Genomic DNA, 144,179 nt, shown 5'->3' on the forward strand with positions numbered 1-144,179 from the left:
CTCCTTTAATAATAAAACAAATTCTAATTCATTCTAAACAGCCCATCACCTGGAAAACTAACACATTTGAACGTGTGATCATCTGTGGCACACATTTATTCAAAAGAATAAAGGAATGAAAAAGAAAATGAAATCAACTAATAAGTGGCCATGACACTTGGTAGTATAGTTTATATCATTACTTTTCATTTCTCACAGTTTAGGGTTATTTGCATAACATATTTCTGATCAGCCATCATTCTCAAATAATCCAAAGGCATCCTAACCCCACCCCACACCCACACACACATTTCTACTTGATTAACCATATTGGCATTACTTATTTTCATGGAAACATATCCCTTATTCCTGATTTAGTTCAAATCGTGAGAAATGTTGATGTATAATTAATTTCTATTCATAATGGGATAAAACAGAAGTCAACAGGATTGAATCCATTGTTCCTTGGAGCAGAAGATTTCCCATCGATTTAGTAAAATATTATAAATATGATTTTAAAAGAAGGCAACACCCTGAAAAAGTCTTATTTTCATAGTTTCATTATTTACAGACCATTCTGTGGTATAAATAGGAATCTAGAGGAAGAAAGGTGTTTAAAGTCACTGACACACACACTTAACTGAGGTTTCCTTAGCACAGGAAGAAGATATATCAATCCTCTATATTTGGAGAGTTTCTCCAGGACCCTAATGATATAAAAGTCTTCAGGTCTCTAGGTTAAAACAACATTGCTTTTGCCTATAATTTATGCAAAGTAACCTCTTTTATACAGTAATCATATTGATGTGTGTATGCATACAGAAATATACAGGTAAGTGCAGAGGATAGGGAAGGGTATACTGTTTTCTGCTACTTCACTCCCTAATTTTCCCCTTGTGACAGGGTTTCTTGCTGAGCTAGGAGTGAGGCTGACATTCAGGAAGCCACAGTCATCCTTCTGTCTCTGCCACTCCAATTCCTAAGCACTGGTGTTGTAGGTGAATGTTTGACCAAACACTTGGCTTTACCCCTGGGACATCTCCCCAGATTCTTCTTTATTTTAAATAACCTCTGGATTACTTTTGCCCTCAATGTAATGAAACTGCTGTATAAGAATTTGTTATTTAGAAGATGGACATATAAGTGGTCTGTGTGTGTTCAGTACAGACATGGTATATTGAGAACTACTTTCCTTAATTCCTTGAGAATTTCATACACTATATTTTGATGGAATTTACTTTCCAATTCTTTTAGTAACTCCTCCCAGAACAAAACCTGGCCCATTCCCACCTAACTCCTCCTGCCAACTTCATATCTCATCTTCTCCCGTTTGTTACAACCCATTCAAATCATTTGTGTTTCCCATAAACTCTTGGACATCTGGCTTCCAGTAGAGAATGAACAATCTATCACCTTCAAAGTCAATACCTTTGATGAAAACTGACTATTCATCCTTCATCAACTGTCTATACCTTATCAGATAGTGATAAGTGATAGTGAGCCTTCCCGTTCAGTGATGGAAGACAGAATGGCCTGATTTTGTGCAGAAAGACACAGTTTTTCTCTTACCTCTGTGCCTTACAAGATTTTCATTCTCTTCCTTGAGGATTTCTAAGATTCAGCTCCTCTACTTCTTGCCTCTTTCTGTGAGTATTTGTGAATATGCATGTGTGTCTATATTACAGATGTCTGAGTTTACATACAACTCAACTCAGAGTGGGATTTTGCAATTAACTGCTGGCACTATCTCACACTAGACTATATTCCTGAATGCAGACTTGGTGTGGGTAAGTACCAGAAAGGAACTGGAGATTGCTAGATATCTTCAGAGTTAGTTGTAGTATAGGTGAAGTTTAGACTTCTGACCTTACATTCTGGCTAGAACCTATGGGTTTAAGATGCATGGATAGGTGATCAATATCCTGAACTTGCATTGCATTTTTGTTCTTTTTGAACAAAACGGAGATATCCTTGAAGAGATAGATGGATCCTATCACTTTGTTTCAAATAAAGAATTCTGTGGTTAAATTGTTTTGAAATGTCAGTCATGGGTCTTTGATGAAGGCTTTGGTCCACAGTACAATGTTCATAGGTAGTACAATATGCTCTCTGAAAAGTGATTGGAACCTGAGGGCTTTAATCAATGAGTTAATCAATCAATGGATGTGCATGGAATGGGTAAAAAACTTGTAAATGAACGTGGTCATTTGGACAGGTCTTCAAAGCTGTTTATTGTCTTTGTCCCTTCTTGTGTTAATGCTGACTAGCTGCCAATAAGTTGAACAATTTTGCTGCTTCATGCCCCTTTCATATTCATGTGATCATGGATCCTTCTTTCATTTGTGATAGTAACATGTCAGGTTCAGAGGAAACATGGCTTAATTCTTTAATTTTTTTTTCTAGAAACGGCATGCTAAGTGTAGAACCAATGTTACCTAGTTGTTGTAGTTGGAATATTCAGCCACGGTATCTGTTGTCTTTGAGACTCAAGAACTTTGCTGCTACCCTCACCACTGGTCTTTTTTTCTGAATTCACTATTGTATTTTAGTAGATTTCAATATCATATGAAGTACCAGAAAAATGAGTGAAAAATGACAGTGGTGAGATGTGTTTAGAATCATTAAATTACACACTTAAAAATAAATAAATCAATGGATTTATATAGTACATAAATAAAACTCCAATAAAACTTCTGAAAAGGCTTAACTAAATGTGATGCTTCTCATGTGAGTTGTTATTTGTCATAGCACCTGTGATTTAGCTGTTAATAGTAGTGGGTTTTATTACTTATGAATCAGACACCAATACATCCATGAAGGGGTAACACTCCATTCCCTCAGGAGAAATAAATAAATTAAAAGTCATTGGATTAATTGATGAGAATTTTTTCTGGTTAAAGCTGACTTGGCAGGAAGTTGGACAGATTGGAGTGTCTCCCAGAAAGTGTAACACACATTAGAATGTAGGTGTTGTGAGGCTATAAGACATATTCACTACTTGTCACCTATTATTGAGTATTCTTGCTGTTGGAGGTACTTACCCTTCACTTCTGCCATGGAGGGAAGTGGGTCTATACCTAGTCAGAAGGAGGAGATTGGGATGAATAATGTTTGTGTGGGTTATGGAGCAGGATAAACCTTAATGTGCTGGGATTTTTTTTTATCTTCAACTTGACAATCTAGCGTCACCTTAGGAGAGAGAACAATTGAAGAATTGTCTCTATTCACTTGGTTTTTGGGTAAGTCTATGGGACATTTTCTTCCTTGATGGTCGATGTGTGAGGGTAGGCAACTGTGGGTAAGCTCATCAGTAGTCATTTATAAAAGGGAGGCTTTTACTCTGTATTTAAATAAAATATTTGATCATGCCACATGATTTTTGGTGGTTTGAATAAGAATATCCCCTATAGATTCATATATATGGATATTTAGTCACCAGGGATTGGCAGTGTGTTTAAGGATTAGAAGGAATGAGAGAAGATGTGGCTTCATTGGAGGAAGTGGTAGTGTCAATAAGGGTGGTCTTTGAGTTTTCAAGAAACCAATGTAATGGCAGAATATCTGTCTCTGTCTAAGGATCAATAGTTCTATTGCTCCAGTGCTGCGGTCACTAACTGATGTTGGACTAAACTTCTGTAAGTGTATTCAAGCCTTCAGTTAATGCTTTGTTTCATAATAGTTGTTTTATCCATGATGTCTCTTCACAGCAATAGAACAATGACTAAGATAGGGTCAAGCAATAAGCACTCTTTCCTGGTAATGCTTCAAGTTCCTGTTTTGCCTTCCTTGGTAATAGTCTGTAACATGTAAGCTAATAACCCTTATATTCCCAAGTTATGTTTGATGTTAGTATTCATCAGTGTGAGAAAGATGCAAACTAGAACAATTGCATGTCATTATATACATGAGAATATCTTACCTTTAAATTAAAATAAAACACCTACACATTATTTGTCCTTATAGGATAAGTGACAGTGGTACTATTAGATATTTTGTTTCTCTAAGAAATTGTCTTACTTAAAATTTCTATTGTTGTAAGGACATACCATGTCCAAAGAGCTATTTCCATAGCAAAAGTTTTATTCAGCTTATATTCCACATTGCTGTTCATCATCAAAGTAGTTGGGAAAGAAACTGAAACAACACAGGTTCTTGGATCCAGAAGCTCATGCATAGGCCATGGAGTGGTGATGCTTATTGACATGCTCCTTAAGTCTTGCTTCCATGAGGAGCACAAGACTACCACCACAAGGGTGTCACCACCCACAATGAACTGGGTCCTCTCCCACCAATTAAGAAAATTCCTAAAAGCTTGATCTTAAAGAGGCATTTTCTCAACTGAGGCTCCTCCTCTTTCAAGACTCTAGATCTTGTCAAGTTTCTATGAAACCAGTATGGCACTCTGAATGTAGTTGGACTACGAGGAGGTGTGGCCTTATAGGAGTAGGTGTAGCCTCTTTGGAGGAAGCATATAACTGTGAGGCTTTAAAGCTCTGCTCAGTGTGGAAGACACCATCCCTGCATGCAGAAGACTCTAAGCTTCCTCTCCACCACCACATATTCCCAGCCACTTGCATGTTTACTTCCTTGATGATAGTGGACTGAACCTTTGAAACTGCAATGAAATGTTGAAAAGCCCTAATGAAATGTTTCTAATGAGTTGCCTTAGTCATAGTGATTTTTCACAGCATTGGAACCCTAATTAAGACATCCAGCTAGCACAAAAACTCTCTTAAATACCAAAATTAATCAACAATAGAGAGTATTTTCAAGTCATTTGGCATTTAAACTTATTCTAGAGAAAAAACACAAATGATTTAGTCCATGACAAGCCTGACTAAAAACAAACAAACAAAAAAAAAAACAATACAAAAACAAAAACAAAAAAAAAACCAAAGAAAACAAAAACAATAACAAAACTACAACAACAATAAAACCAAACAAACAAAAGAAACACTCAGAGTGCTTATGGGACCCAGTAAGACCCCCATGAAGCACAGGGGCTACTCAGGAGTAGTGACCAACATATTGGGCAACCTCATAGAGTTTGAAACCCATGAGAACTGGCATAGAAAAGAGGTCAGCGCATATGCATTGAGTACACCTTCACTGTTTTATGAGAATGAGGTCACACATAAATTTAAGACTGGAATTTCCAGGGAATAGACAGGCTGAAATGGTACATAGGTATGTTGGGAGTCAGATGTTTGGAGGAGAGCCAGGGGAACAGGCCATGGGGAACATTTTGATGGTCATCTGGGGCACTCCACAGAGACATCCAAAAGATCACAGGATTCATCCCAGGCAAAGAGTGCTCAAGGAAAGCACTCAGGATCCATGCTCCACCATATATTATCTCACCGTATACTCATTTTCTCTTTTAAATTACTATTTGACCTGATCAGCTGGCTATTTGTTAAGAAACCAAAGAACCTAATGTGGATATGTCCAATTTTAACTACTTGCAGAAAATTTCTATTCTTCCTGGGTCTCCTGCTTCACATTTTGAGAACTTCATCTTAGAATATTTTTGTTCCTCAGTGTCCTTTACTCCTTTGTGTGTCCTTTATTGTTTTTAAAGGTTACCATCAATTTAATCTTTCTTAACTTCTACCTGGTCTCTTTTCTGCATGTTAATATTGGATTTCTTAAAAAGATATCTTAATGGGAATAGAGAGATGACCATGTTGTCAAGAGTACTTTTGTACCGCAAAAAAACTGGATTTGTTTTCTTGAATTCATATCCAATGGTTAACAATCAGCTTTAATGCCAGCTCCATGGGATCTGACAACTCATGTCTCTGTGGTCACCTATACTCTCAAGCTACTACCCACCCATATAAATAAAGATAATAAATCTTAAAATGAGAGACAAGTTTCATTTGGTTTCATTATTCAAATGAAACCTGATTTTGTCTGATTTCTGAGTCTCTTTGGATCAGTTTTCTGGGTTGCACTTTGTGTAACAAGGCCACATTCCTTTTATCTATCACTCTTTCCCCAAACTTGTTGTTTCTCCCTCAGACTTCATTCCAGAGATTCTATCTATGTCCTGTTTTTCTCCCCTTCTTCCTAAAAATCCATCTTTTGCTGGCATCCCTGCTCCTCTAAGTCATATCTCCAATTCCTTGCTCACTATGCAGACCACAGAATCTAAGTCCTGTCCATTTTAGCCTGTGTAATATTAGATGTATGCACTGTTCACAGCCTGAGTTGCAACTTTCATCTTGCTTTGATGTTCTTTCCACCATAGTCCATCTCTTCCAACAATGTGTTCACTAAAAGCATGTCATGTCACACGTATTAATTTTTAGAACAAAACAAATTTTATTGACAAAGATACTGAGGTTGTCAAAGACCCATAGGTACCCAACACAGGAAAATAAACATTTTTTCAATCCTATAAGTTTACTTTTCTGTACTTTGTGATTTTTTTTTAATTTAAGTGATATTTGACACCAGAGTATAGACATAGATATGTAGGTCACCAAGAAATTTGATAAAGTACACAGTAGAATTGGCTAGAACTTTGTAAACAACCTTTCCGAACTTTTTGGATCCATCATCTCTGGTGTACTGCACCCAGGAACCTATTAAGAAGTCATTGTCATCACCTGATCTCGCCTCAGCCAGAGGGGTCTCTGGAATGATGTGGAGGTTACCTTCCTTTCCTAGTCATCCAGGAGCTGATAGACGTAGAGGACCGGATCCTTCTTGTAGGAAATGTAAAAATAGTCCTGTAAGAATGGCACCTGGGCTAGCACCATCCCACTCCAGTTTTCCTCAGAGCCATCTTTCCCCTCAAATTTGTGTTGTACCTCTCTGCAAACCAGGGCGCTGGCGAGGTGGACATCCCTCACCTGAAGAAAAACTACTTTGTGAGGCAAGACCTTAAGATTTTAAATCCTCTCATCGCTGTGGAGCTCCTGTCCGTAGACACTGTCAATTCCGTCATACTTCACCAAATAAAGAGAAGGGTTTGTTGGCAGTTGACCTAGAATGATGGCCTTCCAATGGGTGACAGGCTCATTACCTTCCTTCCACCCGTGAGAAATTCTGCAGCCAACAATATTCCCCAGGGCCTGGGAAGAAGGCTTCCTCCTACTCTTCTTCTTGAGTGATGTCATGCTCAGACTCTTCAGAGGTATTGTCTTCTACCTGGCTGTAGACCTGTTGTGCTAGATCACACTGTCTAAGTGGCTTCCATTCTCTTCAAATATCATACTTGCCCATTGCCTGGGACTGAAGATCTTGCCCGTTTACGCCAGACACAATGCTGTTGCCTCTGTCATATATATGAATTCCTGATGGGCAATGGTTATGGGTTGGGAGTGAATGCTGGACCAAGACTCTTCTCTACGAGAACTTCTGAGCATGTGAAGAAGACTATGCTAAACAGATTTGAGCTCCTAAAATTAATTTTATAAAAATAAGAAGTTAATAAGTCAGCCATGGTGGTACACGCATTTAATCCCAGAACTCAGAAGGCAAGGACAGGCAGATTTCTAAATTAGAGACCAGCCTGGTCTACAAAGTGAGTTCCAGGGAAGCCAGTGCTATAGAGAGGAACCCTGTCTCAACAACAACAACAACAACAACAAGTAAAAGAAAACAGAAGAAAGTCAAACGAAAAACAAACAAAAGAGAAATTCAAACAAAAAATAACAAAACAAACAATCAAATGGAGAAGTTAATAGGAAGTGGTGGTGACCCATAACTTTAATCATAGTACTCAAGAGGCAGAGTGAGGCAGACCTTAGTGAGATAAAGGCTAGTCTGGTCTACACAGTGAGTTTCCTGACAGCCAAATCTAAACATACAGAAACTCAAATAAAATTAACCAAGCAGGCAAACAAACAAACAAAGAAACAAAGAAACAAAAAAACAAGGACATAAAAATAGTGTAATTAACAAGTAATTCTCTAGAGCTCAGAAGAATATACTCAGATCAACATTTATTTCTTCAGCCCTGAGTTAATTTGTCTCTGATGAGGATCATCTCCTTGAAATTCTATGTCAATTTAGGTTGTGCTATGACTATTACACCCAATGATCAAGAAGAAGAGAAAAAAAAATAAAAGGGCCAGAAGGGTCACCATGACTCTCTTGTACGTGTAAGGACTGAGCTAAGTGCCTGCATTCACAAATATCTTCCCAGGGACACAGCACACCACTGTCCTTCTTTATTGTTTCTCCTGACCCAGCTTCAAAATTATTTGATGAAGCCATTGCATCAGTGAACTCAAGAACAACTCAACAATTTGAGGCAATATCAGCCATTTAGAACTAATATCTTCTAACATGCACTTGGACAAAGAGGAGATTTGGCATTTTAGTGGAATTGTGATCTAGATATTGTTAGCAAGGATAATAAATTCAGGAGATAAACTAACCTAGACCATTCATCTCCCTAGCTAATAAACATGGAGAAAGTAAATTGTACAGTAACACTCTGTAGGAGAGAAAATTTTTAGCTTTCTGTAGCTATGAGGGTCCTAATTACTACATAAATATACTTACCCATAGAAAAATATCCAAGTTGTCAAGATTCTGTCTCCTGATAGAGACCAGGCACCAAAAGCCTGTGGGAAAAAATGACCTGGCTTTGACACACCACTGTGAAGATAGTGAACTCACCTTCAATGGATTCTAGTGCCTCCAAGTGGAATAGATGCGCAACCTCCAGCCAGTGCTCTGTGACATCACCCTAGTTCAGCTTACATCATAGAACCCCTCTCAGGCTGGTTCCTTCCCTAGTTACACTCAGAAACGTTCAGGATCTCAAATTTACCTTTTCATATGGCCTCCTAGAAATAATAAATGAAATCCTAACAGAAAGGCCTGATGATCTGAGTAATATTCTGCCAAAGAATTTCACCCTTGCATTGTTTTTATTGTTTGGTTGTTGGATTTTTATTTATTTGTTTGGTTTGTGTTTTGTTTTGTTTCATTTTTGTTTTTATTTTCGTTCTGAGAAAGTCTTCGGTTTCTGACTTGACAACATCCATGGTGGTTATTTTTCATGTTCCAACCTTTCCCTTGGTTATCTTTAAGCTGTGCTTCTTATCATAAATATTGCCAGACTCTTTGAGGCAGCACACTGGATATCACACCAATTTTCACTTTATGAAAACCCACAGTTAGAGGAGGACTATTTTTATGCAAAAAAACCTGGAATTTGACAGGGTTAAATGACATATATTGAAACCAATGGCAATCATGAATTATGGATTCTTTGGAAAGTAAGAGGAAAACATAGATCTTGGGCATGCTTACAAAGTTGTGATAAAATTAAAACAAACCTGATATCTCCCAGTCATATTTTAAAGGTTTTTAAAATTTACCAGCACTTCTGATTACAAGGAATTTCAGAGATTAAATGCAGTAAAACAGGATGAAATAGGTGAGGTAATTTTAGTTTTGAAATATGTGTAGACAGAATACTGGACACAGGTATGTATAAAATTTACTTACAAATTAGAGGACACTTTAATTGTTCATGGCACATAGATCTTCAGTTCTTCAAAAAAAATCGTTTTCAGTACATTCCACGGTCCCCACCACACCCTGTACATCATCTTCATAGAATATGACACTATCCATAGAGAGCTAGATCCTTCAACAACAGTCATAAAAAAAAATCATTCCTTAAGGTGTGGCCACAGGCCAATGTGATGGAGGATCTTTATCTGAGATTCTATCTTCCCAGGTTGATTTAAGTTCAAAAAAAAAAATCTAAGAAGGACCACTACATATCCATATCATCAATATTGATTGCCTCACTGTATGAAACATACATGCTATGGAGTGAATTTAGATGTCAACTACTGGATGAATGCCTTAAAAATGAGAGACAGAGAGAGAGAGAGAGAGAGAGAGAGAGAGAGAGAGAGAGAGAGAGAGAGAAATATATTTCTCATCTATGTGTATTAGTGCAGGGCTTTGTTTTCAAAAAAATGGATGGAACGTTAAAATACTATATATTAGGTTAGACAAGTAAAACTCAAAATGACAATTGTGAAAATATAAATTTAATAAGAGGCATTAAAAAATAGGAGGTATTTTGGAAGAGTAAGCGCAGCAGCAGGGGGAGATTTGATACCAATGGAGGATAGTGGGGAGGATGAAGATGGTAAAAGGACACTATAAACCTGTGCAAAGGGTCACAGAAAAGGCCTGCAACTTGTACACTTAAAAAACACTGGTATAAAGTAACAGAGTCCAAATAATATTTTGATTAATTTGGGGATTTTAGCTTCAAGACACTATAAAATATATTTGTATTTTTTGTATTTTTCAACTCAGGTGTGGTTCTTGCTATGTTGTACATGATATGGGTGACAGGATATGGTAAGGTGCTTCAATGTTTGTGTATCATTTATCATCAAATGCACATGTCACTCAGTGAGCTGCAAGGCTATCACAGGGAAGGAGGTATCTAAAGATATTAAGTGTACATGATGTAGGGAGAATAATGCCCCCACACTACTATAGATGTTGAAATAATCACATGTGTTTCCCAAGAATAATTTTCTGAAGATTAATCCCCAGGTGTGAATATATTTGGAAGAAATTGAATGGGTCAGGAGGGATATGACTTACATATAAAAATAATTTAATAATACTGTTATAGAAAAGGTTTAATTATGAAAGGGAGTTTGGCTCTCTCTTTTCTCTTTCTAGCCCATTGGTTCCCTCTGTGATGACATCATCTCACAAGAATTCACTCATTTGCTGATGGTGTGTTCATCATTGAATATACAGACTCCTGAAAAGAGTCATACAAAATATGCTTCATTATATACTAGACAATTAGTGTCATTTTGTTTGGCAATACAACATGTATGATTATGCCTCAGAATCATGAGCAACTGGGCCATATGGGAAATATAATTAGTATATTTCTGCTGACTGAAGATCAGATGTGTTGAGTGTTATCATGTGTGCTGTTCATGAGAGGAAGCTGCATAGATGGTGAGTATAGATCAGAGAGGAACATCCAAGGAGGACACTATGTAAGGAACCCTAGGAAGAGCACCATCACTGCTTTTAGCTAGTACACATATTTTTAGAATCCCCACTTTCTAGGGTGGAAAAGAAAACTGTATTACTCTAATTTACTAAGTATGGTCATTTGATACATCAGTGATCATCATCAAGGTGAACAGGTGTTGACAGAAGTTTGGGGACTCAGAAGAAGCCTGTTCTGGGAAAACCCATTGCCTTCAAAGAACGGAGATTTCTGACCAGCAACACTGGATAAACAGTCTACATTGGCAGCAGTAGCCCCATTGTGTCCAAATTAGTGGTTTTCAATCCACTAATCCATCCATAAGCAGCCTCCAAACACTGACACCATTGCATACACTGGCAAGATTTTGCTGGAAGGACCCAGATTTAGCTGTCTCTTGTGAGGCTTTGCCATGGCCTAGCAAACACAGAAGTGGATGCTCACAGTCAGCTATTGGATGAATCACAGGGACCGAAATGGAGGAGGTAGAGAAGGTACCCAAGGAGCTAAAGGGGTCTGCAATCCCATAAGTGGAACAACAATATGAACTAAAGAAACCCCCCAGAGCTCATTTTTCTAGCAGCATATCAGAGCTCATGTTTCTAGCTGCAGTTGTATCAGAAGATGGACTAGTTGGTTATCATTGGAAAGAGAGCCCCATCAGTCTTGCAAACTTTATATGCCTTAAATCAGGGGTATGCCAGGGACAAGATGTGGTGGTGGTGGTGGGGGTGTGGTTGAGGTGGGTATGTGGGGACTTTTGAGATAGTATTGGAAATGTAAATGAAAAAATACCTAATTTTTAAAAAAATGAGGAAACCATTGTCAGAATCACCAGCAAGAATTTTAAATAACTGCCCTAAAATCTGGATTTAGGATTCCTTGAGAATCTTCCAAAACAAAAGGAAATGCAGAATCTTGGTGCTGTAATTGGAGAAGCAAGAGAAAAGCAAACAAGAATTCATCACAGAAAAAAAGACAGAAGAAGTAAGAATTAAAGACATATTTGGGCAAGATGAATAGTGAAGTAGAGATTAGAGCAAGCAGAAAGGACTGAGGAGATAGCTCACTGCTTAGGCCCACTGATTGCTTTTGCACAGGACCAGGGTTCAATTTCTAACACCCACATGGTTGTTCACAACCACCTGCAATTCTAGTTCTAGACGATCTGATGACCTCTTTGGACAACACACACACACACAGACACACACACACGCACACACACGCACACACACACACACACACACACACACACACACACACACACACACACAATTCGTTTTTTCTTTTTTTTTTTTTTTTGATTTTAGGACTATTTCAGTATTTGTTTAAAGATTCTAGATTTTTTTTTCTATTTACTTCTTCTAATGTTTTAGGCTTTTTTTTTCGGGCTCTTTAGTATTTTACAGTTTTCGGGTTTTTTTTTTTTTGGGGGGGTGCAGGAGGGTAAAGCCCTTTGGGTTATTTAGAGTTTTAGGGTTTTAATGGTTTTAAATTTGGGAGGTTGTTTTGTCCTTACAAGTTGTTTGTTTGTTTGTTTGTTTGTTTGTTTGTTTGTTTGTTTTTGGTAGGGTTGAGGTTTGTTTGTTTATTTATGTATTTATATATGTGTTTATTTATGTATTTATTTATTTATTTATTTTAGATCTTGATTTCTCCTAGAAATTTAAGGTATTTCAGGGTTTTAGGGCTTTTTAGGGTTTATGAATAATTTTAGGATAATTGTAGTTTTTTGTGTGTTTTTGATCTTCTTGTTGTTTTGTTTTGTTTTGTTTTTGTTTCTTTTTATACTTTTAGTGTTTTATAGGGTTTTAGAATTTTGTAAAGGTTTTTTGTTTTCTTGTGTGTGTGTTTGCTTTTTTTTTATGGGTTTAGGATTATTTTTGTATCTTAGGATTTTAGTTAATGTTTCAGGGTTTTGTAAGCCTTTTGGGGGGGGGGGTAGGGTTGTTTTTATAGTCTCAGGATTTTAGTTAGTGTTTCAGGGTATTGTAAGTGTTTTGTTGTTGTTGTTTTTTGTTTGTTTATTTGTTTGTTTTTGTTGTTTTGCTTTTTTAAGCGGGTTTTCAAGTTTTTTTTCTTTTGAGTTTCAGAGTTTTGATGTGTTTTTAGAACTTTTTAAAAAAACTTTTTTTAGGGTTTTACAGTTCTTTTGGGTCTTTTTACTGTTGTTGAGATTGTTTTAGAATTTTAGGGTTTTTCTTTATTTTTAGTTTTGTTTTGTTTTTTAATTTAATTAAGGAATTTTTAAAAATTGTTTTAAGCATTTTTTTTAATAAGGTTTGTAAAATGATTTTCTTTTCCAGTGTTTTTGGCGATTTTTTAAGGCAGAAGAATTTGTAGTTGTTGGGGTGGTGGTTTTGTATCTTTTCATTATCTTTTTTTTTTTAATTTTTTTTTTTATTGTCTCATTAGGGATCTAGACTTGTAGAGTTTTGGATTTTTTTTTAGAGTTTTATAATTTTTTTAGGGTCTTTTTAGAGTTCTTGTGTTTTCTTATTTATAGAATTGTAGGGTTTTAAAAATGTTTATTAAGATTAAAAAAATAGCTTTTTTCGGTCATTTAGTGTTTGTTTAATAATTTTAGCGTTTTTAGGGTTTTAGGTTTTGCTTTATTGTTTTAGGGTTTTTTTTTTACGTTTTTTTAAATGATTTTAGGGTTGTTCTCAGTGTATTTGGCGAGATTTTTTTTTTAAGGCTTAGTGTGGTTATTGTTCTTTCCTTGTTTGTTTGTTTGTTTGTGGTAATGATTTTTTTGTTTTTTTGGGTCTTTGTAGAGATCTAGATTTTGTTTGTTTGTTTGTTTGTTTAGGGTTTTAGGTTCTTTTAGTTTTATTTTTTCAAAAAAAATTATGTTTTTTTATTGTTTGTTTGTTTGTTTGTTTTTAGGGTTTTTGTTGTTTATTTAAAGCTTCAAGTTTATTTTCTTTTCTCTTCTTTTTTCTTTTTTATTTTTTAGAGTTTTTAGGGTCTTTAAGGTTCTATCTCTAAGAACATAGAAACTGAACCTATTGCTTTTAGATTATTTATAAAATGTATTCCATTCTGAAAACAAGAAACACTATAAAGTCATTTTTGTTCATTTGCGTGTATGTCCCCAGGAGCTATAGATTATGTGTGCCTAATGCAGAGCTCTACAATATGTCCTGATCATACAGATTTAATTGTCACATCATGAAAGTTCAAGAACTATAATATAAAGTTATATCTATGTATCCTAGTTCATTCATCTTTCAAACAAATATAGTAGAAATGTCACAGAGGGCAGAATTTATTGATCATGATTTCGAAAAAGGACCTCAAAAGTCATTAAATCAAGTATCTTATACTAGCCAAACTCTACCCATCTATCCAGTTCACTCCTGTAAGAATAATTGCACCTGGGTTTTGGTTAATTCTTATTAAATTCTCCAGTTAAAAAAGGTCTTTATTAGCCCCCTTCCAGCTTAGTGAAAAACTCCATTCACTCTCCTTCTGAAAGCAAAAGCATTTTTCTTTCACAGACTATGTTAATTTTACAACATTTGCCCCTGGATGGTTTCCATTTCCACAGTTTTGTTTGCCATGACTCAATATTTCATCTCTATTCAGACAACTCCTCTCATATATCACAGGTTAATACACAATGCTCATTTTTGAGTCATGCCAAGAAAGCGGAATGAACTTGTGGGATACAGAAGAGGGAAAGACACAAGAGCAACAGAAGTATCATTAAGCTGGATACTACTCTAGAATACTGCATGCTATTCATGTATCCTGGGGATCCAGAAATTCATCTAGACTGGACCCTAGTTATCCATTGGAAGGATGTAGTCTGAAGCTTAGCCTATTAACTGGCAGCTCCCATAGCTTTGAACCGATCCAATGATTTTTATCTTCCACACACCAACCAGTAGTTTCCAAGCTACATTCCCTCTCACAGGCAAAAGCCCGGAAAAAGAATAGAAAGCACTGTACTGTGTGCTAGGGTAGTGCTCATAGAAGGTATTGGCAATCTGCACTGAATCTATTAGCACAACTGCAAAGGTATGTGGCACAGGCAATCCAAGGATCACCATGCTTCCCATTTTATCTCTCCAGTCTATATATCCACTCCCAACTCTACACACTATGCTCCTAATCCTAGGGATCATTTAGAGGTCTCATAAATACCACCATGTATAACCCCAGAAGATGAGAGATGTTTGAAGCACATCGATAGATTTTAAGTCTGACAATTGTTGATGTCATCAAAACAATTTTCTGAGCTGTGTTGTGCTTTTGTCAAACGATGGGGCTAGAATGGCCCTGCCAAGATCTAAAGCAGAAATAATAGTTTTTTATTTGTTTGTTTGTTTGTTTTTCTATTGTTATATTGGAACATGTCATCATCAATTGAACTTCCTCAGTCTAAAAAAACAGGTGATACTTACAGTTATTTGCTGCCATCTCTAAAGTCTGGGCAAGGCAACTCCTGGGATTCTCCAAGCCTTGCTTCTTACCAGTTCTGGGCTATATGCTGTCAGGATAATGTTCTAAACAGGGAACTCTATGGATATCCAGATTTCAATAGTTTTCCCTTCAAAAATATAGTAAAAAAATTGCAATTGTACATTTATTTTAGTATTTCTGGTCAACATTTTCCTACTGAAGTGACAGAAATATTTACTTTTTTTATATCTTTATACTAACATTAGATTTCTGTTTGATTTGTAGGGGACAGGTTTATTTGAGACAGTCCTACATTACTCATGCTGACCTCAAACTCGCTATGTAGCTATGGACAGTCAAAGGCCTTGATCCTCCTTCATTCAACTGCCAAGTGCTGGGATTACAGATTACAGTACCATAGCTATTAAAATATTTTCTATGACTGATAAAAGAGGTGAGGATTTGACTTTAAGATTTGGGTATTTTTCTAATTGTAGTCATAGTTTACATTGAATAGAATCATTATGTGAAAGGTAACAGAGATTCTGGTCTTTCAGATTTCTACTCATTAGTAGATCAGTTAATACATTTAAATATCTGCTAAAAATGTCATGGCATAAGTGGGAACATTAGTTTAAGATCTTGCCTAGGGAGGTTTCTGATTTTTAAAAGATTCAATAAATAGGAGTAGATTTATGAGTTTAACATGAATGAGCATGTCTTATCTAATTTGCCAATGTTATACATAATAATACAAAACATAAATTTTAAGTTTTTAGAATTATTTTCCTAAAAACATATATATTTATGACCAAATGAGCTAGAATTACTCATAACAAATATTTATTATTATAAAAAGCCTAAATTTTTGTTGAAAGAAAATGAAACTTATTCTGTTGAATTTATTATAGTCTTTTATTTTGATAAGTATTTCTGAGGTTTTTAAAGATCTAAAGACAAACTATTCAGTGTATTTTTTTATGATAATTTCCAAGTATGTTAGTATACTGAGACTAGGCTGCTAAGCCCAATGCCCACACTACAAAGAGGTTCTAGCTTTTGGTCTGTAAATGACTAAAGTGTTTTTTGCCATGCTATGAAAGGTTTAAAAATTGCCTTCATTTGGAGTATTTATTTATTTATTATCTGTAGTAGCTATCTGTTTCCTGAACTGACTCCCTCCACGTTGTTCGCAGGCAGGAAATGATCTCCTGTTCATTTCATATTGAATACCCCCCAAACAATTAACCAACCAAATTAAAAAAAAATGGTTAATATGGTAATTGCCTCAAATCTTACATGGAAACCATTTGATGACTACAGTGATTGTTACATTAATGGGGAGATGATCTAAAATAGTTTATTATTTTACATTTATGAATTGTTGATCTTAGAGCATGAACCATGGGATATGTGTTTAGGACATTTCCCTCTCTGTGTCAATGAGTTTATCTTCTATTAGATTCAGTGTATCATATTTTATGTTGATAATAGTGTTCAATTTGAAACTGAGCTTTGTGCAAGGTGATAAGTATGGATTTATTTTTATTTTTCAACATACAGACTGCAAATTAGAACATCACCATTTATTGAAAAGCCTTTCTTTTTTCCATCGTTTTTTTTTTTTTTTTTTTTTTTGGTTCTTTGTCAAAAATCTAGGGTCCATAAATATTTGGTTTTCTTTCTGGATCTTCAGTTCTAGTCCACTGATTCATCTGTCAGTCTCTGTATCAATACCATGTAGTTTTTTTTTTTTAAATCACTTCTTCTCTATAGTAGAGTTTGAGGTCCAGGATTGCTCTGAGCCAGGATAGCAGTGGAGTCACAGAGTAGGACCCTGGCAATGCCTTTAAAATCTAAGTGTCCCAGGGCTTTCTAGCTCTCTCATTGTACTGAAATGCTGATGATAACTTCTAAAAAGTACTGGGTCTTTCTGAGGGTAGGCTGGCTTAGGTGATTAACACCTGTAGCCTAAGAGGAGGATTAAGCAATGCAGCCTTTTTTCTAGCTCAGCAGGAATTGCTGGGCTCTAATTTTGAGCCTACTAACCAGATGTCACTGGAAGAGAAGGAATTTAGAGAAGTGATTATAGAAGTTATTACTAAGTTATAAAAAATTTCCTATGAAAGTTATATAAGGGGAAAAGCAGAAAGATCCTAAGTGGGGAAAGGGAAAAATTCTTCTAAGTGGGCAAAAGGAAAAAAAAATAGTCTAAGTGGAGAAAGGCAAAAAAAAAAATCTTTTCTCTAGATGTTCCTCGTCTCTTTGTCCTCAGCACTTATACATATTTCAGAATACATGACCACATGCTACAAAGTTCAACAACTGTCTCAGATCAACAGGTTCACTGAAGGTATCAAACCATAACTAAGATGTTAGTGAAGTTTTGTGTAGGTAAACCCAATCAATATTTTATCTTTTACCCTAGAACCTATAATAAATCATTAGTTCCCTTCTGATGACCTTTGGTTAATTGTTATACAACCTCTTGTAATGTGCTCTGAGTAGGAGAAAGCCTAGTTACTATCAAAGAGCAATTAGTCAGAGACATTTGGAAAACTGGAAGTTCTCATTGCAGTTTTGACTCTCAGTAAAGAACCTAATAGCCCTTTTAGTTTGGGGAGAATTTTATTGAGTATTTTTGCATTCATATACATAAGAGAAGTTGGTCTGAAGTTGCCTTAATGTGGAATCAATTCACCAATAAAAACAAATAGACAAACAGACTGGCTATATAAACAATACACAACATTTTGCTGCATAAAAGAAACCCACCTCAGGTAAAAAACCAGATTCTACCTCATAGTAAAAGGCTGGAAAACAATTTTCCAAGCAAATGGTCTGAAGAAATAAGATGGAGTAGCCATTCTAATATAGAATAAAATCAATTTCCAACCCAAAGATATCAAAAAAGACAAGAGGGACAATTAATGCTCATGAAAGGTAAAATCTTCCAAGATGAACCCTCTATTCTGAATATCTATGCTCCAAATGCAAAGGCATCCACATTCATTAAAGAAACTTTAGAAAAGCTCAAATCACTCATTGCACTGCCCACCATAATAGTGGGAAACTTCAATAACCCACTCTTATCAATAGAAAGATCCTGGAAATAGACTCTAAACAGAGATACATTGAAGATAATAGAAGTTATGAAACAAATGGATTTAATAGATATCTACAGAACATTTACCCTAAAACAAAAGGATATAACTTCTTCTCAAAACACCATGGTATCTTCTCCACAATAGAACATATAATCAGTCACAAAACAGGACTCAAAAAAATATTGAAAGTATCCCATACACCCTATCACATCACCATGGAAGAAGGCTGATCTTCAATAACAACATAAATAATAGAAAGCCAACATTCACGTGAAAACTGAACAACACTCTACTCAATGATAACTTGGTCAAGGAAGAAATAAAGAAGAACTTAAACACTTTTTAGAGTTTAATGAAAATGAAGGGACAATATACACAAACTTATGGGACACAATGAATGTAGTCCCACAAAGAAAACCAACAGCTCTGAATGCCACCACAAAAAAAACCAGACAGAGCACACACTAAGAGCTTGACAGCACACCTAAAAGCTCTAGAACAAAAGGAGGCAAATTTACAAGGGGGAGTAGAGGGCAGAAAATAATCAAACTCGGGGCTGGAATCAACCAGTGGGAAAAAAAATAACTATTCAAAGTATCAACCAAACCAGGAGCCTGTTCTTTGAAAATAGTATCAAGATAGATAAACTCTTAGCAAGACGAACTACAGGGCACAGGGATAGTATCCTAAATAACAAGATTAGAAATGAAAAGGGAGACATAAGACCAGAACTTGTGGAAAACCTAGGCATCATCAGATACTACTACAAAAGGCTATACTAAACAAAACCGGAAAACTTGAACAAAATGGACAATTTTCTAGACAGAAATCAGATACCAAAGTTAAATCCAGATCAGAATAAAGATCTAAACAGCCCCATACCCCCTAAAGAAATAGAAGCAGTCACTAATAATCTCCCAACCAAATAATGCCCAGGACAGCCCACATGGGTTTAGTGTAGAGTTCTATCAGACCTTCAAAAAAGAACTAATTCCAACTGTCCCGAAACTATTCCATAAAATAGAAACTGAAGGTACTCTATTCAATTAATTCTATAGAAGCCAAAATTACTTTGATAACTAAACCACATAAACTCCCAACAAAATAGAAGACTTCAGACCAATTTCCCTTATGAATAGCGATGCAAAAATATTTAATAAAGTCCATGCAAACTGAATCCAAGAACATATCACAAAAATCATCAATAATGATCAAGTAGGCTTCATCCTAGGGATTTAGGGATGGTTTAATATAAGGAAACACATCAACGAAATCCACTACATAAGAAACTCAAAAACAAAAACCACATAATCATCTCGTTATATGCTGAGAAATCATTTAAACAAATCCAACACCCATTCATGATAAAAATCAAGGAAAGATCAGGAATTCAAGGCCCATACTTAAACATAATAAAAGCAATATATAGCAAACCAGTAGTCAACATCAAACTAAATGGAGATAAACTAAAACCAATCCGACTAAAATCAGGGACTAGACAAGACTGTCCACTTTCTTCCTATCTGTTCAATATAGCACTTGAAATCCTAGCCAGAGCAATTGGACAACAGAAGTACATCAAGGGAACACCGTGGTCCCTTGCCAGGGGTGTCTCTGGACACCCCCAAGGACACACACAGGATCCACCACGGGATCCTAAGACCTCTGGTGGGTGGAACACAGCACCTGGTCCAATCCAATCGCACAGGACCCGAGACTGCACATTATTATTATGCATATCAGATAGGCATGTGTGTGTGTGTGTGTGTGTGTGTGTGTGTGTGTGTGTTTATGTGTGTGTGTGTGTGTGTGTGTGTGTTTATGTGTGTGTGTGTGTGTGTGTGTGTGCATATTAACGTGTAGGTATGTAGCACTTGTGACTAGAGGAATGCAATCATGCAGTATCTTTCTTTATGTCTCTCTACCATTTTCCTATGATGCAGTGTGTTGATTAGAATATCTTTTGCCCATGGGATGTGGCACTATTACAAGGTGTTGGCTTGTTTGAGGAAGTGTATCATTGTGTAGGCTTGCTTTTATGTAGTGCACAATCTCTGCTCAGTGACGAAAATCGATCCTCTTCCTTGCTACCTATGGCCACAAACTTCCTTTTGGTTGCCTTCAGACTAAGATATAGACCAATTAGTTCCTTCCCCAGCACCGACTCTTCCTGGATGCTGCCATTCTTCCTATCAAGATAATAATATACTGACCCTCTGAAACTGTAAGACAACATCAATTAAATTTTCCCTATAAGTGTTTCTTGAGTCATGATGTAGCTTCACATCAATGAAACCCTATTGAACATAGGCAGTATGTTAGCCTGATTTTTAATGCTTACAAGATAATTGCAACCAGCATGCAAGCACAAAGTAAAGATGATGAATGAGTTTCTTTATTTTTTGAAATTCTGTATTTTGAATGAATGTGGGGATTGGGAAAATTAGAAAGTTATGGGAAGGAGAAAGAGAGGATGCAAAGACATTTTGGGCTCCTGCCACTTGCTTTTGCATTCAATATTTCTATTTTAAAACAACACTAACAACTAAAACAACCAACGACAGGGCATCCATACAACAGATTCACAGAGAAGACACCAAAGGTCATTACATTCTTGTATATCATTTTCCAGCTAATGTCTGGTGTATTGAGCCTAAAGATTTTACTGTCAAACCCTGATGATTAATCACTAGATTGGATCCCCTAACACAATGATGAATGACACTGTGGTCAATAGGACAGTTAACATGTATAAATACATCGTTTTTCACAGTGTCATTTTGAATTGTTACTGTATATCCCAGTTTTTTGCATTTTATCTCCATTAGTGTGTTGTTTTCAGCCCTCACTTGCTACATAGAAAACAGAATCTTTTACACTATATTTAATTTAGGGTGCACAATGGAACCTAAAGACTAATTCAGTCCATATCATTGTAGAGCTCTCTGTTCTCTTTCCAAAATTGAAATTAAACTGTTTTCAAAAATATTTTGCATTTGCGTGGCTTAGTTTAATTAAGATGGGGGGGGGTTATATCTCCCACAGTCCCAGTTGTCTAAAACTGGGAAAACTGTCTAGAAATGTTGTGGAACCTTTGTGACTGTGCCCCAGCAAAAGTAGATCACTAGGACAAGGAGGGAGCTGGCTGGTTCTGAACTAAATCTTGGATTCTAAATCCAACCAAATGTAGAAGGGCCCATTCAGGCTCTCAATGCCACAGATCAACTTGTTGTTTCCTCCTATGCTGTCCTTATCATGACAGTCTGTCCCCAGTGTTTGCCATATACATCTCTTCCTGTACATTGATTGTGTCAGTTTTGACAACTTGACTAAAAAAAAAAAAAAGTATTGTAAGTATACATATGTCTCTCCACCTCTCCCCCTGCCCCTTCCCCTCTCGTGTATGTGGGTATTGTGTCATATAGATTGCTGTCAATTTTGTCTACATGTATTATTTTAATGTGTGTGTGTGGAATGTTTTTTCATATTTAAAATTATTCTCACTTTTCATAATTTTCAGCGCAATCTTCACTTTTAGAGAGATAAGCTTACAAATGGCTTTTTCTCTGAAACTCAATACATTGGAATGCTCCATAGCTTTATGACCTGAGTGAGAATTGTCAATAGGTTCTCAGTGATGCTGGGGGACCAAACTTAAGATCTGTGTAAAAGCTAGAGGAGCCTCTGAGTTCTTTGAGCCCTGCATTTGGAGAATAACTACAAATTGTTTGTACAGTTGGCTCCAGCATAGAGACTCTTTTTTTTTTAAATTGTTTTCTCTTTCTCACTAGATGCCATGCATTGGAAAGTCATTCGACATGGAAACTACTGACCATATTGAATGGTGGAGAAAGGAGATTCACAGTAAATTATAAATGAAAAAAACAAAAGTTACAGCCCTATAACTGATACTCCCACAGCTAAAGCTGTGTGGAAGCATGCAGAATGTTGCAGGACTTGCAAAATTTGTTTGGATCTCATTCCTCCTCAATGCTCACATAATTTAGTACTTAATATCCTTGTAATTTCATAGATATATTTTTGTAAATACTTCTTAATTAAGTTGTGTAAATGTGTGTATCTCTGTGAATGTCTCTGTGCATGTCTCTCTTTATATGTATATTTTTCTCTGTCTCTGTGCCTACTTGTGTGTCTCTGTGTGAATGTTTATGTGCACGACTCTCTCTGTGTGTCTGTGTTTCTCTGTCTGTGTCTGCCTAACTATACCTCTCATCTCTTCTCATTTCTTCTCCATGTTCTCCTTGTCCTCCTTCTACTTCTTCTCCTTCTTTGCCTTCTCCTTCTCTTTTCTCCTCCTCTTCCTCCTCCTCCTCCTCCTCTTTCTTCTTTTTTTCTTCTACTTTTCTTTCTTCTTTCTTCTTTCTTCTCCTTCTTTCTTCTTCCTTCTCAATCTTTTTCTCCTCTCCCTCTTTCTTCTTTTAGTTCTTCTTCCACATCTTCTTCTACTTCTTCTCCTTCCCCATCTCTTCCTCCTCTCTCCTTCTTCTTCTCTCCTTCTCTCCTCCTTATTTCACCTTCTCCTTTTCTCCTTCTCCTCCCCTCCTGCTCCTTCTTTTTCATTTTCCTCTTCTTTTTTTGTTCTTCTTCCATCTCTTTCTCCTTGTCATCCTGCTCCACCCCTTCCTCTTCCCTTCCTTCTTCTGTTCTCCCTCTCCATATTCTTCTCCTTCTACTTTCCCTTCTCGTTCTCTTTCTTTTTCTCCTTCTACTTTTTTCTCTATCTCACCCTCCCTCCTAACACTTACTCTCCCCTCCCTGATGCATTCACAGACTCTCCTCCAGTACTATTGGTCATTTGAATTTTGTCTTGAGAAGCTATGAATACAAGGATGGTCTCCTGAGGCATTCCCTGTTGCTGATCTTTTCCATATGAGTCTTTTCAATTGTCCTTTCACTGTTTTACAGATTTCTTCTAGATCATTTTACCAAACCCAACCTCCATGCCTTGATTTCATATGGTGGAAGTCTCCAGAGTTTCAAACTCACATCGTCTGTGCTGTTGTTTTGCTGAGAAACCACAAACTCTGGATGCTAGAGTTAAATTTGATCATTGAGCTTGGGGCATTGGGCTATGTACCAAATGCCTGGTCTCCAGTCATGCTGAAGTCCTTAAACCTGATGAAACCTAATGGGTCGTAATTTTCACCTACATGGGAAGGAAGGCATTTCCTCAGTACTTCTGGAACACTGGCCCCTGGTGAATTTACCCAACCCACAGGCACCCCTGCTCAGGATAGGGTAATGGCTAGAAGTTATATACAAAATGACCAAAGCTTCTGATCTTCAGGTTAGATTCCTTCCAGTTACCTAGCAACAGCAAGATAGCAAGCCCAATATATGAGAGGCTACTTGGCCCTACCTCAGTGTCTCCCTCTTTCTCTCTTTCTCTCTTTCTCTCTATCTCTCTTTTCTCTCTCTCTCTCTCTCCCTCCCTCCCTCCCTCTCTCCCTCCCTCCCTCCCTCCCTCCCTCCCTCCCTCCCTCCCTCCCTCCCTCTGTCTCTGTCTCTCTGTCTCTGTCTCTGTCTCTGTCTCTCTCTCTCTCTCTCTCTCTCTCTCTCTCTCTCAACTTTTACAATCCTTACTCTCTCTAAGCTTTCACCTCTTTCTCTAAGCTTTAACCTTTCTTACTCTCTAACTTGCTTCCTGTCCTTCCTTCTATGTCTTTCCACATTTCTCATCAGCTACTCATGTCACTCATGTTCCATTTTCTCATGCTCCTTTTTCTTCATTGGTCTTCCTAACAGAAAAAAATGTAGCCTTACAACAAATCACTTTTGGAATTGTATTCATGGTGTCTGTTTCCACATTGCTTGCCAAAACAATCATTGTAGTTTGGCTTTCATAATCACAGAACCTGGAAGAGGTTTAAGGAACCTTCTTTTATCAGGTTCAATGAAATACATCCTTCTGATATGTTCCATATCAATGTATTCTGTGGGTAATCTGGCTCTCAGGTTCTCCTCCTTTTGTTGATATTGATATTTGTTGATATTGATGATAATGATAATCATTTTGTGCAACAAGGGTTCAGTTACTGCATTCTACTGAATTTTGGGATACTTGACCTGCCTTGCCCTTGGAAGCTTCACTGTGGATTTCGTGGCAAAGAATTTTCCTGAAACATTTAATGAAGCCAAGTTCCTGACCTTTGTCGTGCTAGGATTCTGCAGTGTTTATGTCACCTTCCTCCATGACTCACATAGGACTAAGGGCATGGTCATGGCTGCTGTAGAGGTCTTCTCAATCTTGGCATCCAGTACAGTGATGCTTGGATGCATCTTTACACCCAAGATCTACATCATTGAAATAAGACCAGACTTGAATTCTATCCAAGGTGTCAGATAGAAGTCAGATATCTGAACACATAGCTCAGGAATACTGTCAAATATTAATTTGGTACATCTCTTTAAATTATTGACTTACACTGCATTTATCTTGTTTTGGAATAATTCACATTTATTCATCCAGTGATGTCTAGAAATATTTATCCACCAATCTAATGTACATTCTCCATAAAATCTTTACTCATTTACTTTCGTTTTTCCTTTGGAAGAAATAAAGTTCTCAAATTTTTATTTCAATGTTATTCATCATTTTTTTTTTCATGAAGATTTCTGTCCTGCTATTTTCCAATTAAATTGGATTTGGCAATTGAATCTATGACCTTGCATAGAAATTAAGTCCCAGGTCAAATAGGGCTATAAATAAAAGTATCAGAGAAAAAAATCAACCTAAAGAATCAACAAATATGAAATAAGAACACTTTTTCTTATTTCCAGTAGGAACATATTCATGAGAGAATACTCTCTGTTTTTTTCAGTGTTCTCCAAAATATGGCTCTGTATTCTAAGGTGAAATCATTCTTTTTTTTTTCTGCTTTCAAATATACACATATCTTATCCAACAATTGACAGAATTTGGGGAACCCTGTTTTTGAAATAAGGAGCTAGTTGGAAGAAGCTGAGGAGTGTGACCAATAGAATGACTAACATCACTGTCAGCTACTCTGGACAACTAAGATCTCTTAGATAATATGCCACTAACTAGGCAGCATACACCAGCGGATATGAGACCCTGACAAATACACAGAAAGGATTGCCTGACCTGGCCTCAATGGAAGAAGACACACCTAAACACCAGAGAAAGTTGAGGTCCTAGGCATTGGGAATATGTGGGGGTTGGGATGTGTGGATATCCTATTGCTGATGAGGGCAGAGGTATGTGATGAGGAAGTCAGGGTGCAGGCTGAGACTGGGATAACTACTCCACTGTAAAAATATGATAAAGGAATGTAAACAAAAACAGAATAAAATAAAGAAAGTTTGTAAATATGTCAACAAGCAATTAACATTTTGTTAGGAAAGAAATTGTTAAAACTGATATTATCGTGTATTCAATTTTTATGATAATCTGGCCTCATTTTCCGGATCTGATTGAGGTCCTGGACTCCGAAAATTCTAAATAGATGAAAATGGAGGCAACATTTTGATTTTACTACATCCTAGAAAATAACATTTCCAAAAAGATAAGTGTATGTTTGCAGCTACACTAAATCCTTCACATTCATCCATCAACAGCATGAGAATTTGGTCTAAAATGCATCATCATTTAAAAAAATGTCTCTTCATGTTAGTCTCCACAGAAACATCCCTTTAAGGAATACATCCTGCATTAAAATCCACATTTTACTCATTGAAACTGGATTGAAGATGTCATGTTTGCAAAGAACGTCTTGATACTCAAACTGCAGTTTAAGGGACACAAAAACAGTTATGAAATAGCAGACGACGATAGAGGAACAGAACTCAGATATTCAGCATTGGCAGAACATTCTCTGAACAGTTTCCAAAATAGTCCTGGATCCTTAAAAATCTTAATACTTGCTTTCCATGAATGCATTTTTATAGAGAAAAGGAAATAAAACCCTTGAACACACCACTCTCCACTAATATTCCACAATTCAGTGCAATTGCAATAACTTTTGTCTTTTTTTTTCTTTCTTTATAATTATTTCTATTTACAGTCCAGATTTTATTCCCCACCCTATCTACCCTCCAATTGTTCCACATCCCATACCACCTTCACACCTCATACTCTCCACAAAAATGTCTCCACACCTCACCTCTAAACTACCAGAAATCTAAACCCCCTGGAACTTCCATTCTCTTGAAAATTAGGTGCATCTATTCAGATGGAACACACACCCAGCAATCCTCTTCTGTATGTGTGCTTGAGGCCTCATATCAGCAGGCATATTTTGTCTCCTTGGTTGTCCAGAGTTTTAGACATCTTGGGGGAGCAAGTTAATTGAGACTGTTGGTCCTTCTACAGGGCTGCCCTCCTCTTCACCATCTTTTAAACTTAGTTAATTCAACAATAGTGTTCAACTGCTTCAAGACATTGGTTGGGTGCAAGTGTTTGCATCTGACTCTTTCAGCTGCTAGTTGGGTCAGGAACATTTCTTAAACTTGTTGCAATGGGCATAATACCTAGTGAATGGGGTAAACTTGCTGAACATATACAATCTGTTGGACCAATCCTGCTTGATTGTAGTTAGTTTTTCTTGACATGATCATTTACCAATATCAAATTTACTATACAACAGTAAAGTTTACATCTCACAGAGATAGCATTTGTGAATGAGAAAGTAGATAACTGATCCTAAGTCCAGTAAAATCAGGCGGTAGGATTTTCTAGTATAGAAATGGAGTGGGTGAATTGATGGGACAGCACAGGTTCGGAGGCAGGTGAGGTGGTCAGATGAGGGATTTCCAGGGGGAAATCTAAAACAGGAGATAACATGGGATATGAAATTAAACAATATAACCAAGACAAAAATGAAGAGAAAATGGAACAAACCTTTCTATATTCAGCAATAGGATTACTGATATTTATTAAAATGTATCAAGAGTTTCTAATATATGAAGAGTGATATAAATTAGATTGAAGTAGACAAAAAAGTCAGATTCATTTGATTATATGTAAAGGTGATCATCATTATGAAACTGAAATCTTGCTGTGCACAAATATCATATATCATATTTGTTTAACAGATGGATATGTGTATATATGTATTATAAGTATATGCTTATAAGTGTTATATTATATATAATATATATGTATGTGTGTGTGTATCATTGTGTATTTATTATAACTATCTATCTATCTATCTATCTATCTATCTATCTATCTATCTATCTATCTATCTATCTATCTATCTATCTATCTATCTATCTATCTAATCTATAGATAAATAGATAGATATATCTATATCCTTTATGCAATTAGGCTGCAAATTTTCATTCTCTTTGTTGTTTTTGATGTACACTTAGAACAGGCCCATATCCTAGAGTGCACCAATGTTACTGCCATTTACTGTCTCTTGCAATACCAGGTCTACCTTGTGTTAGAGATATACACAGTGACATTTTGGTTAGAAATCTCCCTGGCATATTCAAGTAAGCCATTTTCTTGACTTTCAGCATATTTTTTTCCAAGATGGCACATAGGGTAAGGACATGGAGGCTAATAAGGTCTTCAACATATTGTCATTCCATGCACACCTGAGAGTGTGCACCTTTATCCCCCATGTGCTTTGCAGTTTTGTTAAGATCAGAGAAAAATTCTGTTCAAGGTTTAATGAAAAAAAAATCTCTAATAATATATATTATATATTGTAACTGAGAAATATAATTTTGGTTCTGAGGTACCTATTTTCCTTCAGAAAATTTGCATTAGGCAGTATTTCACAGAGTTTCTTCTAATGATTGCGTGTAACAGAAATAAACAAAGCTAAACCAAACCAAAGCAAAAGAAGCAACCTCTTCTATACATTGTCTCATCTTCTACTGATTCACCAGGTTTTAAAAGCCATGCTCTTGGGTGTAACAACAGATTTAAAGTGTCCTTTCCCTACTCCGATTCAGAATAACAATTTGCAGATGACATTAAAATATCATCCCCTTTGTAGAAGAGAAGATAAGAGAATCATTAGTCATACTGAGTGTTAGAGGAATAGATATTGAGAGAGACAGACAGAGAGAGAGAGAGAAAGAGAGAGAGAGAGAGAGACAGAGACAGAGACAGAGACAGATACAGAGAGACAGAGAGAGACAGACAAAGAGACAGAGAGAGACAGAGACAGAGAGGGACAGAGACAGAGACAGAGATAGAGAAAGAGAGTGGAATATTGCATCACGTAGAACACAATATTGAAGAGCACTGCCAGAAAATTCAGGTAATTATATCATGCATTGCTTTTTCAGAAGACCTGCTTGCAGTCCACGAACTCTGCTGGCTTCTGAATTCACATAATTGTAATGTGAATACTAGCATGAATGCACTTCTGAAGACCTAATGAGCAGTTGAAACAATCAGATGCATATGTCTGCAACCAACCAATGGACAGAATCTGCTGAACCATTGGGGAATTGGAGAAAGACTGAAGGAGGCTGAAGAGGAGAGTATCCCTTTAGGAGGACCTGCTGTCTCAATTATTCTGGACCAGAATTCTCCCAAATGATAGACCACCAAACAGGAAGCATATACCAACTATTAGATTATCCCCAAAATATACACTGAAAAAAATTTGATCTCTGTTCAATCAGAGATGATGCACTGAGGTCTCAAGAGGCTAGAGGCCCCTGGGTGTTTAGAGATCAGGTGGCTTGGGGACATGCTCTTGGATACAGTGGATGGTCAGTAGATATGGGATGTGTAATAATAAGAAGGTGGACAGGGTTGAGTGAATGAATGAATGAATTAAAATAGAATAATGCCAAGTAATCACATCCCCTATACTCCAAATCTGGAATCCGAATGAAGGAAACTCACATTCTCTTTAATAGTTGTGTAGTACTCCATTGTGTAAATGTAACACATTTTCTGTATCCATTCCTCTGTTGAGGGGCATCTGGGTTCTTTCCAGCTTCTGGCTATTATAAATAGGGCTGCTATGAACATAGTGGAGCATATGTCCTTTTTACCGGTTGGGACATCTTCTGGATATATGCCCAGAAGAGGTATTGCTGGATCTTCTGGTGGTAATATGTCTAATTTTCTGAGGAACCGCCAGACTGATTTCCAGAGTGGTTGTACAAGCTTGCAATCCCACCAACAATGTAGGAGTGTTCCTCTTTCTCCACATCCTCACCAGCATCTGCTGTCACCTGAATTATTCATCTTAGCCATTCTGACTGGTGTGAAGGTGGAATCTCAGCGTTGTTTTGATTTGCATTTCCCTAATGATTAAGGATGTTGAACATTTTTTCAGGTGCTTCTCTGCCATTCGGTATTCCTCTGGTGAGAACTTTTTTTTTTTTTTTTTAAGTTTTAACTATTTTTATTCAACATGAAACAGAACAACAGTTGTTCAGACAACAAAACAAAAACAGACACGAATTGACACATGGAAAGACTGGTGCATTAAACACAGACAATACAGAGAGGGTAGAGAACTTGATGTAACCAGAATTATGGATGTCTCCTGTATGGGGCAAAGAGAAACAGTACATCTCCAAATTTCCTTCTGTTCCTGGGAGAGCTCCAAAATCCTTTTTTCGTCTCTCTTGGTCTCTCTTTCTCATGTCATTTGTATATCTAGCATCTCCCACTCACCACCCACTTTTGTATTTTATACTTTTTATTTGATTTTATTATTTTAAGCTTTTAAAAGAATGTATATTTTGTTTGAGTTGCCTTATTCTGTGCTCTAGTTCACATTCATGTCTGCCTTTGATTTTATTACTTCTTACTATAACTTTTGTTTTTATTTTTTTTCAAGGACTTAAAGAGCAACCTTAGGTTATATATTTCAGAATTTTATGATATATATTTTTTCTTTTTTTTCTTTTCCATTTTTTATTAGGTATTTAGCTCATTTACATTTCCAATGCTATACCAAAAGTCCCCCATAGCCACCAACCCCAACTACCCTACACACCCACTCCCCCATTTTGGCCCTGGCGTTCCCCTGTACTGGGGCATATTCTTTGTTTAGTTCTGAGCCCCATTTTTAGTGGGGTTATTTGAATATATGGAGTCTACCTTCTTGAGTTCTTTATATGTATTGAATATTAGTCCCCTTACCGATTTGGGATAGGTAAAGATCCTTTCCCAATCTGTTTGTGGTCTTTTTGTCATATTGAAGGCATCTTTTGCCTTGCAGAAGCTTTGCAATTTTATGAGGTCCCATTTATCGATTCTCCATCTTACAGCACAAGCTATTGCTGTTCTATTCAGGAATTTTTCCCCTGTACCCATATCTTCGAGGCTTTTCCCTTCTTTCCCCTCTATTAGTATCAATGTCTCTGGTTTTATGTGGAGTTCTTTAATCCAATTAGATTTGACCTTAGTACAAGGAGATAGAAATGGATCAATTCGCAATCGTCAACATGATAACAGCCAGTTGTGCCAGTACCATTTGTTGAAAATGCTGTCTTTTTTCCACTGGATGGTTTTAGATTGCTTGTCAAAGATCAAGTGACCATAGGTGTGTGGGTTTTTCTTTGGGTCTTCAATTCTGTTCCATTGGTCTACTTGTCTGTCACTATACCAGTTCCATGCAGTTTTTATCACAATTGCTCTGTAGTACAGCTTTAGGTTGGGCATGGTGATTCCACTAGATGTTCTTTTAACCTTGAGAAGAGTTTTTGCTATCCTAGGTTTTTTGTTATTCCAGATGAATCTGCTGATTGCTCTTTCTAATTTGTTGACGAATTGAGTTGGAATTTTGATGGGGATTGCATTGAATCTGTAGATTGTTTTGGCAAGATAGGCATTTTTACTATATTGATCCTGCCAATCCATGAGCATGGGAGATCTTTCCATCTTCTGAGATCTTCTTTAATTTCTTTCTTCAGAGGCATGAAGTTCTTGTCATACAGATCTTTTACTTCCTAAGAGTCATGCCTAGGTATTTTATATTATTTGTGGCTATTGAGAAGGGTGTTGTTTCCCTAATTTCTTCCTCAGCATGTTTGTCCTTTTTGAAGAGAAAGGCCATTGACTAGATTGAGTTAATTTTATATCCAGTTACATCACTGAAGCTGTTTATCAGGCTTAGGAGTTCTCTGGTGGAATTTTTGGGTCACGTATACTTATTATCATATCATCTGCAAAAAGTGATATTTTGACTTCATCCTTTCCAATTTGTATCACCTTGATCTCCTTTTGTTGTCTAAATGCTCTGGATAGGATTTCAAGTACAATGTTGAATAGGTAGGAAGAGAGTGGACAGCCTTGTCTAGTCCCTGATTTTAGTGGGATTGCTTCAAGCTTTTCACCATTTACATTGATGCTGGCTACTGGTTTGCTGTAGATTGTTTTTATCATGTTTAGGTATGGGCCTTGAATTCCTGATCTTTCCAAGACTTTTATCATGAATGGGTGTTGGATTTTGTCAAATGTGTTCACAGCTTCTAATGAGATGATCATGTGGTTTTTGTTTTTGAGTTTGTTATATACTGGATTACATTGATGGATTTCCGTATATTGAACCATCCCTGCGTCCCTGGGATGAAACCTACTTGGTCAGGATGGATGATTGTTTTGATGTGTTCTTGGATTTGGTTAGCAAGAACTTTATTGAGGATTTTTGCATCAATATTTATAAGTGATATTGGTCTGAAGTTCTTTATCTTTGTGGGGTCTTTTTGTGGTTTAGGTATCAGAGTAATTGTGGCTTCATAGAATGAGTTGGGTAGAGTACCTTCTGTTTCTATTTTGTGGAACAGTTTGTGCAGAACTAGGAGTAGATCTTCTTTGAAGGTCTAATAGAACTCTGCACGAAACCCATCTCGTCCTGGGCTTTTTTTTTTGGTTGGGAGATTATTAAAGTTTGCTTTTATTTCTTTGGGGGATATCGGGCTGTTTAGATCATTAACCTGATCTTGATTCAACTTTGGTACCTGGTATCTGTCTAGACACTTCTTCATTTCATCCAGGTTCTCCAGTTTTGTTGAGTATAGCCTTTTGTAGAAGGAACTGAGGGTTTTTTGGATTTCTTCAGGATCTGTTGTTATGTCTCCCTTTTCATTTCAGATTTTATTAATTAGAATGCTTTCCCTGTGCCCTTTAGTGAGTCTGGCTAAGGGTTTGTCTATCTTGTTGATTTTCTCAAAGAACCAGCTCTTCGATTGGTTGATTCTCTAAATAGTTCTTCTTGTTTCCACTTGGTTGATTTTGCCCCTGAGTTTCATTATTTCCTGCCATCTACTCCTCTTGGGTGAATTTGCTTCCTTTTGTTCTAGAGCTTTTAGGTGTGTTGTCAAGCTGCTAATGTGTGCTCTCACTAGTTTCCTTTTGGAGGCACTCAGATCTATGAGTTTTCCTCTTAGAAATGCTTTCATTGTGTCCCATAAGTTTGGGTATGAGGTGGCTTCATTTTCATTCAACTCTAAGAAGTCCTTCATTTCTTTCTTTATTCCTTCTTTGACCAAGATATCATTGAGAAGAGTGTTGTTCAGTTTCCACGTGAATGTTGGCTTTCTATTATTTATTTTGTTATTGAAGATCAGCCTTAGTGCATGGTGATCTGATAGGATACATGGGACAATTTCAATATGTTTGTATCTGTTGAGGCCTGTTTTGTGATCTATTATGTGGTCAATTTTGGAGAAGGTACCATGAGGTGCTGAGAAGAAGGTATATCCTTTAGTTTTAGGATAAAATGTTCTGTAGATATCTGTCAGATCCATTTGTTTCATAACTTCTGTTAGTTTCACTGTGTCCCTGTTTACTTTATGTTTCCTTGATCTGTCCATTGGTGAAAGTAGTGTGTTGAAGTCTCCCACAATTATTGTGTGAGGTGCAATGTGTGCTTTGAGCTTTACTAAAGTTTCTTTAATGAATGTGGCTGCCCGTGTATTTGGAGCATAGATATTCAGAATTGATAGTTCCTCTTGGAGGATTTTACCTTTGATGAGAATGAAGTGCCCCTCCTTGTCTTTTTTGATGACTTTGGGTTGTAAGTCAATCTTATCAGATATTATGATGGCTACTCCTGCTTGTTTCTTCATACCATTTGCTTGGGAAATTGTTTTTCAGCCTTTCATTCTGAGGTAGTGTCTATCTTTTTCTCTGAGATGAGTTTCTGTAAGCAGCAAAATGCTGGGTCTTGTTTGTGTAGCCAGTTTGTTAGTCTATATATTTTTATTGGGGAGTTGAGACCATTGAAATTAAGAGATATTAAGGAAAAGTAATTGTTGGTTCCTCTTATTTTTGTTGTTAAAGTAGGCATTCTGTTTTTGTGGCTGTTTTATTTTAGGTTTGTTGAGGGATAGCCTTCTTGTTTTTTCTAGGGCAAGGTTCCCTTCCTAGTTTTTTTTCTTTTTTCTGTTATTATCTTTTGAAGGCCTGGATTTGTGGAAAGGTAATATGTGAATTTGTTTTTGTCGTGGAATACTTTTGTTTCTCCATCTATGGTAATGGAGAGTTTAGCTGGGTATGGTAGCCGTGGCTGGAATTTGTGTTCTCTTAGTGTCTGTATAACATCTTTCCAGGCTCTTCTGGCTTTCATAGTCTCTGGTGAAAAAGTTGGTGTAATTCTGATTGACTTGCCTTTATAAGTTACTTGACCTTTTTCCCTTACTGCTTTTAGTATTCTCTCTTTATTTAGTGCATTTGTTGTTCTGATTATTATGTGTCAGGAGGAATTTCTTTTCTGGTCCAGTCTATTTGGAGTTCTGTAGGCTTCTTGTATGTTCATGGGCATCTCTTTCTTTAGATTTGGGAAGTTTTTTTCAATAATTTTGTTGAAGATATTTGCTGGTCCTTTGAGTTGAAAATCTTCATTCTGATCCACCCCTATTATCCGTAGGTTTGGTCTTCTCATTGTGTCCTCGATTTCCTGGATATTTTGAGTTAGGATCTTTTTGCATTTTCCATTTTCTTTGATTGTTGATCCGATGTTCTCTATGGGATCTTCTGCACCTGAGATTCTCTCTTCCATGTCTTGTATTCTGTTGCTGATGTTCAAATCTATGGTTCCTGATTTCTTTCCTAGGATTTCTATCTCCAGTGTTGCCTCACTTTGAGTTTTCTATATTGTGTCAACTTCTCTTTTTAGGTCTAGTATGGTTTTGTTCATTTCCTTCACCTGTTTGGATGTGTTTTCCTCTATTTCTCTAAGGACTTCTACCTGTTTGATTGTGTTTTCCTGTTTTTCTTTAAGGACTTGTAACTCTTTAGCAGTGTTCTCCTGTATTTCTTTAAGTGAGTTATTAAAGTCCTTCTTGATGTCCTCTACCATCATTATGAGATATGCTTTTAAATCTGGGTCTAGGTTTTCAGGTGTGTTGAGGTGCCCTGGACTAGGCGAAGTGGGAGTGCTGGGTTCTGATGATGGTGAGTGGTCTTGGTTCCTGTTAGTAAGATTCCTACATTTACCTTTCACCATTTGGTAATCTCTGGAGTTAGTTGTTATAGTTGACTCTGTTTAGAGATTGTTCTTCTGGTGATTCTGTTACCGTCTATCAGCAGACCTGGGAGACAGACTCTCTCCTCTGAGTTTCAGTGCTCAGAGCTCTCTCTGCTGGCAAGCTCTCCTCTTACAGGGAAGGTGCACAGATTATCTTGTGTTTGGACCTCCTCCTGGCTGAAGAAGTGGGCCAAAAACAGGACCTTTTCCAGAAGCTGTGTTGCTTGGCAGGTCCCAGAAGTGCACACTCTCACCTGTGCAGACTAAGTTCCTAAGTTCGGTGGCGTCCCAGAACCAAAGTGGCATCTGCTGCTCCTGAGGCTTAGGCCTTCCTAACCAGGCAGATACCTGTCCTTTGGTTGGGAGGGTGGCTGGCTTTCTATTGCCTGAAAAGCGTGCTGCCTCAGTGGTTCTGTGGCTCCGCCTGTCCCAGAAGCTGTCCAGTTCTGTGGTGCACTCTCTTACCTGTTCAGATTAATTTCCTAAGTTCTGCATAGTCCCTGAACCCCCGCTATTATAATTAAGGCTGCTGTAAACACTGAAGGTTTACTCATGATATGGTAGAGCATTTTGGGGTATATGCCCAGAAGTTGTATATATGAATATTCAGATAGACTTATTTCCAATTTTGTGAAGAAATGCCAGAATATTTTCCAGATTATGGAATCTGGAAAACACTTTGCAATCCCACTAGCAAAGATAAAGTGTTCTTTTTTATCTACATTTGCTCTAGCAGCTATTTTCACCTGACATTTTGGTCTCAACCATTCTGATTGGTTTAGGATGGAATCTCAGCGTGGTTTTGATTTTTATTTCACAATAAATGAGGATGTTGAACATTTCTTTAGGTGCTTCTCAGGCTTTTGAGATTCCTAAATTGAGAATTTTGTTTAGCTCTAGAGCTCATTTTTTCATTAGGTTGTTTTTTGTTTTTTGTTTTTTGTTTTTGTTTTTGTTTTTGTTTTTTTTGGAGTCTAGCTTCTTGAATTCTTTGTATATTTTGAATATTAGCCTTCGATCAGATGTAGGGTTAGTAAAGAACTTTTCTCCATTACTAGGTTGCCATTTTGTCCTATTGACAGTGTCCTTTGCCTTACAGAACCTTTTCAGTTTCAGAAGGTCCCATTTGTTAATTGACCAAGATATGCTTTCAGACATGAACATGGCATGACTGTCCTAAAAGAGGCTATGCCATCAACTGACTGAGACAGATGCAGATATTTACAGCCAATCATTGGTCTAAACCCAGGAACCCCTATGGAAGAGTTTGATCAAAGACTGAAGGAACTGAAGGGAATTACAACCCTATTGGAAGAACAACACCATGAAAAAACTAGATTTCTCAGAATTCTCAGGTACTAAGCCACCAACCAAAAAGCATACATGTACTAGTACATAACCCCTACTATACATATGTAGCAGAGGATTGCATTGTCTGGCCTCAGTGCGATGAGGGTGTGTGCTTGTCCTGTGGAAGCTTTATGTCCCCAGAAAAGTTGAATTCTAGAGAGGTGGGTGGGAGAGTAACATTTTAGAGAATGGAGGGAAGTGTGGTAGGGGCCTCATGGAGGGAGTATGCTGAAGGGGATCACATTTGAAATATAAATAAATAAAATAATTAGTAAAATTGATAGTATGATATAGTTTAGAATATCTTCAAAACAGGAGCATGAAAGTAATTGGATATAGGAAGATAAATTTAATTTTAGAGATTTTAGGTATGGTAGTCAAAATTCTTTAAAGAAAAAACTGGAATAATTATGTGTGTGTGTGTGTGTGTGTGTGTGTGTGTGTGTGTGTGTGTGTGTGTGTGTGTGTGTGTGTGTGTTTGTAGAGGGATTTATACACTGTGGTCCAGCCCAGGTATTTAAAAATAGATGTCTATGGTCAGATAGTAAAGGAATCCAATAGATCTTCTGTCCACAAGACTGAGTTTCCCAGATGTTCTTCAGTATATGTTGGGCTCTCAAAGAAATATACTCTAAAACCTTCAAAAGAACAAGCATACCTGTGAGAATGAAGACAAAAAGGCAAAAACCAAAGGGGTCTTCTATGTGCTTTACATAGGCTAGCACAAGAATATGTGTCCCAGAGTTAGGATAGGTTTTTAGACCTCAAATGAGGTAATGAACCGAAAATCACTTATATCCAGTGCTTTTCACTTTCAGTTAATTCAATATTCAGTAAAGTTAACAACTAAGACTAGCAATCAAAAAGGTAGAAGTCATAGAAGTAATATGCCTGGCAACCTATCTCCTATATAACAACCAAATAGACAAGTAATAAAGTTCAGACAAGTAAGCTTTATTCAATAATAAAATATTGGGAAGACAAACAAGGGAATAGGTGTTGCAAATTCTGTCTTACAGTTTAAACACAGTGTACACATTTAAACAGGAGGTGGTATATTTATTCCCACTACTGACATGTTAACTCAGTGCCTGTTCTATGGTCACAGTTGTCCATTTAGTGTGAAAATTTTACTCAGAAGCAATTTACGCCTCTAGCTGTCACCATAGCTTCAGTCTTATTATGATTTGAATATATAATATTTTGAGTAGGCTAATATATTTAAACAGTTGGTCTCCAGGTAGAGACAGTGTTTGGGAAGGTTATGGAACATTTAGGAATGTTTTTTATGAACATTTCACATATTGTTCTATAATGAATATTAGCAAAAAATCCAATATATCTGGAAAAGAAAGAAAAAGTAGTTCAAGTCTAAGTGGATCCCTGATGCAGGAACACAAAGTCTAACCCTTGTATGTTCTGTTCAACTATCTCAGCCAGGGAATCTACATTTCACTCTAGGTGTGCAATGGATTTTTCAAAGCATTGGCTGTCTTGATCTGTATCTAATATAAGGCTGTATAGTTATTCTCTTACAATGTTAGAGCTGCTATCCCAGTGCCTGCACTAGGTAGCCCTGCTCCCAAAATTATAGCCAACGTTAGGGAAATAGTTTCTCTCTTCTGTCTTTTGAGGTCTCCCCCAACATGCCCTATTAGGTTCTTCAGCACTATTTCCTCTGAATAATAGGTTATGGATGGCACCAATTGGACTAGAATAGAGAACTCCTTTGCAGTAGGGGAATTAAGAACCTCTCCATGCACACACAGAGTCAACCCTGTTGAACAGGCCCACCATGCCTGTTCAGGGGGAAATAACCCATTTGGAATGCACCATGAGGGTATTTTGGTTACAAATATGTTGATGTGACAAGGGAACTTTTCCCAGGCAGGTCCCCTGTCCTGATATGGTCTGTATGGTTAAGGTTCTTCTCTTGGGACCATATGCATGCAGTGTCTCTCTCGGACTCATTATATTTAGACATAAAACCAACATCTTCATAAAAAGGGTTTCTGGCATAATAACACAGCCAGCAGAAGATGGTTAGCTCTGGTTGGGAACTGGTCAAAATCTGAAAGGTTTTTAGCATCCTTGACCAGATCAGATCTACGGGGGCGCAGAGCCTGCTGGGGAAGGACTGGGAGGTCAACAAACACTGGTTTGAGAATAGACTTTGGCATAGGTTTTTCAGGGCAAGACCTCTTGGTATAGGTTTAGTGTTTGCCAAAATTCGGTTTGGTCCTACAGTCACATTCAGGGGGTTTACTATTGGTTTTATCAGGAGCCTAATTGTGAAAATGAGTTTGAGGTTTTTCCCCCCAATAATATAAAATCGGAGGCCCCAAGGTTTCCCAGTTTCCCAGCCCTTTTCCTGCTTTCCTAGGCTGGTGAACTTTAGTTGAACTTCAGATTCCCTCCCCTGTCAGGTGACTGTAATAAAATTTTCCATTGATGCCTTCTATCCCGATGTTTCACAATCCCAAAAAGCATAATAGAATTGTTCTGGTTCCCCATATGCCACAGTTCTCTTTTCCCCAGACATATACAAAATTCTCCCTAAGTCTACTTAGTGTATGAATGTTGTAAAGTCTGTTGGGAGTCAGGCCATGAGTTATCAGCCAGCCGGCACAGATCAAACGTTAAATGTGGAAATCATGACATCCCAAGTGGTTTTTCTTTATTAGCCAGTTGGGCCCAATAACCCATTTCAGGATTCTCAATTGTCCTAGTCAAGTCATAAGGCTGCTGCTGGTTTTTGATCTCTGAATGGAGACATGGACTGGGAACAGCAGCACATGCAGTCAGTAAAAACAGCAATCTTAGGACCTAGTTAATTTTAACATGGAGGGATGAATAGGACTCCAGCTCTTTTAATAGTATGAAAAGTGATCATTGCAGAAAACAAGGATGAACCAGTTTTGTGATACCTTAGTTCTAGGATTGTCATAGACTTCATAAAAAATGAAAATTTAGCACCAAATATGTGGAAACTAATGAGGGCAGGGGAAGGAAGGGTAGGAAGGATAGCCCACATCTGGCCAGAGTTCCTCCTATGCTCTGGGCAGGCAGACTTGGGAGAGCTGCTAACCCTCACGGCCTCTCTCCTGCCTTCCATTACCTGAATGTGTTCATTTTTTTCCTCCCCCTCCCATCTCCCACCTAGTTCTCCCTCTCTCTCTCTCTCTCTCTCTCTCTCTCTCTCTCTCTCTCTCTCTCTCTCTCTCTCTCTCTCTCTCTCTCTCTCTGCCTCGTGTGATTTCTTTCTTCTCCCTTACAAGTGTGATTGAAGCATTCTCACTTGGACCCTTCTTGTTGTTAAGTTTGTTGAGTTCTGTGGATTGTATCTTAGGAAATCTGTACGTCTTTGGCTAATATCCTCTTATTACAGTTCATTTTTCTTTGAGATTTTATTTGTATTCGAAACAAGAACAGTGTTACATTTATGATAAAAATGATAAAATGTTGAATAGATTCACAAAAAGAAATCTTAGTAATTTACTGTTTATTTACTATTACCTGGACGTTTTAATCATTATCATAGAGTATAAAATAAAATGTGAATGTGAGAAAGAAATTTAGAGAATGAATTGGAGGGTAAGGATGGAAGGTGTCGAAATTTCAGTTTTGTTGTTATGAAGAGACACTATTACCACAGTAATTCCTATAAAGCAAAGAACGTTGCTGGGGCTGACTTACAGTTTCAGAGGTTAATTTCATTATTGTCTTGCCAAGAATCATGGTAGTTTTCAGGAAGATTTTTGTTAGAGCCGGAGATGAATCCAAGAGCTATAAATTTTCATCCACAGGCAGCAAAAAGAGGCTGTCTACACACTGGCCAGACATGAGCATATATGATCTCAAAACCTGCCTCTAGTGACAGCCTTCCTTGATTGAGCAGCAGAGTAGAGCTGGCCCTAGATTTGGGGCTTTCTGATGAGCTGCCTGGTGGGCATGGGCATGGGTACCTGGTCCTGCCTCTTGTTTGATGTGCAGTGGTTTGGACAAAGGAGAGACCCTTTCCATCCCTTCTGCCCTCACCACCCTTGGCAAGAGAGCTGTCCCTGATGGGGCCATGAGCCCAATCACCTCTTGCAGCACTTGGGAGATTAGGCCATGCACCTCATCTGAGCAGCAGGGAGGGAGTTGGCCCTGGTTTGGGGGGTTACTGGTGAGCATGCTCAGAGGGAGTGAGAATTAGAGACCTGGCTCCATCCCTTACCTGCTGTAGCACTGTAGAGTATGACCCCTCTACCTTGTCTGGGAAGCACAGTAAAGCTGGCTTTGATGGCAGGGGCACAAATGAGAGAGCACTGAGGGTATGGTAGCATGAAAGTTGTTTCTGCCCCTTTTTGGCTGCAACTTTGGAAAGGGAAGCTTGGGAAGGGCAGGAAATCTCTCCCAGATGGTGGTAGTGTGGCAGAACTGGTGGTCTGATTAGTCAGATCTCTCTCAGGCCCAGATCCTGGGGTTTGAATTGCCCCACCACAACATTGACCCCCATTGGTGAACTGCTGAAGTAGATTAAAATGGCCACCCTACAGATCCCATACTACAGGATCTCCATAAAAAAGGGCAACAACAGGATATCTGAGAGGAGTTACAGTTATGCATTAGTACTGATAGTATAGTAGAAGGCAGAGAGCTCTTAAGACTCATTAAAATGAACAACTTGGAAACAAAGAAGTGTAGATAAAAGTGCACACTGTGGGATATACACTGTGACATTATAAATTCCAGGATGAGATTCTTATTCTGGTGGGGTGGTTGCAATGATGGAAGCGGAATACAAGGTGATGAGGAGATAAGTGGGACTGGGTGCATGATTTAAAACTCAGGAAGATCAAACAAAAAGTTTGAAAAAGAGTACCAAATTTTCAAACCATTATTCATTTCTATGTTAAAGGGAAAAAGTAAAACATACACAGGGGTATACAACTATCTTCATAATATAAAAATAAAAAAATACTAACTTTTCTGACATCTAGGTTTCTACCCTAAAAATTGAACTAATATCATGTAAACATGACATTTTGTGAGTTAACATATTTTATTTTGAAGAGTTATAGTAAGCTATAGGTTTAGAAATAAGTTAGATACGTGCACAAGTGTGTGCATGTGCATGTGTGTGCGGACACACACACACAAATACACATAAGCTTATGCACATAATCCTGGATATATGGCATATAAATCATGATATTTTTTTTTCTGTTCAGGAAATGTGCAACAAAACTGAATTTTTTTAACATATTCTATTTTATTAATATTTTATTCTTCTTTTTCTTACAAAATCTACGGTGCAGATACCTATATCCCAGCTAATAGTTTTCTTGTAAATATCTAAAACAATTCTTGCTGGTATGGTAGTTAATACTCATAGCTACAGCCATAATTGGAAGACCTTTGAGTTAAAAAAAAAAGCCTAAGGTAATTGTTGAGATTCTCTTTCAAGACAGTAAAATATGCACAAATACTTCATTACTCAATATTTTAAATGTTAGCAAGATAAATATCTATGTTACTATTTTAATTTTTTTACATATGTGTGGTTCATAATAAGAATGTCAGTGTTCAAATACAATTTTCTTTACTGATTTTTATTTTGGGCGTTTTAGTTTGCATAAACATTTTCAGAGTAGCAGAAGCCTTATGAAACAAAGGCTTGAAACATCTGTTATTTCTCCTAAATTATACGTCCCTACTGAATATTCATAAAAGGAAAGTATATCTCAAGCTTAATTATTTAATCTTCAATTTTTGTTTTAGATTATTTTTACATATGCAGAAACATTGTCAGGATAAAGTTTTCATATACCATTTATCTCTTTTTTCTTTAATAGTAATACTTTAAATAACCATAGTACATTTCTGAAAGTAACATCACTACTATACTACTTGCTAAAGTATAAAGTATAAAGAAATATGAAGAATGTCTTTATGCCAGGATACACCAAGAAAGTAAATCCATAGTCAGCTAAACTATACATAGACTAAACAAAACTAGATATAGACCTTTATGTTATGGGCAGTAGAGATGGTTCAACTGGTAAAGTGTTTCCTGCCAACCCTGACAGCCTGAGTTTGACTCTTATGTCCTATATTGTAGAGAAATAAAAGTGACATCTGATGTCATCTGAGCTATACATGCACGCCATGGCATTTCTTCACAGGCATGTGTGTGTTCACATGCAAACAAACACACACACACACACACACACACACACACACACACACACATACACACAATCTCCACCACCACAACCACCACCATACCAAACCACACAACCGAGGGGGAGGGATGGAGGGAGAGATGAAGGAAAGGAGAGGGAGAGACAGAGACAGAGACAGAGACAGACAGACAGAAACAGAGAAAGATGGAGAGAATACTTCATTATCTCTCTTTAAATAATATATTTAGTCTCGACAGGTTTTCCCGTCCCCTTTGTGGGAGTATTTTAGCTAATGCCATCCTTCTGGAGTCCTGGGAAGCTCTTGCTTTCTTAGCATCTGGGACTTTCTGTTTTTTACCACCAGTTCCTCATCCCCCAGGTGCTATACACCCCTGTTCAATGTCCTTACCCTCTGAACAACTCTCCTGTCTTCTCCCATTCCTGATTCTTCCCCTCTTTTTTGCCCCCCCCTCTTCTCTTCTTCACAATTCCCTCCCATCATCTACGTCCCTTGATTATTTTGTTCCCCGTTTAATTAGGATGGAAGCATCCACTCTTTGGTCTTACTTCCTCCTGAAGTTCATGTAGTTCATGAGTTGTATCGTGGTTATTCCACACTCTATGCCTAATGCTAGAGCGGTGAGGTAGGAGTGGGTTGGAGGTTGGAGGATCACCCTCATAAAATCAGGGAAAGGGGAGATGGGATATAGGGGTTGTAGATGGAAAACATGGAATGGAGATAACATTTGAAATGCAAATAAGTAAAGTGTCCAATTAAAAAGAAAGTATTTAGAAACAGTGTGAATAAGGATGGCCCCCATAAGGTTCATATATTTGAATAAGTACTGAGTAACATAATTGAAAGAGTAAGCAGGTATGGCCTTGTTGGAATAAGTATGACCTTGTTGAAATGGGTATAACATTTTTGGAAGTATTGACACTGGGTATTATTTTGATATTTCAAAATGTACATTACAAGACCAGAGTTTCTCTCTTCTTTCTACCTGAAGATTCTCTCGCTACTGTTCAATTAACATGTCTGTCTACATGCTACTGCACTCCCACCACAGTAAGAATGAACTAAATCTCTGAAACTGTAAGCAAGTCATGATTAAATGGTTTCAGTTTACAATATTTTCCTGGTGATGGTATCTTGTATTAATAGAACACTTATTAAGCCATAGGATCTCACTACATAGCTCAAATTTCCTTGGAAAGTATGATTTTGCTGCATTAGCCTACTGAATACTGGAAATAAAAATTATGTCTTACCAATACCAGTTACTTTCCCCTATTGGAACAGACTAGCCTAAAGATCTAGTGTAGAAAATTATTTTCTCCACAAAAATTTCATTTTTTAACAACTTCACTAACAATTACTATCTCTCATTTTAAATTCCATTTTAAAAATAATTTTGTAAATTAATTAGTAATGTCAAAACTATCTTCCATTCACTTTCCTATTCTGTTTATTTTCTTATTCTGTGTAATGCTTAAGACAAATATTCATGTATATTCTGATATGGTATAATTCAACATGTGAAGCATTAACCAAAGTGGAAAATGGTCTATGATCAAGCACTTACCTTTGCCAAACCTCTAATCATTAATAGGTCCTTATGATATCTTGTTGAAATTCATAGCAATCATAAAGCTCTAAAACTAGAAGAATTTTATTATTTGTCTGTGTTCACAAAAGAGTATTTAAAGAGATGTCTTAGTAGTTAACTGAGATTGCTATTGAATGACAAGGGCAGAGTTTGAATTTACAGCATCCATATTGTTCATACAGCAACAATTTGGGCAATGGGTGTAGGGATATGATTCAAATTTAGAAGGGGATATTAGCAATGCTATTGTTAGAGTTTGCTGGCTTCAAATATAGCCAAATCCTGGGGTGTATAACTCCAGAGGAGACACCCCAACCTAACCTTCCTGGACTGCTTGGTTCATAACGCTTTCTCTTCGCACCCTCACAAAGTTCAAATACACTCACAGAAAGACACACACATACAATGCATACATACATATATACATACATACACATAATACACCCTATTTCAGATAATAAAGGACACAAGTTAAGGGCTTTTCAATGATCTCTCTGTTAAAATATAGTTCACTGCTAAAACATTTTATCACATAAGGTATCTTATGGATATCTTCATTGTGAGAATAATCATATGTTATATTTTGCATTAATTTTAAATGCATCAATTCACACAATAAAATCAGACTTCTTTTTTATTTTTTTAATTTTTATTTATTTATTTATTTATTTATTTATTTATTTATTTATTTATTTATTTATTTATTTATTTATTTATTTATTTATTATGGTTTTGTGAGACAGAGTTTCACTCTATAGCTCTGACTGTCCTGGAACTCACTTTGTAGACCAGGCTGGCCTTGAACTCAGAAATCCACCTGCCTCTGCCTCCCATGTGCTGGGAATAAAGGCGTGCACAACCATGCCCAGCATAACATCAGACTATTTATTTAGTCTACAATAACCTGCATGAAAAATGAAATGAAAAATAGTTATTAATGTTGTTTAGTGACAGTTAACATTTTAAATTAATCTAGTATTTAAGGTACAGATGGGAAACATATTCTCAGACAATTAGCATCATGTTACAAAATATTTTATCTATAATTTCCAATATAAGAACTTCAAGAAAAGACATCTTGTCTTAAAGAAATAATATTCTTGAATTGGAGAGATTGCTCAGTGGTTAGGAGTGATAGCCAGTACTCTTCCAGAGAAAACATTTGTTTCTCTACACATTCTTTGTAAGTTGAAATCATCCATGATTCCAATTTCAGGCGGTCTGATCCATGTACCAGACGTGTAATCTGGTGGTGGGGAGCTCTTAGGAACTCTAGAAAGTCCCAGAGAGCTGGGATGTGAGAGGCTCCCGGAACTGGGTGGTGATCTTAGCCGAAATGCCCAACAGTGAGGAGATGGAACCTGGAAAGACCACCTCCAGTTAATAGACAGGGCCCCTAGTGTCTCTAAAAACAACTGACTGAGACACATGCAGATAATTATAGTTAATCATTGGACGCATACAGAAGAGTTAGAGAAAAGTTTGAAAGAACTGAAGAAGATGACAACCCCATAGGATTACCAAGAGTGTCAATTAACCCAAACTCCCAGGAAGATCTGAGAGACTAAGCCACCAGACAAAGAGCATACTTGGGCTAGTCCATGGCCCCTGGCACATATGTAGCAGAGTATTGCTTTTTCCAGCCCAGTGGGAATGGATAGACTGAATCCTGGAGAGACTTGATGCATCAGGGATGCTCGTGTGGGATATGTTGAGGTGAGATGGGGTGGGTGTCTTGTGGAACACCCTCTCAGAGGAAATGGGGAAGATGAATGGGTTGAAGAACTGTAGGAAGTGGGATCAGGAGGTGGGATATTTGGAATGTAAATAAATTAAAATAAAATACAAACTTACTGCAGCATCAATAGCTAGTCAAGTCATTGCTTTCTTCATACTTGTCAGCAGTGTTGATGTTATGAAAATTTTAGAGAGAATATGATTTCATTAAATGCATCCGTGTCTCAAAAGAAGGCATTCCAATTTTGGCATACTATTAATAACTCCAAAGATAAGCTAACGTTTTAGTGTGGGCTTTAGTCTGCTCATTGCCACATGCTTTCAAATAGTTTTTTATTAATAAATATTTCACTAAGTTTTGAAATTACACTTTTATTTAGCAAATGCTGTCTATTTTAATGTTTTGTGTGACTTTGAATCTTATGTTGACTTCTATCCCATTGTCACTATTTTTTCTACAGTCTCATGCAACATTAAACAAATGAGAAATTAAAATTTTCACATCCCTACTTTTAAAAAGGTTTTTTGTTTCATAGCTCTTTTGACCTTAATGTTGAAACTTTGCTGGTTTTCTCAATATTAGTTTCTGGTTTTGCCAATAAAGCATATTAATTAGGTTTACTTACCCAATAGTTAACTTAATTTTAATTTGTCTTGTTGTATTTATCTTCTAGCCATTCTAATCCAAAAGTTGTTAATCCAATCAAGACATGTTCATGCTTGCATCTCATGCAAACAAATATTATTTTTAATTTCCAGGTGCAGTATTTATAGTCAAGTGTTGGGAATGACTGTGGGTGAAGTTAACTGCCTTGTCAGCCAGAAGTCCTTACTAACAAAGTTTTGGCCTTAGTGGAAAAGTCCTATCTTAGTTGAGATTTCTGTGGGAAAAGTTGAGGCCTGTATAGGAAAGTACTAGTCCCAGTTAAGAACAAATAGCTATAGATCTTGTGGACAGGTACTTAGCAACCCACTCTGTTTTTTTCCTCCTGCTGAACTTTTTTTACCTAGTCAATATCCTGCTTTGGGGAACAGGTGCTTTCCCCCAGAAACAAAGTGATTTCGCATCATTTTCACTCCCCATTTCCTGTTTCTATTGGTATAAAACCTGCCTGGGAAAAACAAAATTTGTCAGCTTGATCAGGTTTTTTGTTGTTGTTGTTGTTTTTTGTTTTTTTTGTTTTTTTTTTTTTTGTCTTGCTGTCCATTCTTTGTGTTTCTTGTTCCCCATTCTCTCCTTAGGTGGTTTCTCAGACCCTGTTCGATTGTTTCATGGGTCAGGACTGTCGAGATTCAAGAATGCTCATGGTAAAAAGAAATTCTAAATGTTACTGAAGGACTCACCCATCTCTAAGCTCAAAGAAAAAAATTACCCTAATTCCTTCCAGGGCTGTGTCTAATGAACATTAAGATATTTTTCTAACAGATGCAGAATATAAAAATTCCTTCAACATATTAAAAACATTGTAGTTATTTGGTGAGTATATTGATGATTTTAATATTCTTACACATCATTGTCATTCACAAAGAACAATTTAACAAATTAAGAATCTGTTGAATAATGCCTTGCTATGTAGTATAAGAGGTAGCATAAGATTTTAAAATTTGAAAAAAAGTGATTCAAAAAGCTTTAGTGTAGTAACCAATTGATTTAATATTAGTATTATAAAAACACAATAAGTATAAAAATCAAATCCAGTTTTCTCCCAGTCATCTAACATCTCTAGTTATTATTTCAGGCACTGAAATTCAGCATGTCATCTAATCCCAGATGCATAAAATGAAGACTATAATATCTTAAAATAGTATTGATGAATATGAGATACAATCTATATTAAGTAAAATTGTTACTTCACTTATGTTAATTTTATTAAGGCAATATTTTCTGATAGCAATCATACTTATTTTTATACCTTAGTAATTTTAATAAACAGTTATTTAATTTTCAAATTGGTAATGTCAGTTTTGAATTGATTTACCAAATCAGTTGAATTGTAAATATTTACCAATATTGGAAGATAACTAAAAGTTTACATTATTATATTAGTTATTTCGTAGTTGGAATGAACACATGTCTGTAATGAGATGGTCTCTTTGAAAAGAGAGATGTTATAACTCTAACAACAAATTTGTTCTTATTCTTAAGTGGAGAAAACTTATTTATTAAGTTTCATAAAAATATGGTTTCCTCTTCATTCTCTTCCAGACAAAATGGTGTTGAACATAAGAATTCACAAGACTGTGGTAGCACAAATGAAACCTGTACAAGTTCAAGATAGATGAGATCCCAACACTTAGATGGGGAAATGTACATAGACTCTGTTCTAAATTGAGACCCTCAGGCATATGAAAGAACTCTTTTTTTTTCTGATGGAATATTGCTGTGCATGTCAACCAAATTCCAGAGTTGACTAATACCTACAGAGAGTTGACCAACACATGTTATTTTTGTGGACTTCTTTGATGTTGTTTGTTTTGGCTTTCTCTCTCTCTCTCTCTCTCTCTCTCTCTCTCTCTCTCTCTCTCTCTCTGTGTGTGTGTGTGTGTATATGTGTGTGTGTTTTGTGTGTGTGTGTGTGTGATTTTCTGAGGCTTTTTGATTTCATGATTTTTTGTTGTTGTTGATTCAGGCTTTTTTGTTTTTTTTTCATTTAGAGAGAGAAAGAAAAAGAGAGAGAAAGAAAGAGAAAGAACATTAAATTGGGTATGATGGTTGGAAAAAATCTGGGAGGTATTCAGGGATGGGACACATGCTCAAAATATATTGTATGAAAAATTGTTAATAATAATAATAATACAAATTACTTTATCCTAATCTCTCTCTCTCTCACACAAACACAAATACACATGTAGTTATGTATACCTTTTAAATTCCCACAAATCATCATTGCAAAAAAACCTCTTAAGTTCTTAGAGCAGCAACAAGGCAGTTCATCTCATTTTTTGACTCACCATGTTAACCCTCCAAAACTAGAGTAAATTCTGTTATTGAAACTCTTTGTTCAAATTAATGAGCTTTATTTTCTGTCAGACATAATTATCTCTATAAACTGGGCTTAGAAAAAAATAGCATAATATATGTAACAGGATAGGGTGTTGTCTTAGTCAGGGTTTTTATTCCTGGACAGAACATCATGACCACGAAGCAATTTGGGAAGGAAGGAGAGATTTATTGGCTTACATCACTAAGGAGGTCAGGTCTGGAACTCAAACAGGTCAGGAAGCAGAAGGTGACGCAGAGGCCATGGAGGGATGTTCTTTACTGTCTTGCTTCCCCTGGCTTGCTCAGCCTGCTCTCTTATAGAACCCAAGACTACCAGCCCACAGATGGTCCCACCCACAAACGGCCTTTTCACCTTGTTCATTAATTGAGAACATGTCTTAGAGTTGGATCTCATGGAGGCATTTCCTCAACTGAAGCTCCTTTCTCTGTGATAACCCTAGCTGTGTGAAGTTGACATAAAACTAGCCAGTACAGGTCTATATACTATAAAATCTGCAAGACAATATGTTTTTTCAAGGGTTGCAGATTTCTAAAGATATTTTGGTTACTTTGGATTTGTAGGAACTTGACTGAATATTATAAAATTACTTACCAGAACTTCTCAGGGTACCCTTAAATGTGAGTCAAACTCTATAAAGTAGAGAGCATATCAAATACTCGAAATAGTTTAAAGCACAGCACGATCAACTTGAGTTTTCCATCAAACAGAAATGCATTCTTTTAAACTGAATTGGCTTTTATTTTATTTTATTTTATTGAATTTGGAAAAAAATATTTTCAGAAAGAAGGTGTTTATCATTAATCCCCTTGAGTTAAGGCAACATTAAATGGAGAATGGAGGCTAGAAAATGTAAGACATATTGAGAGAATTTGGATGTCTGTGGACAAAACATTTCATTGTGCATACATTTTATGTTTTTTTTTAACATCTTATGTTCATATTTTTAATCACAAAGTCACAAGTCCTTGAAATGGAACTTTGTACAATGAAGTTCATACCAAAAATATATATGTTGAATTTGTTTAAAAATAAATTAACATACCTTAGAATTGGGAATGATTAAAAAGCTTTGGGAACTCTGTATGTTTTACATTCGCCAATGATACTAGTGTTGATGAAACATGGTCAAACGTTTCAGATACATTAACTGAGATATGATGTTACAGCTATGGTCCAGTGAAACTAGGTTACCTCTTGGACCAGTCATGAAATTTGGTGGCAATGTCTACATTTTTCTAAATTTAATATATGAAAGATGCAATACTAAGACAGTCTTTAAGAACAGCTGAGGCCAGAACTGTGTGACAGAGTTTGAATCCTGGCAAAGAAGCCCCAAGAGGCTGTTGCATGAAGTTATGAAGGTAAAGTTTAAGCTACTGTAGAGATTCCAGAGTATTAGAAAGGCCAGGATGATGGGACATGATCTAATATCTGGACAAGGACATCTGAAGGTGAGAAATGGAATCAGTTTAAATGCTGAGAAATTCTGTGTGTGCTGAAGATAGCATATGTAGAGGAATTGGGACACCAAAGCTGATTTCTCCATGGAAAGCCCCAGAAATGGAGGATTTCCTTTCTCTGCTTGATTTTGGCTTTTTGTATAATCATCACTTTCTATTCCTAATACTTATTTTTATTTTGTGATAATAATTTTTACATTATTCTATTACGCATAGCAATAACATAATTTTTTACAAGATATCACAATACATTTTTTGATGTGGTAAAAATTTTAAAGACTATGAGGACTTTTAAAGTTGAACTGTATTTTGCATTATTAAACACACAGAGAACTTTGGAAATAAGGGTTGGTAGTTCATGTCTAAAACATAATGTGATGTGTCTATGTGACCGGTTAACAATGAATGAAGCTGTGATGGTTAATGTTATATACATAAAACAATATAGAATTGCCTGGGAGGGAAATCAGAATGAAGGATTGTCTATACTACTTAGTCTGTGAGCATGGTTGTGTGCCTGCATCTTGATTACTTTTAATTTATATGGGAAGAACTTCCCTTGTTGTGGCACCATTATTTACGATGGGGATTCTGGAGTGTATGAGAATAAAGAAAGCAAATTAAGTTCTAGTAACCATACACGCATCAATTCCTTGATCTATACTCTTGACTTGTGTCAAGTTTCTGCTACTTCCTGTTGCACTGATGCCCCAACAGTGATGGACTATAGTCTGAATTTGTGTGTAAAATAAACTTTCATGTATCTTGTTTTGGGCAGGATACCTACAGAAAGTTATAAGGTGCTAACATTCTTAATGCAGTTCATGCTTGCCTCAAACTTTCAATACTACTCCAATTTCTCTTCCTCAGTGCTAGTTTTTTTATAAGCCTAATATAATATGACTGAATAAATTTTCTTTTCATTTTTAAACACATTTATTATTATTATTATTATTATTATTATTATTATTATTATTATTATTACTACTACTACTACTACTACTATTATTATTATGTGGTAGTATATGTGATCTATAGCACATGTGGAAGTCAGAGCATCACTTTGCTGAATGCAGTTCCCTCTTTACATTCATGTATGTTCTGAGAATGGAATGAAGGCCATCACAATTGCTTAGCAAGTGCTTTATTTGTTTAGCATCTCATTAACCTCCCGTTTTGTGTTTTTGTTTTGTTTTGTTTTTGATATTGTTTTTGTTTTTGTTTTGTTTTGTTTTGGACTCAGAACCTCCCTATGTAGCTCAGCATTGCATTGAACTTACACTCATCCTCCTGTCTTTCACGTACATAGATATTAGGTATGCATTATCATGACCAGTGAAGTTCATTATTTCTATGGTCTATCTGGACCACCGTGAACATTCAGTACTTGGTATTCCATATGAGCTACATTGGCATACTAACTTGCCTTAGTAAGGGATTGTATTTAGGTGATAAGACATTATGAACAACATCAACTGGGAGAGAAAATGTTTTGGTTCATAGTTCAGTTTGTAATTCATCATACATGAAAGTCACACCAGAAACCCTAGACTAGAATTTGGAGCAGGTAAGACCTGAAGTAGAGGACATGTAGAAAAATTGCATACTGGCATATTCCCCATGTTTTGATCATCCTACTTTTTTTTTTTTTATAGCATCCAGTACCATCAGTCCAGAGCTGATACTGCCAACTGGGATATCCTTCTATAGAAATCATTAATTAATAAAATTCAACAAAGCCTTTTCCAGGCAAAAGTTTGGTGGGGTTATTTTCTCAATTGAAATTCAATATTCTCAAATGGTTCTGGCTTGTGTGAAGTTGATATTGATTTAGACAGAAGAGGACATTAATGATTATAGCCATAGGCATGATGTGTTAAGGGTAAGAAATGTTGTCTTGGACTTATCATTAACAGGAAGGCTTGCAGCTGCCGAAGTAGATTTGGTAGAGTACTTTATTCTCATGCATGAAGCCTTGGGTTTTATCTCTAAAACTGTATCAAGTAGAGCATGCTGGTACCTCTCTTTAATACTAGCTGTTCTGGAAAATGAAAGCAGGAGGATCAGTGGTTCATAGTCATATTGAGCTATTAAGTGAGATAAAGGACAGTCTGAACTATATGGAATATATCTCGAAAGCAAGTAAGGATTATAATACTATATAATACCAACACACAAACAAAAGCCAGCTTATATCACATGAGACTGTGACTCTCTCAGTTTTATTTAAGCCTCCCCTTACATAATCCAATAGCTCTACCATTGATCTCTATCCACAGTTTTCCAGTGGACCTCATGGCTGCACATGTCTAGGGTGTAATTTATTTTTTTCCATTTTTTATTAGGTATTTAGCTCATTTACATTTCCAATGTTATACCAAAGTACCCCATACCCACCCACCCCCACTCCCCTACCCACCTACTCCCCCTTTTTAGCCCTGGCGTTCCCCTGTACTGGGGCATATAAAGTGTACAAGTCCAATAGGCCTCTCTTTGCAGTGATGGCCTACTAGACCATCTTTTGATACATATGCAGCTTGAGACAGGAGCTCCGTGTTACTGCTTAGTTCATATTGTTGTTACACCTATAGGGTTGCAGTTCCCTTAGTTCGTGGGATGCTTTCTCTAGTTCCTCCATTGGGGGCCCTGTGATCCATTCAATAGCTGACTGTGAGCATCCAGTTCTGTGATTGCTAGGCGCTGACATAGTCTCACAAGACACAGCTATATCTGGGTCCTTTCAGCAAAATCTTGCTAGTGTATGCCATAGCGTCAGCATTTGGAAGCTGATCAGGGGATGGTTCTCTGGATATGGCAGTCTCTACATGGTCCATCCTTTCATCTCAGCTCCAAACTTTGTCTCTGTAACTCCTTCCATGGGTGTTTTGTTTCCTATTCTGAGAAGGGGCAAAGTGTCCACACTTTGGTCTTCGTTCTCTTGAGTTTAATGTTTTTAGCAAATTATATCTTGTATCGGGTATCCTAAGGTTCTGGGCTAATATCCAATTATCACTGAGTACATATTGTGAGAGATTCTTTGTGTTTGGGTTACCTCACTCAGGATGATGCCCTCAAGGTCCATCCATTTGGTTAGGAATTTCATAAATTCATGCTTTTTAATAGCTGAGTAGTACTCCATTGTGTAAATGTACCACATTTCCTGTATCCATTCCTCTGTTGAGGGGCATCTGGGTTCTTTCCAGCTTCTGGCTATTATAAATAAGGCTGCTATGAACATAGTGGAGCATGTGTCCTTCTTACCGGTTGGGGCATCTTCTGGATATATGCCCAGAAGAGGTATTGCTGAATCTTCTGGTAGTACTATGTCCAATTTTCTAAGGAACCGCCAGACTGATTTCCAGAGTGGTTGTACAAGCTTACAATCCCACCAACAACGGAGGAGTGTTCCTCTTTCTCAACATCTGCGCCAGCATCTGCTGTCACCTGAATTTTTGATCTTAGCTATTCTGACTTGTGTGAGGTGGAAGCTCAGGGATGTTTTGATTTGCATTTCCCTGATGATTAAGATGTTAAACATTTTTTCAGGTGCTTCTCTGCCATTCGGTATTCCTCGGGTGAGAAATCATTGTTCTGTTCTGAGCCCCATTTTTAAATGGGGTTATTTGATTTTATAGGGTGTAATTTATTTGAGTAGTGGCTCTGAGTCACCTAATTTGTGGAAGACTAGCAGATTTCATACTTTGGTTATGAGGCACCTCTTTTAAGTACATTCAACTCAAACTTCCTTTAAACTGATAGATAAAGCAAAGTACTTTTCCCTATTATTTAAATGTGTGTGTGTGTGTGTGTGTGTGTGTGTGTGTGTGTGTGTGTGTGTGTGTATGTGTTCGTACGTACATATGTATGTAAGGAAATGCACATGCCCACAGTTGCCAGAGGCCTCCTGAACCTCAAGGTAAAGGTGACTGTGAGCTAACCAATGTGAGTCCTGTGTAAGAGCAATACTCACTCCTCATTACTGACCACTCTAAACTCAAAGTGCTTTTATTCCCTGGCAACATAATCATGCCCCTAAAAATAACTCTTAAATTATTTTTGTTTGGGGAAATTCTTTTTATACTTTCTGGTACTGATAGACCTTGTACTTCTGATATTGCTCATGATTCAGTATCCAAAGTAGAGGATTCATAAAGATAAACTACTGGTTCCAGTAATTTCATATTTTCAGACAGGATGTCATATAGCCTAGGTTGGCCCCAACTTAGAATGTAACCAAGGATAGCTTCGAACTTCTAATCCTTCCAATACTAACTTGTTCCATGCAAACCATTCTATTTTTGAAAGCACCCATAGAGTAAATATTATTTTTTGTCAAATTTCTATTTATAAAAGGTCAATTCAACTAAAGACTATGTCATTTATATTCGACCTCTTTTGTAATCTTGTAAAGAATTCTTTGACAAACTATATAAATCTGTTCCTGTGACAGTTAGGACCTCTATTCTATATCATGAAAGAAATATCTGTGCAGAGGGGTTTTACTTCACCAAAGTGGACAAATATAAATTTTATTAACTATCTTATCAGAGTTATTTACTATCAGCTATCTTTGTCTGGGCATCTCTAAGGGATAAAGTTTGATGTCTTGCTTTATCTATATATTATTCAGTAATTATGTAATTCAGTAATTATGTTAGGGATATTATATACTTATTATAACTGACATACATTGTTCTGATAAATTAGAATAGACCCTGGATAGCTATCTCAATATATTTCAAAAGCCCAAGTACACATATTTCAGGGATTCATATCTAGGGGCTATTCTGGAGCAAAGCAGCAAGTGAGAAATAGGAAGAGAAGGAAGAGGAGAAAGGAGAGAGAAAGAGAGAGAGAGAGAGAGAGAGAGAGAGAGAGAGAGAGAGAGAGAGAATGTACTCAAAAGAAAGAAACCTTTAAAAGCCAGTGTTCATTAAGAATTTATTTATTTATTTATTTATTTATTTATTTATTTATTTATTTATTTATTTATCTTTTTTTATTTATTTAATCTTTTCTTCATACTCCAGGTGTTATACCCCTCTAGGTCCCCCCTCTGATTGTTCCACATTCCATACCACCGCCCACCAATTCCACAAAATTGTCTTCAACCCCCACCTCACCAGAACTACCCAAGAGACTGTCTGTGGCCTCCAGTCTCTTGAGGGTTTGGTGCATCTTCTCTGACTAAACCTAGAACTGGCAGTCCTCTGCTGTATGTGTGTTTGGGGCATCATGTCAGCTTGTATATTTTGCCTGATTGGTGGCTCAGTGTCAGAGAGGTCTTGGAGATCCAGGTTAAATGAGACTGCTTGTCCTCATACAGGGTTGCCCTCCTCCTCAGCTTCTTCCAGCTTTTCCCTCATTGAACCAGAGGGATCAGCAGCTTCTGTCCATTGGTTGGGTGTAAATATCTGCACCTGACTCTTCCAGTTGCTTTTTGGGTCATTCGGGTACAGTCATAATAGGCCCCCTTTTGTGAGCACTTCATAGCCTCAGTAGTAGTGTAAGGCCTTGGGGCCTTTCCACAAGCTGGGCCCCACCTTGATCCATTCACTGGACCTCATTTCCATCAGGCTCTTCTCTGTTTTTGTTCTTGAAGTTCTTTTTGACAGGAATAGTTCTGGGTCAGAGCTTTTGACGTGGGATGGCAACCCCATCACTCACTTCATGCCTTCCTTATCTTTCTACTGGATGTGGATTCTACAAGTTCCTGCTTCCCATCTACAAGTTCCTACTCCCCACTGTAGGGCATTTCATCTATTTGAGTCCTGAGAGTCTCTCACCTCCCAGGGCTCTGGTACATTCTGGGAGGTCCCCAACGCCATACTTCCATAGGTTGCCTGTTTTCATTCTTTCTGCTGTACCTCAGGGCTTCAGTTTTTTTTTTTCCTAACCAATACCTGATCATGTTCTTCTCTAGTACTCCTGGTCCCCATCCCCACTTGAGACCCTCCCACCACCCCCACTCGCTCTGTGATTTCTTTTTCTCCCTTCCAAGTGGGATTGAGGTGTCCTCACTTGGGACTTGTGGCTTGATAACTTTTTTAAGTTCTGCGGAATGAATACAGGGTGTTCTGCACTTTTTTGGTTAATATCCACTTATTAATGAGGATATACCATGCATGTCCTTTTGGTTCTGAGTTGCCTTACTCAGAATGATATTTCTGAGTTACATCCATTTGCCTGAAAAACTCAGGATGTCTTCGTTTCTTAATAGCTGAGTAGTATTTCATTGTGTAAATGAGCCACATTTTCTGTATCCATTCTTCTGTTTTGGGACATCTGGGTTATTTGCAGCTTCTAGCTATAATAAACAAGGCTGTTATGAACATAGAAAAACATGTGCCTTGGGGCATGGTGGGACATCTTTTTGGTATATGCCCAAGAGTGGTACATCTGGGTCTTCAGGTAGACCTATTTCCAATGTTCTGAGGAATCTCCACACTGAATTCCAGAGAAGTTGTACCTGCTTCCGTCCCACCAGCAGTGGAGGAGTGTTCCTTTTTCTCCACATTTTCACGAACATGTGCTGTCATCTGAGGTTTTGATCTTAGCCAATTTGATTGGTGTAAAGTACAATCTCAGGGTTGTTTTGATTTGAATTAACCTGAGCACTAAGGACTTTAAACATATCTTTAAGTGTTCCTTAGCCATTTTAGACTCTTCTGTCTTGACATCTCTATTTAGATATATACCCCATATTTGATTGGTTTATTTCGTTTCTTGAGTTCTTTATATATTTTGGATATTAGCCCTTTATCAGATGTGAGGTTAGTTGAGATTTTTTTCTCCAGTCTGTAGGTTGATGATTAGTACCATTGCCTATATGGTTTGCTTACAGAAGCTTTCCAGTTTCATGAGGTCACATTTATAAATTGATGATCTTAGAGCATGAGCCATGGGAGTAGTTTTTAGGACATTTCCCTCTCTGTGTCAATGAGTTTATCTTCTATTAGATTCAGTGGATCTTATTTTATGTTGATAATCTTGATCAACTTGAAACTGAGCTTTGTGCAAGGTGATAAGTATGGATTTATTTTTATTTTTCAACATACAGACTGCAAATTAGAACAGCACCATTTATTGAAAATCCTTTCTTTTTTCCATCATATATATATACATATATATATATATATGTATATATATATATATAGCTTCTTTCCAAATATCAAGTGTCTATAAATGTGTGGTTTTCTTTCTGGTTCTTCAGTTCTAGTCCACTGATCCATCTGTCAGTCTCTGTATCAATACCATGTAGGTTTTTTTTTTTTATCACTACTGCTCTATACTAGAGTTTGAGGTCCAGGATTGCTCTGAGCCAGGATAGCAGTGGAGTCACAGAGTAGGACCCTGGCAATGGCTTTAAAATCGAAATGTCTCAGGGCTTTCTAGCTCTCAAATTGTACTGAAATGCTGATGATAACTTCTAAAAAGTACTTGGTTTTTCTGAGGGTAGGCTGGCTTAGGTGATTAACACCTGTAGCCTAACAGAGGAGGATTAAGCAATGCAGCCTTTTTTCTAGCTCAGCAGGAATTGCTGGGCTCTAACTTTGAGCCAACAAGCCAGGTGTCACAGGAAAAGAAGGAATTTAGAGAAGTGATTATAGAAGTTATTACTAAGTTATAAAAATATTTTTATGAAAGTTATATAAGGGCAAAGCAGAAAGATCCTAAGTGCGGAAAGGGAAAAATTCTTCTAAGTGAGTAAAAGGAAAAAAAAAAATAGTCTAAGTGGAGAAAGGCAAAAAAAAAAAAATTTTCTCTCTCGATTTTCCTTGTCTCTTTGTCCTCAGCACTTATAAATATTTCAGAATACATGACCTCATGTTACAAAGTTCATCAACTGTCTCAGATCAACAGGTTCACTGAAGTTATCAAAACATAACTATGATATTAGTGAAGTTTTGTATAGGTAAACCCAATCAATATTTTATCTTTTACCCTAGAACCTATAATAAATCATTAGTTCCCTTCTGATGACCTTTGGTTAATTGTTATACAACCTCTTGGAATGTGCTCTGAATAGGAGAAAGCCTAGTTACTATCTAATAGCAATTAGCCAGTGACACTAGGAAAACTGGCAGTTCTCATTGCAGTTTTGACTATCAGAAAATGACCTAATAGCCCTTTTAGTTTGGGGAGAATTTTATTGAGTATTTTGCATTGATATGCATAAAAGAAGTTGGTCTGAAGTTGCCTTAATCTGGAATCAATTCACCAATAAAAACAAATAGACTAACAGACTGGCTATATAAACAATACACAACATTTTGCTGCATAAAAGAAACCCACCTCGCCCTTCCCCTCGACTCGAGACTCGAGCCCCGGGATACCTTGCCAGCAGAGTCTTGCCCAACACCCACAAGGGCCCACACGGGACTCCCCACAGGACCCTAAGACCTCTGGTGAGTGGAACACAGCGCCTGCTCCAATCCAATCGCGCGGAACTTGAGACTGCGGTACGTAGGGAAGTAGGCTACCCGGGCTTGATCTGGGGCACAAACCCCTTCCACTCCACTCGAGCCCCGGGCTACCTTGCCAGCTGAGTCGCCTGACACCCGCAAGGGCCCACACAGGATTCCACACATGACCCTAAGACCTCTAGTGAGTGGAACACAACTTCTGCCAGGAGTCTGGTTCGAACACCAGATATCTGGGTACCTGCCTTGCAAGAAGAGAGCTTGCCTGCAGAGAATACTCTGCCCACTGAAACTAAGGAGAGTGCTACCCTCCAGGTCTGCTCATAGAGGCTAACAGAGTCACCTGAAGAACAAGCTCTTAACAGTGACAACTAAAACAGCTAGCTTCAGAGATTACCAGATGGCGAAAGGCAAACGTAAGAATTCTACTAACAGAAATCAAGACCACTCACCATCATCAGAACGCAGCACTCCCACCCCACCTAGTCCTGGGCACCCCAACACAACCGAAAATCTAGACCCAGATTTAAAAACATTTCTCATGATGATGATAGAGGACATCAAGAAGGACTTTCATAAGTCACTTAAAGAATTACAGGAGAGCACTGCTAAAGAGTTACAGGCCCTTAAAGAAAAGCAGGAAAACACAGCCAAACAGGTAGAAATCATTAAAGAAAAACAGGAAAACACATCCAAACAGGTGATGGAAATGAACAAAACCATACTAGAACTAAAAGGGGAAGTAGACACAATAAAGAAAACCCAAAGCGAGGCAACGCTGGAGATAGAAACCCTAGGAAAGAGATCTGGAACCATAGAGGCGAGCATCAGCAACAGAATACAAGAAATGGAAGAGAGAATCTCAGGTGCAGAAGATTCCTTAGAGAACATCGACACAACAGTCAAAGAAAATACAAAATGCAAAAGGATCCTAACTCAAAACATCAAGGTAATCCAGGACACAATGAGAAGACCAAACCTACGGATAAAAGGAATTGATGAGAATGAAGATTTTCAACGTAAAGGGCCAGCTAATATCTTCAACAAAATAATAGAAGAAAACTTCCCAAACATAAAAAAAGAGATGCCCATGATCATACAAGAAGCCTACAGAACTCCAAATAGACTGGACCAGAAAAGAAATTCCTCCCGACACATAATAATCAGAACAACAAATGCACTAAATAAAGATAGAATATTAAAAGCAGTAAGGGAGAAAGGTCAAGTAACATATAAAGGAAGGCCTATCAGAATTACACCAGACTTTTCACCAGAGACTATGAAAGCCAGAAGAGCCTGGACAGATGTTATACAGACACTAAGAGAACACAAATGCCAGCCCAGGCTACTATACCCGGCCAAACTCTCAATTACCATAGATGGAGAAACCAAAGTATTCCACGACAAAACCAAATTCACACAATATCTTTCCACGAATCCAGCCCTTCAAAGGATAATAACAGAAAAGAAGCAATACAAGGACGGAAATCACGCCCTAGAACAACCAAGAAAGTAATCATTCAACAAACCAAAAAGAAGACAGCCACAAGAACAGAATGCCAACTCTAACAACAAAAATAAAAGGGAGAAACAATTACTTTTCCTTAATATCTCTTAATATCAATGGACTCAATTCCCCAATAAAAAGACATAGACTAACAGACTGGCTACACAAACAGGACCCAACATTCTGCTGCTTACAGGAAACCCATCTCAGGGAAAAAGACAGACACTACCTCAGAGTGAAAGGCTGGAAAACAATTTTCCAAGCAAATGGACTGAAGAAACAAGCTGGAATAGCCATTTTAATATCGGATAAAATCGACTTCCAACCCAAAGTTATCAAAAAAGACAAGGAGGGACACTTCATACTCATCAAAGGTAAAATCCTCCTAGAGGAACTCTCAATTCTGAATATCTACGCACCAAATGCAAGGGCAGCCACATTCATTAGAGACACTTTAGTAAAGCTCAAAGCATACATTGCACCTCACACAATAATAGTGGGAGACTTCAACACACCACTTTCTTCAAAGGACAGATCGTGGAAACAGAAACTAAACAGGGACACAGTGAAACTAACAGAAGTTATGAAACAAATGGACCTGACAGATATCTACAGAACATTTTATCCTAAAACAAAAGGATATACCTTCTTCTCAGCACCTCACGGGACCTTCTCAAAAATTGACCATATAATTGGTCACAAAACAGGCCTCAATAGATACAAAAATATTGAAATTGTCCCATGTATCCTATCAGACCACCATGGCCTAAGACTGATCTTCAATAACAATATAAATAATGGAAAGCCAACATTCACGTGGAAACTGAATAACACTCTTCTCAATGAAACCTTGGTCAAGGAAGGAATAAAGAAAGAAATTAAAGACTTTTTAGAGTTTAATGAAAATGAAGCCACAACGTACCCAAACCTATGGGACACAATGAAAGCATTTCTAAGAGGGAAACTCATAGCTCTGAGTGCCTCCAAGAAGAAACGGGAGAGAGCACATACTAGCAGCTTGACAACACATCTAAAAGCTCTAGAAAAAAAGGAAGCAAATTCACCCAAGAGGAGTAGACGGGAGGAAAAAATCAAACTCAGGGGTGAAATCAACCAAGTGGAAACAAGAAGAACTATTCAAAGAATTAACCAAACGAGGAGTTGGTTCTTTGAGAAAATCAACAAGATAGATAAACCCTTAGCTAGACTTACTAAAGGGCACAGGGACAAAATCCTAATTAACAAAATCAGAACTGAAAAGGGAGACATAACAACAGATCCTGAAGAAATCCAAAACACCATCAGATCCTTCTACAAAAGGCTATACTCAACAAAACTGGAAAACCTGGACGAAATGGACAAATTTCTGGACAGATACCAGGTACCAAAGTTGAATCAGGATCAAGTTGACCATCTAAACAGTCCCATATCACCTAAAGAAATAGAAGCAGTTATTAATAGTCTCCCAACCAAAAAAAGCCCAGGACCAGATGGGTTTAGTGCAGAGTTCTATCAGACCTTCAAAGAAGATCTAATTCCAATTCTGCACAAACTATTTCACAAAATAGAAGTAGAAGGTACTCTACCCAACTCATTTTATGAAGCCACTATTACTCTGATACCTAAACCACAGAAAGATCCAACAAAGATAGAGAACTTCAGACCAATTTCTCTTATGAATATCGATGCAAAAATCCTCAATAAAATTCTCGCTAACCGAATCCAAGAACACATTAAAGCAATCATCCATCCTGACCAAGTAGGTTTTATTCCAGGGATGCAGGGATGGTTTAATATATGAAAATCCATCAATGTAATACATTATATAAACAAACTCAAAGACAAAAACCACATGATAATCTCGTTAGATGCAGAAAAAGAATTTGACAAGATCTAACACCCATTCATGATAAAAGTTCTGGAAAGATCAGGAATTCAAGGCCCATACCTAAACATGATAAAAGCAATCTACAGCAAACCAGTAGCCAACATCAAAGTAAATGGAGAGAAGCTGGAAGCAATCCCACTAAAATCAGGGACTAGACAAGGCTGCCCACTTTCTCCCTATCTTTTCAACATAGTACTTGAAGTATTAGCCAGAGCAATTCGACAACAAAAGGAGATCAAGGGGATACAAATTGGAAAAGTGGAAGTCAAAATATCACTTTTTGCAGATGATATGATAGTATATATAAGTGACCCTAAAAATTCTACCAGAGAACACCTAAACCTGATAAACAGCTTCGGTGAAGTAGCTGGATATAAAATAAACTCAAACAAGTCAATGGCCTTTCTCTATACAAAGAATAAACAGGCTGAGAAAGAAATTAGGGAAACAACACCCTTCTCAATAGTCACAAATAATATAAAATATCTTGGCGTGACTCTAACTAAGGAAGTGAAAGATCTGTATGATAAAAACTTCAAATCTCTGAAGAAAGAAATTAAGGAAGATCTCAGAAGATAGAAAGATCTCCCATGCTCATGGATTGGCAGGATCAACATTGTAAAAATGGCTATCTTGCCAAAAGCAATCTACAGATTCAATGCAATCCCCATCAAAATTCCAACTCAATTCTTCAACGAATTGGAAGGAGCAATTTGCAAATTTGTCTGGAATAACAAAAAACCTAGGATAGCAAAAAGTCTTCTCAAGGATAAAAGAACTTCTGGCAGAATCACCATGCCAGACCTAAAGCTTTACTACAGAGCAATTGTGATAAAAACTGCATGGTACTGGTATAGAGACAGACAAGTAGACCAATGGAATAGAATTGAAGACCCAGAAATGAACCCACACACCTATGGTCACTTGATCTTCGACAAGAGAGCTAAAACCATCCAGTGGAAGAAAGACAGCATTTTCAACAATTGGTGCTGGCACAACTGGTTGTTATCGTGTAGAAGAATGCGAATCGATCCATAATTATCTTCTTGTACTAAGGTCAAATCTAAGTGGATCAAGGAACTTCACATAAAACCAGAGACACTGAAACTTATAGAGGAGAAAGTGGGGAAAAGCCTTGAAGATATGGGCACAGGGGCAAAATTCCTGAACAGAACAGCAATGGCTTGTGCTGTAAGATCGAGAATTGACAAATGGGACCTAATGAAACTCCAAAGTTTCTGCAAGGCAAAAGACACCGTCAATAAGACAAAAAGACCACCAACAGATTGGGAAAGGATCTTTACCTATCCTAAATCAGATAGGTGACTAATATCCAACATATATAAAGAACTCAAGAAGGTGGACTTCAGAAAACCAAATAACCCCATTAAAAAATGGGGCTCAGAACTGAACAAAGAATTCTCACCTGAGGAATACCGAATGGCAGAGAAGCACTTGAAAAAATGTTCAACATCCTTAATCATCAGGGAAATGCAAATCAAAACAACCCTGAGATTCCACCTCACACCAGTCAGAATGGCTAAGATCAAAAATTCAGGTGACAGCAGATGCTGGCGTGGATGTGGAGAAAGAGGAACACTCCTCCATTGTTGGTGGGAGTGCAGGCTTGTACAACCACTCTGGAAATCAGTCTGGCGGTTCCTTAGAAAACTGGACATAGTACTACCGGAGGACCCAGCAATACCTCTCCTGGGCATATATCCAGAAGATGCCCCAACTGGTAAGAAGGACACATGCTCCACTATGTTCATAGCAGCCTTATTTATAATAGCCAGAAGCTGGAAAGAACCTAGATGCCCCTCAACAGAGGAATGGATACAGAAAATGTGGTACATCTACACAATGGAGTACTACTCAGCTATTAAAAAGAATGAATTTATGAAATTCCTAGCCAAATGGATGGACCTGGAGGGCATCATCCTGAGTGAGGTAACACATTCACAAAGAAACTCACACAATATGTATTCACTGATAAGTGGATATTAGCCCCAAACCTAGGATACCCAAGATATAAGATATAATTTGCTAAACACATGAAACTCAAGAAGAATGAAGACTGAAGTGTGGACACTATGCCCCTCCTTAGTTTTGGGAACAAAACACCCATGGAAGGAGTTACAGAGACAAAGTTTGGAGCTGAGATGAAAGGATGGACCATGTAGAGACTGCCATATCCAGGGATCCACCCCATAATCAGCATCCAAACGCTGACACCATTGCATACACTAGCAAGTTTTTATTGAAAGGACCCAGATGTAGCTGTCTCTTGTGAGACTATGCCGGGGCCTAGCAAACACAGAAGTGGATGCTCACAGTCAGCTAATGGATGAATCATAGGGCTCCCAATGGAGGAGCTAGAGAAAGTAGCCAAGGAGCTAAAGGGATCTGCAACCCTATAGGTGGAACAACATTATGAACTAACCAGTACACCGGAGCTCTTGACTCTAGCTGCATATATATCAAAAGATGGCCTAGTCGGCCATCACTGGAAAGAGAGGCCCATTGGACTTGCAAACTTTATATGCCCCAGTACAGGGGAACACCAGGGCCAAAAAGGGGGAGTGGGTGGGCAAGGGAGTGGGGGTGGGTGGATATGGGGGACTTTTGGTATAGCATTGGAAATGTAAATGAGTTAAATACCTAATAAAAAATGGAAAAAAAAAGAAAAAAAAAAAAAAAAAAAAAAAAGAAACCCACCTCAGGGACAAAACCAGACACTACCTCAGAGTAAAAGGCTGGAAAACAATTTTCCTAGCAAATGGTCTGAAGAAATAAGCTGGAGTAGCCATTCTAATATAGAATAAAATCAATTTTCAACCCAAAGTTATCAAAAAAGACAAGAAGGGACAGTTAATGATCATGAAAGGCAAAATCTTCCAAGATGAACCCTCAATTCTGAATATCTATGCTCCAAATGCAATGGCATCCACATTCATTAAAGAAACTTTAGTAAACCTCAAATCATTCATTGCACTGCACACCATAATAGAGGGAGACTTCACAACCCACTCTTATCTATAGAAAGATCGGGGAAATAGAAACTAAACAGAGACACATTGAAGATAAAAGAATTTATGAAACAAATGGATTTAATAGATATCTACAGAACATTTTACCCTAAAACAAAAGCATATAACTTCTTCTCAGCACCTCATGGTACCGTCTCCACAATAGACCATATAATCAGTCACAAAACAGGACTCAACAAAAATATTGAAAGTATCCCATACACTCTATCACATCACCATGAAGGAAGGCTGATCTTCAATAACAAGATAAATAATAGAAAGCCAACATTCATGTGAAAGCTGAACAACACTCTACTCAATGATAACTTGGTCAAGGAAGAAATAAAGAAGAAATTAAACACTTTTTAGAGTTTAATGAAAATGAAGGGACAATATACCCAAACTTATGGGACACAATGAATGTAGTCCCACAAAGAAAACCAACAGCTCTGAGTGCCACCAAAAAGAAACAAGAGAGAGCACACACTAAGAGCTTGACAGCACACCTAAAAGCTCTAGAACAAAAGGAGGCAAATTTACAAGGGGGAGTAGATAGCAGAAAATAATCAAACTCAGTGCTGGAATCAACCAAGTGGGCACAAAAAGAACTATTCAAAGTATCAACCAAACCAGGAGCCTGTTCTTTGAAAGTAGTATCAAGATAGATACACCCTTAGCAAGATGAACTTGAGGGCACAGGGATAGTATCCTAATTAACAAAATCATAAATGAAAAGGGAGACATAAGACCAGAACCTGAGGAAATCCTAGGCATCATCACATCCTACTACAAAAGGCTATACTAAAAAAACTGGAAAACTTGGACAAAATGGACAATTTTGTAGACAGAAATCAGGTACCAAAGTTAAATCCAGATAAGAATAAAGATCTAAACAGCCCCATATCCCCTAAAGAAATAGAAGCAGTCACTAATAGTCTCCTAACCAAATAATGCCCAGGACCACCCACACGGGTTTAGTGCAGAGTTCTATCAGACCTTCAAAAAAGAACTAATTCCAACTGTTCTCAAACTATTTCACAAAATAGAAACAGAACGTACCCTATTCAATTCATTCTATAGATACCACAATTACTCTGATAACTAAACCATATAAAGTCCCAACAAAATAGAAGACTTCAGACCAATTTCCCTTATGAATATTGATGCAAAAAATATTCAATAAAGTCCATGCAAACTGAATCTCAGAACATATCACAAAGATCATCAATAATGATCAAGTACGCTTCATCCCAGGGATGCAGGGATGGATTAATATAAGGAAACACATCAACGTAATCCACTATATAAGCAAACTGAAAAACAAAAACCACATGATCATCTCCTTACATGCTGAGAAATCATTTAACGAAATCCAACACCCATTCATGATAATAGTCATGGAAAGATCAGGAATTCAAGGCCCATACTTGAACATAATAAAAGCAGTATATAGCAAAACAGTAGTCAACATCAAACTAAATGGAGAGAAACTAAACCCAATCCCACTAAAATCAGGGACTAGACAAGGCTGCCACTTTCTTCCTATCTATTCAATATATCACTTGAAATCCTAGCCAGAGCAATTGGACAACAGAAGTAGATCAAGGGAGCACCATGGTCCCTGGACCGGGGGATTCTGTGGACACCCACAAGGACCCACACAGGATCCTCCACGGGATCCTAAGACCTCTGGTGGGTGGAACACAGCGCCTGGTCCAATCAAATTGCCCAGGACCCTAGACTGCACATTATTATTATGCACATCCAATAGGCATTTGTGTGTGTATGTGTGTGTGTGTGTGTGTGTGTGTGTGTGTGTGTTTGTGTGTGCATATAAGCGTGTAGGTATGTAGCACTTGTGACCAGAGGAATGCAATCATGCAGTGTCTTTATTTCTCTCTGCCATTTTCCTATGATGCAGTGTGTTGATTAGAATATCTTTTGCCCATGGGATGTGGCACTATTACAAGGTGTTGGCTTGTTTGAGGAAGTGTATCATTGTGTAGGCTTGCTTTTATGTAGTGCACAATCTCTGCCCAGTGACAAAAATTGATCCTCTTCCTTGCTAACTGTGGCCACAAGCTTCCACATTGTTGCCTTCAGACTAAGATATAGACCAATTACTTCCTTCCCCAGCACCTCCTCTTCCTGGATGCTGCCATGCTTCCTACCAAGATAATAATGTACTGACCCTCTGAATCTGTAAGACAACCTCAATTAAGTTTTCCCTATAAGAGTTTCCTGTGTCATGATGTCTCTTCACATCAATGAAACCCTGTTGAACATAGGCAGTATGTTAGCCTAATTTTTAATGCTTACAAGATAATTGCAACCAGCATGCAAGCACAAAGTAAAGATGATGAATGAGTTTCTGTATTTTTTGAACTTCTGAATTTTTGAATGAATGAGGGGATTGGGAAAATTAGAAAGTTTTGGGAAGGAGATAGAGAGAGGACCTTTTGGGCTCCTGCCACTTGCTTTTGCATTCAATATATCTATTTTAAAACAACACCAACAACTAAAACAACCAACGACAGGGCATCCATACAACAGATTCACAGAGAAGACACCAAAGGGCAATACATTCTTGTAAATCATTTTTCAGCTAATGTCTGGTGTATTGAGCCTAAGGATTTTACTGTCAAACCCTGATGATTAATCACTAGATTGTATCCCCTAATACAATGATGAATGACACTGTGGTCAATAGGACAGTTAACGTGTATAAATACATCGTTTTTCACACAGTCAGTTTGAATTGTTACTATATTTCCCAGTTTTTTTTTTTTTTGCATTTTATCTCCATTAGTGTGTTGTTTTCAGCCCTCACTTGCTACATAGAAAACGGAATCTTTTACAATATATTTCATTTAGGGTGCACAATGGAACCTAAAGACTATTTCAGTCCATTTCAAAGCTCTCTGTTCTCTTTCCAAAATTGAATTTAAACTGCTTTCAAATATATTTTGCAGTTGTGTGGCTTAGTTTAATTAAGATTGGGGGGGGGGTTATTTCTCCCACAGTCCCAGTTGTCTAAAACTGGGAAAACTGTCTAGAAATGTTGTGGAACCTTTGTGACTGTGCCCTAGGAGAAGTAGATCCGTGGGGCAAGAAGGAGCGAGCTGGGTGGTTCTGAACTAAATCTTGGATTCTAAATCCAACCAAATGTGAGAAGGGCCCATTCAGGCTCTCAATGCCACAGATGAACTTGTTGTTTCCTCCTATGTTCTCTTTATCATGACAGTCTGTTCCTCGTGAGTGTTTGCCATATACATCTCTTCCTGAACATTGATTGTGTCAGGAGTTTTGACAACTTGACTTAAAAATAAGTATTGTAAGTGTACATCTGTCTCTCCACCTCTTTCTCTTCCCCCTCCCTCCCTCCCTCCCTCCCTCCCTCCCTCCCTCCCTCCCTCCCTCTCTCTCTCTCTTTCTCTCTCTCTCTCTTTCTCTCTCTCTCTCTCTCTCTCTCTCTCTCTCTCTGTCTCTCTCTCTCTCTCTGTGTGTGGGTGTGTGTAGGTGTGTGTGGGTGGGTGTTGTGTCAAATATATTGCTGTCAATTTTGCCTTCATGTATTTTTTAATGTGTGTGTGTGGAATGATTTTTCACATTAAAAATTATTCTCACTTTTCATAAATTTCAGTGTAATCTTCAATTTTAGTGAGATAAGCTTCCAAATGGCTTTTTTTCTGGAACTCAAGAAATTGGAATGCTCCATAGTTTTATGACCTGAGTGAGAATTGTCAATAGGTTCCCAGTGATGCTGTGGGGCCATACTTAAGATCTGTGTAGCAGCTAGAGGAGCCTCTGTGTTCTTTGAGCCCTGCATTTGGAGAATAACTACAAATTGTTTGTACAGTTGGCTCTAGCATAGAGAATCTTCTTTAAAATTGTTTTCTCTTTCTCACTAGATGCCATGCATTGGAAAGTCCTTCCACATGGAAACTACGGACCATATTGAATGGTGGAGAAAGGAGATTCACAGTAAATTATAAATGAAGAAAACAAAAGTTACAGCCCTATAACTGATACTTCCACAGCTAAAGCTGTGTGGAAGCATGGAGAATGTTGGAGGACTTGCAAAATTTGTTTGGATCTCATTCCTCCTCATTGCTCACATAATTTAGTACTTAATATCCTCGTGATTTCATAGATATATTTTTCTAAATACTTCTTAAGTTGTGTGAATGTGTGTAACTCTGTGAATGTCTCTGTGCATATCTCTCTTTCTATGTATATTTTTCTCTGTCTCTGTGCCTACTTGTGTGTCTCTGTGTGAATGTTTATGTGCATGTCTCACTCTGTATGTCTAAGTTTCTCTGTCTTTCTGTCTCTGTCTGTCTATCTATGCCTCACATCTAAACTCATTTCTTCTCCTTGCTTACCTTCTTCTTCTACTGTTTTTCCTTCTTTGCCTTATCCTTCTCCTCCTTATTCTTTTCTCCTTCGCCTTCTCCTCCTACTCCTGTTTCTTTCTTTCTTTCTTCTTCTTCTTCTTCTTCTTCTTCTTCTTCTTCTTCTTCTTCTTCTTCTTCTTCTTCTTCTTCTTCTTCTTCTTCTTCTTCTTCTTCTTCTTCTTCTTCTTCTTCTATGCCTTTGACTTTTCCTTCTCTCATTTTTCTTCTCTCCTTCTCTCCTCCTTATTTAACCTTCTCCTTTTCTACTTCTCCAAGTCCTCCTCCTTCCTTTTGCTCTTCCTCTTCCACTTCTCTTGTTCTTCTTCCTTCTCCTTCTCCTTGTCGTTCTGCTCCACCCATTCCTCTTCCCTTCCTTCTTCTCCTCTTCCTCTCCATATTCTTCTCCTTCTCTTTCTTTTTCTCCTTCTACTTTTTTCTCTATCTCACCCTCCCTCACTCCCTCCTACCCTTACCCTACCCTCCCTGATGCATTCACAGACTCTCCTCCAGTACTACTGGTAATTTGAATTTTGTCTTGCCAAGCTATGAAGACAAGGATGGTCTCCTGAGGCATCCCCTGTTACTGGTCTTTTCCATATATCTTTTCAATTGTCCTTTCACTGTTTTACAGATTTCTTCTAAGATCATTTTACCCCACCCCACCTCCATGCCTTGATTTCTTCTGGTGGGAGTTTCCAGAGTTTCAAACTCACATCCTCTCTGATGGTGTTCTGCCTGAGAAACCACAAAATCTGGAGGCTAGAGTTAAATTTGATCATTGAGCTTGGGGCATTGTGCTATGTACCAAATGCCTGGTCTCCAGTCATGCTGAAGTCCTTAAACCTGATGAAACCTAATGGGTCGTAATTTTCACCTACATGGGAAGGAAGGCATTTCCTCCGTATTTCTGGAACCCTGGCTCCTGGTGAATTTACCATACCCACAAGCACTCCCGCCCTGCAGTGGCTAATGGCTAGCAGTCACATACAAAATGACCAAAGGTTCTAATCTTCAGGTTAGATAACTTCTAGTTACCTAGCAACAGCAAGATAACGAGCCCAATATATGAGAGGCTACTTGGCCCTACATCAGTCTCTCATTCTTTCTCTCTCTCTCTCTCTCTCTCTCTCTCTCTCTCTCTCTCTCTCTCTCTCTCTCTCTCTCTCTCTCTAACTTTTACAATCCTTACTCTCTGTAAACTTTTACCTCTTTCTCTAAGCATTCAACTTTCTTACTCTCTAACTTGCTTTCTGTCTTTCCTTCTATGTCTTTCCCCATCTCTCCTTTTGGCCATGGCAAGTCTAACAATCTTTTTACTCTTTTTTTTCTCCTTGCTGTCTAAAATAAAGCTCTAAAACATTAGACTGTCTATGTTTTTTAGGCCCAATATGGGATGCCAGAGACAAAGAATCTGGTACCATTGTCTTCCCCTCGTTCACCCCCATCCGTGTAGTTTCAGTGGATTTACACAGCCAGATGCACAATCAGGTATGCATGGTAATTATCCTTCACTCCTCCCATGTCAGCCTTCACAGAGCACAGAACCTTCTGCCGTCCATGTTCTCTCTCACTTCACCAACTTGCCCTACACCCACGGTTTCACACTGGACACTTAACATTACTACAAATTATTAAAATGTAACTGCATTTAAATTTAAAAATCATCTCCTCATTTGAGTTGGTAACAATCCAATGCTTAACAGATATTTGTTAGTAGTGCTTACCTGTTGACATTGATACCATGAACTTCTTATTACTTCTGGTGCTATGTGATTTTTTTTTCAAGCAAGATGAGGACTTGAACAATTGCTGAAATCATGTCTTTGGACTCACAGCACTTACGTGATGTAGATCTAGTTTCCCAGAGACTTCCAGTATCTGTGATGAGCCATGAACTTGGAACATCTGCAGCATGACCCAGAGTTTCATTGGGCTGAGCAGAGAGATCTCAAGATTTGATTGCTTTCTCTGTCCAAAGTATATATATACGATTAAATTACAACTGCATAGTGGTTTTTATTACTCTGTGTTATTATCATTTCAAATCCTCTTATTTCTTGGCTGAGTTGCTAAATGATACCTTGTTCTGTGAACCAGCTGCCATTTTTGTTCTAAAGCGATTTGATGGATCTTTTCAGCTTTCCTAGTTCCATTTACTGAGAAAGGTAGCTTCTCTCTGAGGTTATGGTCTCAGAAGTTGTTGGATGTTTCAAACCCTTCCCTGGAATGTCTGGGACTCTGCAAAAAAGGAATTAAGAATTTTGAAACAAAAGTGAGGAACTACTTGGTGTCTTCTTCTTGTCCTGTGAAAATTCTGAGATCCATTCTTACAACTGGAAATATTCAAACACATTAAAATTATTCTACAATGAGAAAATCAACTGCATTATAATCCTGATACTTACTGACACATGAGTTATAAGGATGTTCTTTATTAAAAAATCTTACACTCTTTATTTCGTTCTAGAACACATTTTCCCCCTTTTAACAGCTGAAAAATCTATTTTACTTCAATTTCATTTTTAAAAATCCGTATTATTTTAAAAATTTTAGTGGTAATTGTAATAAGTATCTATAAAGTGTTGCAGATGGATCATGCCCCCTCTTTATGTGGCTAATGGAAGGTTATTTTAAAAAATTCTTCCTAATGAACATCTATTCTTGTTGTTGTTTTTGTTGTTGTTGTTATTGATGTTGTTAGATGTTATTACTTGACTTCAGGAATGTTTAATGCTAATGAGGGTCTTATTGTTCTCCAGATGTCTCCTTTCACCCTCCCAATATATATAATACATATATATATATATATATATATATATATATATATATATATATATATATATATATATATATATATTTATATGTTTGTAAAAATGTGGTGAGTCTCTGTATGCACATTATCAAATGTTTCTGATTCAACTTGTGCACAAAGCAATCTACATTTTGTCTTTTTACATTGGTGTTCTTTTGCAGGGAAATGAAATACCAAAGCCTATCTGAAAGTAAGGATTTTTCAAAAGTCTCATTTCCTTGGGAATTCTAAATAAAAGTTTATATTCATTATGGAGAATGTATTATGAGCTTGTCAAGAGCATTTGAATATGAATTTCTTTCCTGTTATGTTTATTTTTCTTTGGTGATTTGAAGTGGAAGCTACTCACAGGAAAAAAAAGAGAGGTATCTAAAACTACTTCTCATTATCTCACTTTCTTTAAATTGAGATTTCTGATGTTGAAGAGGAATGAAGTGAGTGTGCAGATTTTGTCCACATAACTCCTAAAAGAAAGAGCAATAGTCATGTTCCACAAACACATGTATTCAACACCCCAATTAAATTGCATGGGTACTGGCTGAATCTAAAGTCCCTGTAAATGAATGTGTGTGTGTGTGTGTGTGTGTGTGTGTGTGTGTGTGTGTGTGTGTGTGTGTGTGAATGTTTCCATGTGTGTGTGTGTCTGTGACTCAGTATATCTAGGTGTATATGTACATGTGTGTGTTAGGATTATATTGCTGTAAACAGACACACTTATCAATGCATGTTTTATTAGAAAACCATTTAATTGGGGCTGGCTTACAGGTTCAGAAGTTCAGTCCATTATCATCAAGGTAAGAATATGTCAGGATCCAGGCAGGCATGGTTCATTTGGAGCTGAGAGTTGTATAACTTCATCTGATAGCTGCTTGGAAATGAATAGCTTCCAGGCAGTAGGCAGAGGGCCTGAAAAGTCTGTTCCCACAAAACACCAAATGTGTTTTTGAGTGTTTATGTGAGTATTAGTATGGGTTTTATTGCCATGAAGTGTCACCAGGATCATAGTAAATCTTGAACACTTTGTAACTTCTTTTCAGAGGTTTACTCCATTATTGTCATGGCTGGAAACATGGTAGCCTTCAGACAGACAAAGTGCTGGAGAAGGAGATGAGTTTTAGGTCTTGATATACAGGAAGCAGATGGAGACTGTGTCAAACTGGGGATTGCTTAAGGACAGCAGACCTCCAAGCCTACCACCACATTGTTACATTTCTTCCAACAAGATCACACCAACTCAACAAAGACACATCTCCATCAGTGTCCCAACTACTCCACCAATGTCACACCTCATGAAACTATTTCACACTTCCTGAGAGTGCCACACCTATTGGCACTATTTATTTGGGCCCATTAGCATTATTCTTAAAACTGTTCAATGGACAAAAGGTAACTTTAATGAAAGAAATAAAGAATGTTTCAAAAAATAAACAGGAGTATGTATGTCTTGGTTACTGTTCTATGCTGTGAGAGACATCATGACCAAACAAACTTATAAGAGGAAACATTTAATTGTGGTCTTAGAGTTCCAGAGGGCAAGTCCAGGATATCATGGTAGACACCATGGCAACACAGAGGCAAAACATGTAGAGCAGTAGTTGAGAGCGAACAACTTATGATGGAGATGGCAGAGAGTAATGAAAGAGAGAGAGAGAGAGAGAGAGAGAGAGAGAGAGAGAGAGAGAGAGAGAGAGAAAGAGAGAAAGAGAGAAAGAGAGAGAGATAGAGAGAGTCTGATGGGTTTTTGATATTTCAAGGCTCTGTGACAAATCTCCTTTAATAATAAAACAACTCCTAATTCATTCTAAACAGCCCATCACCCGGAAAACTAACACATTTGAACGTGTGATCATCTGTGGCACACAATTATTCAAACGAATAAAGGAATGAAAAAGAAAATGATATCAATTAATAAGTGGCCATGACACTTGGTAGTATAGTTTATATCATTACTTTTCATTTCTTTCAGGTTAGGGTTATTTGCATAACATATTTCTGATCAGCAATCATTCTCAAATAATCCAAAGGCATCCTAACCCCACCACACACACACACACACACACACATTTCTACTTGATTAACGATATTGGCATTACTTATTTTTATGGAAACATATCCCTTATTCCTGATTTAGTTCAAATCGTGGGAAATGTTGATGTATAATTAATTCCTATTCATAATGGGATAATACAGAAGTCAACAATATTGAATCCATTGTTCCTTGGAGCTGAAGATTTTCCATCGATTTAGTAAAATATAAATATGATTTTAAAAGAAGGCAACACCCTGAAAAAGTCTTATTTTCATCTTTTCATTATTTACAGACCATTCTGTGGTATAAATAGGAATCTAGAGGAAGAAAGGTGTTTAAAGTCACTGACACACACACTTAACTTAGGTTTCCTTTGCACAGGAAGAAGATATATCAATCCTCTATATATGGAGAGTTTCTCCAGGACCATTAATATATAAAAGTCTTCAGGTCTCTAGGTTAAAACAACATTGCTTTTGCCTATAATTTATGCAAAGTAACCTCTTTTATACAGTTATCATATTGATGTGTGTATGCATACAGAATTATACAGGTAAGTCCAGAGGATAGGGAAGGGTATACTGTTTTCTGCTACTTCACTCCCTAATTTTCCCCTTATGACAGGGTTTCTTGCTGAGCTAGGAGTGAGGCTGACATTCAGGAAGCCACAGTCATTCTTCTGTCTCTGCCACTCCAATTCCTAAGCACTGGTGTTTAGGTGAATGTTTGACCAAACTCTTGGCTTTACCACTGGGCCATCTCCCTAGATTCTTCTTTATTTTAAATAACCTCTGGATGACTTTTGCCCTCAATGTAATGAAACTGCTGTATAAGAATTTGTTATTTAGAAGATGGCAATATAAGTGGTCTGTGTGTGTTCAGTACATGGTATATTAAGAACTACTTTCCTTAATACCTTGAGAATTGCATACAAATATTTTGATGGAATTTACTTTCCAATTATTTTAGTAACTCCTCCCAGAACAAAACCTTTCCCACTCCCACCTAACTCCTCCTGCCAACTTCATATCTCGTCTTCTCCCCTTTGTTACAACCCATTCAAATCATTTGTGTTTCCCATAAACTCTTAGACATCTGGCTTCCAGTAGAGCATGAACAATCTATAACCTTCAAAGTCAATACCTTTGATGAAAACTTACTATTCATCCTTCATCTACTGTCTATACCTTATCAGATAGCGATAAGGGATAGTGAGCCTTCCCATTCAGTGATGGAAGACAGAATGTCCTGATTTTGTGCAGAAAGACACAGTTTTTCTCTTACCTCTGTGCCTTACAAGATTTTCATTCTCTTCCTTGAGGATTTCTAAGTTTCAGCTCCTCTACTTCTTGCCTCTTTCTGTGAGTATTTGTGAATATGCATGTGTGTCTATATTACAGATGTCTCAGTATATATACAACTCAACTCATAGTGGGATTTTGCAATTAACTGCTGGCACTATCTCACACTAGACCATATTCCTTAATGCAGACTTGGTGTGGGTAAGTACCAGAAAGGAACTGGAGATTGCTAGATATCTTCAGAGTTAGTTGTAGTATAGGTGAAGTTTAGACTTCTGACCTTACATTCTGGCTAGCCCCTATGGGTTTAAGATGCATGGATAAGGGATCAAGATCCTGAACTTGGATTGCATTTTTCTCCTTTTTGAACAAAACAGAGATATCCTTGAAGAGATAGATGGATCTTATCACTTTGTTTCAAATAAAGAATTCTGTGGTTAAATTGTTTTGAAATGTCAGTCATGGGTCTTAGATGAAGGCTTTGGTCCACAGTACAATGTTCATAGGTAGTACAATATGCACTCTGAAAAGTGATTGGAACATGAGGGCTTTAATCAATGAGTTAATCAATCAATGGATATACAAGGAATGGGTAAGAAACTTGTAAATGAACGCGGTCATTTGGACATGTCTTCAAAGCTGTTTATTGTCTTTGGTCCCTTCTTGTGTTAATGCTGACTAGCTGCCAATAATTTGAACAATTGTGCTGCTTCATGCCCCTTTCATATTCATGTGATCATGGATCCTTCTTTCATTTGTGATAGTAACATGTCAGGTTCAGAGGAAACATTGCTTAATTCTTTAATTTTTTTTCTAGAAACGGCATGCTAAGTGTAGAACCAATGTTACCTAGTTGTTGTAGTTGGAATATTCAGCCATGGTATCTGTTGTCTTTGAGACTCAAGAACTTTGCTGCTACCCACACCACTGGTCTTTCTTCTGAATTCACTATTGTATTTTAGTAGATTTCAATATCATATGAAGTACCAGAAAATGAGTGAAAAATGACAGGGGTGAAATGTGTTTAGAATCATTAAATTACACACTTAAAAATAAATAAATCAATGGATTTATTTAGTATATAAATCAAACTCCAATAAAACTTCTGAAAAGGCTTAACCAAATGTGATGCTTCTCATGTGAGTTGTTATTTGTCATAGCACCTTTGATTTAGCTGTTAATAGTAGTGGGTTTTATTACTTATGAATCAGACACCAATACATCCATGAAGGGGTTACACTCCATTCCCTCAGGAGAAAGAAATCAATTAAAAGTCATTGGATTTCTTGATGAGAATTTTTCTGGTCAAAGCTGAGTTGGCAGGAAGTTGGACAGACTGGGGTGTCTCCCAGAAAGTGTAACACAAATTAGAATGTAGGTGTTGTGAGGCTATAAGGCATATTCACTACTTGTCACCTATTATTGAGTATTCTTGCTGTTGGAGGTACTTACCCTTCACTTCTGCCATGGAGGGAAGTGGGTCTACACCCAGGCAGAATGAGGAGATTGTGATGAGTAATGTTTGTGTGGGTTATGGAGCAGGATAAACCTTAATGTGCTGGGATTTTATTTATCTCCAACTTGACAATCTAGCGTCACCTTAGGAGAGAGAACAATTGAAGAATTGTCTCTATTCACTTGGTTTTTGGGTAAGTCTATGGGACATTTTCTTCATTGATGGTCGATGTGTGAGGGTAGGCAACTGTGGGTAAGCTCATCAGTAGTCATTTATAAAAGGAAAGCTTTTACTCTGTATTTAAAATAAAATATTCGATCAAGCCACATGATTTTTGGTGGTTTGAATAAGAATATACCCTATAGATTCATATATATGGATATTTACTCACCAGGGATTGGCAGTGTGTTTAAGGATTAGAAGGAATGAGAGAAGATGTGGCTTCATTGGAGGAAGTGGTTGTGTCAATAAGTGTGGTCTTTGAGTTTTCAAGAAACCAATGTAATGGCAGAATATCTGTTTCTGTCTAAGGATCAATAGTTCTCTATTGCTCCAGTGCTGCGGTCACTGACTTGATGTTTGACTAAACTTCTGTAAGTGTAATCAAGCCCCCAGTTAATGCTTTGTTTCATAATAGTTGTTTTATCCATGATGTCTCTTCACAGCAATAGAACAATGACTAAGATAGGGTCAAGCAATAAGCACTCTTTCCTGGTAATGCTTCAAGTTCCTGTTTTGCCTTCCTTGGTAATAGTCTGTAACATGTAAGCTAATAACCCTTATATTCCCAAGTTATGTTTGATGTTAGTATTCTTCAGTGTGAGAAAGAAGCAAACTAGAACAATTGCATGTCATTATATACATGAGAATATCTTACCTTTAAATTAAAATAAAATATCTACACATTATTTGTCCTTTTGGATAAGTGACAGTGGTAGTATTAGATATTTTGTTCCTCTAAGAAATTGTCTTACTTAAGGTTTCTATTGTTGTAAGAACATACCATGTCCAAAGAGCTAATTCCATAGCAAAAGTTTTATTCAGCTTATATTCCACATTGCTGTTCATCATCAAAGTAGTTTGGAAAGAAACTGAAACAACACAGGTTCCTGGAGCCAGAAGCTCATGCATAGGCCATGGAGTGGTGATGCTTATTGACATGCTCCTTAAGTCTTGCTTCCATAAGGAGCACAAGACTACCACCACAAGAGTGTCCCCACCCACAATGAACTGGGTCCTCTCCCACCAATTAAGAAAATTCCTAAAAGCTTGATCTTAATGAGGCATTTTCTCAACTGAGGCTCCTCCTCTTGCAAGACTCTAGATCTTTTCAAGTTGCTATGAAACCAGTATGGCACTCTGAATGTAGTTGGCCTATGAGGAGGTGTGGCCTTGTAGGAGTGGGTGTGGCCTTTTTGGAGGAAGCATATCACTGTGAGGCTTTAAAGCTCTGCTCAGTGTGGAAGACAACATCCCTGCATGCAGAAGACTCTAAGCTTCCTCTCCACCACTACATATGCCCAGACACTTGCATGTTCACTTCCTTGATGATAGTGGACTGAACCTCTGAAACTGCAATGAAATGTTGAAAAGCCCTAATGAAATGTCTCTAATGAGTTGTCTTAGTCATAGTGGTTTTTCACAGCATTGAAACCCTAATTAAGACATCCAGCTAGCATAGAAACTCTCCCAGATATCAAAATTAATCAACAATAGAGAGTATTTTCAAGTCATTTGGCATTCAAACTTATTCTAGAGAAAAAACACAAATGATTGAGTCCATGACAAGCCTGACTAAAAACAAAAACAAAAAACAAAACAAAAACAAACAAACAAAAAACAAACAAACAAACAAAACAAAAACAAACAAAAAAACCTACAACAACAATAAAACCAACCAACCAAACAAACAAAAGAAACACTCAGAGTGCATATGGGACCCATTAAGACCCCCATGAAGCACAGGGGCTACTCAGGAGTAGTGACCAACATATTGGGCAACCTCATAGAGTTTGAAACCCATGAGAACTGGCATAGAAAAGAGATCAGCACATATGCATTGAGTACACCTTCACTGTTTTATGAGAAGGAGGTCACACATAAATTTGAGAAAGGAATTTATAGGGAATAGACAGGCTGAAATGGTACATAGGTATGTTGGGAGTCAGATGTTTGGAGGAGAGCCAGGGGAACAGGCCAGTGGTGAGCTTTTTGATGTTCATCTGGGGCACTCAACAGAGACCTCCAAAAGATCACAGGATTCATCCCAGGCAAAGATTGCACAGGGAAAGAACTCAGGATCCACGCCCCACCATATATTATCTCACAGTTTATTCATTTTCTCTTTTAAATTACTCTTTGATCTGATCAGCTGGCTATTTGTTAAGAAACCAAAGAACCTAATGTGGATATGCCCAATTTTAACTATTTGCACAAAATTTCTATTCTTCCTGGGTCTCCTGCTTCACATTTTGAGAACTTCATCTTAGAATTCATTTGTCCCTCAGTGTCCTCTAGTCCTTTGTGTGTCCTTTATTGTTTTTAAAGGTCACCATCAATTTAATCTTTCTTAACTTCTACCTGGTCTCTTTTCTGCATGTTAATATTGGATTTCTTAAAAAGATATCTTAATGGGAATAGAGAGATGACCATGTTGTCAAGAGCACTACTGTACCGCAAAAAAACTGGATTTGTTTTCTTGAATTCATATCCAATGGTTAACAATCAGATTTAATGCCAGCTCCATGGGATCTGACAACTCATGTCTCTGTGGTCACCTATACTCTCAAGCTCATGCCCTACTCCCACCCATATAAATAAAGATAATAAATCTTAAAATGAGAGACAAGTTTCATTTGGTTTCATTATTCAAATGAAACCTTATTTTGTCTGATTTCTGAATCTCTTTGGATCAGTTTTCTGGGTTGCACTTTGTGTAACAAGGCCACATTCCTTTTATCTATCACTCTTTCCCCAACTTGTTGTTTCTCCCTCAGACTTCATACCAGAGATTCTATCTATGTCCTGTCTTTCTCCGCTTCTTCCTAAAAATCCATTTTTTGCTGCCATCCCTGCTCCTCTAAGTCATATCTCCAATTCCTTGCTCACTATGCAGACCACAGAATCTAAGTCCTGTCCATTTTAGCCTGTGTGATATTAGATGTATGCACTGTTCACAGCCTGCATTGCAACTTTCATCTTCCTTTGATGTTCTTTCTACCATAGTCCATCTCTTCCAACAAAGTGTTCACTAAAAGCATGTCATGTCACACGTATTAATTTTTAGAACAAAACAAATTTTATTGACAAAGATACTGAGGTTGTCAAAGACCCATAGGTACCCAACACAGGAAAACAAACATTTTTTTTTCAATCCTATAAGTTTACATTTCTGTACTTTGTGATTTTTTTCAATTTAAGTGATATTTGACACCAGAGTATAGACATAGATATGGAGGTCACCGAGAAATTTGATAAAGTACACAGTAGGATTGGCTAGAACTTTGTAAACAACCTTTCCGAACTTTTTGGATCCATCATCTCTGGTGTACTGCACCCAGGAACCTATTAAGAAGTCATTGTCATCACCTGATCTCGCCTCAGCCAGAGGGGTCTCTGGAATGATGTGGAGGTTACCTTCCTTGTAGTCATCCAGGAGCTGATAGACGTAGAGGACCGGATCCTTCTTGTAGGAAATGTAAAAATAGTCCTGTAAGAATGGCACCTGGGCTAGCACCATCCCACTCCAGTTGTCCTCAGAGCCATCTTTCCCCTCAAATTTGTGTTGTACCTCTCTGCCAACCAGTGTGCCTGCGAGGTGGACCTCCCTCACCTGAGGAAAATCTACTTTGTGAGGCAAGACCTTAAGATTTAAAATCCTCTCATCGCTGTGGAGCTCCTGTCCGTAGACACTGTCAATTCCGTCATACTTCACCAAATAAAGAGAAGGGTTTGTTGGCAGTTGACCTAGAATGATGGCCTTCCAATGGGTGACAGGCTCATTACCTTCCTTCCACCCGTGAGAAATTCTGCAGCCAACAATATTCCCCAGGGCCTGGGAAGAAGGCTTCCTCCTACTCTTCTTCTTGAGTGATGTCATGCTCAGACTCTTCAGATGTATTGTCTTCTACCTGGCTGTAGACCTGTTGTGGTAGATCACACTGTCTTGTGGCTTCCATTCCCTTCAAATATCATACTTGCTCATTGCCTGGGACTGAAGATCTTGCCCGTTTAAACCAGACACAATGCTGTTGCCTCTGTCATATATATGAATTCCTGATGGGCAATGGTTATGGGTTGAGAGTGAATGCTGGACCAAGACTCTTCTCTACGAGAACTTCTGAGCAGGTGAAGAAGATTATGCTAAACAGATTTGAGCTCCTAAAATTAATTTTATAAAAATAAGAAGTTAATAAGTCAGCCATGGTGGTACACGCATTTAATCCCAGAACTCAGAAGGCAAGGACAGGCAGATTTCTAAATTAGAGACCAGCCTGGTCTACAAAGTGAGTTCCAGGGCAGTCAGTGCTATAGAGAGGAACCCTGTCTCAACAACAACAACAACAACAACATCAAGTAAAAGAAAACAAACGAAAATCAAACGAAAAACAAACAAAAGAGAAATTCAAACAAAAAATAACAAAACAAACAATCAAATGGAGAAGTTAATAGGAAGTGGTAGTGACCCATAACTTTAATCATAGTACTCAAGAGGCAGAGTGAGGCAGACCTTAGTGAGAGAAAGACTAGTCTGGTCTACACAGTGAGTTTCCTGACAGCCAAATCTAAACATACAGAAACTCAAATAAAATTAACCAAGCAAGCAAACAAACAAACAAAGAAACAAAGAAACAAGGGAAACAAGGAAATAAAAATAGTGTAATTAACAAGTAATTCTCTAGAGCTCAGAATAACATACTCAGATCAACATTTATTTCTTCAGACCTGAGTAAATTTGTCTCTGATGAGGATCCTCTCCTTGAATTTCTATGTCAATTTAGGTGGTGCTATGACAATTACCCCCAATGATCAAGAAGAAGAGAAAAAAAAAAAAAGGCCAGAGTGGTCACCATGATTCTCTTGTACGCGTAAGCTCTGAGCTAAGTTCTTGCATTCACAAATATCTTCCCAGGGACACAGCACACCACTGTCCTTCTTTATTGTTTCTCCTGACCCAGCTTCAGAATTATTCGATGAAGCCATTGCATCACTGAACTCAAGAACAACTCAAAAAGTCGAGGCAATATCAGCCTTTTAGAACTAATAACTTCTAACATGCACATGGACAAACAGGAGCTTTGGCATTTTAGTGGAATTGTGATCTAGATATGGTTAGCAAGGATAATAAATTCAGGAGATAAACTAACCTAGACCATTCATCTCCCTTGCTAATAAACATGGGGAAAGTAGAATGTACAGTAACTCACTGTAGGAGAGAAAATTTTTAGCTTTCTGTAGCTATGAGGGTCCCAATTACTTCATAAATGTACTTACCCATAGAAAAATATCCTAGTCGTCAAGATCTCCTGATACAGACCAGGCACCAAAAGCCTGTGGGAAAAAATGACCTGGCTTTGACACACCACTGTGAAGATAGTGAACTCACCTTGAATGGATTCTAGCGCCTCCAAGTGGAATAGATGCGCAACCTCCAGCCAGTGCTCTGTGACATCACCCTAGTTCAGCTTACATCATAGAACCCCTCTCAGGCTGGTTCCTTCCCTAGTTACACTCAGAAACATTCAGCATCTCGAATTTACCTTTTCATATGGCCTCCTAGAAATAATAAATGAAATCCCAACTGAAAGGCCTGATGATCTGAGTAATATTCTGCCAAAGAATTACACCCTTGCATGGTTTTTATTGTTTGGTTGTTGAATTTTTATTTATTTGTTTGGTTTGTGTTTTGTTTTGTTTCATTTTTGTTTTTATTTTTGTTCTGAGAAAGTCTTCGGTTTCTGCCTTGACAACATCCATGGTGGTTATTTTTCATGTTCCAACCTTTCCCTTGGTTATCTTTAAGCTGTGCTTCTTATCATAAATATTGCCAGATTCTTTGAGGCAGCACACTGGATAGCACACCAATTTTCACTTTATGAAAACCCACAGTTAGAGGAGGACTATTTTTATGCAAACAAACCTGGAATTTGACAGGGTTAAATGACATGTATTGAAACCAATGGCAATCATGAATTATGGATTCTTTGGAAAGTAAGAGGACAACATAGATCTTGGGCATGCTTACAAAGTTGTGATAAAATTAAAAAAAAAAACCTGATATCTCCCAGTCATATTTTAAAGGTTTTTAAAATTTACCAGCACTTCTGATTATAAGTAATTTCATAGATTAAATGCAGTAAAACAGGATGAAATAGATGAGGTAATTTTACTTTTGAAATATGTGTAGACAGAATACTGGACACAGGTATGTATAAAATTTACTTACAAATTAGAGGACACTTTAATTGTTCATGGCACATAGATCTTCAGTTCTTCAAAAAAAATCCTTTTCAGTACCTTCCACGGTCCCCACCGTACCCTGTACATCATCTTCATAGGATATGACACTATCCATAGAGAGCTAGATCCTTCAACAACAGTCATAAAAAAAAATCATTCCTTAAGGTGTGGCCACAGGCCAATGTGATGGAGGATCTTTATCTGAGATTCTATCTTCCCAGGTTGATTTAAGTTCACAAAAAAAAAAAAATCTAAGAAGGACCACTACATATCCATATCATCAATATTGATTGCCTCACTGTATGAAACATACATGCTATGGAGTGTTTTAAGATGTCAACTACTGGATGAATGCCTTAAAAATGAGAGACAGAAGGAGAGAGAGAGAGAGAGAGAGAGAGAGAGAGAGAGAGAGAGAGAGAGAGAGAGAGCGAGAGAGAGAGAAAGAGAGATAAATATATTTCTCATCTATGTGTATTAGTGCAGCGCTTTGTTTTCAAAAAATGGATGGAATGATTAAATACTATATATTAGGTTAGAGAAGTAAAACTCAAAATGACTATTGTAAAAATATAAATTTAATAAGGGACATTAAAAAATAGGAGGTATTTTGGAAGAGTAAGCGCAGCAGGAGGGGGGAGATCTGATAGCAATGGAGGATAGTGGGGAGGATGAAGATGGTAAAAGGACACTGTAAACCTGTGCAAAGGGTCACAGAAAAGGCCTGCGACTTGTACACTTAAAAAAAAACACTGGTATAAAGTAACAGAGTCCAAATAATATTTTGATTAATTTGGGGATTATAGCTTCAAGACACTAAAAAATATATTTGTATTTTTCAACTCACTTGTGGTTCTTGATATGTTGAACATGATATGGGTGACAGGATATGGTAAGGTGCTTCAAAGTTTGTGTATCATTTATCATCAAATGCACATGTCACTCAGTGAGCTGCAAGGCTATCACAGGGAAGGAGGTATCTAAAGATCTTAAGTGTACATGACGTAGGGAGAATAATGCCCCCACACTACTATAGATGTTGAAATAATCACATGTTTTTCCCAAAAATAATTTTCTGAAGATTAATCCCCAGGTGTGAATTTTAAATAACTGCCCTAAAGTCTGGATTTAAGATTCCTTGAGAATCTTCCAAAACAAAAGGAAATGAAGAATCTTGGTGCTGTAATTGGAGAAACAAGAGAAAAGCAAACAAGAATTCATCACATAAAAACAGACAGAAGAAGTAGGAATAAAGACATATTTAGGCAAGATGAATAGTGAAGTAGAGATTAGAGCAAGCAGAAAGGACTGAGGAGATAGCTCACTGCTTAGGCCCACTGATTGCTTTTGCACAGGACCAGGGTTCAATTTCTAACACCCACATGGTTGTTCACAACCACCTGCAATTCTAGTTCTAGACGATCTGATGACCTCTTTGGACAACACACACACACAGACACACACACACGCACACACACATATACTCACCCACAGAGAAAAAAAAATATTTTAGAAAACAATTATACAAACAAAAAGGAGTCAAGTATAGTTTTATTCCCCTTTAATACCAGCACTCAGAAGCAGGCTAAACTCTGTAAGTTGAATGACTGCCTAGCTAATAGGTGTGTTTTCAGAATTTTATTTTTCTCTTCTTTTTCTTTTTTTTTCTTTTTTCTTTTTTTTTTTTTTTGTATTTTAGGACTATTTCAGTATTTGTTTAAAGATTCTAGATTTTTTTTTCTTTTGATTTACTTTTTCTAAGGTTTTAGGCTTTTTTCGGGCTTTTTAGTATTTTACAGTTTTCAGGTTTTTTTTTTTTTAGAGGGGGGGGTGTGCGGGAGGGTAAAGCCCTTTGTGTTATTTAGAGTTTTAGGGTTTTAATGGTTTTAAATTTGGTAGGTTTTTTGTCCTTATAAGTTTTTTGTTTGTTTGTTTGTTTGTTTGTTTTGGGTAGGGTTGAGGTTTATTTTTATTTTATTTATTTATTTATTTATTTATTTATTTATTTATTTATTTATTTATTTATTTATTTAAGGTATTTCAGGGTTTTAGGGCTTTTTAGTGTTTATAAATAATTTTAGGATAATTGTAGTTTTTTGTGTGATTTTGTTCTTCTTGTTGTTGTGTTTTGTTTTGTTTTTGTTTCTTTTTATACTTTTAGTGTTTTATAGGGTTTTAGGATTTTGTAAGGGTTTTTTGTTTTCTTGTGTGTGTGTTTGCTTTTTTTTATAGGCTTAGGATTATTTTTTTATCTTAGGATTTTAGTTAATGTTTCAGGGTTTTGTAGGTATTTTGGGGGAGGGTAGGATTGATTTTATAGTCTCAGGATTTTACTTAGGGTTTCAGGGTATTGTAGGTTTTTTTTTGTTGTTGTTTGTTTGTTTGTATGTTTGTTTTTTTGTTTTGCTTTTTTAAGCGGGTTTTCAAGGATTTTATTTTGAGTTTCAGAGTTTTGATGTGTTTTTAAAACTTTTTAAAGGAACTTTTTTTAGGGTTTTACAGTTCTTGTGGGTCTTTTTACTGTTGTTGAGTGAGTTGCCAGGTCACTGCATTGGAATGTAAGCCTGGTCCCAGCAACTTTTCTCATAACACTTGTACAGTACTGCTTTTCAACTTGGCTTTGTTACAAGGTTTAATGAGTGTCTTGGTCTGAATAAGACAACCTCACTTAGGCTTATATGCTTGACTGCTTGATTCCCTGGTTAATGGAAGTGTTTGGGAAGGATTAGGAGGTGTGGCCTTGTTGGAACAGGTGTGATCACTCCTAGTAAGGAGTGATCTTTAAGGTTTCAAAGTCCATACCAGGACTTTGAAACTATGTCTCTGTCTCTGTCTCTGTCTCTGTCTCTGTTTCTCTCTGTCTCTCTCTCTCTGTCTCTCTCTCTCTGTCTCTCTCTCTCTCTCTCTCTCTCTCTCTGTCTGTCTCTCTCTCTCTCTGTCTCTCTCTGTCTCTCCCCCTCACTCTCTCTCCTGGCTGCTTTCAGATCAGGATTCGAAGCTCTCAGCTACCTCTCCGCCACCATGCCTGTCTGCTTCCCACCATGATGATAATGGACTAACCCTTTCAAACTGTGTGCAAGCCCCCAAATAAATGTTTTCTTTTATAAGAAAAAAAAAGAATTTTAGGGTATTTCTTTATTTTTTAGTTTTGTTTTGTTTTTTAATTTAATTAAGGAATTTTTAAAAATTGTTTTAAGCATTTTTTTTAATAAGGTTTGGAAAATGATTTTCTTTTCCAGTGTTTTTGGCGATTTTTTAAGGCAGAAGAATTTGTAGTTGTTGGGGTGGTGGTTTTGTATCTTTTCATTTTCTTTTTTTTTTTTTTAATTGCTTTTTATTGTCTCATTAGGGATCTAGACTTGTAGAGTTTTTGGATTTTTTTTTTAGGGTTTTATAATTTTTTTAGGGTCTTTTTAGAGTTCTTGTGTTTTCTTATTTATAGAATTTTAGGGTTTTAAAAATGTTAATTAAGAATTAAAAAATAGCTTTTTTGGGTCATTTAGTGTTTGTTTAATAATTTTAGGGTTTTTTAGGGTTTTAGGTTTTGCTTTATTGTTTTAGGGGTTTTTTTTACGGTTTTTAAATGATTTTAGGGTTGTTCTCAGTGTATTTGGCAAGATTTTTTTTTTAAAGGCTTAGTGTGGCTATTGTTCTTTCCTTGTTTGTTTGTTTGTGGTAATTATTTTATGTTTTTTTGGGTCTTTGTAGAGATCTAGAATTTTTTTGTTGATTTTGTTTGTTTGTTTGTTTTTCTTTAGGGTTTTAGGTTCTTTTAGTTTTATTTTTTCAAAAATTTTATGTTTTTGTTTGTTTGTTTGTTTGTTTGTTTGTTTGTTTTAGGGTTTTTATTGTTTATTTAAAGCTTCAAGTTTATTTACTTTTCTCTTCTTTTTTCTTTTTTATTTTTTAGAGTTTTTAGGGTCTTTAAGGTTATGTCTCTAAGAACATAGAAACTGAACCTATTGCTTTTAGATTATTTATAAAATGTATTCCATTCTGAAAACAAGAAACACTATAAAGTCATTTTTGTTCATTTGCGTGTATGTCCCCAGGAGCTATAGATTATGTGTGCCTAATGCAGAGCTCTAAATATGTCTTGATCATACAGATTTAATTGTCACATCATGAAAGTTCAAGAACTATACTATAAAGCTATATCTATGTATCCTAGTTTATTCATCTTTCAAACAAATATAGTAGATATGTCACAGAGGGCAGAATTTATTGATCATGATTTCGAAAAAGGACCTCAAAAGTCATTAAATCAAGTATCTTATACTAGCCAAACTCTACCCATCTATCCAGTTCACTCCTGTAAGAATAATTGCACCTGGGTTTTGGTTAATTCTTATTAAATTCTCCAGTTAAAAAGGGTCTTTATTAGCCCCCTTCCAGCTTAGTAAAAAACTCCATTCACTCTTCTTCTGAAAGCAAAAGCATTTTTCTTTCACAGACTATGTTAATTTTACAAAATTTGCCCCTGGATGGTTTCCATTTCCACAGTTGTGTTTGCCATGACTCAATATTTCATCTCTATTCAGACAACTCCTCTCATATACCACAGGATAATACACAAAGGCTCATTTGTGAGTCATGCCAAGAAAGCGGAATGAACTTGGGGGATACAGAAGAGGGAAAGACACAAGAGCAACAGAAGTATCATTAAGCTGGATACTACTCTAGAATACTGCATGCTATTCATGTATCCTGGGGATCCAGAAATTCATCTAGACTGGACCCTATTTATCCATTGGTAGGATGTAGTCTGAAGCTTAGCCTATTAACTGGCAGCTCCCAAAGCTTTGAACTGATCCAATGATTGTTATCTTCCACACAATACCCAGTAGTATCCAAGCTACATTCCCTGTCACAGGCAAAAGCCCGGAAAAAGAAAAGAAAGCATTGTACTGTGTGCTAGGGTAGTGCTCATAGTGTCAATCTGCACGGAATCTATTACCACAACTGCAAAGGTATATGGCACAGGCAATCCAAGGATCACCATTTTTCCCATTTTATCTCTCCAGTCTATATATCCTCTCCCAACTCTACACACTATGCTCCTATTCCTAGGGATCATTTAGAGGTCTCATAAATACCACCATGTATAACCCCGGAAGATGAGAGATGTTTGAAGCACATCAATAGATTTTAAGTCTGACAATTGTTGACGTCATCAAAACAATTTTCTGAGGTGTGCTGTGCTTTTGTCAAACGATGGGGCTAGAATGGCCCTGCCAAGATCTAAAGCAGAAATACTAGTTTTTTGTTTGTTTGTTTTTCTATTATTATATTGGAACATGTCATCATCAATTGCACTTCCTCAGTCTAAAATAACAGGTGATACTTACAGTTATTTGCTGCCATCTCTAAAGTCTGGGCAAGGCAACTCCTGTGATTCTCCAAGCCTTGCTTCTTACCAGTTCTGGGCTATATGCTGTCAGGATAATGTTCTAAACAGGGAACTCTATGGATATCCAGATTTCAATAGTTTTCCCTTCAAAAGTATAGTAAAAAAATTCCAATTGTACATTTATTTTAGTATTTCTGGTCAACAATTTCCTACTGAAGTGACAGCAATATTTACTATTTTTATATCTTTATACTAACATTATATTTCTGTTTGATTTGTAGGGGACAGGTTTATTTGAGACAGTCCTACATTACTCATGCTGACCTCAAACTTGCTATATAGCTATGGACAGTCAAAGGCCTTGATCCTCTTGCATTCAACTGCCAAGTGCTGGGATTACAGATTACAGTATCATAGCTATTAAAAGATTTTCTATGACTGATAAAAGAGGTGAGGATTTGACTTTAGGATTTCAGTATTTTTCTAATTGTAGTCATAGTTTACATTGAATAGAGTCATTATGTGAAAGGCAACAGAGATTCTGGTCTTTCAGATTTCTACTCATTAGTAGATCAGTTAATACATTTAAATATCTGCTAAAAATGTCATGGCCTACAGGAGAACAGTAGTTTAAGATCTTGCCTAGCGAGGTTTCTGATTTTTAAGAGATTCAGAAAATAGGAGTAGATTTATGAGTTTAACATGAATGAGCATGTCTTATCTAATTTGCCAATGTTATACATAATAATACAAAACATGCATTTTAAGTTTTTAGAATTATTTTCCTAAAAACATATATATTTATGACCAAATGAGCTAGAATTACTCATAACAAATATTTAATATTATAAAAAGCCTAAATTTTTTTGAAATAAAATGAAACTGATTCTCTTGAATTTATTGTAGTCTGTTATTTTGATAAGTTTTTCTGAGGTTTTTAGAGATCTAAAGACAAAATATTCAGTGTATGTTTTTATGATAATTTTCAAGTAAGTTAGTATACTGAGACTAGGATGGTAAGCCCAATGCCAACACTACAAAGAGGTTCTAGCTTTTGGTCTGTAAATGACTACAGTGTTTTTTGCCATGCTATGAAAGGTTTAAAAATTGCCTTCATTTGGAGTATTTATTTATTTTTTATCTTTAGTCCCTATCTGTTTCCTGAACTGACTCAAAATGGCAGCTCCCTCCACGTTGTTCTCATGCAGGAAATGATCTCCTGTTTATTTCAAATTGAATACCCCCCAAACAATTAACCAACCAAAAAAAAATGGTTAATATGGTAATTGCCTCAGATCTTACTTGGAAACCATTTGATGACTACAATGATTGTTACATTAACGGGGAGACGATCTAAAATAGTTTGGTGATATTATTACACAGGATTATTTTGCCATGGTTGTTAGGAAAGTTGTTTCCATACACTTTTTTTTTTTTTTTTTTTTTTTACTAAATAGGGACTAAGTTTAGGATTTTAAAACTACTTTGCTAGTTTGATTTGGTTTTCTAAAATTAACGACAGAGTCCAGATGACAACAGTAAGTAATCTTTATCTTTCAACTATACCTGAGGCTGACATATTGTAAAAACTGGTAATCCTCTCTTCATCTCTCAGCAAATGTCTGTCTCTTGGAAATTTATGATCTCGTCTCCATTAAAATTCTTAGTGGTTTTCATTGGTATAGTATGTGACCATACCTCTCTGATTTACAATTCAGTAGGACTTGAACAGAACCAAGGATAGTTAGATAATGAGACTTAATTTAGTTTCAAGTGTCGAACACAAGGCTAGTTTCTCCATTCCTAATTGATACATAGGTATACGAGGTTAATTATAAAGTTACTTACTATACCAACCACTTGTTTTTCTTGTTCTTTATCGAATTTCTCTACACCCACATACAACTTCTGAAACATATTTTTATACTGCTCATATAATTTGTTGTTGATCATGACCCTGTAAAGCAAAGTAATGAAAGCAGTCAAATTTATACAAATAGGAAAGGAACGCTCAAAAAAATTAAATTGTTCTTTTCATACTATAAAAAGAAAAATAGCAGTAAAAAATCATCTAATGGGAAGTAATTGCAGATTTTTTTCCTAAGAGATTATCAGAGAAGTTTTATTTTATGTTTTAGATTTTCAAAATTAAAGTTTACAGACAGACAGATAGATAGATAGATAGATGATAGATAGATAGAAAATAGAGAGGTAGATAGATGATAGATAAATAGATAGATAGATAGATAGATAGATAGATAGATAGATAGATAGATAGATAGATAGATAGATAGATAGATAGATAGATAGATAGATAGATGATAGATAGATAGATAGATAGATAGATAGATAGATAGATAGATAGATAGATAGATAGATAGGTAATCTTTTTTAGTAAATTAATTGTATTTCAAAGTAGGGTTTTATTCTGTTCTACCAAATAGAAAGTCTAATTTTTTTTCCTATATTGACTCAGTTAAGACTTAGTGTAAAACATAATTCAATTAAAATATACAAATTGCCTGATTATGTAACTGATTTTTTCTATACTGTTAAACATAATAAACCATAAAGTACATTTCTAAAACTTTGTGCAATACTTCCATATTTCCACAACAAATGTAAATCAAAATTTAAAGTCTCATTAACATTTACTTAAAGTAGAAAATACTTTTCTGTTACTCGCACCAAGCAAGTGAAAGATCTGTGTGTCAAGAACTTCAAGTCTCTGAAGAAAGAAATTGAAAATCTCAGAAAATGGAAAGACCTACCATGCTCATAGATTGGCACGATTAATTCAGTAAAAATGGTGATCTTGCCAAAAGCAATCTATAAATTCAGTGAAATCACAATCAAAATTCAAGCTCAATTATTCATAAAGATAGAAAGAACAATTTACAAAATCATCTGAAATAAAAAAAATCCAGGATATTGAAAAACTATTCTCAACAATAAAAGAAGTACAGGGGGAAACATCCTCGACCTCAAGCTGTAGAATAGAGCAATAGAGATAAAAATATATGCAAATGATACAAAGACAATGACTTTATTAAATACACAGGCAAATGGAAGGATATAAAATATATCATCCTGTGTGAGGTAACCCAATCCCAAAATTACAAACATGGTACACACTCACTGATAAAGGGATATTATTCTAAAAATTCAGAATATCCAAAATGTAATTCACAGACCACATGAAGCTCAAGCAGAAGGAAGATGAGAGTGTGGGTGTTTCAATCCCTCTTAGAATGGGGAACAAAATACTCCTTTGAAAAAAATATGGAGACAAAGTGCAGAGCAGAGACTGAAGGAATAACTATCCATTGTTTGCCCAACCTGTGGATCCATCCCATATACAGACACCAAACCCAGTCACTATTGTGGATACCAACACTTGCTTGCTGACAGGAGCCAAATATGGCTATCTCCTGAGAAGCTCAGCCATTTCTTGGCAAGAAAAGAGGCTGATGCTCACAGACAAATATCAGACTGATCATGGGGTTCCCAGTAGACAAGATACAGGAAGAACTGAAGGAGCTGAATGGGTTTGCAACCTTATAGGAATAACAACAATATGAACCAACCAGACTGTCCAGAGCACCCAGGGACTAAGCACCAACCCATGGTTCCAGCTGCATATATAGCAGAGTATGACCTTGTCAGACATCTGTGGGAGGAGAGGTTCTTGGTCCTGTGAAGGTTTGATTCCCCAGTGTAAGCATGTACCAGGGTGGGGAGGGTAAAATTGAAAGATGGAGGAGACCCTCATAAAAACACAGAGAGGGTAAATGGAATAGGAATTATCTGGGGTGAAACAAAGAAATGACTAATATTTGAAATGTAAAAAAACATAATATCTAGTAAAAATAAATAAATAAATAGATAGATAGATAAATAAATAAAAATAAAAATAGTTACAAAATACTACATATAAAAAGAATAATTCACTATGATGTCATACAGTATATTAACTAATATTTCCTAATATAGAAATTATGCTAATACTATATAGTTTAAAAAATTATATATCCAAAAATGTACCTTCAAATTTTCCCTGAAGATTTTGTACTGGAAATCTATAAAGAAATTAATGTTTTAAAAAGTACAGATGCAGATCTTAGAGTTTGATGGCTCAGCTTTTGACATACAGGCATGACAATGAGAGTTTGACCCACAACACTATACCCTCCAAGAAAACCATTAAAATTAAAGATTAATCATACAGAATTATTGTTTGGAATATACATCATATACAAAATGTTAACATAGATTACTTGCTATACAATCAATTATACTTTCATTGAAATACTTACACTAAGAAGGAAATAATAAGTTTGAACATAATACAGTGTATCTCCAATTACTTCTTCAGAATTTGCATTTTAATTATCATTAGTTACTGAAGATTCTGTTCTTGTTTGGTAATACAACAAGATATATAAACAATTATTATTATTATTTTTTTTTGCAAATATTAATGAAATACTTTTCGCCTGACTGGACTTATATTTTAATGCTACACAAAGAAGCTCTGGATTCAATCTTCAACAATGAAAAAATAAATAAATAAAAAATAAAATTTAAGTATAAAAAATATAGAAGACATGTTTCCTTAGGCCCCAGTAAATTTGTAAGGCTGAGTACTTCATTTTCAAGGCCAGTCCAAACTGCACATGTGCTAAGATAATACTGAGATACAGAGTTAGAGCTTACCTTCCTATACCAAAACAACACATACATAAACACAGCCTTCCCTGAATCATGTCTGAAGTACCAGCTCTTCTGAGGTTGAGAGGAGCCTCTGGATTTGGAAGCACTTTGGCGCCTATATACGCAAATTTTGGAAATCTGGCCTTTCAAAACCAGGTAAAGGAAAATGAAGACTGGTCTTCAGTTTGTTTTTTGAATTCCTGGTGGGCAGCAGCAGTACAGAAAAGGATCTAGTCTGTTTCCACCAGTAACTGACCGCCAGTTTACTCACAACTCACATCCCCAGGCCCCAAGAATACTTTTAGGGTCTCCAATTCCCTAGCCTTCCTGGTTTCAGCTAGGTGATAATTTGTTCAATCTCCTGCCCATAGCGAAAAAGTTCTCTGTTTTTCTTGGGTAAAGTGGATTGTGAACCCAGAAGCATTAACCACAGGAGTCCAATGAGGGTCACCTGCTCTCCTTTTTCCTTTAGTAACACCTCCATCCCTCCACCATCATCCCACTGGGATCCCCAGCTGAACCAGGATTAACCATCTTTCAACAGTTCACTGACTCCCTCCACAGAGACTTCTGCCTACCATGCTTCCTCCAGAACTTTACTTCCTCAGGAACTCAGCTTCCTGGCCACCACAAAGCATACTGAGTAACAGGGTTTGGACAGCAGGAAAACAATCTTAGCCAAACCCATTGCTGATTGTTCCTGTTTACACATTCCTACAAAGAGTGAGAGAGGATTTATCAGTCATCTGTCATCACAGTAGCAAAAAGGTGGTAGTATTTTAGCTTCCACTTCTACTCTGAGTTTTTCCATTTTTCAAGTTTGCAATAAAGTTACTATTATTCTGAGATGAATGCTTTTGCAAAAAACATCACATCCAATGAAACTGAATTCTATCATCAACTAACGTCTGTGACACTCTCGAAGCAGAACAATTCTTCATTGAAACTGTTGATCAATGACATCATGAATAGACCATCTTAATAAACACCCATTCCTTAAGTGAATGTACCCTGTTACCTGTGGCCTGAGAATGACAACAATCACTCAAATCAAATAGCTTTGTACATAGCAGGAAATTAGTATCCAAAAATAATGCCTACAGTTCATTCCTTGCTGCAGCAGATATGTCAACTCTTCCCTTAGCTACTATGGAGGTAAAATACTTTGGTGATGTGAGGGACATTCAAGTACAGCCTTATTACAATGAAATCCAGTGTCCATAAACTGTTCTTCTTTTTTTCTTTTTTTTTTTTTTGTATCACAGTAAGCCAAGATTTTATATTAATTTTATATTTATTAGATACTTTCTTCATTTACATTCCAAAAGTCCCCTCCCGCCTCCCCTCTCCCCCCTCCTTGATCCCCAAAATACCTATTCCCACCTCCAGGCCCTAGTAGTACCTTGAGCTGAGGCATATAACCTTCACAAAACCATAGGCCTCTCCCCCCACACATGGCCTACCAGGCCATCCCCTGCTACACATTCAACTAGAGACATGAGCTCTGGAGGTACTGGTTAGTTAATATTGTTGTTCTTATTTAGGGTTTCAAACCACCTCAGTTCCTAGGGTACTTTCTCTAGCTCCTCCATTGGGGGACCTGTGTTCCATCCAATAGATGATTGTGAGCATCCACTTCTGTATTTGCCAGTCACTGGACTATCCTCACACAAGACAACTTCAGGGTCCTGTTAGCATAATCTGTAAGTCAAGAATTTTAAGATCTCCTAAAAACAAAACAAACAAACAACAAACAAACCAAAAGACTATTTATGTTCACCAAAAAAACTAATAGTGATATATTATTTTAATATATCATACAGTTAATATATTTGGAGTTATTTAAAATTTATGAGAGAAATGTATTTTCAGTATTGCTGCAGACAAACATATCAATAAGACTATTCAATTGATTGTTGTTTTATATCAAACAACTTTTTTAATATTCATTTTTATTTTTAAATATTTTATAAATATTAAGGAACATGATAAAAATGAAAGGTTTGATAGGTTTTGAGTGGGCATCAGCTGGAGGAGTTGGGGTACAAAATAAAAAGAAGAATGTGATGTAAGTCTGTTTACTCAAAATATGTTTTTAGTTGTTAACAAATTCAGATAAATTGAAATTATGTATATTTTCTTATCATAATGCAATAAAAATTAAATCAAAACATATTTCTAGAACTGGTGGGATTGCTTAGCAGTTATGAGAAGGGGCTGTTATTTTACAGTTGCTGATTTCAATTCCCAGCAATAACATGGTGGCTTACTACCATATATAAAGTGATCTGATGTCCCCTTCTTTCATGAAGGTGAACCCATAAACAGAGCACTCATACATTTTAAAAATGATAGACTTAAAGACATTAAAATGTTTATATTATTATTATTATTATTATTATTATTATTATTATTATTATTATTATTATTAAAGTGCCTAACTACTTCCTTTCATTTCTTTTCACTAAACCAGCCTTGAAAATCTAATGCACAAGTAGGAAAACACTGCAAGTAAATGGGCGGAATGCTCTAGGATACATGAAACACACACTAGACTAGTTGAAAAAATGGAAAAACTAGCTGTTAAGAGCAACTGTTGGTTGGGCAGTGGTGGTTCATGCCTTCAATCACAGCACTTGGGAAGCAGAGGACAAGGATTTTTGAGTTCAAAGCCAGCCTGGTGTAAGTTCCAGGAAAGACAGTGCTACACTGAGAATCCCTGTCTTGAAATTTAATAATAATAATAATAACAATAATAATAATAATAATAATAATAACAATAATAATAACAATAATAATAATAATAATAATAATAATAATAAAAACAAAAAAGAGAAGAAAAGCACCTGTTCTATGTAGAGGACCAGGCACAAAGCACTCACATTGTGGCTCATAACATATGCACAATCACAGTTTCAGAGAATCAGTGCTCTCTTGCGGCATAAGTGAGAGAGAGGGGCTTCTCAGCCTAGCACATAAGTGAGAGAGGTGACCTGGGCAGCTAGCACATAAGTGAGAGAGAGGCCCTGACCAGCCTAGCACATAAGTGAGAAAGAGGGCCTGCAAGGACTAACATCTACGTGAGAGAGAGGTCCTGGGAAGCCTAGCATATAAGAGAGAGAGGGGCCCTGGGCAGTCTAGCACATAAGAGAGAGAGAGAGGACATGTGCAGCCTAGCACTTAAGTGAGAGAGAGTGAGAGAGAGAGAGAGAGAGAGAGACAGAGACAGAGACAGAGACAGAGACAGAGACAGAGACAGAGACAGAGACAGAGAGACAAAGAGACAAAGAGACAAAGAGAGAGACAGAGAGAGAGACAGAGAGAGACAGAGAGAGAGACAGAGAGTGCCTGCCCAGCCTAATGCCTAAGTGAGAGAGTGGGCCTGAGTGGCCAAGCACATAAGTGAGAGAGAGAGGGCCTGCACTGCATAGCACACTCTTCTAATCAAGCTGAGGACTAGGAAAGTAGAGACAGGAGAGTACCAGGGGTTGAAGGAAATGTGCATGCTTCCTTCTGAACTCTTAGGGCAGCATAGACTCTTCTGGTGTGCGTGTGTACATGCAGAAGTCCACATTATTAAATGTTTATGCACATAAATAAATAAAAAACCAAAAATGCGTACAAGAGCCTCTACAGCTGAAATTAAGTAGAGCCATTTGCTGTATTTCATATGTTTCATATTTGTTCTGGATTTTCAAGTTTGTAAGCACTTATCAACCAACAAACTGGAAATCATTTGCCTTAAAGCCAGTGGCTTATTCCCACCTTCTAAACTCTCCCTTCAAAGTGTTGGTACTTGGTATTCCATGAACGCATGTGCAGGGGGTATTTAGCCAATCAGCACAGTCCTTTGGTGAGACCTGTTTGCTCCAGCTGGCATCACAAAGGATCCTCTGAGGCTTCTGTCCGGGTCTGGCTCCTGACAACTTTTTTTTTTTTTTTTTTTTTTTTTTTTTTTGCCATTGAGGAGCTAAGCACAGAAGGGTGCAGTTGTGAAGGTGTTCTCCTCATACATGACCTGTAAGTGATAATCTGCCCTGATCAGGGTTGTTGTACAGTTAATCGAGGTGTGACAGGGTGGGGAATCTCAGGCCCAGGAGGCCACTAAGTGAGGAAAAGCCTCCTGATCGCCATTTCCTGTGGAATCTGAGGGTGAATGGAAGGTGGAGGACCATATTCATGGAAGAGGATTGAACAGGTCAGGGCCATAGAGAATTCGGAACCCTTGGAAGAGAAAAGCTTTGGGCCTGGGGATAGGATCAGAGAACCAGCTGCAGGACTGTGGGTCAGGGAACAGGGAGCCATGGATGAGATGCCTTGGCGCTTGTCCTGTGTGCTGTACAGGATCCCTTAGAAACACACTGAGGATTCGTCCCTCCTCATTGTCTTCTCTATGGTGTGTTCCTTTGGTATAGACTGTATGAACATTGCAGACAGTAGAATGGCATAGGAAGATGAATGAAAAGAAGAAGAGGGGATATTGTAAGAGATTCATAAGTCATTGGGGATGGATTCTGACCACAGATCCTTCTGTCCCAATCTCCCATGTATTGGGATTAAAGACTTGCACCACCAAGTTCAGCTTTTTCTCTCAGTTTAGGTTCTGTAGGATGGGATCTATCTTTGTAGTTTCAGCTGGCCCAGCTTGGTCTGGCCTTTAACTTACAATCTTCAGATGTTTGAAATCCTCGGCTTCCCCAAATCCCTAATTTCTCCAATATAAGGTCTTTCTGTGTGGGTGGTGGTGGTAGTTCATGTTTTTTTGTAGACTTAGTGGTGGATCTTTTTGATATGAATATACAGTTACCATGTTCTTTATCTTTCTGGATAGAACTGTGAGTATACCTTAGACTGAGATAAACTGTTAAACAGAATTGCTGATGTTTTGTTTAAAAAGAATCTGTGGGAGATAGGACCAAAATTCAGATGCCTCAAAGGTTAAAGGATGTTGCTCATTGTTTATTGGGAGGAGGGGAGGACTCACATGTTGAAGGTTGGCCAGTTTTTGTTTTGTTTTGTTTTGTTTTTAAACTGAGAAATGGCAGATTGATAACTTTGGTTCTAAAGGAGGTTTTTAAAGAAGTGAGTTAAAGAAGTTTTTAAAACAAGTTGTGAGGGAGAGGGACATGATAAATGGGATACATGGAGAAAATGGTACGGGTAAGTATATATATATGCATCACCATATTGAATATGTATACAGAACTCTCTGAAAAAGGCAATTGATTAAAAATATACATGTTAAGTAACAAAAGAAATTATCTTTCATTGAGCTAAAATAATTATTTGATGTTTTGTTATTTTTAATTATTTAAATGATAATTTTTAGTCAGGTAACTAAGTTCTTCTTTTTCCTTTTTATTTTTATTGTTTGTTTTTTAACTAAGACTACTGAGTTCTTAAGAGAAGAATGACACTTAAGAAATTGATGGTGATACCAAAGGAAGGTTACTTATTACACTTGGACTTTGATGATGAGCACGATGACATAAAAGTTTCAGAGGAGGCTCTTTTGGAAGGTATAGCATTTCCAGTGTCAGGTATTAATTGTGTCCTGCAGTTCATTAGATTTTACCTAGTCACCTGAAATGGAGGAAGTCTTGTTAAGTTTACATATACTTCATTTCTAATTTTACCTATATTTATCTATTCTTATATACAAGGTTTAGCAGCACATATACCTACTCTTGGAACTATATCACCATATTTTGAGAAAGAAGAACTTTCTTGATTTTGCCTCAACAAAAGACCTGAACATTGTTCGTATAATATGTTTGCCAAACATGAATTTATCTCATAAAACCTTCAAATAAATTATTTCCTTTCTTTTTCTATTGTATATTTTCCTTATTTACATTTCAAATATTATCCCCGTTTCTAGTTTACACTCCAAAAATCTCCTGTCCTCTCCCTTCTCCCCCATCTCCCCAACACACCATCTAACAATTCCAGCCCAGGTATTCCCCCATACTGGGGCATAGGATCTTTACAGGAAAAAGTGTCTCTCCTCTCATTGATGCCTGACTAGTCCATCCTCTGCTACATAGAAAGCTGGAATCATATGTCCCATTGTTTGTTTTCATTGGTTGGTGGTTTAGTCCCAGGGAATTGTGGGGTACTTATCCACACTTTGGTCTTTCTTCTTCAGTTTCATGGGTTTTGCATATTTTACCTTGGTTATTCTGAGCTTCAGGGATAATATCCACTCACCAATGAGTGAATATCATGTGTGATTTTTGTGATTGGGTTATCTCACTTAGAAAGATATCATACAGATCCATCCATTTGTATAAAAATTTCATGAATTCATTGTTTTTAATAGCTGTGTAGTAATTCATTAAATAAATGTACCATATTTTCTATATACATTCCTCTAAAGAGAGTCATCTGGGTTCATTTCAGCTTCTTGTTATTATACATAAGGACATAGTGAAGCATGTATCCTTATTACAAGTTTGAACTTCTGGGTATAATCTTATCAATTTTATGAGGTCCCATTTGTCCATTTTTAATCTTATAGCACAAGATATTGTTGGTATTTTTTTTCAAGAATATTCCCCCTTTGCCCATGTATTCCAGGCTATTCCCCACTTTCTCTTCTATAAGTTTCAGTGTCTCTGGTTTTATGTGCAGTTCCTTGATCGACTTAGACTTGAGCATTGTACAGGGGATGAGAATAGATCTATTTACATTCTACTACATGCTAACTGCCAATTAAGCCAGCACCATTTGTTGAAAATGCTGTCTTCTTTCCACTAGATGGTTTTAGCTCCTTTGTCAAAGATCAAGTGACTATAGGTGTGTGGGTTTATTTTTCTGACTTCAGTTCTATTTCATTTATATACCTGCCTACCACTAAACCTGTACCATGTAGTTTTTATCACAATTGCTTTGTAGTGCAGCTTGAGTTCAGGCATGGTGATTCCACAAGAGGTTCTTTTATTGTTGGGAATAGTTTTTCTTATACTAGGTTTTTTTTGTTGTTGTTGTTGTTGGGTTTTTTTTTTAATTCCAGGTGAATTTGTAAATTGCCTTTTCTAACTCAGTAAAGAATTGAGTTGGAATTTTGATGGGGATTGCATTGAATCTTTAAACTACTTTTGGCAGAACACACATTTTTACTATATTAATCCTTCCAATCCATGATCATGGGAGATCTTTCCATGTTCTGAGATCTTGTTTCATTTCTTTCTTCAGAGACTTGAAGTTTTTATCATATGTATCTTTCACTTTCTAAGTTAGAATCACACCAAGCTTTTTTATATTATTTGTGAGTATTGTGAAGGGTGTTTTTTCCCTAATTTCTTTCTCATCCTCCTTTTCCTTTGTGTAGGGAAAGCCCACTGATATGTTTGAGTTAATTTTATATTCACCTACTGCACTGAAGTCATATATAAGGTTTATGATTTCTCTTTTTTGCATTTTTGGGTCACTGAAACATACTATCATATATTCTGGAAATAGTGATATTTTGACTTCTTCCTTTCCAATTTGTATTCATTTGTTTTCCTTTTGTTGTCTAATTGCTCTGGTTAGGACTTCAACTACTATATTCAATAGGTATGAAGAAAGTGGGCAGTCTTGTCTCGTCCCTGATTTTAATGCGATTGTTTCATTTAGTTTAATGTTTCCTACTGGTTTGCTGAATTTTTTTTTTTTTTTAATATTAGGTATGGGCCTTGAATTCCTGACCTTTCCTGGACTTTTATTATGAATGGGTGTTGTATTTTGTCAAATGCTTTCTCAGCATCTAATGAGGTGATCATGTTGTTTTCCTCTTTGAGTTTGTTTCTATAGTGGATTAAGTTGACAAATTTCCATATATTAAACCATCCCTGCATTACAGGGATGAAGCCTACTTGACCATGATGGATGATCGTTTTGATGTATTCTTTTATTTGGTTTGCAGTGATTTTATTGAGTATTTTTGCTTCGATATTCATAAGGGAAAATGATCTGAAGTTTCCTTTCTTCATTGAGTTTTTGTATGGTTTGAATATAATTGTAATCTGGCTTCATAGAACAAATTCAATAGTGTTCCTTCTCTTTTGATTTTGCATAATAGTTTGAAGAATTTTGGTCTTAGGTCTCCATGTGTAAGACCCTGAAGATGGACCTCCTCTCAAGTCCATTAAAGTCCTCAGATGAGATGGCCAGCACCCAAATGACTTGAGAGAAATCCACACCTGATGCAAACTGTAAGAGGTTTTATTATCAGCTAGCTAAGGACAAACTCCTTCCACTGTGCAGGGCAGGGGCGTATGACTCTGAGATGTGACAGAAGAGGGTTTTTATTAGCTACCTGAGGAATTGAGATGAGTTGGGAGGAGAGTTTGGAGAGTTGGGAAGAGTCGGGAGGAGTGTTCTTCTCTGCCCAGATGTCCTTGGCAAAACTCCAATTTTCGAATCTCTAGCTGTAAGGCTCAGAAACCAAAATGCTTTTTGGTGGCTGTAGAGAACATAGAGCTTCTTTCTGGCTGTATTTTTAGAGCTCAGGGAATACAAGCTTGGAGAATGTCCAGGGGCTTCACCTTCCAGGGAGAAATGCTCTAAGTTGGGGTCTCACATTTCCCACTCCTTCTAGTACATAGTTCTAATTTTATAAGTTAGAAAATTAAACCTCTGGCCCAGCTGCCAAATAAAGCCAACCTGAGGTCACAGCTTTAGGATTTGTAAGATTGAGAACCTCAGAAGCCCCTTGAATGAGACGAAAGAGACTCTTGCCAGTGGGAGGAGGGAAGAAGGGGGGATCCTGTGCAGTGCCCACTGTGTGTGAGCAGTGCCAGGCCAGTGGGCCATGGCAGGCCAGAAGCGGTTACATGCTGGAGGTGCGGCAGCAGGGCTTGTCAGAAGCACCAGGGAGCATCCTTTTGATCTGAGTTCAAGTTTGCCAGAATGTTGGCACCGGACCCGGACAGGATCTTCTGTTTGAAATTTATGTGGCACGAAGATGGTTCCTGGTTAGTATGTTTTTTTGTTTTTTTGTTTTTGTTTTTGTTTTTTATTGTGTTTCAGCATTTCCAAGGCATCTTTTCTGACCAATTGTAGAGCCTTCAAGTGAGCTAGAGGGGGTTCTGAAAAAGAAACATCAAGTTCAAACATTGCACCTGCTTCTGTTAAAGGGAGGGGCGTCCCAAGTTGAGGAGTTTGAATGGTGTAAGTTTAAATTTCCCTGCGGTGTTCCATACTCAGAACAAGGCAAAGGGAAAAAGAGCTGCATAATCTTTTCTGTAGGTCTCTAAAACCAATTTAGTCAAGGTTTCTTTTAATGCTCTATTCATCCACTCTACCTGTCCTGAAGTCTGGAATCTGTAAGAACAATGTATCTTCCAATGAATCCCCCATTGTCTGGCTAACCCTTGGCTTACCTGGACAATGAAGGAGGGGCCATTGTCTGATGAAAGTACCTTAGAGATGCCAAATCTTGAGAAATTTTCCTCTAATATCTTCTTTCCCATGGCATGGGTGTTCTTGTTATTAGTGGGGAAGGCTTCGACCAAGCCTGAAAAGGTGTTTACAAAAAAACAAATAGATATTTATTACTGTACTTGGCTGGTTTAACTTCAGTAAAGTCTACTTTTCAGTATGCTCATGGCCAGTCAACTCTTATCCACCTTCTGGGGGGGGGTGTTCTTGTGGTGCCCAGCAATGGTGAGGGCACATGCTTGGCATTCATTAACAATCCCCTGGGCAACATCTGGCAATCTTATAACATTGCAGTTTGAGCTCTCAACATTTTCTTTGACCTTCTCAATTTCCAAGTGCATGAGGTGGTTTAGATTGGAGACATATTGTTACCTTTCTATTGTGGGCAGGACAGAGCAACCATCTTGGTCCTAGAGACTCCCCGGGTAGTACACCCACATATATCAGGTATTTTGCCTGTTAATTTCTGATCTTCTGGAGTATAGTCAAAGCCTGCATCTTTGAGTTTATAATGGTCTTCACGTTCTTTATTTTATTCATTTATTTTTTTTTAGGCCAGTCAGTTCAGGCATCAGATTTCCCTTCACTATGGCCTCATGGACTTTGTGGTGACAATGGCAATGTATGATGTCCAGTTTTTTGCAAAGTGTATGGCTTCTAATAGTCTCAAGGTTTCCTTTTTATTTTTAATATCTTCCCCAGTAGAAGTGAGTAGCATCCTTTTTCTACAGATACTACCATGCATGTGGCAAAGGCATACATGCTGTCTGTTTAGATATTGATGTTCTTTTCTATGGCCAGCTGCAAGGCTTGGGTATGTGTGATTAGCTCTTCTCTCTGGACTGTCATTTCTTCAGTAAAGCTGCTTACACGGATGGTTTCTTTTCCGTTGACCACTGCTGGCACCACTTTTCTTTTACCTTCAATCAAAAAGCTGATACCATCTGTGTACCAATTGGGGCAACCTGACCATGGCTGGTCAATGACTTCTTTCTTAGTTTTGGTTTCTTCTGCCAGGATGTCTATACACCTTCACTGGTAGGGAGTTGTCAGCTTCAGGCAGCAAGGTGGAAGGATTCAGGATAGCAGGGGTGCAAATTACACTCTCTCTACACTCTCTCAGTCAGAAAGAGGCTCTGATAATGGGTCCTGTGAGCATTAGTCATCCAGCAATCTGGCAGCTGCCTAACAATGCTTTCTAAGGCATGGGGGCAGAGGGGGGCTACTACTATAGTTCCTTGACCTAGAGTCAGTTTGTCAGCATCTTTGAGAAGTATTGATATCTTTTAAGAAAGACGGCCATCCACTGGGCATTGGGTCTATTTTTTTTTTTTTTTACAAGTAGGCCACAAGTCTTTTCTATGTCCCCAGAGCTTAGTTCAGGACCTATCTCACTATTTCTGCTCTTTTATCTAAATAGAGAGTGAATGGCTCGGTCACATCTGTCAGGACTAGGGCTGAGGCACTAAGCACGATTTTTTAATCTTTTTAAAGGCCTCCCCATATATTGGGTCCATGAGAAAGTCCCAGTCTCTTTAGTAAGGGGGGATTATTAGGGAGTGCCAGGTGGCAAAGCCTTGCTTTTTAACTGGTAGCAACAGAGTATTCCAGGAAGACTGACAAAGGACCAAACACGCCTAGTTCTAAGAGCCTTTGAAGGTGAGGTCTGATGCCCTCACTGGCCTCTTTGCTCATGGTGTATTGTTGTACCCCGAAAGGAATCTCACCAGTTTTCAATGTCACAATGATGGGGGGGGACACCATTTTTGTCTCAATTATACCACCAGTCTCTGCCCAGGCTGTTGGATATCTCTCTAAATAGGTCCATTCTAGTACTTTTCTTGACGGGGCTTGAGACTCATGTAATCTATATTCTTCTTCTAATTTTAAAGTTAAATTTATAGGGACAGGCTTGCCAAGGGATTGAAGTTCCTTCCAAAGAGCAGCTTATTTGGGATTTTAAATATGCTAGTATGTCTCTCCACAACAATGTGGTGGGGCTTGAGGAATGATGAGGGAGGAATGAGTTACTTGGCTTATTCATAGATTAACTTTCTTATCAGTGGTCTAAGAGTATGGTTTCTGACCAGTAGCCCCGAATACTAAGGATTTCTGGGTCCTCAATTTCTCCAGTGGCTCTGTCAGGACTAAAAACTCTGCTCTGATATCATGAAGGGAAGCCATAAGGGTCTCTTCCACAGCTGGGGTTACCCTAGTGTCACGTAGGGTGTCTGTTCCCCATATCATGTAGTCATCATCCTCTGAGAAAAGGACTTATGTGGTCTGGTATCTGTCTCTTTCTTGGGGCAGTCTCTTGCTCAGTGTCTCTTTTCTTTACAGTACCCACATTGCAAATAAGTCCTACCCTCCCCAACTTGTGCTTGCGTTATAGTTTTTGGTGACAGCAATAGAAACATTAAGACATTCAACATTACATATGTGATGGCCTGTCTACAATCTGTAGATCCAGTGGAGTTAGGTATAGAGGAAGGACTTGGGTGCATACATGGATGCCCATGGTATGGAGAAATAGAATGGATTTATTAGTGTACAAAGGTGGACAAGAAGGAGAAGATCAGGTGGCATGGTGGAGGGAGATGGGGTTGAATAAGGAAATGCAGGAAGAGATATTTGAAAGAGAAGTATTTGATGAATGATGACCGAAAGGGGGAGGAACTGGAGAGGATGGGAGGTAGTAAAAGAACCGTGGGGAGTAAAATTTGGAGGGACTGTAAGCAGGGTCTATTAAATGAGAAATTAATATTATTTTTAATTTTATTAGAATATTAAGCATGGCAGAGGGGCTCCCCAGAATGTACATTTTACCTCCAAAATACAGGGCTTTGATGGATTCTTGGTGAGGTGAACCACTTAAAAGCTCTTACCACTCTTAAACACTTAAAAGCTGGTACCACTCTGTTACCACTCATGCTGTTGTAGAGTTTCTCCCTACTTGCTGCCCTCACATCACATTCCTCATAATCTATGGATTGTATGAAAATTTAAGGTGGGTTCCAGCCCCTCACTGGGCAATATCATTGCCACCCACAGTGTTATTTAGATCGAACTTTCTCAAGGATTGCAGCTGATGCGATTAATACTTCAACCACAATCTTGAAAAGAATTACTACAAAAAACATGCCTTTTTTTTTCAAAGTCAGGCTGGTGTTCAGATGATTATTATTTCCTTGTACCTATTTCCTCATTCTGATTCCTGATATGATTTAAGAAAAACATGGTTAATGAACAGATGTGCACCCTGAGGATTCAAAGTAGAAAGGGATGATAGGTTTTTATATAAAAGTTTAGTTTTGTGATTCTTTTAAGATTTTTGAAGGATTAATTTTTGAGATAGATAAAAACTAATCCTTTCTGTATAACGGCAAATTTCAGTCTACCAGTAAGAGAAACTGGCTGAAATAAAAATTACCCTACTTGCTTACAACTTGTTAATCTATAACAAGTTTTTTAGTTAAAAATGCGTGTTGGTTCTTGGGAATAATATTGGATATTTATAAATATAATTTATAAATAGCTCATCATAAAAGTATAGTGAGAAGATGCTTCTCCTTATACATACTCATAATTATTCACTAGAAGAAAATAGAAAGTAACCAGTATAAATTTTATACTAATTGAAAGATTGTGCAGAGATTTATAAGCAGTATGAGAAAAATAAAGTTGGTGCTTTGTTCCATCCACCAAATGTGAGTATATATTTAAAGTGGTTGAAGCTTTGCACTGTCCAACAAATGTGTGTGTGTGTGTGTGTGTGTGATTGTTTGTGCTTCTTAAAGCTTGCTTCTTCTACCATGTATGTAAATGTGTCTTGCCTGCTTTATATGCCATCTAACCAACATCCCCTCCTTGAATCACTGAACACTCTATCACAGCTACTCTTGGAAAGACAGAGAGACAGCAAACACACAGAGCCCTACTGTGCATAACTAACTTGAACATGTGTGAGACCACCCACCTCCTCCAGTGACACCCTTCCTCCAACAAGGAAACACCTAGTCCAACAAGGTTAATCATCCTAATACAGCCTATGGGCCGATGGGAAACAATTACATTAAAAATACCACACCTACCTAGCTACATGCATGCATATATTCATGCATAAGAGATAAACAGATAAAGAGGGTGAGAGAAATAGAAAGAGAGAGAGATAGGTAGATGATAGAGAAATAGTTGCATACATATCTATATAAATACATTCAATCATTACTTCATACATACATACATACATACATACATACATACATACATACATAGATGACAGATAGACAGATAATTATATGTGAAATTAATCTAAACACTAAAGACATGGTGCCCTTTAATTCACATGCACACACTCTGAGCACTGTTTACAATCATCAATTAAGACATAAAGGTTGGACATTCGAACTACAAAGACATATACAAACAAACCCACAAAACCCACAATGTTCATTTGGTGTGCATAGATTTGATTAATATCTAGGATTTCCTTTTTTTCTGTATATTATGAGAGATTTCACCCTAAAATCTTTCTCAAATTGTCCATTATTTTAGTTACTACTGTGTACAACCTGATACTTATAATCCACTAGATAGTAATGTTATAGAAGGTGTTTATTGTGCTGAAGATATTCAGCCATACCCCTCAGCTCCAAAATATATCTTTTAAAGACACATAGTAAGGAACGATGTTTCAAATGACCTCAAATGAAACTGTCATCTGGTGAAAAATAACACAGCACAGGAAGAATTTTACACATAAAATTTATATTCATGTGAATATTGGTCAAAATGTTTACAATTGTAAAGTTGAATTACATAGTGGTATGTCTTTGAAACAATAGGAAAAAATGATGCGCATACGTTGTGTTTTCCAAAAAGAGTAGGAAATGTAAAACATTTAAACAGTGGGATGTTGGTTTCTAATGCCAGGAGATGACTAACATAGCAACAGACTAATAAAGTATCCTCTTCAAAAGTTAAAAGAAAACAGCAACAACAAGAAGAGAACAACAATCACAAGGAACCATGTCATCTGTGGCATCTTCAGGAGGATGTGCAGCAATCTGAACATGGTTCCAAGGACGTTAGTAGATGTCTAGTTCTTTATCAGCCTGACAGGTTTGTGTTCAACCATCCATGTCTGTATACTAAGGTTGCAAACAACCCATCGATGCTGAGTGACCTAAAGATGATGAGTTCTACTCCCCACTCTCTTTGCTGCTCTGGAGACTTCAAACCTGAGGGGAGGAATGTTATATTAATGAGTATAAGAATGCTCAATGCATCTTTGTCTACATTGTGTAAATTTGGCATCTCTTTAAGTGAAGTATAAGACCTGCTTAGGCCAGAAGGTACAACTAGAGGCCTGATGAACAAAGATGCTACTGTAGAGACCCCATGTAATGAGAAAAGTCTTTCAGAAGTACACTTGGACAATGGTGGAATTTAAGATCCAATTATTCAGAAATGGCATGTAGGCACTATTGTTGGCCTTAGTGTCATACCGAGAACACCCCCAACACTAATCAGAGATGTATGGCTAGTGGTCAGAAGTGAGCCAGTAATGGACATTGGGAAGAAATGAGACCCTATGAGCCATGAAAAATAGATAGGAACTCAATGGTAAGAGGGGTATCTTTGTGAGAAATTGGAAATCTAAATCCCCTTTGTACAGGTAAACTAGTATGTTTGGTTGGGTAGAGTTCAAATTTGCATGTTCTTTCCTTGACGTGAGATCAAAGACACAGCCTACCTCATGCAGTGGAGCCCATTCCAGGTTCTTCCTAACAGCTAGCAACTCCTCATCAGAGACTAGAGCATCTGTCCACTATAGTAAATGTGGTGCTGGATCAGGAAGCAGTCTGAGCACTCATCAAAAACCTGGCTGACAGTTCCACACTAGTTCTTCTTCTCAGGCATATATTCATCTCCTGGGTCTAGGTATGAATGGTGAGGAGAACATCATTTTAGTTTCTGCCTTGAGGAAATGAGCTTTTGTTCTGGGCTGTACTTCTTAATGTTCGGCTCAGGTAATTTAAGCTTGGGTGGTCTGGAGGTCCATTTGGGAGTTAAAATTGGAGGGGTGGTGTCTAAGTGTCTGCATCAGAGGAGAACGTTGCAAGGTCATTATTGGTCAGAAAGGGACATCTGATGACCACTTGGGGAAAATGAGATCTGAGGCCCCTGGTAACTCAGAGTCAGTAGATTGAAATCTTTTTGGTCAAAGCAGAAGGATCTGAAGCCCAATTAAATAGACTTAGTAAGTTTACTCCCACAGGGGCATATTTAGAATGTCTGAGAACCCTTTGGATAGTGGTGGACTGTAGCTCTCTATTAGAACAGGGAGGGCTGGTAGATCCTTTGGTGAAAAGTGGAATATTTCAGGTATAGTCTAAAAGCCAATTCAGTAAAAGACAGTAAGTTGAATACTTTGGGTAAGGGGAGACATATGCAGTACCCCTATGTGCAGGAGAAGAATTGTTTCTGCCTGTCTCAGGATTAGTGATAGATCTAAGATTCTCTAAAATAGGAGGATGGTGATAGGAGCTTCATAGGATTGTATAGAATAGTTTTATCCTGTTATTCCTATGTCTGCAGCACTATTGAGCAGAAATTGAACACTGATTGATACCTTGAGAATTCTAGGACATTCCAGGTACTTTCTCCTTCATCAGCTCCAAACATGAAATCACAATCAAGAATACACATCATCTGAATGTCTGTGGTAGGCATGACAACAATCTTAGAAGTCTTTTAAGAGGGTGTAATGTGGTATTTTCTGGTTTAGTGTCTTCCTTAAATATATGTCCATCCACACATTCCTCTGCATGGAGGCCATGATGTCTCTGTCTAAGGTAACAAAACAAAGATAGTAATCTGATTTACCCTTACCTTGATACTCTTCTGTTTGGGATTTCAGTCCAGAGTGTTCAGAAATCTCTTAGGTCAGAACAGTGCTTCCCAGACCATGGAAATTAGAAGTTATAGGTAGGACATACACTGGGAAGATGGTGAATCTGGGGGATTTCCTCAAACACACTGTGCTCAACACAGGTTGGAGTACTCTCTGTTGTGAATGTCTAAATCTTCCTAAAGTAAGATAGGGGAGGAGCTTGGGCAATTTTGCACAGAAGTAGGATGGTTGTACCCTTCATCAAGGAGGTAATGTGACAAACTTCATGAGAATAAGGAAGTTTAAGCACTCTGGTCATAAGCAGCATTTCTGTGACACTTTGCAAATGTGAAATTGAATGTGAAGGATTGGCTAGAATTTGGTAAACAACCTTTCTGAACTATTTGGAACCACCTTTTCTGGTGTACTGCACCCAGTTACCTATCAACACATCACTGTCATCTCCTGATCTTTCCTCAGCCAGAGGAGTGTCTGGAATGATGTGGAGGTTCCCTTTCTTGTAGTCATCCAGGAGCTGATAGAAGTAGAGAGCTGGATTCTTCTTGTAGTACTGTAAAACAAATCCTTCATGATTGGCACCTGGGCTAGCATAACCCTCCTCCAGTTGTCCTCAGAGCCATCTTTACCCTTAAATTTGTGTTGTACCGCTCTGCCAACCAGGGCTCTGGCGAGGTGGGCATCCCTTACCTGAGGAAATCTTACTTTGGGAGGCAAAACCTTAAGGTTTAAAATCCTGTCATCATTGTAGAGCTCCTGTCCATAGACGCTGTCATTTCCATCATACTTCACCAAATAAAGAGAAGGGTTTGTTGGCAGTTGACCTAGAACTATGGTCTTCCATTGAGTGACAGGCTCATTACCTTCCTTCCAACCTTGAGAAATTCTGCAGCCAACAATATTCCTCAAGACGTTGGAAGAAGACATCCTCCTCTTCTTCTTCATGAGGGATGTCATGCTAAGACTCTTCAGAGGTATTGTCTTCTACATGGCTGTAGCCCTGGTGTGGTAGACCAAACCAACCCTGGGCAGATGTCTTGTGGGTATCATTCTGTGTTCAAATATCATACTTGCCCATTGCCTTGGATTGAGGGTATTGCCTGTTTACACCAGACACAATGCTGTTGCTATATATGAGTTACTGAAAGGCAATGAGTGTAGGATGGGAGAGAATGCTGGAGAAATGCTCTTCTCTAATGGAATTTTTGAGTAGGTCAAGAAGGCTATGCTAAACATGTTTGGACTTCTAAACTTAATTTGATCCAAATAAGAAGTTCATAATCCAGCTATGGTGGCACAAGCATTTAAACTCAGCATTCAGAAGGCAGGCTAAGGCAGATTTCTGACTTAGAGACCAGCCTGGTCTACAAAGTGAGTTCCAGGGCAGCCAGTGGTAGACAAAGGAACCATGTCTCCAAATCAGCAACAACATTAACAACTTAAACAAAAAAACAACAACAACAAAAAACAAACAAACAAACAAACAAAACAAAACAAAAACAAAAATGAAAAACAAACAAAAAACAAAACAAACAATCAAATCAGAAGTTAATAGGAGGTGTTAGTGACCCAAGTCTTAAATCCTAGTACTCAAGAGGCAGAGGGAGGCAAACCTTAGTGAGATAAAGGCTAGTCTATTCTACAGAGTGATTTTCCTAACAGCCAAAGCTACACAAAAACACACTCAAATTAAAATTAATCACCCATCCAAAGAAAAAATGAACAAACAAAACAAAAAATAAAAAAATAAAACAATAAATAAATAAATAAATAAATAAATAAATAAATAAATAAATAAATAAATAAATAAGGGAAACAAGGAAATTATCGAAGGGAAATTAACAAGTAATTCTCAAGAGCTCAGAATAACATACTCAGATGAATATGTCTTCAGCCCTGAGCTAATTTGCCTCTGCTGAGGAACATCTCCTTGCATGTCTATGTCAATGTGGAAGTTGGTATGCCTTTTACAAAATGATCAAGGATTAAAGAATAAAGAAAATGAGTCAGAGTTGTCACCTACCCTCTCTTGTACCTGCAAGCTCTGAATTAGGTGGCAATATTCACAAATATCCCAGGGACACAGCACACCACTGGCCTTCTGTATTATGTCACCTGACCCAGCCTCAGGATTATTTGGTGATTTTTTGCCACTGCAACTCTGGCCTCAACAAGTCCAGGCAATATCAGCCATTTAGAACTAACATTTTCTAAAATACATACGGACAAAGAAGAGCTTTGACATTTTAATGGAATTGTGAAGGAGATATTGTTAGCAAGGATAATAAATTCAGGAGATCAACTAAACTATATCAACCATGCCCCTGGCCCCAAACATGGGAGAATTTAGAATGTACAGTTACTCAGTGTGGGAGGGAAAACTTTCAGCTTTCTATAGCTATGAGGGTCCCATTCACTTCATAAATGTACTTACCCAAAGAAAATGTCTTAGTCATCAAGATTCTGTCTTTTGATACAGACCAGGCAAAAAAAACTTGAGGAACAACGTTGGGGTTCAGGAGCTGGCCTGCCTTTCATACACCACTGGGAAAATAGTGGACACACCTTCTAGGGATTCTAGTGCCTCCAAGTGGAATAGATGTGCAATCTATGGCCAGTGCTCTGTGACATCACCTAGTTCAGCTTGCATGATAGAACCCCACTCATGCTGGTTCCTTCCCTAATTACACCAGAGACATTGACCATCTAGGCTTTACCTTTTCATATGGCCTTCTCGAAATACAAAATATAATCCCTACTGAAATGTCCTGATGACTTGAGTCACATTCTGCCCAAGTAATTCACTCCTGTATTGTTTTTATCATTTTGGTGGTTGGGTTTCTGTTTATTCATTTGTTGATTGTTTGTTTTGTTTTTGTTTTTATATTCCTCCTGTGAAAGCCTTCAGTTTCTGACTCACCAACATCCTTGGTGGTTATTTTCCCTGTTCCAACCTTTCCCTGGTTATCTTTAAACTGTTCTTAGTGTCAGAAATTGTGCCAGACTCTTTGAGGCAGCACATTGGATAGCACATCAAAATTCTGTTTATGAAAACCCAAAGTTAGAGCAATAAATATTTTATTCAAACAAAGCAGGAATTTTACAGGGTTAAGTACCTTGTATTGAAGCTATTTGCAACCGTGAATCATGGATTCTTTGGAAAATGAGAAGGCAATCTAGCTCTTGTTCCTGCTTACAAAGTTGTGATGAAGTTAAACACAATATCAACCAGTCATGTTTTAAAGGCCTTTAAAATTTATTAGTATTTCTGGTTACAAGTAATTTAATAGATTAAATGCAGTAAAACAGGGTGAAATAGATTTGATAATTTTACTTTTGAAATATGGGTAGACAAAATATTGAATGCTGGTAAGTATGGAATTTACTTACAAATTATCAGGCACTTTAATTTTTCATGCCATATAGATCTTTAGTTCTTCCAGAAAAATTAATTTCAGGCCCTTACACGATAACCACCACACCTTGTATATTTTTTTCATAGATGTTGACACTACCCATAGTGGGCTAGACCCTTCAACATCAGCCATCCAAAAAAGATCATTCCTTACAGGTGTGGCAACTGACCAATGTGATGGAGGCAGTTCTTTATCTGCGGTTCTATATTCCCAGGTTGAGTTAACTAAAAAAAAAAAAAAATGCAAGAAGGACCATTTCACATCCATATCATAAATGTTGATTGCCTTACTGTGTGCAATAAACATGCGATGGATTAGTACTAGATGTCAACCACTGGATGGATGGCTTAAAACATGAGAGAGAGAGAGAGAGTGACAGAGAGAGAGAGAGAGAGAAAGAAAGAATGAGAGAGAGTTTTTGATATGCCAAAGGGTGTTTGATATTTCAAGCCCAGTGCCAAATCACTTTTAATGAAAACACAAATCCTAAATCTTTCTAAACATCCCACCACCTAGAAAACTAACTCCTTTGAATATTTGATCTTCTGTGAGCCACAATTATTTAAACTAATAAAGTATGTAAAAGAAATTGAAATCAAGTAATAATTGTCCATGCCACTTCTTGGAATATTCTATATCATTACTTTTCTTTTCTTAGAGGTTAGGGTTATTTGCATAACAAGAGACTAATCAGTCATCATTGTCACATCAGCCAAAGGCATCCTAACCCTGCCACATTTCTACTTGATTAATCAGATTGGCATTACTTATTTGTATGGAAACATATCCCTTCATCCTGATTTAGTTAAAACCGTGGGAATTGTCAATGTGCAATTAATTTTGTTCATAATGGGACAAAACAGAAGCCTACAGGATTGTTCCTGGGAGCTGAAGATTTCCCTTCCATTTAGTAAAATGTTATAAATATTATTTTAACACAAGACTAAATTCGTGAAAAAGCTTTGTTTTCATATTTTAATTATTTACAGGTCGTTCTGTGCCATATAAAGAAAGGTAGAGAAGAAAAGCTGTTTTGGAGTCACTGACATACATTTAACTGAGGTCTCTTTGCATAGTACAAGATATACCCATCGCTATATCTGGGGAGTTTGCTTCAGGAACTCTAATGATATAAAGTCCTCAGGATTCTAGGCTAAGATAACAGAACACTGCTTATAAGCTATGAAAGATAAGCTCTTGTATATTTTATTTATATTCATGTGTGTCTGCACACAGATCTGTACAGGTAAGTTCAAAGGTAGCGAAGGGTATAGTGTGATTTGCTCCTTCATTCCCTAATTTATCCCCTTTCTACAGGGTTTCTTGCTGAGCTAATGTTGAGGCTGGCTTTCAGGAAGCTACAGTCATCTTCCTGTCTCTGCCGCTCCCAAAATCCTAAGCACTGGTGTTGTAAGTAAATAAACACAGGCATGAATTTGCCCCTGGGCCATAACCTCTGATCCTTCTTTATTTTAAATAATCTCTGGATTACTTTTGCCCTTAATGTAATGAAACTGCTACACAAGGGTTTGTTATTTAGGAAATGGAAATATAAGTCGTCTGTATATGTTCAGTACAGACATTATATATTAAGAACTACATTCATTAATTCCTTGAGAAATTCATACAATGTATTTTGATGGAATTTATTTTCCAGATCTCTTAATAACTCCTCCCGGACCAAAACCAGATCCATTCCCACCTTAATCCTCCTTCCAACTTCATGTCTCCTTTTCTCCCTTTTGATAAAACCCATTCAAATCAATTGTGTTGCCCATAAACTCTTGGACATGGAGCTACCAGTAGTGCCTGGCCAAACTATAACCTTCAAAGGGCATACCTTTGATGAAAACTGACTCTCCATCTTTCATTAACTGTCCATACATTCTCAGATGGGGATGATTGATAGTGAGAACCTACCACTTATTGATGGAAGGCAGACTGGCCTGATTTTGTGCAGATAGAGACATACAGTTTCTCAATGACCTCTCTACCTTACAAGATTTCCACTATCTCTTCATTGAGGGATCCTAAGACTCAGCTCCTCTACTTCTTGCCTCTTTCTGTGAGTATGTGTGTGTGTACAAGTGTGTCTATATTATAGATGTCTCATTTTACATCCAAGTCAACGCATAGTGGGGTTTGCAATCAACTGCTGGCACTATTTCACACTAGGCAATATGCTGTGATGCAGATGGTGGGACTAAATACCACACTGAAACTGGAGAGGGCTAGAAATCATCACAGTTGGTTGTAGTATAGGTGAAATTTACACTTTTGACCTAAACTTCTGGGTCCACCCTATGGCTTTAAAATAGAGGGATGTGGGATCAAGAACCTTAACTTTCATTGCACTTTCCTTCTTCTTGAACTCATATTTTAAAATACCTCATGGAGGTGATGATTCTGTTGGCCTGGACGTTTTGCTTTTGTAACTGCTATACAGACATATCCTCAAAGAGACAGATAGATCCTATCACTTTTTGTAACATAAAGAATTGTGTGGTGAAATGGGTTTGCAATGTCAGTTGTGGTTCTTTGATGAAGGTTTTGGCCCCAAATACAATGTTCAAAGATAGAACACTATACACAATCTGAAAAGTGATTGGACCCTGAGGGCTTTAATCAATGAGTTAATTGATTGATGGGTGTGCATTGAAGGGGTGAGACACTTGTAAAGGAACTTGGATATTGGGAACATGTCTTGGAAGTTATTTATTGTCTTTGGTCACTTCCTGTGTTGATGCTTACTGGGTAATAATAAGTTGGACAACTGTTCTGCTTCATGCCCCTTTCATACTCTTGTGACTATGGACCTGTTTTCCTTGTTGCTAGGCATATCGGAACAGTGATGAAAATTATTTACATGAGTGTGTCTCACTAGTGATACTGACTTTTCTGGTCCATTGTAACCATGCCTTAATTCTTTAAGCTTTTTTCTAGAAGAATCATGCTAACATTAGACCGAAAGTTACCAAATAGTTGTACCTGGAAGATTCTGCCAGTGTATCTGTTGTCTTTGTAATAAAGAACTTTGATTCTTCCCACACTGTTTTTTCCACTGTATTCACTACTGTATTTTAATAGATTGCAATATCATATGAAGTAGCAGAAAATGAGGGGAAATGGAAGGAGATGAAAATGTGTTAGAATCATTAAATTACACACTTAAAAATAAAGAAATCAATGTATTTTTTATTATAGATAGGATACTACAAAAAAAGCTGCTGAAAAGGTTTGGCCAACTCATGGGAGATGGTATTTGTCATACCTCCTGTGATGTAGCTGTAAATAGTAGTGGGTTTATTACAGATGAATCAAACACCAATATAAGCATGAAGGGATAATACTCAGTTGCCTCAGGAGAAAGAAATCAGGTAAAATTCATTAGATTTCTTGATGAGGAGTCTTTTTGTCATAGCTTTGGTGGCATAAAATTGGACAGATTGGCAAGTCCCCCAGTAAGTGTAATACACAGTAGAATTTCGGGGTTGTGAGGCTATAGGAAATATTCAGCTCATGTCACCTATTATTGAGTATCCTTGCTGATGGAGGTAGTCAACCTTCACTTATGCCATACATGGAAGTGTGTCTATGCAGGGGCAGAATGCAATAGATGGTGTTGAGTAATGTTTTTGTAGGTTATGGTGTAAGTTAAATATTACTGTGATGGGATATTATTTTTTTTTCCAATTTTGACAATCCACAGTTACCTAAGAAGAGAGAACAATTGAAGATCAGTCTCTATTCACTTACTTGTTCATTAGGTAAGTCTATGGGATATTCTCTTCGCTAATGATTGATGTGGGAGGGCCCATCACTGTGGCTAAGCTCATCAGTAGTCCTTAGTAAATGGGAGCCTTTTAGGCTGTATTTTAAAAAAAATAGCTGAAAGAGCCATGGGAAAAGTGGTGGTTTGAATAATAAAGTCACCTATAGACACATATATATGAATATTTAGTCACCAGGAAGTGGCAGTGAGTTTAAATTTAGAAGGAATAAGAGAAGGTGTGGCTTCATTGGAGAAAGTGGGCGTATCAACAAGGATGGGTTTGAGTTTTCAAGAAGCCAATGCAATGGCAGAATCTATCTCTTTGCCTAAGGATCAATAGTTCTCTATTGCTCCAGTGATGGGGTCCCTCTCGTGATGATTGTACAATCTTCTGAAAATGTAAGCAAGCCTCCAGTTAAATGCCGTGTTTTCTTCTTTTTCTTTTTTTTCCCCATTTTTATTAGGTATTTAGCTCATTTACATTTCAAATGCTATACCAAAAGTCCCCCATACCCACCCACCCCTACTCCCCTAACCACCCACTCCCCCTTTTTGGCCCTGGCATTCCCCTGTACTGGGGCATATAAAGTTTGCGTGTCCAATGGGCCTCTTTTTCCAGTGATGGCTGACTAGGCCATCTTTTGATACATATGCAGCTAGAGTCAAGAGCTCGGGGGTACTGGTTAGTTCATAATGTTGTTCCACCTATAGGGTTGCAGATCCCTTTAACTCCCTGGGTACTTTATCTAACTCCTCCATTGGGAGCTCTGTGATCCATCCATTAGCTGACTGTGAGCATCCACATCTGTGTTTGCTAGGCCCCGCATAGTCTCACAAGAGACAGCTACATCTGGGTCCTTTCGATAAAATCTTGCTAGTGTATGCAATGGTGTCAGCTTTTGGATGCTGATTATGGGGTGAATCCCTGGATATTGCAGTCTCTACATGGTCCATCCTTTCATCTCAGCTCCAAACTTTGTAACTCCTTCCATGGGAGTTTTGTTCCCACTTCTAAGGAGAGGAATAGTGTCCACACTTCAGTCTTCATTTTTCTTGAGTTTCATGTGTTTAGGAAATTGTATCTTATATCTTGGGTATCCTAGGTTTTGGGCTAATATCCACTTATCAGTGAGTACATATTGTGTGAATTCCTTTGTGAATGTGTTACCTCACTCAGGATGATGCCCTCCAGGTCCATCCATTTGGCTAGGAATTTCATAAATTCATTCATTTTAATAGCTGAGTAGTACTCCATTGTGTAGATGTACCACATTTTCTGTATCAATTCCTCTGTTGAGGGGCATCTGAGTTCTTTCCAGCTTCTGACTATTATAAATAAGGTGGCGATGAACATAGTGGAGCATGTGTCCTTCTTACCAGTTGGGGCATCTTCTGGATATATGCCCTGGAGAGGTATTGCTGGATCCTCCGGTAGTACTATGACCAATTTTCTGAGGAACCGCCAGACTGATTTCAGAGTGGTTGTACAAGCCTGCAATCCCACCAACAATGGAGGAGTGTTCCTCTTTCTCCACATCCACGCCAGCATCTGCTGTCACCTGAATTTTTGATCTTAGCCATTCTGACTGGTGTGAGGTGGAATCTCAGGGTTGTTTTGATTTGCATTTCCCTGATGATTAAAGATGTTGAACATTTTTTCAGGTGCTTCTCTGCCATTCGGTATTCCTCAGGTGAGAAATCTTTGTTCAGTTCTGAGCCCCATTTTTTAATGGGGTTATTTGATTTTCTGAAGTCCACCTTCTTGAGTTCTTTATATATGTTGGATATTAGTCCCCTATCTGATTTAGGATAGGTAAAGATCCTTTCCCAATCTGTTGGTGGTCTTTTTGTCTTATTGACGGTGCCTTTTGCCTTGCAGAAAATTTGAAGTTTCATTAGGTCCCGTTTGTCAATTTTCGATCTTACAGCACAAGCCATTGCTGTTCCGTTCAGGAATTTTTCCCCTGTGCCCATATCTTCAAGGCTTTTCCCCACTTTCTCCTCTATAAGTTTCAGTGTCTCTGGTTTTATGTGAAGTTCCTTGATCCACTTAGATTTGACCTTACTACAAGGAGATATGTATGGATCGATTCGCATTCTTCTACATGATAACAACCAGTTGTGCCAGCACCAATTGTTGAAAATGCTGTCTTTCTTCCACTGGATGGTTTTAGCTCTCTTGTCGAAGATCAAGTGACCATAGGTGTGTGGGTTCATTTCTGGATCTACAATTCTGTTCCATTGGTGTACTTGTCTGTCTCTATACCAGTATCATGCAGTTTTTATCACAATTGCTCTGTAGTAAAGCTTTAGATCAGGCATGGTGATTCCACCAGAGGTTCTTTTATCCTTGAGATGAGTTTTTGCTATCCTAGGTTTTTTGTTATTCCAGATGAATTTGCAAATTGCTCCTTCTAATTCGTTGAAGAATTGAGTTGGAATTTTGATGGGGATTGCATTGAAACTGTAGATTGCTTTTGGCAAGATAGCCATTTTTACAATGTTGATCCTGCCAATCCATGAGCATGGGAGATCTTTCCATCTTCTGAGATCTTCTTTAATTTCTTTCTTCAGAGACTTGAAGTTTTTATCACACAGATCTTTCACTTCTTTAGTTAGAGTCACGCCGAGATATTTTTATTATTTGTGAGTATTGAGAAGGGTGTTGTTTCCCTAATTTCTTTCTCATCCTGTTTATTATATAGTACTTGAAGAATGAGCCAGAGCAATTTGACAACAAAAGGAGATCAAGTGGATATAAATTGGAAAAGAGGAAGTAAAAATATCACTTTTTGCATTGATATGATAGTATATATAAGTGACCCTAAAAATTCCACCAGAGAACACCAAAACCTGATAAACAGTTTCGGTGAAGTAGCTGGATATAAAATTAACTCAAACAAGTCAATGGCCTTTCTCTACACAAAGAATGCCTTGTTTTCTAATAGTTGCCGTCACCAAATGTGTCTCTTCATAGCAATAGAACAGTGGCTAAGACAGTGGCAAGCCAATAAGCAGTGTTTGCTGTTACTGACTCAACTTTCTGTTTTGTCTTCCTCAGTGACAATCTGTATTCTTTTTATTTCCAAGTTATTTTTTATTGTAGTATTCTACATGGTGAGAAAGAAGAAAACTAGAACAATTACATCTCAGGTAGGTACATGAGTATACCTTATCTCTAAGTAAAAATAAAATGTCTACACATTATTATTTGTGGTTATAAGACAAGTGACATTGGCACTGTTAGACATTTTTTTCCCTAAGAATACCTTACTGTTTTTTATTGTTGTAAGGATTTACCATGTCCAAAGAGCAAATTCCATAGCAAAGGTTTTATTCAGCTTATAATTCCACATTGCTGTTTATCACCAAATAAGTTGGGACAGAAACTGAAACAACACAGGATCCTGGAATCAGAGGCTCATTCATAGGCTATGGATTGGTGATGCTTATTGTCTTGCTCCTCTAATCTTGCTTAGCTTGCTTTCTTAAAGAACCCAGGACTACCACCACAAGGATGTCAACACCCACAATGGAGTGGGTGCTCTCCCATCAATTAAGAAAATTCCTAACAGCTGGATCTTATGGAGGCATCTTCTCAACTGAGTCTCCTTCTCTTTGAAGACTCTAGATCTTGTCAAGTTGCTATGAAACCAGTGTGGCATTCTAAATATAGTTGGCCTATGAGGATGTGTGGCTTTGTAGTAGTAGGTCTGGCCTTGCTGGAGGAAGCATATCACTCTGGGGCTTTAAAGCTCTACCAGTGTGGAAGAGACCCTCCCTGTTTGCAAAATACATAGTTTTTCCTCGAAGCATTTGGATGAAGGTGCATAATCGAAACTTCCTCTCCACCACCATGTCTGCCTAGACAGTGCCATATTTTCTGCCTTGATGATCATGGAGTGAACCTCTGAACGTGTAATGAAATGTAGAAAAGCCCTAATGAAATGAGTCTCTTATGAGTGGCCTTGGTCATGATGTCTTTTCACAGCAACTAATCACTAACTAATAGAATCAGTTACTGCAGAAACTCACAGATATTAAAATAAATCAACAATCGAGATTATTATCAAGTGCTAAAGCATGCAAACTTATTCTAGAGAGAAAAACTGTTATGAATGAGTCCATGGCATGCCTGTCTCAAAAAAGCAAAAGAAAAAAAAAAGTAAGAAGGACCATTTCACAGTCATATCATCAATATTGATTGCCTCACTGTGTGAAATAGACAAGAAATGGATTAACATTAGATGCCAACCACTGGATGAATGGCTTAAAACGAGAGAGAGAGAGAGAGAGAGAGAGAGAGAGAGAAAGAGAAAGAGAGAGAGAGAGAGAGAGAGAGAAAGAGAGAGAGAAAGAGAGAGAGAATGAGCAGAGAGAAAAAATGAGAGAGAGTGAAAGAATGAGAAAGAGAGAGAAAGAATGAGAGAGAGATAGCCTGATGGGTTTTTGATACTTCAAGCCTCAGTGGCCAATATCCTCAGAAAATTACAAGCTGATAAGGAATTAGTTGAAGAACAATACCTTTTGGGTCATTTTCAACCTTCTGTATCTCCATGGAATACCCCATTTTTTTTTTATCAGAAAGATGCATTTTCAATTAAAAGTACCTTCCTTGAAATTTTGATCTTATTTTTGGTACAAATGACTCATAATCTAATTTTTTAAAAGAATCATATTTCCAAGTGGTGGTGGCAAACACCTTTAACCCCAGCACTCGAAAAGCAGAGACAGGTGAATTTCTAAGTTCGAGGCCAACCTGGTCTACAGGGTGATTTCCAGAACAACATGGCTACACAGAGAAACACTGTCTTGAAAACTCAAAGAGAGAGAGAGAGAGAGAGAGAGAGAGAGAGAGAGAGAGAGAGAGAGAGAGAGAGAGAGAGAGAGAGAGAGAGAGAGTTTCTATACAGAGAACAAATATGAAAGGTTTTCAAACTGACTTTCATTTTCCAAGTATTGGAAGAACCCTAGAGTTAGTAAGAAAGAACACAGAACACAACACATAGCAGACAAAAGTACAAAGCACACTCAAATAGAAAGAAAGGCATCAAAATAGTGAATGTGAGTACCTTTTTAATGGAGCACAAACACTCTCCCATTCTCCATGAGAACCCAATAAAATCCCTGTTGTCTCCAAAGACTTTGAGTAGGAATTCATCCAGTATCCTTTCTCTTCTATTTGGTTAGAGCTGACTCAAACCTGCAAGGTCCAGGACAGAAAAAATAGACTCCCTCATCCAATTTGGTATGTGTGTTTCCAGGTAGTGTTACAGATCCTCACATGCTTAGACCACTAAAATAGAGCACATCTATTCTACCACAGTTACGGAAGGCAACATTGTAAAAATCAAGGGGCTGGCTAGTTTTCCTAGTTGCTGGCACTGTGGTTGGCAACCTGTAGGTTGCTAGTCCTTGTGACAAATTTCACAGGAGTTGTCTAAGACTATCTGTATGTCAGAAATGTATGTTACAATTCATATCAGTAGGACATTTCAGTTATGAAGCAGCAAAAAATAGTTTTACGGTTGGGGCACCACACAGCATAAGGAAGTATATATATGAAGGAACCGCAGTATTAAAAAGGTGGAGAACCACTCTATTGAACTTTGAAAACCGAAGCATGGTGTGCCTCCCAGACTGTCTTTGACATGAGTCTGAGATATACTTCTGACTCTGATCTTCTTGTTACCTTTTGTTTCTTGTGATCATATGGGGTTAACCTAGAAAGTATATTCAAATGCACTATGTGAGAGCATGTTCAGAATTCATTTTGTGAAGCAATGTGCTCTAGTATATTTAGGACAGAGCTGTCTTTGGGACCAGTCCTCTTCTGTATGCCTGTGTGTCATTCATTTTCTCTTTATTTGTTTATTGTTTTTTGTTTTTTCGAGGCAGGGATTCTCTGTTTAGCCCTGGTTGTCATGGAATTCAATCTGGAGATCAGGCTGGCCTTGAACTCATAAATTTGCCTGCCCCTGCCTCTGCCTACCAAGAGCAGGGATAAAAGGTATGCACCACTACACTGTCTTATTTATTATTCTGCTATTAACTTATTGTGTCTAGGTGGTTGTTTTCAATCTATTTTGTTTTATTTTATTTTATTTTATGAGGCATTTTCTTTATTTTCATTTCAAATCTTATCCCCTTCCCTGGTTTCCCCTCTGAAAACTCACTATGCCATCCCTCCTCTCAGTAATCAACAAAATACCCACTCCTACTTCCTAGTCCTGACATTCCCTTACACTGGGGTATAGAGCCTTCTCTTGAACAGGAGCTTCACCTCTCACTGGTGTCCAAATAGGCCATTCTCTGCTACATATGAAGCTGCAGCCATGGGCCCCGCCCTATGTACTCTTTGGTTGGTCTTTTTTTAATTGTATATTTTCTTTATATACATTTCAAATGATGTCCGTTTTCAGTTTCCCACCCTTCCAGAAACCCTCTATCCCATCCCCTCCCCACTGTTTCATGAGGGTCTTCCTCCAACTGGATACCCATTCCCACATCGCATTGTGGTGGCTAGCAAGGTTACCTCTCTGTCTCCTCATCATTCTACAGCATATTGGTGATCCTGTGGATGATGGGGAAAAGAACACTGGATTCTGACCATTGCAGAGTACCATCCAGTACATCAATCTCAAGCCACACGTGGGTACATCTTCCTCAAAAGTATCTTGTCCTGTTCATAGCAGCTAGTTGGCTATTTGTGTACCTGGGCCAAGATTGAGGTGTCTGCTACCTGCACAAGCACTTCCCAATACACTTTGGGGATCATCTGTGCCAGGAAGTCAGGGTTGAACTCCACAGGGTTTTTGAGGATTTAAGTGGCCTGCAGGCTCAGACAGAACACTTGCATGCCCACACCCCGCACATGTGAGTTTAGCAGGTTGTAGATTAGCAGTTTCACACTGTCACATTGGAGTTCTTGACAGGACTTATTTTTTTCATCATTAATTTAGTTATCTATTTACAATTTAAATGATAACTTCCTTCACAGTTTCCCATCAACAAATCCCCATTCCAATCCCCCTCTCCTCCCTTCTCTTTTGAAAAAGATTAGTTTGTGTGATTCTTCCACATCACACTCCATCACTGAGTGAAATCAGGGCAGGAACCCATGTAGGATTATAGGCAGGGTACATGGAGCAAGGCTGCTTATTGGCTTGTTTCTCAACACAGTTTTCTCAGCTTTTCTACTTACAAAATTTAAAAATGCCTTTTAACTTTTATTTTAATAACATATATGTATATATAAAAATGTTTTGTTTTCGTGAATGTCTGTGGGCCTTTTTTGTCCAGGGTTCACAGAGTCCATAAGAGGGAGCTTGGTCCCTTGATATTGGAGCTTCATGAGGCTGTGAGCTGCCACCTGAGTTCTGTGATTCAAATCCTGACCTTCTAAGAGAGCAGCCAGTTCTCTTAAACACTGACTCATTTTTCAAACACTACCCTCAGGTTGCTTTCTTATATATTTTATCACCATCTTTGCAGAGATAGCACCACTCACTGAGTACTGGATCCTCTCCCATCAACTGTTAATCAGCTGTCTCATGTGAGACTATGCCAAGGCCTAGCAAACACAGACGTGGATACTCACAGTCAGCTATTATATGGATCACAGGGCTCCCAATGGAGGACTAGAGAAAGTACACAAGAAGCTAAAGGAATCTGCAACCCTACAGATGGAACCACATTATTAACTTATCAGTACCACGGAGCTCTGGACTCTAGCTACATTTGTATCAAAAGGTGACCTAGTCAGCCATCACTGAAAGAGAGGCCCATTGGACAACCAAACTTTATATGCCCCAGTACAGGGCAACGCCAGAGCCAAAAAATAAATGGGAATTGGTGGGTAGGGAACTGGGGAGGAGGGTATGGGGAACTTTTGGTGTAGCATTGGAAATGTAATTGAGGAAAATACGTAATAAAAATATTTTTTTAAAAAAGAAGGATTGAAGTATCAAAAAAAAAAACAAAAACAAAAAAAAAAAAACAAAAAAACAAAAAAAGGGAAAATATCCAACAGTCAAATCACACCCAGAACGACACAAATGGAATGTTTTCACCTATGTATGGAGTTAGCTTGTAAGGTTTATATATGTTTGTTTTTCATTTAGGGTAACAGAGATGAGCTATCTAGTAAGGAACCATAAAGAAGGAGGAGCTCTTCCAAGGAAGGGGAAGTAGAATATAGTGGTATAAAGGAATGAAGAAGACACTAAAATAGGAGGGTTAAATGTGGAGGGAAATATCAGGCCAAGATCTGAGACTAGAAAGGTCATAAAACACTAAGTGAAAATCTGCCATCATAAATTTTGTTAAATAACCACAGCAGTAAAATGACTTCTCATGAATCCTAATGGCTCCACCCATATGTTAGTATATATGCCTCAGCCTTCATCAGAGGTGAGTTTCCTACAAAACTGGTAATAATCACAGAAAGACACAACTGGACAATGCACAGAGAGTGAGAGACTCAGAGAATTAAAGATTAAAGAGGATGCCTTTATCGAGCTCTCTCCTTCAAGAATCAGGAATCTATACAAAGAAAAATCAGAAAAATAATCCTGACCATAGGTAGAGATAATGGATAGTATCAATGAATTGTATCATGGGTATTCCATGTTTTTTTTGCCTAATATACACTTAAGAATGAGTGCATATTATGTGTGTTCTTGTTTTTGGGTGATGTTCTATAGGTATCTGTTAAATTCATTTGGCCCATAACTTCTGTTAGTTTCACTGTGTCTCTGAGTTCGATGGTAGGAGGATAAACAGGGAGATGGATACTTTCAGGTCACATAAGATGGAAAATTTAAAGAAAAATTTCTAAGAAAACAAATAAACATGGCTATAGCCTCATCTAATGTAGACAGATCCAATTTGAGGTTCCCTCTTCCCAGGTGACTTTAGCTTCATGTTAAGAAGGCAAACACTTACTAGCACACACAGGTTAACATAAAAGCATTTACAGCCATGTATAAAAACATCACACAAATGAACTAAGATATTATGTGGACGTTCCATGGCATAAATTTCAGAAAGACATAATTTTTTTACAGTTTATCTCAGCTTTAAAGTGTAAATCCTCAAAGGAGGGCCATGGTCCAGTGCTGTTCTCAATAGACAGCTCCTGATTTTCTAGACTCACCTCTTATATTAATCTGTGAAGTCACCTCACAATCTCACATTTCTTCTGCACAGCATTAGAGATGCCAATTAAAACTAGACTTTGGAAGTATATTAATAAGTTGGCCTTATCTTCATATTCCCTGCCCTTAATCATAGGAAACTCGCCCAGACTAGATGTCTCAGCCATTCTCACTGACAGTTTTCCTGATAAATAGGTGTTTGAGAGAAAGAAATTATTTTAAGACCCAACCAGTTTAGTTTATCAGGATATTTGAAATGAAGCTGGCATCATTTGGCACAAAAAATAAAGAGAGTCTCCTGTTTTGTGGAGAACTGAGAGAGAATTAGGGACTGGGGCCAGGAGGGTAAGTGACTATCCTTAAGGAGAGTCAGTCCAGACCTGGAGGCTGGGTCTGACAGCATGCAGAGGAGTGCAGTTCAATTCCCAGCAGCTTCCTGGAAGGAGCACTGTTTCTCTTCAAAATGTGACAGGGATGGCACCCACAAGGGGGCAGAATGCAGTGGTGTTCTAGACTTCTTTTGAGCCATCATGGTACTGATTACCACTCTTTCACTTGCTATTACAGATGAGCAAACTCAATAGGGTGACAAGTAAGATCTGCTGACACCAGAATCTCTAATTGCAAAACACAGGGAATGCCAGCTTCCCTCCATGCTTGGAATAAAAAGAAAGGTTGGGCTCACAGGACTAAGCATCCTCTGACTAGCTTTTAGAGAAGAGGCTGCACTGAAGTCCAAAATTGAGACTTTGGTGTTTACTGAGAGTTTAAAAGCTAAGAACCTGTAACATTTGCTCTGTGGTAATGAAAAATATTGTTATGAAAAGTGTAGGAGAAAATAAAGATGAACATGTAGCTTAAGGAGCACCATTACCCTGATAGAACATCAGGCACCTGACATTCATTTTATACACTGAAATACCCTCCAAATCCCAAAAAAAACCCTCCTCAAGTGTACATTACAAGTTTCTGCTCCGGCTCATAAGATACAAGTCTTCAAGAAAACACAATATGGCACTAGTCAGAAAAAAAAAGTCATTTATTGATCAACTTGCCTTATTGACAAAAAATATCAGCAATGGGTTGACGTTGCTTAGCACCTACATAAATTTGGAGTAAATAGAAATAAAATTTCAGTAACAGATCAGGAGTACAATAAAAACATTATAATGTTACAGTAATATGGAGAGAAATAACTAGTGTTAAAGAATTCAAAACCCTGTCTAAGCTAGAGATGTGACTCGATGGTAGTGTTTGATTTACATACATGCTAAACCCACCACCAGAAAAGAAAAACAAAACAGACACCAAAAAAAAAGATACTCACAATTCAGTTTATCTGTTTGTTGTGAGTAAATCCACAGCAAATATGAATGGTTAACAACACAGGAAGGTATTAATCACAGGAAGTCACACACACTCACCCTCATGCACACACACACACACACACACACACACACACAAGGAAAAAGAACACAGAAGAAAAAAGAACAGTCCAGTCAGGAAGCTATTGAAGAGAGTCCTTTAAAACTTATGATAAAGAAGATAAAGTGTATTTCTTCACAATTGGTGGTTTCTGGTGGACAGTAATTAAGGATTCATTTTTATAGTTGGTGTTTGATATTTTCTAGGATCTTCTTTTTATAACCCCTAACGCTAGATAGAACAGAAATAAGGGTATATTAGAGAGAGGAATTAGAAAATCTCTGAATTTAATTTTTTTCCTTGTTCTTCTCCTTTAATTATGGCTACTAACAAACCACAACCAACTTGTGTAACCAACCACCAACCACCAGACTAAAAGTACAAGTTTTGACAATAAATCTTGTGCAAAGTTAATGCAGCAGGAGTTCTTCACTAATGGATGTTGTGAGTATGTAAATATAGTATTCCACCAAAGTCTTACTAACTCTGATTTCTATACTTCTTGCAGTCAGCTGTTTACTATTTTAATATTAGTCATACCTGTTCTATGCAGTGCCATGTGTGTTGATGAAAATAATTTTCATCTCGGGAACACAAATGAAATGCAAATATTGTGTGTAAATCTCTGTTAGTGTTACTTCATGAACATGATTTATCCATGGAGTTACAGTACTAATGCTCTGTGCATTCAGTATACTATGTTTGTGATGATAAAGTGTCTCACCGTCGATAACACACACACACAGGACACACTCAGATCTTTCTGCAGCATAGCTTTAATCCATCTGAAGAGAAAGATGATTAGCTTTTGGGCGAGGAGGCTTAGAACACAGGAAACTCGGTCCTTAAATAGACCACAAGAAGTGTTAGAGACATATTTCACCCTAAGGGCTGCTCACTATCAGCCCATATGACGCCACAGAACAGGAAGGGCACAAAGAATGGAAAAATACCCCAGCACATACACAGACTATTTCTTTACCAGTTAGAACAACAGATGTCAGCGCCATCTTGTAATGGAGATTGAAAGGGCAGCTCCTCACAGTATACATTCAGTGTACATAGCTAGATATTCCTATTTAGTATTTTATGATATACTATACATAACATACAGTGTATACTTAGAAGATGAATCCAGTACAGGATTTTTAAAAAGTTGTGTGAGAGCTTTGTGATAATATATATATATATATATATATATATATATATATATATATATATATATATATATATATATACATATATATATCTTAGTAGACTTGGCTGAGTTTCTGGAGCCATTTATGTGTTCTTTTCCAATGAATCATAATTTCCTTTTATTCTGTGACTGGGAGAGACAGACTTATTATAAGAAAGAAAACCATTAGCCTGGGATCTCTCCTATTATAAGTATTCCTTGGGTCTGGGTTGCCAATTAGACAGAAACCATGTCTTTAAATACTGGTTGTAATCTGAGAAATTTGTTGCAACCAATCACTCCATCTCTCAGGACACTTGAGTTAATGTAACTTCCTAAAAGGTCTAAAAATTAGAGAGACACACACTAGGTACATGCACACCACACATTCTGACTCTGTCTCTGATTCTGAATCTCCCTTTGACTGTCCCTGTGACTCTGCCTGCCCTTCCTTTTCTCCTTCTTCATTCTCTATCTCAGCCTGTTTCTCAACCTCTGCATCTGTGTCTGCCTGTGTTTTTTCCTTTTCCTCTTCTTTTGCTTGTGCAGCTGCCTATTCATTAGTGCTGAGATATCATGCAGAATAATGTAGTTTTAGAACTGATCTACTGTGGAATTTGTTTTACCTCAACACTAGGTGCCTGTCTACCTACTACTAAAACCATTTAATTGAATTTGAATCTTCAATATAATCAGAGATGTATCCAAATTCATAGGGCAACAATTGCTATGTAACTGTCTGATGCTCATCGGTCACTGCACTGTTTTGAACAAAGAGTTTTTTAGTCAGAAGTTTAAGCACAGGCAGATAACATTATTGCAAGCATACAGTCCTGTCTTGATTTCAATGAGGTAAAAATTGGGACCCAAATCTACCAAATGATGTAATGGATTCTTTCTGTTTTCAACTTTCAGGTTTTAAACTGTGTTATCTAGGGAAGTCTGGACAACACCTTAATCAGAGCTGGTAAGTGGAGACAGGAACTGAAGCAAAGACTATGGAAGAACTCTGGCTTACTCTCCTCCAGGTCATTGGGATGTGGGGTCCTAGGTGGTGTAAAACAGAAAAGAAAGAAAAAATAAGTATCAAATATATCAAAATTTTTGACCTACATCCACATTTTGAGGTCCTCTCCTAATAGTATGTGTGATCATTTGGAAATCAAGTTTTATATGGCAATAGGTAAACTGTAGAATTTTCATTATTTCTATTTTATGAATGTTTTACCTGAAGGGGTGTGTCTGCTGCCTGTGCACTAAACTGGACCGTGTAGAGATCAGAAGTTAGATAGTATTAGATCCCCTGAAACAGCACTTACCTGTGGCTGTGACAAACAAGATGGGCCCTGGTAATTGAATCCTGGAACCTGTGCACAGGGGCCAATGATCTTATACTCTAAGCCATGTACCACCTCCCCATTTTCTCATGAGCGAAAAATGGTGTAGGAATACAATCTTTCTCAAAAGGTCCAAATTCATCTAAGAGTAAATTAATTCTTATAAGGCTCTCTTAAAAAATCACCACCACTACAGCAAGAAAAAATTGATAAAGAGAGAGAAATCTGAATAGGATGTTTGTGATCTGTGGTGAATTCTGACCAAGAGTAAGCTAATACACTATATAAAGCTGTACTGAGAAGCATTAAGAAGGCAGGTATCTCACTCTGAACAGGGCTAAGGTTGTTTCGACTGTATTGGCTTTATTCTTCTGGAGATTCTTGTCAGGAATTGCGAGCATTTACCAGACCACAACAGGAAACCTTCCATATGTCTCCTTTGGTGTCTGGGCATAGGATATGTGAGATGCATCAAGACTGATTAAAGGTCATGTTCCCTAGATGTGAAACTGTTTCCAGGAATACGATGATATACAAAAGGTCAGCTCCAGAATACATAGCATCAGGTCTTTCTTGGCCAATTAAAATTGGAGCCAAAATCTCAAGAGACAATGTATGTATTGGACAGACTTGCTGCTATCACACAGGTCGTGGCTTCAATTTCCAGCAATTACATTGTGACTGTTTCTCTGTCTCTCTATCTGTTTCTCTGTCTCTCTGTCTCTCTGTCTCTCTGCCTCTCTCTCTTTCCTTCTAACTTTCCCACTCTCTGTATTGCTATCTCTCTGTATCTCAGTCTCAGTCTGTGTTTCTCTCTTTCCCTCTCACTCCCGGCCCCCCTTTCTTTCTCATCCTCCCTGTAATTCCAGCAGCATATGCTGCTGTATCCTCTTCTGTCCTTTGATGTATTACATATATGAAGTGTCCATGCAAACTGTAATGTTAGCAAACAATCATATCTGCCTTCGCAGATTGAAAAAATAAATAAATAAATAATGTCTAGATTAGGAGTCTCAATCATCTGTGAAAGATAGGAGAGAGTGATCACTGTGTGTCACCTCATTTAGAAACAGAGTACCCAAGGAATAGAGCCTACTCCCCACACCCATGGAATGAACACCACATGCAAGAGGAGGGATTTTGGAAGAGGAACTCATTCCTGGTCTTTCCAAGACCAAGTGTTTTGGTGGGTGAGCACATCAACAGAACAGAGTTCTCACAGCATGTAATTGCCCCCTCCCACCAGAAACCAAAGTCACCTTGGTGGGACCAGGAGCAGTTCACCTGCCTCTTCAGGTTGCTTTTGTTTATCTGCCTTTGGAGACAACAGTTGGAGCTGCTGCTACCTGCTGGAAAGTTGGCTTCTAATGGGACAATTCATTGGTCTGTAGAATTCAAACAATTTTGGACCCTATGAAAGTAATGGATTGTCCAAATGCTCCCGGACTGAGAATCTTAGGGAAGCTCTAGGTTTTTTCTTAATCTGCAATGTCATTTAGACATTAGAGCAAGCAGAGATGATTTGCTCCTTCTCTTAGGCAATCAGATTTTATTCTGGAAGACAACCGTTGTGAGCCTTGAGAGGGTTTGCTGGAGGAGAAGGGATATTGACAGTGCTCTACCCAAACTGCAAGGCACACAGCTAGACCTTGTTCCCTCTGATGCATAGAAGTGTCTGATGGTATTAGATGGGATTCTTGATGAGGACAGAATCTGAGGAAAGGTTCCTGTAGAGAAATGAAGTGCAGTTATACAACCTAGAAAGTATATACCATTGATCATTGTGAGCCTGAAACAGAAAGCACCCAAGCATTGGACCTAATGTATGATTGGTGAGACAGATTGAAGAGATTTTGTTTGTTTTGAATTCTCTGTATAGGTATGGATACATTGTCTCATGGGAAGGGGGAGTGTGGATTCCCTGTGGTTACTAAAATAGAAGAAGTTGTAAACAGCCAATGGAAATGTGGCAAGTCCAAGTGTATGCTGTGCATGAGCTGCCAGTGTTCAGAAATGCTGAGCCATCACTTCAGATTCAATAAGATATTTAAAGAAGAAAACCAGAAGAAAAAACTTAAGGGGATTGTTGTGAATTTTAATGAGACATTTTTAATTATTTTTACTGATTTATATAACATATGCCAAATGGTGTGTCCAGTCTTTTAAACATGGCTTGATTGTTCCTTTCAAAGTATCTTGATTATTACTCCCAGAGACAGGATTTACAATCTGTACATTCAAATTCTTATTTGTACTTTCCAATTTCTCCCTGTTTCTTTTTTTTTTTTTTTCTTCTCTGGAACTGGATATTTCTGTATAGTCCTAGATTTCTGTGCTTTCCTGTGCAGATCAGCAGAGAATTCATCTCTACCTGGTTTTGATTCCCATATCCTGAGATTAAAGTCCTTTCTAAGCAGATCTCAACACCTTTTTTTTAAATTTTCTGTCTCACAGTTCTTGAAGAATAGATGGGGGAGCAGAGAAAATTTCACCCCAAAAAATTGGCAATTAGTGGCTGCAGGTGTGAGGGCCAGTTTTCTTCATAGATTTGGCTCCTCAGAGGCTGCCCATGTTCCAGTGGATGTGTTTCCCTAACCCCACATATGTAGTCAGCACTAAATTCACTCAGTGGTCTTTATTAAAATGTGCATGGAATTAAAGCTAAAAGTGATACAGGAGAAATGGAGAGCAATTCAAGGAGGAGAAGATGGGGATGGATTTACTCAAACTCATTATGTTTATGTACAATGTTCTTCAGCAAAACATTTAAAACTAAGTAAGTAAGTAAATAAGTAAATAAGTAAGTAATAAGCAAGCAAGCAAGTAAGTAAAAAATAAATATATGAGTAAATAAACAAATATATTTTTATGCAATATCACGTGCAATAGGCATGAAAGAGTGTGTGTGTGTGTGTGTGTGTGTGTGTGTCTTTGTGTGTGTGTGCAGACATGCATACAGGAGTGTTTGCAGGTATGTAGCAGTTTGATGATTAGAATATCCTTGGCCCATGGGAAGTGGCACTATTAGCAGATGTGGCCTTGATCATTGTGTAGGCTGGCTTTTATCTAGTGCTCAAACTCTGCCCAGTGATGAAGAGAGATGCTTTTCCTTGCTGCTTTGGCCACAAGCTTCCTCCTGTATGCTTTCAGATTAAGATATAGAAAACTTCTTTCCTTCTACATCACCCCTTCTACCTGGATGTTGCCATGCTTCCCACCATGATAATAATGTACTGACCTGACCCTCTAAAACTGTAAGACAACCTCTATTAAATTTTCCTTTATAAGAGTTGCCTGAGTCATGGTGTCTCTTCACAGCAATGAAACCCTATCAAACATAGGCAGAATCTTAGCCTGATTTTTAATGTTTTCAAGATGATTACAGCCAACATGCAAGCACAAAGTAAAGATGATGAAGGAGTCTTATTTTCACATTGTTTCTTTATGTTTGAATGAAAGCTGGGGATTGGAAGAATTGGAGAGTGATGGAAAGGAGAAAGTAAGAATGCAAAGACCTGTTGGGCTCCTGCCACTTGCTTTTGCATTCAATATTTCAAATTTTAAAACAACAACCAACAACAATAACAAACAATGACAGGACGCCCATTTAACAGACTGAGAGAGAAGAATCCAAAGGACATGACCTACTTGTACCTCACTTTCCAGCTAATGTCTGGTGTATTGAGCCGATGGATTTTGCTGTCAAACCCTGATGATTAATTCCTAGATTGGGTCCACTAACACAATGATGAATGAAACTGTGGCTAATACGGACAGACTATTGTTTTTTTATCCTGTACAATCAAACCAGTAGGAAAATAACAAGCACAACTCACATATATGTATATTTGTTTTTTCACACTTACAATTGGAATTGTTACTATATATCCCGGTTCTTTGCATTTTATCTCCATTAGTGTGTTGTTTTCACTCTTTACTTGCTGCATAGAAAACTGCTTCGTTTACACTATGTTTCATTTAGGGTGCACAGTGGAAGCTAAAGACTAACTCCATCCATTACAAAGCAGGGCTCTCTGTCCTTTTTCCTGAATTGAAATGAAACTATTTTCAAAAAGTATTTTACACATGCCTGGTTCAGTTTCTTTAAGATTGGGTGTGAAATTTTCCCACAGTCTCAGGTGTCTCAAACTAGTGGAACAGTCTAGCAAGTTTGTGGAACATTTGGGACTGTTCCCTAGCAGAAATAGGTTACTTTGGCATAATTGAGGGCGCTGGCTATTTCTGACCTAACTCTTGGCTGCTTATTCCACAAAAGTGTAAGAAGGCCCCATGCTGGCCCTCAATGAAACAGATCAACATTTTGTTTCCTGCCATGCTGTCCCAGTCATGACAGTTTGTCCCCGGTGAGTGTGTGCTCTAAATATCTCTTCTTGGACATTGATTGTATCAGGAGTTTTGACCCCTTGATATAAAAATAATTATTGTAATTGTAATCTCTGCTTGTGTGTTTTGTGACATATAGAAGGCTGTCAATTTTGCCTACATGAATTTTTAATGTGTGTTTTTTTCTTTCATATTTAAAATTGTTCTCAATTTTCATAAGAGTTTCAGCACAACCTTCACATTTAGGGACACAATCTTCCAAATGGCTACTCCTCTGGATCTCAGTAAATGGAAATATTCCATAGCTTCATGGCCTGAGTGAGAATTGTCAATTGTTTCTATTTCCATTTTTAGATTATGGATGGTTTTGTTCTGCTCCTTCACCTGTTTGATTGTGTTTTCCTGAATCTATTTAACAGTTTTTTGTGTATCCTCTTTAAGGACTTCTACATGTTTATCTGTGTTCTCCTGCATTTCATTAAGAGAGTTACTAATGTCCTTCTTAAAGTCCTTCATCATCACTATGAGAAGTGACTTTAGATCCATGTCTTACTTTTAGGGTGTGTTGGGGTATCCACTTGATATGGTGCAAGTGTTGGGTGCTGATTATTCCAAATAACTTTGGTTTCTCTTGCTTATTAACTTATCCTTGCCTCTCACCATCTGGATATCTCAAGTGCTACATGCCCTGGCTACATCAGACTGTCCTTCCTGTGATATTGGTTGTGTCATAACTCTTCAAAGTCTAGCTGTCTCTGTGATCCTGGTATTACGGTATACTGTGATTATGAGATGCTGGTTGTGTCTGACATCCTGGGAGTCAAGCTGCCCTTGGAACCTTGAGATCCTGGTGTGACTAAGCTCCTAGGATCCTGGGATCCTCTGACCCTGGCCATATTAGATCTTCAGGTAGTGGAGCTTCCTCTGGGTGTTATGGGGCTGGCTGCTGAGTTTGCATCCAAGGACTGCTCAGGGCCCTGTCCCAGACAGAATGGATGCAATCCATACCACTGGTCTGGTGGAGTTCCTGCATGCCTGTGTCTTTCTGGTACCCTCTACTCCAGGTGTTGGGAAATGATGTTGTGTCTTCCTCTTGTCTGATCATCGGATCCTATGAATGTTAGATGATTGGCAGTGGAGTTGCCTCCGGGTGTTATAAGGCTAGCTACAGAGTTTGCATGCAAGGTCTACTCAAGGTTTTGGCTCCAGAAATAAAATATTTTTTAAATGATGTTTCTTGTAAACTTACCTGTCTCCAAAAGTACCTGAAATATTTTTACAGGGATTGATTTAATCTCATAAATTGATTAAGGAAAAATGACATCTTGATGATTTTGATATATCCTAACAGGAAAAAAAATAATGGACATCTCCCACTAAGTAAAAAATATTTCGGAAGCCAGGTGGTGGTGGCACACACCTTTTATCTCAGTTTTTGGAAGGCAGAGGTAGGCAAATCTCAGTTTGAGGACATTCTAGTCTACAAAGTAAGTTTCATAATTGCCATATATATTAATAATAATAATAAAATAAATGAAAAACACAGTATTGAAAAGGAATGATAATTTTAAATTATGTACATATGTGCCACATGTCCCTGTGTACATATGTGAATACACTTAAGTTGTTTTTTTCAATGAGATGTTTTCTTCATTTAGATTTCAAATGCTATCCCAAAATTCCCCTGTATGTTCCCCCAACCCTTCCCCTTACCCACTCACTCTCATGTCGTAGGCCTGGCATTCCCCTGTTCGAGAGCATCAATAATAATGGGAACAGAGAGAAGCGGCTGAGCCTGGAAACCAGAGAGGGGGCTAATCATGGCACTCAGTTTGCAGTTTAGTTTGTTTCAAGAAACAAATGTACTTTCTATCAATGAGGTTTGTAAATGAACAGGAAATATTTTCATCTCTCAGACTGGAAGGTGTTTATTTTATAGTGTTTATAGATATTTTGGGACTATTTTATTATAAGCAATTAAAGCCAGGTAAGTTTTTACATACCTGTAATGGTACTATCATGGAATGCTGAACCTCAACACTCTAGACCTTCCTGGAGAATACAAAAAATACTAACTGCCTATCTCAAAAATCAAATGAAATGAAATAAAATTAAACCAATGTACCTTTGGTATTTGTATATCATCCCTTTGGAAACTAATAAGATAATGAATCAAAAAAATAAACTTCAATTATTTTATTAGTCATAAACATAATTAGAAATGATAAGAAGGTTAAAAAATCAATACAGATAGGGGAAGGGAGAGACCTGGGTGGGAAATGGGACAAGAAGGAGAATAGAGGAATTTTATCAGGTACTGTGGTTGTGGGAAACAGGACTGAATTGATGAAGACCAGCGAAAAGAATGGAAACAGGCAACTTTGTGAAGGAGGAAATGAGAAAACGCTCTAGAGTATACCAGAGACCTGGGATGTGAGAGACTCTCAGGAATTAAAAAAAAAAAAAAAAAAAAAAAAAAAAAAAAAAAAAAAAAAAAAAAAAAAACATTAGATGAAATGCCCTCCAGTGGGGAGAGTGGAATTGTAGAGTTCTCCTCCCAGCAATCCTCTCCTGTATGTGTGTTGGAGGCCTCATATCAGCAGGTGCATTCTGTCTCTTTGTTGGGCCACAATTTCAGACATCTTGGGGGAACACTTCAATTGAGACAGGTATCATACCACAGGGATGCCCTCTTCTTTAATATCTTTGACCTCATTAATTCAACAACAGGGGTCAGATGCTTCAATCCATTGATTGGGTGAAAATATCTGCATCTGAATCATAAAGCTGCTATTTGGGTCACTAGGAATATTTCTTAAACTTGTTGCAGTGGGTATAATAGCTAATAAATAAAAAAAATCTCTAAAAATATATATTGTATATTGTAACAGAAATAAAATGTTGGTTCTAAGGCCCCTGTTTGCATTCAGTTCAAGATACAGGCATTAATCTGTGTTTCTCTGTGTTTCTTATAATGATTGTGGGTAACTGAAATAAGCAAAGCTAAACCAAACCAAACCAAAAGAAACAACCGTGTCTATACATTGTCTTTTCTTCTACTGATTCACAAGTTGTTAAAGTCCATGCTCTTGGATGTAACTACAGTTTGGAATTGTCCTCCCCCTACTCTGACTCAGAATAACAGTTTGCATGAGCTCAGATACCTTACTTTGTAATCTGAGTGCATGTGTGATTTAGATATTAGTTGATTGCTAAGAGAAAGCACAAATTGTGTAGGAAAGTGAATGAATGTTGCAGATGACATGCCAATATCATCCCCTTTGTAGGAGAGAATATAAGAGAATCTTTATTCATACTAAGTGTTAGAGGAATATATATATTGAGAGAGAGAGAGAGAGAAAGAGAGAGAGAGAGATTTCATCACATAGAATAGAATATTGTAGAGCACTGATATCAATTTTAGTACTTATATATTGCTTTTGCAGAAGACCTGCTTGCAGTACACAGCCTCTGTATGTTTCTGAATTCAGATACTTGTAATAGTAATGCTAGGATGACTGTACTTATGAAGAAATAATGAGCAGGTGAAACAGTGAGATGCAGATGTATGCAAACAACCAATGGACAGAATCTGCAGAACCATTGGTTTAATTTGAGAAAGACTGAAGGAGGCTGACAGGACCAGTTGTCTCAAATACTATGGACCTAGAATTCTCCCAAATGCTAGACAACCAAACAGGCAGCATATATGAACTATCAGAAGGTCTCTAAAACATACACAGAAAAAAATCTGCTTGATCTCTATTCAATCAGAAATGATGTACCAAATTCTCAACAAACTAGAGACATCAAGGTGTTTAGAGATCCGGTAGGATGGGGACTTGCCCTTGGAGACAGGGGATGGGCAGTAGATATGGGATGTGGAACAGTAGGAAGGTGGACAATGAATGAACTAATTAATAAAAAATAATAGTGCCACATAATCAGGTCCCCTATACTCTAATTCTGCAATCGGAATCCAAGAAAACTCACATGTTCCCATAATAACATACTCAAAAAAATTAAATATATATAACTGAAATGGCATGATTTTCAACGTTATTTTACAAAGAAATTCACTGGAACAAAGATTTTCTTTGGTTGAACTCATTTACATGCATTTGCTCTCCTAGTGTACTGAAAATATAGGTTATTCTCCATATAAATGGCCAAAAATATACTAACATAGCTTTCATCTGGATACACTCCAATTTTATCTTTCATTAGAATGTAATCTGGATTCATTTGGACATAAATTAAATTTATATTTAAAATTCATTTAGTTGGTGTAAGGTGGAGGTAAGATAAAATATCAGGGTCATGTTGGTTTTCATTTCTCTACTGATATGATCATTGATTTCAATAAACAATACCCTGCTGGGGGCTGAGAAGATGGCTCAGTGGAGTTCATGTATTCTCAGCACCTCTGTAAAATTCCAGGCATGTCTATTCATATCTGCAACACTGTGGGGTGGAGACAGGTAGATATCCCAATAGTGTATTGGACAGTCAAACTAGTCAAAATGGTGAGAGGGTTTCACTCTAAGAGAGCAAGTGTTGAAGATATTCTACTCATTACTGAACATATGTGTATGTGTGACATCAGACTTGGGAACAGACACTGCACTCATATACAGACACTAATCACCCTACCATACCACCCATAAAACCTTGAGTTCCGCAGATCTATAACCCATGTGTCTCTAAGTATGAAATACGAAGTTTTATATTCTCATTGTCTTGTTAATTCTGTTTTCTGTCAAATGCTAGAAGCTAAACCAATGTATTCTCAGACTCTGGATGGTACGTCATAACTTTTGGTCTTTCTGGAATAGCAACCAACTATCAGCAGAGACACTTTTCAATTTACCCTGGCTTACAGGTTCAGAAATTCAGTCCATTATCATCAAGGTAGGAATATGGCAGGATCCTGGCAGGCACGTGCATTTGGAGCTGAGAGTTCTACATCTTCATCTGAAGGGTGCTAGGAAATGATTAGCTTTCAGGCAGCTAGGCAGAGGGCATTAAAGTCCATGTTCACAAAGATAAATTTCTTTCAACAAGGCCAAACTTACTTCAACAAGGTTATTAGCTCCCAGTAGTGCCACTCCCTAGGCCAAGAATAGTCAAAATATCAAATGTGTTTTTGAATGTTTGTGTTTGTGTTAGTTTGGGTTTTATTGCCATGAAGAGTCTCCAGGATCACAGTAACTCTTGAACACTTTGTAACTTGTTTTCAGAGGTTTACTCCATTATTATCATGACTGGAAATATGGAAGCATTCTGACAGACACAATGCTAGAGAAGGAGCTGAGAGTTTTACATCTTGATACACAGGTAGAAGATGGAGACTGTGTGTCACACTGGGGACAGCTTAAGCATAACGGACCTCAAAGTCCACAAGCACAGTATTACATTTTCTCCAACAAGGCCACATCTACTCCAACAGGGTCACACATACTTCAACAAGGCCACACCTCCTAACAGTGCCACTCCTACTGGCACTATTTGTTCAGGATCTTTAAAAGTATTCTTAAAACTTTTCAATGGACAAAAGGTAACTTTAATGAAATAAATACAGAACGATTGAAAAAATTAACTGGAATATGGATGTCTTGGTTACTGTTCTAATGATGTGAGACATCATGACCACACCAAATTATAAGATGAAATATTTAATTGTGGTCTTACAGTTTCAGAAGGCGACTCCAGGACATCATGGTAAACACCATGGCAACACGCAGGCACACATGTGTAGAGCAGTAGCTGAGAGCTCACAAGCAATACTACAGACAACAAACAGAGACAGAGAAAGACAGAGAATGAAAGAGAGAGAGAGCGACAGAGATAGAGACAGAGACAGAGACAAAGAGACAGAGACAGAGAGAATGAGGAGAGAGTAAGAATGAGAGAGAGAGAGCCTGATGGATTTTTGATATTTCAAAGAATAGTGACAAATCTCCTTTAATAAAAATACAAATCCTAATTCTTTCTTAACATCTCACCACCTGGAAAACTAACACCTTTGAATATTTGAGCTTCTGTGGGCCACAATTTTTCAAACAACTAAAGTATGTAAAGGAAAATGAAATCTAGTAATAAGTGTCCATGTCACTTTGTAGTATATCTTATATCATTACTTGTCTTTTCTCAGAGGTAAGGGTTATTTGAATAACAAGAGACTAATCAGTCATCACTATCACATAAGCCAAACGCAACCTAACCCTGCCAGATTTCTACTTGAATAATCACATTGACATTACTTATTTGTACGGAAACATAGCCCTTCTCCCTGATTTAGTTAAAAGTGTGGGACCTGTTGATGTGCAATTAATTTTGTTCACAATGGGACAAAACAGAAGCCTACAGCATTTACTGTATTGTTCCTGAGAGCTGAAGATTTCACTTCCATTTAATACAATGTTATAAATATGATTTTAACACAAGCCTAAAATCTCAAAAAAGCTTTGTTTTCATATTTTCATTATTTACAGATCATTCTATGCTATATAAAGGAACATAGAGGAGGAAAGCTGTTTGGATTCACTGACACACACACTTAACTGAGGTTTCCTTTGCACAGTAAGAAGATATACCCATCATCTATATCTTGGGAGTTTGCTCCAGGAACTATAATGATATAAAGTCCTCAGGTTTCTAGTCTAAAACAACATTGCTTTTGAATATAAGCTATGCAAAATAACCTCTTGCATATTTTAATCATATTTATGTGAGTCTGCATAGAGAACTGTACAGGTAAGTTCAGAGGCTAGGGAAGGGTATAGTGTGATCTACTCTTTTCCTACATAACTTATCCCCTTGTGACTGGGTTTCTTGCTGAGCTGGCTTTCAGGAAGCCACAGTCATCTTCCTATCTCTGCCCCTCCCAAAATCATAAGCACTGGTGTTGTAGGTGAATGTTTGAACACACACATGGCATTGTCTCTGGGCCATATCCCCTGATCCTTCTTTATTTTAAATAATCTCTGGATTACTTTTGCACTTAATGTAATGTAAGTGCTATAAAATGAGTTGCTATTTAGGAGATTGAAATATAAGTGGTCTGTATATGTTCAGTAAAGACATTGTATATTAAGAACTACATTAATAAATTCCTTGAGAACTTCATACAATTTTTTTGATGGAATTCACTTTCCAATTCTCTTGATAACTCCTCCCAGACTAAAACCAGACCCATTCCCACCTTAATCCTCCTCCCAAGTTCAAGTCTACTTTTCTCCCCTTTGATACAACCCAATTCAAATCAATTGTGTTGCCCCTAAACTCTTGGACATGCGGAAACCAGTAGAGCATGGCAAACCTATCACATACAAAAGCCTTACCTTTGATGAAAACTGATTCTCCATCCTTCATCAATAGTCCATATATTCGCAGATGGGGATGATGGATAGTGATACCATACCACTTAGGGATGCAAGGCAGACTGGCCTGATTTTGTGCAGATAGAGACATACAGTGTCTCAGTGACCTCTCTGCCTTACAAGATTTCTACCATCTCTTCCGTGAGAGTTCCTAAGACAAAGCTCCTCTACTGCTTGCCTCTTTCTGTGAGTATGTGTGTATGTACAAATATGTCTATATTATACATGTCTCATTTTACATGCAAGTCAACACATAGTGTTGTTTGCAATCAACTGCTGGCACTATTTAACACTAGGCAATATGCCTTGAGGCAGACATGGTGGACTCCATAACAGACAGAACGTAGAGATGGCTAGAAATCATCCCAATTAGTTGTAGTATAGGTGCAATTTACACTTTTGATCTACATTTCTGTGTTCACCCTATGGTTTTAAGATGCAGAGATGGGGGACAAAGACCCTTAAATTGCATTGCAATTTCGCTCTTCTTGAACTCACATTTATAAAAGCTCCTGGAGGTGCTGATGCTGTTTACCTGGACATTTTCCTTTTGGAACTGCTTGATAGAGATACCCTTAAAGAGACAGATAGATCCTATCACTTTGTGTAGCATAAAGAATGCTGTGGTGAAATGGGTTTGAAATGTCTGTCCTGGGTCTTTGATGAAGGTTTTGTTCCGAAGTACAATGTTCATAGGTAGAACAATATACTCAATCTGAAAAGTGATTGGACACTGAGGGCTTTAATCTATGCGTTGATTGATGGGTGTGCATGGAAGGGGTGAGAAACTTGTAAAGGAACATGGTCATTGGGAACATGTCTTGGAAGGTGTTTATTGTATTTGGTTGCTTCCTGTGTTGATGTTTACTGTCTGCCAATAATTTGGACAATTGTGCTCATTCATGCCCCTTTCATACTCTTGTGACCATGGACCTGTTTTCCTTGTTGCTAGGCATCTTGTAACAGTGATGAAAATGATTAACATGAATATGACTCATTAGTGATACTAAACTCTCTGGTCCAGAGGAACCATGGCTTAATTCTTTAAGTTTTTTTTTTTCTAGAAATTTCATGCTAACAGTAGACCCAAAGTTACCAAAAAGTTGTATCTGGAATATTCAGACAGTGTATCTGTTGTTTTAGAATTAAAGAACTTTGCAGCTTCCCACACTGATCCTCCCTCTGCCTTCAGTACTGTATTTTAATAGATTGCAATATCATATGAAGAAGCAGAAAATGAGGTTAAATGGAATGGAGGTGAAAATGTGTTAGAATCATTAAATTATACACTTAAAAAAATAAATTGATTTTTTAGTATACAAAGGAAACTTCAAAAAAGCACTGAAAAGGCTTGGCCAACTGTGCAGCTGCTCATGGGAGTTGGTATTTGTCATATCTCCTGTGATGTATCTATTAATAGTAGTGGTTTTAGTACAGATGAATAAGACACCAATATATGCATGAAGGGATAACACTGAGTTGCCCCAGGACAAAGAAATCAGGTAAAATTCATTGGATCTATTGATGAGGAGATGTTTTTTTCTCATAGCTGAGTTGGCAGAAAATTGGACAGATTGGGTTGTACCCCAGTAAGTGTAACACACAGTAGAATGTGGGGGGTTGTGTGGCTATAGGACATATTCACATCATTTCACCTATTATTGAATATCAATGCTGATGAAAGAAGTTATCCTTCACTTATGCCATGCATGGAAGTGGGTCTATGAAGGGGCAGAGAGGAGGAAATGCTGTTCAGTAATGTTTGGGTAGGTTGTGGAGTCAGTAAAATATTCCTGTGATGGGACTTTATTTTTTCCCAATCTTGACAATCAACGGATACCTGATCAGAGAGAGCAATTGAAGATCTGTCTCTATTCACTTGGTTATTAGGTAAGTCTATAGGATATTTTCTTGGGTAATGATTGATGTGGGAGGGCCCACCACTGTGGCTAAGCTCAACAGTAGTCATTTTAATTGGGAGCCTTTTAGACTGTACTAAAATAATAAAAGCTGATCAAGCCATAAAAAATTGGTAGTTTGAATAAGAAAGTTCTCTATAGACACATATATATGAATACTTAGTCACTGGGAAGTGGCAGTGAGTTTAAAGATTAGAAGGAATAAGAGAAGGTGTGGCTTTATTGGAGGAAGTGGGTGTGTCAACAAGGATGGGTTTGAGTTTTCAAG

General features: G+C 37.5%; 1 protein-coding gene across 1 annotated transcript; it reads right to left on the minus strand.

Moving 5' to 3' along the window:
- Positions 1-80,405: 80,405 nt before the first annotated feature.
- Positions 80,406-82,779, minus strand: Gm20852 (predicted gene, 20852). Its single transcript, NM_001160129.2, has 2 exons — positions 82,726-82,779; positions 80,406-81,500 (listed from the first exon to the last, which is right to left on the minus strand). The coding sequence occupies exon 2, from the start codon at positions 81,217-81,219 to the stop codon at positions 80,536-80,538; it is 684 nt and encodes a 227-aa protein (NP_001153601.1). The 5' UTR covers positions 81,220-81,500; positions 82,726-82,779; the 3' UTR covers positions 80,406-80,535.
- Positions 82,780-144,179: the final 61,400 nt, after the last annotated feature.

This window comes from Mus musculus, chromosome Y (genome assembly GCF_000001635.26).
Source record: "Mus musculus strain C57BL/6J chromosome Y, GRCm38.p6 C57BL/6J".
NCBI lineage: Eukaryota > Metazoa > Chordata > Mammalia > Rodentia > Muridae > Mus > Mus musculus.

Bases quoted from the DNA above. Each gene is read 5' to 3' on its own strand.
- Gm20852 (NM_001160129.2), bottom strand. From the start codon at position 81,219: ATGACATCACTCAAGAAGAAGAGTAGGAGGAAGCCTTCTTCCCAGGCC.